The sequence below is a fragment of the Eumetopias jubatus genome, unplaced genomic scaffold (assembly GCF_037043125.1).
Source record: "Eumetopias jubatus isolate StellerSeaLion01/CBP00866 unplaced genomic scaffold, mEumJub1_p1.0 scaffold_2, whole genome shotgun sequence".
Taxonomy (NCBI): Eukaryota; Metazoa; Chordata; class Mammalia; order Carnivora; family Otariidae; genus Eumetopias; species Eumetopias jubatus.
The window spans coordinates 141,120,137-141,221,945 of NW_028274808.1; the positions used below are offsets into that span (position 1 = coordinate 141,120,137).

The window sequence follows — 101,809 nt, forward strand, 5'->3', positions numbered from 1 at the left end:
ACACTTTGTGTGTCTGGGTGGGTGGGTGGGGGGGGGGAGGGACCAACCTCATTATAATAGCCTCTGCCACCTCTGATCTAAGCGCTGTAGTTTTGAAAGTTTCCACAGTGGAGCCAAAATGCCATTCCACTCACAGCACTGCAGGTAAGTGGTTGGGGGCAGACGTGAGATCTCCCTTTGTGCCTCACTGTTCCACTGGCCACCGAGAGGTCTGGCTTGTGTACAGCTACTTGTTAGACTAGGATGCTGCAAAGGGAGGTGAGTGGATACGAAGGCTCACAATTAGTCTTTTCAAATTGACACTAAATCCCTTCACCGGCCAGGGGAGAGTTTCAGCTACTTGCTAGAAACTGATCTGAAAGCCAGATGGTGTCCATCACAAGGACAAAATGCCATGGTCCTAAGGACTCAAGTATAAGGATCTTCAAAGTGATCCACATGGACATCACTGTCAGTCTCCAGGGTGGAAAGAGGACAGTCATCTGCAAAGCAAAAGGTTTTGTGTAGAAAAATCATTTAAATACAGTGAAAATTATGTACTGACTTTTTCAGATATCCACAACTGTTTACTAATAAGCTGGGCCAATAGGCAAAAACCATCATTCACTAAGAAGGAAGTTTCATGTTACAGATACAGTTGATGGGAAAATGGGGGGAAAACTTTGGCCAAGCATATTGGGAAGATGACCTGATTTTTTTCTGCCCCACCAGCTCAGCAGATGCTGATTCAGAAGACCTCTCCTTTATACACGTGCTGTGCCAATCTCAAGGAGACCGTCTAGACTACACTTGTCGCAAGGCAATAGGGAGTCTATATCTGAAATCCAGTATTTTAAAAGACTGAATGAAAAATAAAAGGCCCATTACCCACGGAAATGGGTTCAGATGACTCAGTTCTTGCTTTTCTTTTCCACCACAGTCTAGCTTGGGATAAGCAAATCATTACTATTGATGATAATTAGCCCTGGGATGGTTTCACAGCTCTTAGGTGGTCAGCCAGGAGAACTTGAGAACCGATCAGTTTTATCAACACTTGAGAAAAGGAACCACCCGAAGTAAAATGCCAAATCTTAACGGGGAGGACAGTGCACTTGACCGGTGGTGTCCATGATCAGCTTTCCCTGGGTAGTTGAACAGACGTCAACCTACCTACAGTAACCTGTTCCCCCACACTTCCTCCAACCTGGCCAAAATGGGGGAATAAAAGGGAATAGCAACAATACACATTTCTCTACTTAAAAAAAAGTGCCTGGTTTGATTTTTAAATATTGCTCAAAACATGTCTTTACAACCTGATGCAGAATTTGTTTTTAAAATGAGTTGATGGGGTTAAGTTCATATTAAAATACTAAAAATTAATCCAATGATTGTACTTAGTGCTTACAGTGGTTTCACACAGAAGGGTGTTTGTGTTTGACTTAACAAAACTGATACCTCGCACTTCGGCGTTGGTTGGGAGTTGGTACCCACCCCGTCCGCCCCCAAGCCACTGGTGACGTCACTAGCAGACTTAGACCTTTACCGATTATAGTGTAATGTGGAAGGGATGGCTCTTGACGCTTCTGAGCATTTGAGCATTTAATGGCTCAGATGAACCTGACTTTATTGCATTTAATTACATATCTTTCTAAGAAAGCCTCTTGCCAGCAGAGCTCATCCAATTGCTCTAAATGACCTCTTTCCAAGAAGCAAGTGACTCAAGAGGCAGGGACTGTTGCTTCATCATTTCACCTTTCAGCGGAAGCAGATGTTACCATTCTCAGAGGGGAACACTCCTAAGGATCTCTACCGAACACAACCCATGCCACCAAGAGTAATTTTAGGGTCTTCCTCATATGAGGTTGAAAAATGATGGAAAGAAGCAAAGACTATCGACAAGTAATGGAATTATAAGATAACTTAAAATGCATGTTCATGCTCTAAAATAGAACTGAATTTGAATGAAAGTCATCCCTTGGTTATGAAAACTGCCCCTAAGAGGTGACTAAAGTTAACAATAGCCCTGCATCGATCCAGTCCCTCACAAATGGGTCAACATTAAAAATCACAGCCTCAACTGCCAGAAGTGTGTGTGTTTGTACATTGGGTGTATTTTAAGTGAATTACAGCAAATTTATTTTTCACAGACATGGTAGAGAAAGCCACACGGGTAACTGAGAAGACAATGTGGAGCAGAACCATTGTAATGATGCTATTGTCTGGGACAGGTTATATACTTCCCTTGGGTTTGTTCCCATGGTCCGGGATACAAAAACTCTGGAAACAAGGTAAAGCACAGCTTCCCAATAAATAAAAAGGCAGGGATGGGCCAGAAAGTTATTTTTAAGGTACCTTTAAGTATAAATTCAGTCCTAGAGGCAGAAAAGTCCTCTACCCAACACTGACACATTTTAAACATGATTAAGACTTATAGGTCAAAACCCCAGTGACAGCAGAGGGATTTTTTTGGTTGTATCTGAGATGAGGAGAGATTCTTAAACAGAATTCTGTGACTAAAACTTCACTTAAATTTCCTCTTGAACTTAAAACTGGCATAATTTTGATACCAAACTAAGTTTGAGTAACCAATACATAAAACAGAACTGGCTAACTGGAAAAAATTTTTTTTCCCCAAAACAGAATCCCAAACCCAAAACAACTTATATAAGGGATGCAGGTCACAGAAAAAGAGTTAAATAAAACAACAATGGTTCCTGAATTTAAAGGAAGGATGCCCACTTCTCTCTCTCAAGAGGCGGATGGTCAGCTGAAAAATAAAAACATTGCATCAATAGAACACTCCAAATAAAAAAATTGTAGCCATCTCTGTTCATGCAATATCAAAAGTTAAAAAAAAAAAAAAATCCCAAACTCCAAAACAACCCATAAAAACTAACAAAAGGAAGGAGACTGTTGCCCAGATCTTATGACCTGATTGATGGTTGAGGGTCCCGATGGGGCTGTTCAGAATGTCACGCATGGGACAGAGAGGTCTGGAGTTAACATGAGATCGAGTTTGTGGACCCTGGAGGTGCTGACCACCTCAGAGTAGGGTATGTGCTGTCTTCAGTCCGTGAGTTCTCGGATCGGCAGCTTCAAGAACATGACAGCTAAGCAAGAGGATCCCAACACATGGCTACCCTGGGTCTTGGCCCAAGTTCTCTTTCACTGAATTTCCTTTTAAGCATTATTAAGTATTACTGTTTTTGGTAGTGAAAAGTCACCTTAGTAACCACTATGGGCAGTGGTTTGTAAACAGACATTGACAAATACAAACAGCAAGGCAGGAATTGACCCGGACTTTAAAAGAATAGGAGGCGATGGTGGAAATGAGGTAACTCTTCCCCAGCACGCGTGAACAGACACTCCTGCTCTTCTAATGCTCTATGTCCATTAGGGGGGAGTAGGGCTTGTCAACAGGATGGCTACATAAAGAAGAAGCTACAGAGGAGAAAAAAGAAAGATTCAGATTCAAATTTGATTCTTAAAGTTAAAAAAAAAAAAGCTTTTCTACAACAACTGGGGAAGAACAGCAGTGTGTCAGTTAGAAGGCTGACTTCCGTGAGCACAGCCAGGTGTGAGCAGCCCTGGCAGCGCAGACGCCAGAGGCCGGGCAAGAGGTGCCTACCTCCGCTGGGCCCAGGGGTGGGGTGGCGCCAGGGACAACAGTCGGGACAGGAGGGGGTGGGAATGGGGGAGAAAGGGAGGCAGAGACCACATGTGACGTACAGGACACCGCACGGCAAAGATCTCGGAGCAGGTGCTGCTGCCCACTTGGGAGCGTTTGAAATCCCCCAGACAAGGCAGGAAAGCATGAGACTCTTTCATTCCTATTTCTTTTATCCAATACAAGAATCACATGTACATATGCATACCAAACAGTGACTAAAAAGAACTCACAAGAGGGCACACATTGTTTGGGTAAAAATATATTTTCCCCCACGTTGTGTCTTGGCACTAGTGATATATGCATAGATTACCTGTCCACCGCTCTCCTACCTTAACAGACACCAAATTACTGAGCAAGGTGGCTACGTGATTACTTCCTCACTTGAAAAAAATGATAGACTTCATATCAATACAATTATTTTAGTTTTTAAAAAAGACAAGTGTCTAACATGCAGCTTACATATATGACAATTCTGCATTAACACCAAGAGTAGATTACACAACACTTTTAGAAACACATTGGTTATTTTCAAACAGCAAAATGACAATGATCTACAACTACAGTTTAAGGCATATCAGCATATTTTAAAATTAAGAAATAGACAAAGTTCTAATGCTGTTCACAGCTTTTCATTTATTTAAAAAATTCCCTTCATACCTACATACAATCTAGACTTTGTAGGTCATAATTTCCACTAAAGAGTCATCACATATGTATCCTGTCAGTGGAACCAAGACTTCTGGAAGCTGAGAATTGACAATTTCAGACACTTGCAGATGGCAAAGCAGAGGGATCTGAAAGGACGGTTTGGAAGGACCACACACACACAGTATGACATGGGTTGGTTAACAGCTGAAACCCAGATTCAACAGTCTGGATGTGAAACACTTAGGGGTAATGTCAAGAAAGTGAAGAAACCCAGTCCGTTCGTTTGAGGTGCACAAGATATGAAGAATAAGTGTAATTGCTGGTGAGATTACAAAGCAGAGAAGGAAGATAATAAGTAACCTGTGCCCAATGTGACATTAAATGTTCCCCTGGTTGAGATGCCCTTTCTGGACAAAACTTTGACCAATTAATAAGGAGCCTAAGCTGGGAAAACATAAGTCTCTAACTGCCAGTAAATTCTCGTAAATGCTTTTCCGTCATCCTACTGTACATACAAACATTATAGGGACCTAAAATCCAGAAGCAATGGTCATTATGGTTGAACAGAAGATACGGGGAGAGGCCAGCTAGAACTGTCTGGCAAAAAAAAAAAAAAAAAAAAAGGTGTGTTCACTGCCAGCAGTTAGCAGGAGGGAAAGACAATTAAACCAAGATCAGCAAAAAATTAAGTAGTCATAAAGGCAACCTAACATAAAAAATATTTCCCTCTTGGTTTTCTCCAAAGGAAGGTGGTAGTGTCTTAGTCTAGCTTTACTCCATAGTCAGAACCAAGGACCCTCTGTAATATCCAGTGATGCCCACAAGGCTGTGTGGAATGCAGCCTGGGAACAACAATTTCTGACTCCCATACTGGTATCAAGGAAAAGCTGAATTTGTATTTATTGTGGGAAAGGTACAAATGTGGCCATTTTAAATATATTTAGTGTTTTCTTTATTTCTTAATAAACAAAGGCTACTCAAACCAATACCTCCCTACCTCCCTCCAAAAAAGGGTGGGGGGGGAACCCATCTATCCCATTTGTTTCTCTAATTTTAAAAAGTCAGAAAGATCTCAAAGTTTTCTTACTACTGTACTTACATGCAAAGGCGAAAGCACATCCAATTAGATTTGAGGGTATCATTTATTCGGTGCAGAGCCAAGGACTACTGTGAAAAAAGGCACAGATACAGAAAGAAGAGAAGGGCAGCAACAACAAACCAAACAGGGCCAGGGAGTGGGGGGTAGAAAAAGAGTTCAGAAGCAACATGTTAAAAAAAAAAAAGAGCTTCTAGAACTTTCTTTTGATTTTTTATTCCCTGACTCTCCATATGGTTTATTTTGTTGTGAAAATTTTCATGGGGGAGAAAAAAATCAATCAATCAACAATCTTGGAATCAAAAAGTCAGCTGGATGCCTTTCGCAGCTAGGCTCACTGTCAAAAAGGCTTTAGTGATGCATTAAAAATGATAATTTTAAGGTGACCGTTTTTTGAACTTACAAGTATATTTTCTGTTACAAGGCACAAAAATGCTCACACAAGCAGCAGTTGGAACAAGCATACAACACGAGTATTCAAGCTTTTGTCTGGCGCACAGCGTATGAGCAAATTCAGCCACGGTTAGAATCGGCATGCCGTCTAGTATTTGGCTGCTCCACAGCTAGCTTTGGACTAGAATCATTAAAAAACAAAACAAAACAAAAACATTAGTCCAGTAGCTCCTAAGCCTGTCTTTATACCACCACTGCGGCTTCCAGTCTTCAGGTTCTAGCCCAGCCTGGTTTGGCCTTCAGTGAAACAATCTTTACTTCACCTAATTAGGCCTACATCAGTTCATGGGAGACCATAACTTGTTTCCCCTAAAAGTATGGTTTGAGGATGAAAAGAAGGGAAAAAGACTTTATTGGAATCAACTAGAGACTTATTAAAAAAAAAAAAGGTACGTGTGTGTTGGTCAGGGAGATATAGTATACTCTGTCCTATTTACCTAATGTATGACTAGTGAAGGCCAGGAGGAAGCGAGAGGTGGAGTTCAGGAGAAATATTATTCTTTCAAGTAAGAAACAGGAGACTACAGAGTTAGAAGGTGGGAGGCTCTTGTTAGTAGAGGGGAGAAAAATCAAGAAGATGAAACGGTAAGCCTCACAAAGGAACAGTACAGAAAAGGGATTAAATACACCCCCTCCCACACAAATGTGGTATGGAGTGCGGGTCATGGCATATGGGTCGGCCCTAATCCTTGCTGATGGGGCGATGGGCTCGTAGCGCTAGTTGGGGTGAGGAAAAAGGTGAGAAGATTCCTTCAAGACAACTGGATTTGAAAGACTAGCTGTTCTATTTCTTCTTCCCTTTCCTGCCATATATGAGAAGGAGACTATGCAAGGAAGCTGGATGTCAGCTGAACTTCTACCTTCTCCACTCGTGGGTTTGTGTTACCTTCCTCCCCATTCCTACCGGAAACTGATGAGGTCCCCTCTCAGAATTGGGGCTGCAGATGATATACAGTTGATAACAAATTTTCTCATGATTACTGAAAAGCATCATTAGAAGTACTGATGTCCCAGAATCGGCCATTGCCCATGGAGAGTATGAAAGAATGCTTATTGTAAGCAGTAGGGAGGCTGTGGAAAGCCTGCCATCTTTAGTAGAGGATGCTTCTATGAGGCCATGTTACATGCCCTGACGTTCAAGATCGCTGACTAGGACAGCGTCAAGGTTGTGCTGATAGAAGCGAACATAATCAGCTTTCTCATTACGGTCCAACTTGGCCAGGACTGGAGAGAGGGGGGTTCAGACACATTTTTAAAGCCGTAAGAGGGTACGGTCTGAGGAGAACCACAACACAGGTCAAATAATGTTATTATAATAATGAAAAATCCACACAAATGCAAAAGTCCTAAAAAGCTGACCCACCATTCTGCCTACGTAGGAAGCTACCTTGGTTTGGGGCAGGTATGGAGAAGAGGCAGAGGGAGTTCAGGGCTTCTGCCCCCATGGAGATGAGAAATCAAGAAAAACAAACTGTTGTCCTGGGTATTCGGGGTTATAGTTCAGCGGCTGAAGCGGTGAGTTCTCCCAACAGACGGACATGGAGCCATTGACCCTCCATCCCTTGGTCCAAAGCAACATACAAGCCACAGGCCTGCTTCCTGCTGCCACTCCGAACAGGCATAAAAGGCCAATCATCTGCTTTCCAGAAACAAAGTCCAGCTGCACATAGCTTTTGGTGTTACTCTCTTGCTCTATCATTTTCCACTACCCAACAACAGTCAGCAAAATGAGTTAATAGTTATTGGTGTCTGGGGAAGGGTAAAAAAAAAATAAAATAAAATAAAACAAAAGGACACAGATGGCAGAGATACAATATTACTGCAAAAGCAGGTGAATGCGGGACCATCCTTGGCTTGCCAGGCTTTATGTGAAGCTTGCACTGCAAGTTAAAAAACAAAACAAAAAAGTTAGAAATAATAATAAATAAAAAAGAAAGGAAAATTAGGAGCGCCAGCACCAGCATTCGGTGATGGTGAATGCTCATGCAATGATGATGGAATTGACAGAAATTAAAACCACGAATCTGAGTAAGCTATTCTACATGACAAGCAAAAGCAAAATTTTAATACTGAATTAAAGAACACATGGTTAGTTTCCATTTGCATGTAATTTAGAATTTATGAGTGACTTCTTGAAACCACTCCATGTTATCGTAGAAGGGTTTACTGTTTGATTTTCATTTTCTCAAATAACATAAAACATTATCTATCAGATTTGGGCATCACATCGGTGCTGAAGAGGAGCTGCATCTTTCCATTTCTGAGTGGCTGGAGTCAGAGAATAAATCTACAATAACGTCTCTGAGCAGTTAGCTCGGGGACTGGAGTACAGTGGGCGGAGGACATGCTATGACGTACTTGGGAAGGGGAGCGGGCCCATCCCGCCGCGGTTCCGGCTGCCGCCGCGCGGGGGCGCCCCCTCGCCCAGGTGGAGTGCAACACCCCATCCGAGAGCCGCACGCCTCACTTTAGGCGTGTCCGCACCGTGCAACCTCGTTCCTCAGCGAGGATCAAAAGTAAACAAGAGCGGATGACCGTATAAACTGTAGTTATCGGATGCCGGGGACCATTTTAAAACGATGGATTTTAAGACCTCTCGGGATGGATGAAGCGTCACCACCCAGGCCTCCTGGCAACGGTGCAGAGTTTTCGGAAAGGAAGAACGCTGTCCACTGAACAACTTACCCCGGGCAGGGCCGCACCGTGGCCGCCACGAACAAGGACGGCGCCCTGCCGGCCGGGGAGGGGCAGGAGGCAGGAGGCAGGAGGCCGGGGAGGCCGGGGAGGGCAGGAGGCGGGGCCGGCTCGACTCTGCCTGTCACCTTAGGAAATGCTATGGGCTTTCAGGCCACTACGGGGCAAGAAGCATAAAGCTTTACCTACGTTAAAAAGGGAGCGTGTCATTAGAATATAAAAACAATTTAGAACTATTAGAAACACTAAGTTCATTTTCCAGGTGGAAGCATAGCAAGTGCCTACATAAGCATCTCTTTTTGGAACAATTTTCTCCCTGAAACAAAGCCAACTCCTAAGGGACATGTATGGTGACCCCCGCATCTCTCTGGCTACGTGAAGAGGCCAAGAGTCTCCCGTTTGTTTTCAAAGTGCTGCCTGGTGACTTTCTGTGTCATCTCTAGCCCAAACTCTCACGGGGCCCTAAGGGGCGGGGGCGGGGGAGGGAGAGGGGGGCTCTTTAACTTTACACCTCAGCTCTGTGACTGGCAGTTGCTTTCAGTGTTATGGGAAAGTTGTAGAAAAGGTTAAGAACCTACCAAAAAAATATGTGCCATTGTCAGGTACAAACCCTGGTCACTACTTGTGCACCAGATGAAGTCCAATTCTATTAATAATACATGAGAATGTATAAATAAGGCTAAAATAGAATTTACACATACTTCATGTAAACATGAAAAGCATTATACATCGCTAAGGCCCAAGGTTGGGACAAAAATAACCTAAAATGATCAAAAGGGCAAGGAGAAACCTCCCTACCTGGGGAAGTCTGTCACTACATAGACTTTCGTCCAACAGAGGCACAGTGCGGATCAGCTCGTGGAACTTGTGTTGCTTAAAGGCACATCCAGGCAACGGGAAACATCCTTGGAACGTTGCTGGCCTTTTATAAACATCTTTAGTTCTAAAACATGTACCTTTATGAACATTAGTGCTTCAGGGTAAGAAAAACTTGACTTTGGGTTTCCTAAGCTGTGAGTCAGCAGCTTTTTCTGTGTCATCCATTCCTATGGATGGGGACCCACACGTGCGTACACCCACTCACACACACACACACACACACACACACACACACACAATTTTTATCTTGGGTTAGTTAGGATCAACAAGGGTATGATGCCAAATGACTTCCCTTTCGTCTTCACTGGAAGAGTCACGAATCTCTGAGTCTTTGTGCGGGGAATGTCACCGGAGTGACGGCTGCTCTCCCGACATGCACAGCACAAAGTGCTTTCTGGAACTGGATTATAATCCAGGCAGTTGTTACACTCAGACTTAATCTGGCATAACTAAAGTTTCAGCCCTTGGAGCCCTTGATCCCTCGGGTCTGTACCAACCCCATTAAAATCACACCACACCTGCACCAACTGCTTTCCATTGCTTAGAAAATGTGCTTACTTCTTTGCCCTCTTGACACGTTTTCTGCTGTCTCAGAGCTTGGAAAGTCCAAGTTTGTAAGGTAGAATTTAAAACCTCTCCGTGCGTCCCCATAGTAATGCACTGTGATTTCTGCCATAGGCAACGTGAGGAGACTCGGCAGGGGCGAGTGTGCGTGCTCACCCCCTCCCCCTGTGATGGGTCTCAACTGCTGTGCAGATCCACTCCAATCTGCGCTACTCTGCAGGATTTAATTCCCTGCCTAGTTGACTACCAAAAGCTTTACCGTTTACTTAACTGTCAGCTTTTCCCCTAAAACCCTGGCACCTGAGGGTAAAGAGTAGGGATCCTGAAACACACCCCGAGCTGCCGTATCACTGCCCTGAGAGCACCGCACGCTCAACAGACGCAGGAGGGCAGCGCCCGTGGGCTTGCCATCCGGGCACCACAAGGGTATTCCTAGAAGGGATCGTACCGCCCACTGTGCTTACTGTCAACCCGGCAGCGATCGTCCTCACACTGCATTCTCTAGTCATTAAGGTGATCTGATGCAGCACTTCAAATCACGAGAGAATTTCAAGGCAGGCCCGACTCTCCCACCGGACTCAGGCGGCCGCTACTGCAGTCATGCTATGAAGTGAATAACTGAAGAGCAGAACCTGACCCTTTGGCACCTTCAATCAAGGCCATAGCTTAGAATATTCTTTTGTGTGCTCTGAGGATGGGTGGGGTGTCTTAATGGAAAGGGTATTTTGCTCCCATTTCCACAGTGAAACGGTTCACCATCTCGTTGAATTTAGGGGGAAACTAGGTGGCCACTAGCAGTCTGTCCCAATCTTCCACTTTGGAGACAAGACTTCCCGTGACTGGCTGATCAGGCCTCGCAACACAGAAGAGAAAAATCTTAACAATCATCATTTTAGGATGCCCTTCACCAAGAGTCATGAGGATTGTCTCCAGAGAGTAGTGAAGAGAAATAGACTGTCTTCTCCAGAGTCCTAGTGTTGGTGCAGAAGATGCCACTGGAGACGGCAGGTTCCTCCAGCCCTGATTGCTTGGTCGTGTGGTCAAGTTTTATAAATTAATGTTTGTGTACCCTTTACAAATACTTTAAAAACCTGTATCATCTTCCCTGCACTGTAGAGAAAAGACTTGCTTTTATCTTTCTGGTAACAGACCAGTTTCCAGTCTGTAAATGGGAAAAGTAGACACATGCAAGAGGAATAAATTGTTAGAGGGCCCCGAAGCATGGGGGGACACCCGCTTACTTTTTCTTATCCTTGTCTTTCTTGGTTTGCTGGGCCCCAGACTGCTGTGCCTGGGACTGTAGTAGCTGAGCGGCTGCTTTCTTCTTCTGGAAACTGTTCACTTCCTCCTCCAGCTCCTTCTTCTTGTCTTCCACTTTCTTCTTCTCTTCTTGGTGTGTCCGCTTCAGGAGGTCAAACTTCTCATGGAGCTGCAGAGGAAAAGAGGAGGGCAAGCTGGGTGAAGGGAGTGGAAAGTTACTGCTGCAGGTCACGTGGATCCGCTCCAAATCAAAGCATGCTCCGTGCTGCCACAGCTGCGTCAGCCCTGCGAGGGCAGCACCATCTGGCAAAGCGCAGCAGGGGGAGCCCTACTACGTGCCTCTGCGACTTGGACGCCTTGGCACTGAAGGGAATCCTGTTCATTCTTACTGACAATAAAATACATATTCATTGTAAGAAGCATAAAGAAGAAAAAAAATTATCCACGCTCCTAATTAGCAATTTACCCGAGTGGTAAGAGTAGTTCTTTATTTCTGGTCCTTTTTCAAAATGTATAATATACATTTACTTATAGACACACGCGGTGACTACAGAGGATATAGGCTATTCAAAGAGTAAGAATCTGTTGGGAGGTTTCTCGCAAATTTCTCGACAAATTGAATTTAGAAAGTTATCACGAGGCAGAAACAGCAGGGAGGAAGGAAGGACAGAAAGAATTAAGAAAAAAACTCTTACTAATTTTAGATTTTTATCCAGCATCCACTTGGTACTTATAGCCAACAACAGATAAGGATCAACTTTCCTTTCTCTGCAGCAAAACTCTATTGAGTGCTTAGCTATTTAACCACTAAATTTCAGTAGTCTTTATAAAGATAAATTCAAAGGGAATGATGAGGAAATTATGTAGACAATTTGGAAACGTGCAGAGCTATAGTTCAAGCACTTGAGATATGCACTTGAGATATTATCTAACATCAGAGACAAATAAGTTACTTTCTCTCCCTCCCACCCTCTCTCCCTCCCCCTCTCTCTCTCTCTCTCTCTCTGTCTCGATGGGATGAGTGCTATAGCAGAAATCCACGTCAGCTTCTAGGAAGCAGTTAATGTGGCCTGGTCACGGGCAATGACAGGCAGGCACAAGGACACCGGAGCAGCAAGTACATGCCCGCAAAGGGCTCCTCCACCGTTTACCTCACCGAGTTGGCTGACAGACTACAATAATAATAATCATGGTCCCAGAATCCCAAATCTTAACGTTGCGGACACTTACAAATTGAGGAAATACGGAGCTACAGAGAACATGGGACCACACCTGGAGACCTAAGGTCTAGTTTTAGTTTCGGCTCTGCTACTTACTAGGTATGTGACTACAGAAATCATTTAACCTCCAGGCCTCTCAGTTTTATCATCTGTAAAATGGGGATAAGAACACCTGACCTGCTTTCCTTACCATGTTAGTCTACTGCTCACAGGATAATATACACGTAGAAAGTACTTAGGAGAGGATGAAGTTCTAGAAAATGTGACGTATTAATAACACACCTCGCTTATTTGTCTCTGCCTTGAAGGAAGACAGATGGCTTACCTCTTTCTCTGCCTCTTTAAGTTCAGCTTCTTTCTCCTTCACTCTCATCACAAACATTTGCCTCATTTCTTCTTCTTTCTTCTGAAGTTCTCCCAGAAATTCATTTCTTTTCGCTTCGTAAGTCTCCTGAAGACTATTCAAAAGCCACAAGACAAGGACAGTGTTGTGAAGTTGAACAGGAAATTTCAGCTCATATAATTTCTACTCATTGCTCCCAAAAAAATAGATAAGGCTGCCACTTACTATGTTAAAGGACACATAAAATGGCACACCATCTTCTTTTCAGTTATGCAGTGACCAGAAAGACAAGCACATCGAGAACCGGGGATGAGTCAGTAAGCGCGATGTAGCATTACAGGTATGTCTTACTGGCCACGTTTACCCTGTATATCTTCACACAGGGAAAGCCTGGGTTGGGCTGGCCAGTATCTTCCAGATCAGCAAACAAGGTAGAAACCAAGTAAGAGACTTTTAGGAGACGAAGGCAGCATAGCGTAGGAAGAGAATGCAAAGGCACTGGAGCCACACGGGCCAGGGTTTGGATTCTGGCCACAGCAACTTACTGACCGATCTTGGGAAGGGCACAGTCCCTAAGCCTCAGTGTTCTCTATCTAAGATGTGGATACAACAGCATTTACCTTCTAGGGACAGGAGTGTGGGAGTTACATGGGGGCAAAGTGAGGAGAGCATTCGACATACCCTCTGTGGCAACTACTACCCTTTCCCCATTCACCTCCCTCCAGTCCCCAATTCAGAAAATGGATTCAGTGAACCATCTAAAGAGACAATGGTATATCTAAAGATATTATAGAAAATTGCTACTTCAAGTTATATTACCAACTGTAAATAGAGCAGGCAAGAGTTTTATTTTTACCTTAAACCCCAACCACCTCCTGACTCTCTACAGAACTTTGAGCCCAATATTTTAAATCAAATGCCAGACTCGGCTTTATCTCTAAGTCAGAACAAATACATTGACAGAAAAATTGCCTTTGGTAACACAACTTAAGAAAACACACCCCCATTATCCACACCTACACAAACAGAGAAACACTTGCTGATATTTGATAAGGTGTTATTTCTATTTCTCCCTTGCAGTTTCCCCTAGAACAAGACTTGTTACAGTAACACGGGTCTGCAGGATTATCCACCTTTACCCGTGGACTGAATTCATCCGAAGTGCTGACTCCAAACTGGAGAGCACCCGTGGATAACCCTGGCCACCATGCAGAGCCACCTCCCTGCACCCACACTTTTCCTTTTAGAAGGAGAAAAAGGACATTCAGGACACTTACAATGCATGTAAACAATTAGAAAGTGTGTTCATTAGGATTGCTTATAATTCTGTAATCAACACTTTCATTGGTTGATTAAAAATATGTTCTCCTGGGGCGTCTGGGTGGCTCAATCAATTGGCTGTCTGACTCGACTTCGGCTCAGGTCATCGAGCCCTGAGTCAGACTCTGTGCTGGGCATGGAGGCTGCTTAAGATTCTCTCCCTCTTGCTCTGCACTCCCCCTACCCCCAATGCTCATGCGCACTCTCTCTCAAAGAAAAACAAACAAAAAAACGTTCTCCTGTCCTCAAGAATTTCAACACTACCTGTTAATGAACAATCAAGTACTTTGAGTTTCCAGAGTTTCATATTATCTTTTGAAACAAAAACAATTTTGGCCAGTGTTGACATTGGCTAATATTAATAGCAGTCTTTGGACTTGAAATTTAATCTTAAATTATAGCCACAGAGATATAGAAATGTATTGATAGAATTCATGAATTTGATCTTGCTTGTTAGCATCTAATGAACTCTTTATCACCTTTATCTAGATCAGAACTGCCAAAGGCAGAAGATGACCTGTCCCTGGTACAAAACTTTGAGGGATACTTTATGATTATGAATATAACCACCCACTTCTTTCTAACAAAGAGGGAAACACCTTTTACAGCAACACTGCCCAACATGTATTCTGGAGATCACTAGTTTCAAGAGATCTTCAGAAGAGGGGTTCCTGAGGCAAGAGAGTAAAGGGAAAACGCTCTTTGAGGTCTCCTGTTGGGAGAGTCACAATGCACAGTGGCTCGCAAGCCCGGCAGCATGTCAGGTTGGCCTGGGCATGTTTTATTGGACTTTTCAACAGTTTCCTAACCCCACTCCTGGAAGTGCTGACTCAGGATGGCAGGCGAAGACAAAATAATCTGTATTTTTAAAATGCTTCCAGGTGATCTGATGTAAGTCGTCTGCCAACCACTGCTTGTTTTAAATGCTCTAAAAGTCCTTACGTACAAGAAACTGTTTATTAACTTAGAGCTCCCCAAAACTGTTTAATCGTGGAAACTTTTTAAGTAACGCACAGAGAGAATGTACTTTAGGTAATGCTACCTAGAATACGAGAACCCTCACGATAACTCTTGTCTTATGCAGTCCCAGCCACAACCTAACTTATGCTCCGGTTTCTGGAGATACGTTTTCAAGCTATGGGTCATGACCCAAGTGAGGGTCTTAACCAATATGTTAAATGAAAAAGTTTAACAGAATAGGATAGAAAATACCAGAGTGTGCTGCAAACAATAAGAGCAGTTGTACTTCCAAATTTGTATACTGGATCATGATACAGAACCCATTTATAGTGAAGGTTGCCGCCCAAAGTCAGAAAGCCCGTGTCCTCGAAAAAGGTTATCAACTAACACTACGCCTGGCCAGACAGGCTTGGCCAGGAGACTCAGTGCAGCCTCAGCATCCGGGCCAGAACAGGAAAGCAGTCTCCACAAATGCTACTCAGGCCATCACTGTGTCCTAGGATATGAACCAGGTTTTGAACTCTGACACTGGAAATGATAAGCAACACTCAGGAAATCATAAGACCCTACTCCAAGGAGTCACAACTACAGAGAAATACTGAGAAATGACTTCGAACAACCACACACTCATGGGGTCAGAGTCCCCAGAAGCCTCTGGCAGTTGAGTTGCAAACGAGAGACACCAGAAACCCTCACTAATGCTTCCAGTCAGTAAAAACCAGTTGAGAAGGAACTGGTTCTGTCATCCACTCACAGATCCCTAACGGGATGACGTCTTTGGCAATTTTTAGCTCTTTCAACTTAATTTTTAATTGTAATTATTTACACCCTTTTCTCAGTGTGAAATATGCAATTTTTTCATGAGGTTTTAAGCTGGATTGAAACCACAAATTCTATCTTCTCATTTTCTCACTTTTTTAATTAAGATTTTATTTTTAAGTAATCTCTACACCCAATGTGGGGCTCGAACTCACAACCCTGACATTAGGGGTCACATGCTCCTCTGACTGAGCCACCCAGGCGCCCCTCTTCTCATTTTCTTAACAGCCCTAGGCAGGGATAGGTGTCACTCACGGAAGTCAAGGGGAAGGAGAACTGAGTACAGGTAGTTCAGTTCAGACTTTATTCTGGTAATTCACACAACATAATTCTCTCTCTGTTCCAATCCCCAGGAACCACCTGGTGAAGGGCATGCCCCAGAAGAACACATCACCAGTGTTTACGAAGCAATTTACACACGAGAACTCATCAGTCCTCACAATAACCCAGTAAGGTGGGTATTACTAACTACCCCCCATTTCCTAGATGAAGAAACCTGGATACAAATGTTTAGTCATCTGTCTAGGTCACACAATGAAGAAGCTCAGACAGGAGTTCTACCCACTACACTGCACAGCTGGTGAACCGAGGTCTACATGTTCCCCTCAAACAAATGGGTCTCATGGACCTGAAAACTTTGTGATCTCTTGAAAGAATGGTGGTTACTAAGCCCTTTTCGTGACCTTTTCCTTTCAGGAAAAGGGGGTATTCTGAGATAAGGAATGGGCAGTTTGGATGGGAACTGTTGGGAAAAGGGCAATGGTGTCTCAGAAGAAAAGCAGCAGGACCAAGATCGGTGCGGTCCCCACTTGGGTCCTATGTCCCCCTCCTCTTCTCCAGACACTAGCCACAAAGCGACTGAGGTCCGGGGAAGGGAGACATGGGTGCAGAGAAGGTCCAGAAGGCTATAGGGCAGCAGGTGGGAAAGATGGGCACAGGGGAAAGCAAGCTGACATCTGGACAGGTACGTAGACAGATACAGAGATTCTGCCACAGGACAACTCTGAGTTGAGGCAGATTCAAGGACACGAGCAGGGACGACCTCAGCTTTACGGCCTCCCATGTACTTCCCAGGCTTTCATACAGCCTGTTACTGTGTTCACCCTGCTTTTGCTTCACACTGTACCATATATTCGAGTGATGGCTGCCCCTTCCTAGCCTTGGTTTTAGAGGTCACTGTCTGCTTCATAAACACAAGAGGGGCTTGGAGGACAAAGAGTAGACACAGGGTGCTCAAAGGGAAGGATGGACTTCATTGTACACCTGCACAGAAAGCCTCTGCTTTGAGAATATACTTACACCCCTCTCAGCTCACCCAAAATTCCCATGGAAAAAAATCTAAGAGCATCCGGGAACGAGGACTTTTTAGATGAAATTCTGGAAAGCCACTCAAATCAGCTGCAGTTTTTGCTTTTCCTTAACTGTGTCATCTTTCAAGCAGGGTCCCCTCACTGCACCCCCATCCCCCCCTTCAGTGTGGTCCGAGGCTCATAGGAAGTGCTGGGGATGCTGGAGATGCCTCAGAGGGAAAGTCTGAGCCCCTTTTAAAGTAGTGGTTCTCAAGAAATGGAAAACCAAGTTGATTTCACCTTCCTATTTGCCAAGTCAGTTGATTCAAAGCCAGTTTTGATGCTCCCAATGATCTTGCTTGCACCAAGATGTACACCTGAGTTTAAACGATGGACAAACCATTTCCAGAGTTCCCAGTAACTGAAATGATAGCAAGTATTTCAGAAAGTCTACTTTTCTCTACTTATTTTTTTTATATAGGGAAAAGAGTAAAGGCTTTGGATGTATATTTATAATCTATTCCCCCTTTTCATTATCAAAAAGGAAACCTCAGTCCCCCAATACTTTATTTTTGCTTTTGCTTCCCTTGCCTGAGGAGACATGTCCACAAAATGTTGCTATAGCCAATGTCAGAGAAACTGCCTGTGGTCTCTTCTAGTTTATGGCTTCAGCTCTCACATTTACGTCTTTAATCCATTTTGAGTTTATATTTGTGTATGGTATAAGAAAGTGGTCCAGTTTCATTCTTTTGCATGTAGCTGTCCAGTTTTCCCAACACCATTTGTTGAAGAGACTCTCGTTCCCCCATCGCATATTCCTGCCTCATTTGTCGTAAAGTAACTGACCATGTGAGTGTGAGTTTATTTCTGGCTCTCTATCCTGTTCCACTGATCTCTCTGTGTATTTTCGTGCCAGGACCACAGTTTCAATTACTACACCTTTGAAACGTATCTTGAAATCTGGGATTGTGATCCCTCCAGCTTTTTCTTTCTAGCTATGTCTCCTCAGGCAAGGGAAACAAAAGCAAAAATAAACTACTGGGACTACATCAAAATAAAAAGCTTTTGCAAAGCCAAGGAAAGCATCAACAAAACTAAAAGGCAACCTATTGCATGGCGAAGATATGTGCAAATGAGGTAGCTGATAAGGGGTTAATATCCAAACTATATAAAGAACTTACATGACTCAACACCAAAAAAATCCAATTAAAAAATAGGCAGAGGATCTGAACATTTTTCCAAAGAAGACATGCAGACGGCCAACAGACACATGAAAAGATGCTCAACATTGCTCATCATCAGGGAAACGTAAATCAAAACCACAATGAGATATTGCCTCATGGCTAGTGTCAAAAAGACAAGAAATAACTAGTGTTGGCGAGGATGTGGAGAAAAGGAAACCCTTACGCACTGCTGGTGGAAATGTAAACTGGTGCAGCCACTCTGGAAAAGTGTGGCAGTTCCTCAGAAAATTAAAAATAGAAATATCATGCAATCTAACAATTGTACTACTGGATATTTATCCAAAGAAAATAAAAATATTAATTTGAAAAGATATATGCACCTTATGTTTATTGAATATTACTTACAAAAGCCAAGATAGGGAAGCAACCTAAGCATCCATCAATAAGTGGATGGACAAAGAAAATGTGGCATATATCCACAATGGAATATTATCCAGCTATAAAAAAAGAATTAGATCTTGCTGTTTATGACAAGATGGATGGAACTCATGCTAAGTGAAATAAGTCAGGCAGAGAAAGACAAATACCATGTGATTTCACTTATGTGTGGAATCTAAAAAACAAGACAGAGGAATAGGGGCACCTGGGTGGCTTAGTCGGTTAAGGGTCCACCTCTTGGTTTCAGCTCGGCATGATCCCAGCTCGTGGGACTGGGTTCCGAGTCAGACTCTGTGCTCAGTGTGCTCTCGCTCTCCCTCTGCCCCTCCTCCTGCTTGCTCTCTCTCTCTCTCTCTCTCTCTCTCTTTCCCTCTCTCAAGTGAATAAATAAATCTTTAAAACAAAAACAAATGAGCAAAGTAACAAACAAAAACCAGACTCTAAAATACAAAGAACAGACTGGTGGTCGTGGGGGGAAAGGGTGTGATAGGTGAAATAAAGAGGACGCTGGATATAAATAAAAGAAGATAGAAACAGATCAAGTTTGTACCAGTTGTAAAATAAATCAGTCGCGGCGATGGAAAGTACACCACAGGGAACACAGTCAATGATACTATACTAATGTTGTACGGTGACCACACTTCGCATGGTGCGCACTGAGTACTGCCTAGAATTACTGAAGCACTGTGTTGGACGTCTGAAACTAATACTGTGGGTTAATTATTCCTCAATAAAAAAATAAATGAATGTGAGATTATAGTGAGGTATAAAAACAAAACAAAGCAAAACAAAGAAACCTTAGGCCAGAAGAAACGAGACCAAATGGGGAGCAGCAGATGTGTGAATAAAGCATACTGTCTACAAATCAGAAGGCCTGGATGACATCCGCCACCGTCCCAGAGCCCGGGAAGTCAGGGAGGCCTTGTGGAAGCCAGCCGGAACCGCCCAGCAACGCCGCCTCCTGGTGGGCACTTACCCTGGGCTTGCAGGAGGAATTTTAATTTAAATGCCAAAAACAGAGGCAGCAGAGGAGGAAATAAGTGTCTTCCAAGGAACTGCGGCCCCTACTCTGTGCCCAGACACACCTCGCATCACCTCAACTGAAATCTCCATTAAGACTGCTGTGTGGGCCCAGGAAGGACAAAGCCAATCCTCTGCTGAGCCCGGAGGTGGTAAATCTGGCCCGGAAGCCCCACCTGCCCTTACCACTCCGTGGCCAAGGTACTCAGCCCCTGCCGCCCCTCCCCCGCCACCAGGTTCTGACAGAGACGGGGCCTTTGCTAGGCTGCTAAGTCTACATTAATTTTAGTATTCTCCCCTTCACGTTGGGCCTCTGGGTCTCCATCCATCGATGATGTGGGAAAATACACAAGACATTTTCTACAAGTTATTCCCTTTCCTCCTCATTAGTAGCTAGCATTGTGCTGAACCACTGAGAGCTGGGAAGAGCCTTGGGAAGAGAGACCTGGCCGGCAGCCACGAGCACGGCATGCTGAAGTGAGTGGCCATGACTCGGTAAACGCCTGCGCTGGGCCCTGTGCCTCTGCGAGTAGAGTGGTTCAGAGCAGGGGTTCACTTCCTACTTATAGGGCCCTGGGAGGTTGTTTACACTTTCCGTACCTTAGTGTCCTGGCCTGTAAATGAGGAGGATAATGACAGCAACTACATGGGGTAGTTGAGATAATGCCAATAAAGTGGTGATCACGATGCCTGGCAATTATGCTACTAAGGTGTCCCCACCAGGTCCCTCTGTCACTGATATCTTAATCCAACAAGCATTTCTTTTTTTGAAAGATTATTTATTTGAGAGAGAGATAGAGTGTGTGTGTGTGCGCGCGCGCGTGCGCACGCACGCATATCTGCACGCGCACACCTGTGGCCATGCAGAGGGAAGGGCAGGGGGTGAGAATCCTGAAGCAGACTCCCCACTGACCACGGAGCCCAACGTGGAGATGGATCTCACAACCCTGAGATCATAACCCGAGCCGAAATCAAGAGTCGGCCACTTAACTGAGTCACCCAGGCGCCCCAATCCAATAAGCATTTCCATGATGCACCAACACACCACTCAAGCCACTATCTGGAGAACAGCTGATTGCTAGGTGCCCTCATACCTGAAAGGCTTGCTGTCAGGGTCAGTGTCCTTGAAACCCATCTCCTCGAGCTTACAGCGCCGATACAATTCATAATGGCGGGTGTGAGTCTGCTCTCGCAAATCTTCCATGTTCACACGGATCAGCATCTCCCGAAGTTTCACGAAATCACAATGGTTTTCATTCTCAACTGCGAGAGATGGGAAGATGGGGGTGGCTATTAGCAACGATGTCCCTGAAAATCTGAAGTGACACTTTCAAGAGGTGATCACCATTGCTCCTGAAATCTCTGAAGTCTCAAAGCCACCTGAAGACCTTTACTGGATTCGCCTCACCTTTCCAATGAGGACAAGATTGCCGACAACGCGGACCATGACACTGATGACAGGAGTGACTGCAGAGGGCCTGCTCGAGGCAGGGCACTGCGGGAGGAAGTGTGTAAATATGGTCTTTACTCTTCAGAATAATTCTGCCAAGTAGGCGTTGCGACTCTTGCCTTGCAGATGCAGAAGCAAGGCTGTGATAAGCACGCTGACCTCCTGAGTAGAGGTAGCAGAGTCTACATTTAAACACCCCAACATCAGGCTGCAAAGCCAGGTCTATTTCCACTACTCCATGCCCCCTGGAAGTATACAAGGCAGTTCTTACATATCGCTTCTTTAAATTTTATCAACACTATGAAAAAAGTGTATCTACTGTAGAAAAATAGGTAATATTCATAAAAATTAAAACTTTCCCAGGAATCCCAAAGGTGTAATTTCTTCTCACTTCTCACAGATTTATTGCCTTTATTCAGAACAAAAGAAAAGGAGGACTGATAGATCTTAAACCAATGAAGGAATTTTCTGTAGTGATCCTACTTAACCTCTAGCATTGGGCATCTTCCTTCAAAAGGTACAAGGGTAGGGGCACCTGGGTGGCTCAGTCGTTAAGTGTCTGCCTTCGGCTCAGGTCCTGATCCCAGGGTCCTGGGATCGAGCCCCGCATCGGGCTCCCTGCTCAGCAGGAAGCCTGCTTCTCCCTCTCCTGCTCCCCCTGCTTATGTTCCCTCTCTTGCTATGTCTCTCTCTGTCAAATAAATTAAAAAAAAAAAAAAAATCTAAAAAAAAAAAAAAAAAAGGGTACAAGGGCAGGTAACAGAGTCCTTGCCCAGCCAAGCAACATATGGGAAGCTTCTTTAGATCAGAGCCTGTGGTCATGTCCCACAGTGCCAAACTAGGTCAGATAGCCTTATAATTTACTGAGATAATATTTAACTGGAAGACAAGTTTTCCAGAGATAATGGAGAAACAAGTATCCTCTTATTTACAAGAAACGTTTTGCAGCTTTCTTATACTTTGCCGATGAAACTGGTATGAGAGTGGTTGAAACTACTAGGCAAGAACTCTTTTCTATCAGGAATGTATACTGAATTTGCCACACAAGCCAACACTCTTGAGGGGCTGCCTCACTGGCACTAGGGCTCTGCACTCACTGCTCCCCACGGTCTACCTACCTAGTCACCGTGTCTTGCTTCCTCGCTTGACAACTGTCATGGGTATAACCCTACTGCTCCCTTCCTCCTGCCTACAGCTGAGCACCTCCCCAAACACAGCAGGGAAGGAAGGAAAGTGGACAGTCACCACAGAGGTTAAATGTGAAGACACCCTTCCCGTACTGTGCACCTACCCTGCACCACACCCCAGGGGTACTGCCTGGCCTTGGCCATCTTGTTGCCGATCTTCACTTCTTCGGTGCTGCCGACCACTGCAAATGGGAGATGGACCTGTGAAGCGACACAAGGACAGAGACGAGTTACCTTCTCCAGCTCCGCCCTCTTCTGCAGGCCTCACTTAGCAGCAGGAGAAAACAGGGAGGGAGGGGAGGAGAGGGAGGAGAGGCACGGGGCTCTGGGGTTGGGTTGTGTGCACCCCACCCTTTCTACAACCAAATACGGACTAGGTGATAGGAGCTAGCTTCAAGGGAAGCGGTAGGAGTCTGCACCCACACAGGAAGCTTCAGACTCGTGTTGTACAAGACCACAGCCACTAATATGTGTGGCCACTGAGCACTTGAAATGGGGCTTGTGGGATTAAGACACTGAATTTTTAATTTTATTTACTTTTAATTCATTTACATTTAAATTTTAAAATGGAAGATAAAATATTTTTCCGTTAGATAAAATTCTGTTGTTTGGGGACTTCACTTCATTTTGCTTCAAACTCAAATCTTCTAAAAGAAGAACCAGTTTGCTCAATGTGGATGCAAATATTAGAGGAAACTTATCTCTTTGGTAGTTAGTTCATATTGAAAAACTTTCAAGTATGTTAGAAGCAACTTGAGTATTCACCCAAATTGGGATATGCTGTAATTATAAAATATACATTGGATTTCAAAGACTTACTGTCAAAGTATCTCATTAATTTTTATATTGATTACATGTCGAAATGGTAATATTTTGAATATATTCAGTAAAACTTTTAAATTAATTTCACATTTCCTTTTACTTTGTTTTTTTATAATGCCACTTCTGCCATATTTTTTTAAAGATTTTATTTATTTTGAGAGACAGAGAGAGAGAGAGCCCAGAGGGAAGGGCAGAGGGACAAATAATTCCAAGCAGATTCTATGCTGAGCACAGAGCCCAACATGGGGCTTGATCTTACAACCCTGAGATCAGGACCTAAGCCAAAACCAAGAGTCCAATGCTTAACTGACTGAGCCACCCAGGCGCCCCCTTTTTACCTTTTTAAATGTGACTACTGGAAAATGTTAAATTACTTGTGTGACTCATATTATATTTCTATTGAACAGCATTGGTTTAGATAGTTGGCCATTGCACAAAATTCAAGTCAGAAATACACTTTAGCCCAAATTACTGGCCCAAGCCTTGCAGCCCAGACTTATCTCAAGCAGAGGTGGTGTTCAAGACAACGGACTGTTCCACATTGACTTCTTTGGTACCTATGTCTACATTCTGGGAGTAGGGGATAGAACAGATAGTAATTCCACCTTTTTTCTATTAGCATATAAGAATAAGAAGATTTGAAATGGATGTTCCGAGACGTATTATCTCGAGTTCCTTGATCCACTGCTCTTCTACTGCAGAGAAGCTGAGAAAGACAAGAATGTTTCAAAGCCAAATCCTCTCCCACAGAGGGCATAACTCTCAGCCCAGGCTGCCCAAGTGGTATTTCACTGATGCTGAGGATAGTTCTATTTTCTGGTTCATCTCACACTCTGGAGAAAGGAAGGAAACACATTCTCTTTCTCAGACTCTGATTCTGGAACTGTAACATGTTCCCTGAAGTTGAGGAGCACCAGGACCCTTCCGGCCAACATTTTGGTGTAATGACCCAAGAAAACCGTTTTCTCTGCTCACCCTGAGGGACAAAAGCAACTGCCAAAGAAATCTGTTTTCCACCTATCACGTGGGATTTCATCACTAGGAATTGCTTGCAATGGAGAGCCTAAAAAACAATTTCTTGTTGAAGAACAAGATTAATTTGGGACAACCAGCTCGATTAATCAGATAAAGAGAGAAAGAGCCAAGATTCACAGCTATTTTCTTTCCAAGAAATTTAACACGAATTTAGTTGCATGACCATCCAAAATGATTTAAGAGGATGGGGAGGGAGATAAAGAGAAAATTAGATGATATTCATTCACGTTATTTCTCAAATCCTACACTGACATCCCAAATCATGGCTCTGCAGCAGAATAAACCAGTGCTGCCCTGCCCGAGCTCCTGACAACGCCGTAACACGAGCTCGCTGCTCCACGGGCGTCACTCCCACCGGCCCCGCTGACAGCTGTGCCATGTGAGGGGTGGGCTGCGGTCTCCTCTCACCTGAGTACCTACCCACGGGATTGGTGTGGGCACTAAATGTAAATAAAGCCTCGCGCAGCAGCTGGTGCACAGTAAATGCTCCACAGATGTCAGAAACGTCAGGTGCTATGATTATTAAGAGAGCTCTCGGTACCCACAACCAGAGAGTTCTAGATGTGGAGGAGACCTCACATGCTACCTGTTTCGATCCTGCTTAGGAACTCCTTCTGCCACAGCTGTTCTAAGCACTTTGATTCAGAATCTGTGGTCCACCCCCCAGCAGTGGGAACACGCTCCTTCCACGGGGTGTTTGCTACGCTGCGGTGGTCCTGATGGCCAAACCCCTCACTGCCATTCACTGTTGGTTTCAGCTCTGTCTTTTGAATAAGAGCAGTCACTCTCCCCTATGACAACCTTCCTTTCACACCCCCTCAGGCCATCTCCTCAGGAAGAGCCTGCTCTCCAGTTTCCAGAAGTTCCAGAGCTTTTACTATCCTGACCACAGGAGCATGGCAGCCACAGTGGGTCATACAACTCAGAGTGTGACCAGACTAGGACAAAGTGGAGCTGGGCTATCTTTGCTTTAATGAGCTCCTAAATTTTAAATTCATACAACAGTCCCAGAGAGGGGAGGAGCTGCACTGGCCTCCAAAGTCCTAGGCATATCAGGAATAACTTAAGGAAGAAACAGCGCTACATAGAAAAGTCCATATGTTGAACTGAAGAAACAATTTTTGTGTTATAACCCTGTTCTCCTAAATTATGATGGCAAACAACACAGATGTGGGACCAGGGTTGAAATCTCAGTGCTGCTATTAGCTGGCTTTGACTAAGTCATTTAAGTCTCCAGATGAGCTTCAGTAGGAGTCCCCTTCATATGAAATGCCTAGCATAGGCAAATCTATAGAGATAAGAAAGTCGAGTGGTGGCTGCCTAGGGCTGGAATGGTTAGAGGGTTGACTGCTAAAAGGTACACAATTTCTTTTTGGGGTGACGAAAAGGTTCTAAAATTGATGGTAGCAATGGTTGTACAACCCTGTGAATATACTAAAAACCACTGAATTACATGCTTTAAATGGGTAAATTGTACAGTATATCAATTATATCTCAATAAAGCTGTTAATTAAAAAACAGTGCCTTTGGTGCATTTAATGACTTCATTAGACACTTTTCATGACCAGATCTAAGGGAAGTAGAACATAGCTCAACCTACCACAACTTAGACTGACTTCTGCTGCCAATAGCATACTTTTGGATCATTTTTTAGCATGTATCCAGGGAAAGGCAACTTATTTAATAGCTTCTAAGTGCATTTCACTGAAGCTAACCTACAATTTTAAGAATTCCAAAAACCATCATTGGGCATCTACTATGTGCAAAGAATGCTACTTTTACAAAAGTTATGCATTCCTAAGTGAAAAAAAAATGTATAGTAATTGTGGCCAAGAGAGGAGCTATGGCTGTGAGATACAAAAGAGGCAGTGGGAAAGATTCAGGTGTCAGCGGGCAGCATGGAGGCTCACCACAAGACATCATATCGCAGGTGCACCTAAGAATTGCTGAAGCTTTAGTCCTTTCTCTTCTGACCATCCTGCCTGTGAGGTGAAGAAATTATACCTCGACTGCCAGTTAACTCAAGGGTTCAGGAAAGGGTAGGAGAAGCAGAAAGGAGGGAAAGGCAGGAACCCATCACAGAAGCCAAAATGAGGCAGGTGGACATATTTCCGCCAACAATGCCAGAAACAAGCAGAGATCTATTTCCTGTAAGCCGCTTTGTATGACATGGTGCCGGGCAGGCATTCCCTTCCCACGAGATTGGCTGTAGAAATCTTACCTGTTGGAGTGGCAAGGAAACTGGAGATTAGCTTGCCTAACTTTCCCATTTGACAGATAGAGACACTGAGGAGCAGGGTGTTTAAATGCCTCGCCATAGTGACAGGGCTGGACCACAGTGAAGAATCAGATTCCCGGTCCAGGGTTCTAGTCACTCTACAATGCTGCTACCAGGAAAAGCTTTCAGGAAAATTACTGGTAGGTTCTTCCTAACTTGAGGACTTACGCTCATTGTTGCATTAATCTCCGCCACCGTTTCTTCATCTGTGGGGAACTGATATATCTGGACTCCATTGCTGACCAGTTCACTCATGATCTTACTCTTGAATTTGTGCAGTTCATTTTTGGCAATGGTGTCAGCTTTTGCAATTATTGGAATGATGTTCACCTATAAAACAAACACATCTATTTTTACACAATTCCAATGTAAGAAAAACAAGACAAATGAATGAAACATAATAAACAACAAAAATTGTTAACCTTCACTTAAAAAACAGAGATGATATTGAAAATCAGACTTTCTGCCCAGATGCAAAATTAAGAAGATATGGGATAATCTTTTAGCTCCATCTGTGAACACTTTTACTTCCTCCCATCCGGCACTGAAACCATACTTGTAATTTCCTCTTCTGTGCTACCTCATTTTTTTTTTTTTTTTTACAGAGTAAAAGGAAGTGTTACTCTATGACAAATGGCGATAACAAAGCCTATTCTTTCAATAACCAACCACTCCTTTTAGACCCCTCCCAGCTACTTTAGGAGCTTGATTTTTGCATGTTCCTAACAGTGTAATAGCCAAGACTGTGTTAGTCAGAACAGTGGCATATCCAACTCTCCCAGGATAACACCCTCTTTTTTTTCTAATGACTGCTAGGAGTGGAGAATCTATGTATTCACTGAAACAAAAACAGTTTCGCCTACTTTTAAAGTTTTCAAAATGATACCAACTAATTCTCTTGAAACACTGGTTTCTATCACATTACTTCTTCATACCAGAATGAGACCTGGTGCCAAAGACAAGGCTCACTTTCGGGGCACAGGCTACAAAGACCAGGAAGAAGGCCGAGTTTGACAACCGTGGCAGAAAGCCCAGCGTGAAAGCTAGGGACACCCTCAAGCACAAGCCCCAAACCCCAACATCAGTCATTCTTCCAACTTTCCCCAGCACTGTCCACACAGCACATTTTTTTTAAATTCCTTTTTTTAAGATTAACTGTCCTCTGCTCCGTGGTAGGTACAGAGCTTTCAGTAAGACACTACGGACATCCGATACCTGGGGCCGTGCTCTCCACCCAGCTCAGGGGAAAGAGGGATGGACTTGGTAAGAAAGCTGTCCTAACAAGAGAATGAGGGAGTCTTTAAGGAGGTTTTCGTGGTCATGTTTTACTTCCTTTGCTTCCCCTTTTATTCCAAGAGCCAAATCAAAATCCCTGATACATCACAATGAGAAGACATGTGGATAAAAAACCTATTCTTCCCCTATTTCTCCACCCACTCCTACCCTCATCGTGCCTGGTCTCATCCAGCAAGTCACAGACCGAGAAACATACTGGTGGTGAGGAAATGTGTGGGTCAGGACCCAAGGAACAAAACACCTGCCTGTTGTTCTTATGGGCTATCTTTTGTACACACTTGGCATTCAATGTTACACAGACAAAATGGCAGAGCTTCACAGTTTCTTGGGCCAGTCTGATCAGAGTAGATAGATGAACCAAGCAATTTAGATTTAAAATCTTCTTCCTTGGGGGGCCTGGGTGGCTCTGTCAGTTAAGCGTCTGCCTTCAGCTCAGGTCATGATCCCAGGGTTCTGGGATCGAGTCCCGCATTGGACTCCTTGCTCAGCAGGGTGCCTGCTTCTCCCTCTCCAGCTCCCCCTCCTTGTGTTCTCTCTCTCTCTCTCTCTCTCTCTGACAAATAAATAAACTTAAAAAAAAAAATCTTCCTTGGTAGCAGGTGCTTGAAAGTCTTTTCTGAAATTATCATGTATTTGTGACTTATATAGTTAAGAGCCTAAACTCTTCACTTTGCTTGTATCGACAAACCTTTTTGCAAATACCATTTTCAGATGATCTCCAGCATGCCCAGCTCTACAGCAATAGTGATTCTTTGAAGGCAGTTTAACCTGCTTTCTGGGGACTTTTTTGTTAGTTTGTTTCCAGCTGTATTTGCTTTGCTGTATTTTCGTTCTTTTCCCTTTTTAACTCAACTCTACTAAGCATAACCCTGTTGTTGAATATTAGCCTGGCTTGGCCCACCGACGTGGCCTCAGTCAGGAGCCCCCCTCCGTCCCTGCCTGTCCCCCAGCCCCGTGGCCAGGACAGGACAGCACAGGGAGCCTGCCTCGTGGCCCAGATCCCTCCGCCATCTGTGGCTAAATGCAGCTGAAACAAATGTGATGGAGAAGGGTTTCCGTGTGTTCTCGGGAGAGCACTACAGCTGCAGTAATCCACTCAGGCCATCAGACCATGTTTCTGTAAACCCAGGCATCTGCACGCGCTGGAAGCCCGGGAGCCTGGCTCTGAGTCAGCCACAGCCGGCACTTTGGCCGCAAGTTCAGAGAGAGGCCGTGGAGACAGGCTGGTCTTCTGAGTGTTCTCTGTCATGTTCCTCTGGAGAGAGAGCATCTTTCCAACAGTGTTGTTTAGACAAAAAAATAACACCCAACAAAACCCTCTAGAGACGGTAAGACTCCTCGTGGAACTCAAAAAGAAGATTAGGAGAGAAAACACCACAGCTTCTTTTGAGGGGTCGTTCCCACTGTTATTTGCTTCTTTGTTTTCAGAATGTACCGTCTTCCATTTATTTCAAAATGAAAAAATCAAATTAATTGTAAAGTAGGTCACTAAATGTTATCAAACTTATCAGGACTTTCCTTCAAATGTTGTGAAAGGGAGAGGTTATTAATGTGAAAAGCTCAGGTGTCAAACGGAAACTACTTTGTAAAAACACACGGGTACAGTTCTGTTTTAAATCTAAGGAACCGGACTGCCCTTATCACCGAAGTTAAAAAAAAAAAAAAAAATTAACACTTTTTTTCCCACTCAAAACTTCATATTAAAGCCAAATTTTTAAAAACTTTTAACGAAGAAATTTAAAGAAAGCTTTTAAGAAAATAAACAAATTGCGACTTCGTATTTCAATCTCCCTAAATTTAACCCTTCCTATGACCTTTTAGGTGCCTCCACTATTTAATTCCTCATCAGAGCACCCACTGGTGTTAATTTAAGAACTAAAAATACCTGGTAAAGAGCTCCATGGTTTTATTTGTTTGTTTGTTTTATTTTGTTTAGCCTAACATCCAGAGGTTTTGAAGCATTTTTCTCACATTGCTAAACCCTATTGTTCTGTAAAGCAGAAAAGACAATGACGGGGTTGGAGGAAGTGGGGAGGGATGACTAGGCAAGAGCACAGAGGAATTTTGGGGCAGGAAAAGTACTCTGTATACTATAATGAGGAATACAGGTCTTTACAGACGTGTCCCAGCCCACAGAATGTACACCACCAAGAGGGAACCCTAATATAAACATGGACTTTGGGGGGCTGATGTGTCAACGTAGGTGCACCGTTGTGACAACGTGCCCATCGGGTGGGGGTGTTGATGTGGGGGCAGGGGTATACGGGAATCTCTGTACCTTCCTCTTAACCCTGCTGTGAACCTAAGACTGCTTGGAAAACAGTCTTGTAAAACAAAACAATACAACCGAATGACATTAAAAGGAGAAAAATCAGGGCCTTCAGATAAAGGTGATCTAAAAGGAGGGGACAGTGGCCAGCGTGGTAGTGGGTACCTTGCTGTCCAGCTTTTTCATGGTGACTAGATCCAGAGACTTCAGGGAGTGGCCGGTGGGGGCAATGAAGTAGAGGCATGCGTGGATCCTGGTGTCGTGGTAGTTGAAGAGAGAACGTTTGATCTTCAATTCCTCTTGCAGGTAGGCCTCAAACTGGGCATCAATATATTCCACTATTGGCTTATAGCTAGAATGCAAAAGAATGTTTTGTAAAACACACCTTCAAATGAGCATGTTTCTAGCCATAAATCTCTCATGCAGTTCAGTGCAGGACAATCCTTCTGTAAAGTCTCCAATGGCTCCTTTGCTTAAGAGCTAAAGCCCCAAAGCCTTACCTGCGCATCCCGGGCCTTCCATCCTCTGGAGCCTGAACATCTCTCAAGCTCCTCTCTCCCACTCCCTCCCTGGCTCGCCGCGTCTGTCCCAGTCACACACACGAAGCTTTCATCTGCCTCCGTGCCTTTGTTCACGCTAGCCACCCCCCCGTACCCAGAACAGACTTCTTCCTAGTATTCTCCTGGCTAACATTCATCCTTTAAAACAGAGATTATAAATATGTGAACCATGCTGTCACTTCCCATGGAAGACACTGCTAAGAAATTGTGGCATTCTTTCCTGCTGGGCCAAAACGGAGTCTCAGAATCTGTCTTAATAAAGTGATTCTGACAGCCTCTGCCAACTGATTGACTTTGGTGCACAAAAGGAAAGTGGTTTTCAATTTTAGGCCATGGTATCACCTAGTGGGAGCTCTTCCGTGCTCCCTCCAGAGCTTCATCTATAAACCGAGGGGCCTGGGTGATTAGGAGCTTCAAGATTACTTCCAACTCTGAAATTTTATGATTGGAAGATAAACGCTGTAACCCTTCTCAGCAAATCATAATTAAAATCTGTTTTGAATAATTACGTATGATTCTATTAACTGACCATAATCATTAATAGTATATTGGGAATATGCATTCAATAAACCAGATGTTCTCCAGGGACTCAGCAGTACATTAGGTAGGTCACTGTGGAAAAGCTATAAACTTTCAGGTCTCCAGGGGACTGCTCAGAAGTCAGTGTTAGCCGCAATGAGATTGGTCTACTAGGAACACAATGGGTTAATTCTCTCCAAACTTAACTATCTTGCTGAGGAATGTCTTAAGCTTTAAGAAAAATAAAAACCTTTCAACACTCGGCTCCCCTAACTCATATGTTAAAACTGAAATCCTTAAAAGGGAACTACAAATCTTTGATAATGTGGATGACAGCAGATACCCTGAGAGAGCAAGCAAACAAGCAAAACAAAAAATACATTTATAACCAAAAACTGAAAGCACTCAGAAAAAAAGTTTTTTGATATTTTTCCTTGGTGATTCATCACAATCCACTGAATCAATTTGAGCAGACAAAATCTCTAGTGGTTTAAAGAAAAAGCAGGATATGCCTCTGTAATAATAAAGTTCTAAATATGACAACAGAAATCCCAATAAATTCTAATAGAAAGAATGAGCAAGTGATAAGTTTCTTCTATGTTTTGCACTTTAAAACACAGGTAGGTATTACATAACAATATTAATAATATTATCATAGGATAGTGATTAGAAGCATGGATTCAAGCCAAACCAACTCCAACTCCAAAAATTTACTACCTATGTGACTTTGAGCAAGTTACTAAACATCTCTGTGTTTCAGTTTCCTCATAGGTAAATCAAGGACAAAAAAAGTACCTATATCAGAGAGCTACTGCGACAAATAAGCTAATATGTATAAAGGACTAGCACAGAAGAGTAAGATATAACTATTTCATAGTAATATAATAAAAAATAATAAACAACAAACAGGGGAAAAGCAAGCCTGACTTTTTAGAAAGAGAAGGGGGGAAAAAGGAACCCTACCCTCACCTGGCTCATGGTAACCATTCTGCTGCTGAGCTCATGCCCTGCATTCCACCGAGGTCCACCTGTGCCAGCCCAAGGCCTCATCTTTCCGTCTCTGGACACTGAGGCAAGTGTTTGGGGAACCAGGGTCTTTCTCCAACACCCTCTTCAGAAAGGAAAGGAAAAGCAGCTCACAAGCAATTGCTCCTTCCTGCCTCACCAGTTCCTGATTTTTAGCCTCTCAGCACCGCCTCCCCAGCAGGCTCCAAGTATGTTTCTGCTTTCTACTAATTTCCCTCTTGCCTCTGGTGTTGATTCTGAACCTCCAAGATTATGGGAAGCATAACACCTCTCCTTTTCCAGGGAGGAATGCTTTCTGCCCTGGATTCAATATGTCCCAAGAAACCTTTCGTTCTCCTCTTACATCGTGGGTCTCCGTCTGCCTTCCCCTGTCAGGGAGTTCTGGCTAATCTTCCAATCCCCTTCTTTGCCCTTTATGTGATCTCCCTGAAAAATCACATTTACTCCTGTGTTTTACTCACCATCTAAGTGATGATAATTCATAAATCTCTGCTCGGAGCCCAGATCTTTCACTCAAGTTTCAGCACCATTCATCCAACTGCTTACGCGGTATCTCCATTGGCTCTTCTAACTAAATGTGTCCACGACGGGACTCTTCATCCTGCCCCCAAACCCACACTTCCCTGTATTCCTTCGCTTGGTGAATGGCACCCCCATGCACACCACCCGGGGACCTCCCCTTCTACTCCGCCACAACACACACAATCAAGCATGAAATTCCATCAATTTTAACTTCTAATTGTTATAACAAATTACAAAGAAATGTATTTCAGGAGAACTATTTACCAAAATCAGTATTCCCTGTGTTTCAGTCAGCCAGTAATTTTGTATTCCCCTTCTTAATCCTTTAAACAAATGATCTGCCCCTCTTCTCCTACTCCTTTCCACTTCTTATCTACATTCACAGTCATAAAGAGAAGGAAGTGTAATCCCAATTTTGCCTTTTGCTAGTTTCCATTCTTAGAGAAAGGACATCCATTTATTTTCTGTTTAGCCAATTCCAACTTCTCTGGATTATAGTCATACCAAGCAGAGGAAAGTGGAGGGCAAATCAAATCTAGTCCTTACATTGTCTCCTTTTAAGGCATGGGAATAGTCCTTTTTACCCACAACTCATTTTTTTCATATACCTCCAGCCACAGAGTCCACAATAAAATACAGAGGCTGACCCTGAAACTGATGGGAAAAGATATTTTATACAATGTTTTCTATCCACCCAAGCTACCCACTGATCATTCTTGCAAAAGAACCAACACCATTGTTCAGGGACCGACTCTCCATTTTACATACGGCCAGATACCTACCATCTATTTTTCTCTACCTTGCTGTTAAAGTTAGTTTTCCTTATCTCTCAACTACCTCCATCAGAAAGTGCGGCAAACAGAAAGACCAAATGGTCTACTTCAAAACCATTTTATAACTCTGATACAAAGATGTGGTGAGTTTGAAGATTTCAATTATTCATGCTTTTCAGGGTTATCATTACAGTTAGTGACATGCCATTGACATTCTATCTCCCATTTCCCAAATGTGGGGCAAATGAATTATTCTATTTCCAGTTCTATGACAAAACTTGGTTTACCTTCTTCTCCAGACCCCTCCCCTTCCTCACTGAAGAATACAGACAGCAAAACAAAGAAGCCCTTAAACCATGAAGAGTTAATCCTGCTATTAAACCTAACAGGAAACCTTACCAGATCTCTCTTCCTGCCTCCTTCTAGCTAGCTCGGTCTCAGGCAGATACTCATGCAGGAATGCTGACATGACTGCAGCCTACATAAACAAGCCAGGACATTCTTGAAGTCCTGCATTCATGGCAGAAAAGCTTGCCTCATCCCCAAAGTAGTAAAAATAATCATGGGTTTAGAGAAACAGCACATTGCTTCCCATATGGTTACATATCAATGCAAAAATGCATATCTCACTTCCAATTCTTTTATGGAAGCAGACTGTCCGAAAAAAAAAATTTTTTTTAAACAATAGTCATTCGGGTTTAGAGTCAACAGTGTCAACAATGCCTTCTAGGGGACAGAGTTCTAAATGCCATTTAAAGAGGTTATGCAACAGCTGTCAAGAAATTTCAGAAGAAAAAAATATTTGGTATCTAGGTTAGGTTAATATCACACTTCCTCTCTTCTAAATCTCCTTGGAAACTATTATTTGACCCAAATGAGTCAGATAATTTCTTAAAGAGGCCTCCAGCTGCAAATATGAGAATTGGTATAGTAGTAGCCACTTGCTGTTCAGCGCTGGCCAGTGAAAACCAGCAGGCCGAAGGAAAATCCCCACTTGGGGAGAGGCAATTCAGTGCAGCCACTGAGGCAATGACTCTGAGCGGGAAGAGCACATGGAGTCTTAGCAGAAAGATGCTGGAAGATGGTTCTCATTCCTGCAGGAAGGGATCCTGAAAAGGTCCAGTTACTGCCTTCCAATCAGGGAGTGCACAAGCATGACATCTATTTCACTTGGTATTACAAACAGCCTTCAGGCAGTAGCCTCTCCATCATTCCTTGGCATTGAGGTCATAAATTAAGAGCAATAGCTCAGCTGCAGGGTCTGAGCTTAGCTGTCCCCCACCCCACACAATGTACAGATAGTTCATTTTGACCAGATGCGAAATAAAATCCTTCTCACTACATCTAACAAGTGCTCCTGTTATTACAGGACAATGTTTATTGAAGAGCATTTAAATTGCTCTATAGATAAAATGGAGCTCAGTGCTCAGCTAGAGAATGAATTAAATATTTCTTCCTAATTACTATGTTGCTCATATATATCAGGGTAGTTAAAATATCTCTAGGCAATACACATTCTAGATAAAAATAGTTCAAGTTCCTCTTGATAAACATATGCATATAATATACACAGTTTGAGGAAAATTTTTTTAAAAAGAAACAAACTCTGGTACTAATAAAATTTCTGAGCCCTAAGCAAACATATCTTACTGACTTGGGGTTTTATTCCCATTATGTTGTCACTGCACAAAAATGTCTCTGGAAGCCCCCTTCTAGAATCATCTTTGGACCTGCAACAATTTTAACTTTCTCTAACTTCCTTTGAAAATGAATACAATAGGGTGCCTGGGTGGCTCAGTGGTTAAGCGACTGCCTTCAGCTCAGGTCATGATCCCGGAGTCCCGGGATCGAGTCCCACATAGGGCTCCCTGCTCAGCAGGGAGTCTGCTTCTCCCTCTGACCCTCTCCCCTCTCATGTTCTCTCTCACTCTCTCTCTCAAATAAATAAATAAAATCTAAAAAAAAAAAAGAAAATGAATACAATATTTAAAATAGTCATAAGATATTTGATGTTAAGAATGATGAATAGGATGGATGATCTCGAAAAGGAGTGTGAACATATTTGGGGACTGAGGTTAACATATCGGTTGAACACCAGGAAGTTTTAAGATTAACAGCTTCCCTCGAATAAAGGCATACAGCAACTGAGAGAGAAGAGCCAAACTTACCTGGCTTTATAAATTGAGTACACGTTTTATAAAAATCCTAAAACCTAACTGTATTATTTTATAATTATATCTTCAAGTTTATTTGAACACGTTTTAATGAATGAATACATAAGACTGACTTACAGGTAGTAGCCTCTATCTACATACAAACTATTGGAACACAATTCTTAGAAAATAACTTATTTCTTAAGCAGGTTAGACATGTCCTTTCTTCCACATATATAGTTTATTGTATAAATTACTTCATAGCTTAACAAACCCCACTGGATAGAGAGGGAAAGTTTAATCCAGTCGACCTAAATTCCTCATTAGGCTTGACTGAAACCACAATCATTCAGACTCAATTTGGCAATTCTGCACCCAGCATGCTGCCCAGCCCTCTAGCAGCCTAGAGGAAGACCCAGATACTTCACAGAAGGACTCACAGTGCCTCACCCCAAGCACTGACATCAACAGCAAGATCCAGTTTCAGCTGGAAATCAAGATTTTTCCAACAGATCTTCCATAAAAATGCTTTCTTCACTTTGAGGTTTTAGGAGTTAATACCACTTTGACCAAAGACTTCAAAATATAGGATAATCCCCTTATTACCACACCCTCTTCCAGGCCTTGCCTTTCAGTGTCCTTCCTTAGGCCTCTGCCTAAGAATAGGACCGTACACAGTATCACACATCTAGTGACATTCCCTTAAAGTGAAATAAATTGCCACGGTCCCATAGCTTCTCATTGGCAGAATCCAGGCTATAACCCAGGTCTCCTAAATCCTGGGCTGTGGCTTCTTACAGATGATTTCTCATCAACTCTCAGTTTTCACTGAAATCTGCAAGAATTTGGGGATTAAGTCAAATATCCCAATCTGCCTCAGGGACTAAGAGAGCATGGCAGATGCTCATTCCAAATTCCTCTACTTTTTAATGCCTTCTTATTTTGCAGAGTTGCAAAAAACAAAAACAAAAACCACATTTCCCAGATTCTTACAGCTCGTGTTCTAGATGTGGTTTAGTTTCTACCAAGCAGACGCAGCTATACAAACCTGGAAGCAGGGAGTGAGCACCACACAGCTGAGGCCACACACAGGCCACACCTGTTCTCCTTGCAAGTGATGGTAAAGGCATGTGGTTATCCGGGACAGACCTGGTGGAGGTTCTCGAGACCTCCCCCCAGCGTCATGGGTACCAAATTATATAAGATGACTGGTGGCAGGGGCTTCTGCCAATTGTCCTGTAGAATATTGGGGTGTTTCTCTAGATTGCTTTTCCTGTTGGGAAAGCCCCCATGTCTGGTTCCATGACCCTCCTGGAAAAACGCCATAAGCTAACATTCCTTCTAAGAAATCCCTTTTTTCCTTACACTAGCTGGAATCAACTGTGTTGTCTGGTTCTGACCTCAGGGAAGAACATTCTAAGAAAATTTCTCAGAGAACAAGGATGTCTGTTCTTTTAGGCAACAGAAGACCAGCCCCATAACTAGTGAACATTTAGCCTTTGAATTTACCCAGAACAGGTCCTGCCATCTCCTGATCCATTTATATCCCCATGAAATCCCAAGACGTACCTGTCATCTTTATTTATCTGGTCTCCAAATCCCACGGTGTCAACAATGGTTAACTTCAGCCGTACGTTACTTTCCTGAAGCTCGTAACTTCTGGCTTTTAACCGGACACCTGGTTCATTGTGAGTAGCTGGGTCACTTTCAAATTTGGTGTTGAATAAAGTGTCCATTAACGTGGATTTGCCAATGCCCGTCTCACCTACATAAGCACAAGGGAGACATGAGAGAATGTGTCAATGCCTCTCAGACACCAGTTCAGTTCATCAGGAATTTCTCATACTCATATTTGTAAAATTTTTATAGAAGTATCACCAGAAATCCCACTACAAAAAGATAGTTCTTTACATGTGTGATCTATCAAATCCCTCCCTAGATAGGCCTTAATGAATTCCAGAAACCATTTAGCATAAAAGATCCTGCACTTACAGATCAAGATGCTCTTCTTAACCTCTGGATAGAGAAGAAGAACCTGTAAGCTTGCCTGTGGCAGCTTGTACATTTCAAAGACATAAACTGTATCTCTTCCTCTCCTAAATATTGGTGTGTAGAATTGCATTACTTTAAAAAATACTATATTGTTTGTTTCTGTTACCAGGAGAAAAAACACTAATCCCATTTATATTATCCGATGTGACCAAATTATCTGACACCATCTAATGTTGTTGAAAAAAATTACATTTTCAAAACAACACTCTTGACAATAACAGCAATCGTAACAAACCCAGCTAAAGTTACTGAGGGCTTACTTTGTGCCAGGCCCTGTAGCAAGGGCTTCCAATGTATTATCACATTTAAAACCTACTACTATCCCCCATGAAAGAGGCACTATTGTCCCCTCCATTTCACAGAAGGGGCAGTAAGGCCTAGCTAAGTTTAAGGAACTTGTCTAAAGTCACACTGTTCTGTGACAGAGCCAGGGTTTTCACCCAAGTTTGTGTGGTTCTAACACTTACACTCAACCAACACAACATCCTGACTTTACTATTAGAGAGAAAACCGACGGCCTGGTATTTTCCAGTTATAGTTATGCATCTCTGTGACTCCTCCATATTACTTCCATTTTTCCTTCCCTATTCAACTGGAATCAAGATGGAAAAACATTTACTAGTTTTTCCAGTTTCAGGGTGATATCTGTGACGATGAAAGTAAATGAGGTTAAGCAACCTGCAACAATGGCCTTGTTAATTCACATTGATAATTCAAATTGGTGTTTGCTGAAGCCCTAACATGTGTAAACAAGAGTGACAGGGACCTGGGACCACTGCACTAATCAAATGAGGACCCCCAAGTGTGGAGCAAGAAGAACGTTAGTTTTAGGCCTCCAAAATAGTGTCAAGCAAAACTGTCTCTTAATCCTAATTTTTATGTTGAATTAAAAATAAAACCTACCCTTGTCAGTGGTGGTGGCAACTGAGTGTGAGAGTGGAAAGAGGGACGCAGAAATCAAGAAACATGATCCATAAGAATGCCTTTGTTTTTCAAATCTGGAATATTTCCCAATTACACTTCCAGTTCACTTTAAACATGCCAACATGTTGCAGCTCTTTCAACAAATCCAAATCCCATGAGGTTTCGCTTCTAAAGGGTTGCTATGAAGCCTTTAGGATGGTGACAATTCTGTGGGAAAAAGCTCTGGGATTTGTAGCCTTAAAGCAACTGTCCCACTGTAATGACAGAATCCACTTAGTAATTCGAGGTTCTGTAATACTCATTTCTTTCAAACACAATTCGAAAGTGAAGGAGGATGAAGCCTTTCTGGATTTGACCTTTCTCTACTTAGAAGCTTTATGTGTTTTACCACTGGCTATAATGATTCACCTACAGGATAAAAATTGTTTAAGTACATTTGCCTTATTCTTTAACCTTGCCCATTAGGCAGTACCCGATACATCTAAGCTCAAAGAATGTCCTCCTTCATCAGGCTGCACTCAGCCAGTACTTTTTCCAGTGCCTACTATGTGCCAAGCTCTGTGTCAAGTTCTAGGAATACAACAATGAACTAGCTTGATACGGTGTTCTCCCATTGCTTGGAATCTGACCTGGAATGGGACTGAACACCAGTCAGACTCTAATTTACTATTACAGAATGATATTCTAAGTGCGTGCCATAACTTCATTCCTCTTATGAGCGAGACCATACCCTGTGACCTTGCTAGTGACCACAGCTAACTCGACGAGGGCTAGCCCCCCGACCGAAGGTACCCATAGCAGCCTGGTCACTATGCTCTAAGAAAGTGCTCCATACTGGAGAGATACACAATCCACACACAAAGCAATAGCATGGAAAAGAAAAGATACACAGAGGGAAGTGAATAAGCAGAGGCCTTGAGGCAGAAAAGGTGTAAGTAAATAGAAGGTGTGTTGCTGACTGACATTTAGCTGGGAATACAGGAGGAAGAGAGCAGAGAGATACAGTAGAGCTTAGTATCCAAAATGTATTCATTAATAATATTTAAGTACATCCTATGTGACAAGCATGGGTGCTGGGGACAAACTGGTGAACAAAAACAGACAACTGACACTGACTGAACTTCTGTAATATCCTGAATGTCATTCCAGATCTCCACAAAGTCTGGATGTATAACAGTTGAGACTGTTTCCTGTCTTCCTTACTGTCCTGAGTATTCTTACAAAAAAGCCCATCAAGGGCCATCTGGGTTGCTCATATGGTTAAGCATCTGCCTTCAGCTCAGGGGCTGATCCCGGGGTCCTGGGATCGACGCCCCACTCCCCCCCCCCCCCCCCCCGCCCCCGCCGCTCAGCAGGGAGTCGGCTTCTCCCTCCTCCCTCTCCCTTTGCCCCTCCCTCTGCCCCCCTGCCCGCCCCCCCCGCTCTTGTGCTCCCTCTCTCTCTCAAATGAATAAAATCTTAAATAAAAAAAAAGCCCATCAATAAAAGATCTCTAAACTAGTCTCTGCCCCCTAATGTAATAGAGCTCAATAGCTGATACCCAAGATTCATGGCTTAACAAAGTAACTTTGAGCAAAACAAAGTTACTACGTAATGGATAGAGAAACAAATAGAGCTCTCGCTCTTCAATACTTAGAATCTGGTAGGCAATTCAATACTGAAGGCGCTGGAGTCATTTTCAGTATCTGCTACATGTGTACCTTTCTCAAGGGCAGCAAAGTTCTTTTCCAGATTTACCCATTTTCAGAACATGGACAAAAGAACAACAGCAGAACTACCTTATAAAGGTCTCTGCACAAGGTTAAAGTTTCTCTCAGTACAAAGTGACCCATTTAACTTTCATCTCTTTCCCTAAGAACAGCAATGAAGACTTCAATTTACATGGTTAAGGATTCCAGGTTACCTAGACAGGACTGAAATTACCATCTCATTTTTCTAGGTTGAGAATTAGTTAAGCACATGTGAATCAGGAATAGCGTGCTTTTTTTGTTTTGTTTTTTGTTTTTAAGGCAAGGTAATTTTAATTGTCATTTACATTAAGGTGGAAATTATGAACAATTAGCATTCCAGGCACTACTTACAGCACGGGGTTAATCAATGGGTTGGAAAAACCACAGTTCCTCTAAATTTCAGAGTGCATTGCTTTCCATTTCTATGCTCTGTGCTTTTAAGGGCCGTAATTAGACACAGCTACTCTTGCAGCAGTGTGATTCACCAACAGCACTTGAGAAGGCAATGACAGATTTTGGAATAAGAGGAATTACAGAACTAGGGGAGTTCTGAGTGCATCAGTTTGTGAGGCCTCTCTCTATCCTCAGAAAGCAGGGCATCTTCTAGAATTCTGAGCTACCCAAAGAGCAAAAAGTCTTCATTCTAACTGAGTAACTGAAAGCTTACTGGGCACAGGTTTGCATTCAAACCCAACAACCATAACAATATTTTGAGAAAATAAATGACTAACACCGACTTTGAAGCATTTCAGAACTCCCTAGCGGAGTATCTGGCACAGAACAGGCATTTATTAAAAGTTAATTGAAGGCAAAAAATGATCATGGTGATAATTTATACTGAGATTTGCCATTTTGGTAGATTTTTCAGAGTTTGTTGTTTATTCTGTTATAAATACATCTGTCTAAACATTCCGTTGTTACAGTCGAGATTTACTCTTAAAGAGCTATCTGTGGCTTCTGTTTCTCTTGCTCCTGCGGAGGCTGGTGAACAGGACACCCATATCAAAGTGGAAAGCAGTACTACGTCTTCCATTCTATTCTCAGGCTTATTTAAACCACAGGCTCTAAGCTGGACATGAGAAGGAGGGGGAGGGGGAGGAGGAGAAGAAGAAGAAAGAAAAAAGAAAAAGAAAAAAAGATCCAGAAGGGTTGTATTATTAATTAGAAGGTAACTGTAGGGGCGCTGGGGTGGCTCAGTCAGTTAAGTGTCTGCCTTCAGCTCAGGTCATGATCCCGGGGTCCTGGGGATCAAGCCCCACATCGGGCTCCTTGCTCCTCGGGGAGTCTGCTTCTGTCTCTTCGTCTGCCTGCCACTCCCCCTGGTTGTGCTCATTCTCTCTCTGTCAAATAAATAAGTAAAATCTTTAAAAAAAAAAAAAAAAAAAGACGGTAACTGTAGATTGGTCAAAGACCCAATCCATGATTCAGCACCTTTTACTGATTGCCAAGTCTGGCAACTTGTTCAATTATCCAAATAATTGTGCATGAAGGTCGGCCTGCCTCCTCTTAATATTCTAGAATTTTATTCTTGGATGAAGCCCGATAATCAGAGAGCTATGTATCTAAGCTGTGTTGTTTTAACCCCTCATCGAATCACCTTTGATGAAACATGCTTCGTCTAATACCACCAGCCTGCATGAGGGACTTGAAAGAACAGCATATTACACTTGGCATTGCATGGATTAACTGCATTGATCTAGGGAATACTTAGGAATCTAGACCTAACTGCAGAGACATGTACCGTATCTCTTCTGAAAATCCAAGGGGGAGATTTTTCTAGGTGAAACTGTTTCATCTGGAGCAACTGTTTTGTTTTTACTTTACAAATACTATAAATCTGTCATTGTTAAACGTTTAACTTATGTTTGGCACATAATATGTGCTCAATGAGTATTTTTTGGCTGAATGGATTCATTCCATGCTCTGACCACTGGCTGAGAGTTAAATGTATCCCTGATAGAACTGCTACAGACTGACTTGATAGCTTTGAGTTCTGACTCTTTTCCTGGCTTCTCTTTATTTTCTGGGGTTAATTTTATCTTTATTCATTTACTCATTCATTTCGCCCTGTAAATCATTTCAAATCCTTTCCTGGAAAAGCAAAATGGAATAAAAATGTATACCTGAAACTAATGTGACATTGTGTCAACTATACCCAAATAAAAAAAAAAAACTTAATAAAATTCTTGAGAAAAAAAAAGATTTAAGTGTAAAATTGAACATTTAAGTGTAAAATTAAACATTTAAGTGTAAAAATGAACATAAAACAGTTTATGTTCATACTATAGTCTTGGCTAAAAAGATCTTAAACTTGCATGGTTTCTACTCCTCTTCTGTCATCCTCTCAAAACAACTATGGTTGGATTATAAGAAAGATTTCTATTTTCAAGACATATTATTAATTTACTTTGACCCTACTACTGAACTGGTTGCCCTTCAAAAGCAGGGATGTTACAGTATTTTATCCATCTTTGTATATACACAAAGAACTTACATACTTCTGGATCAATGTTGAAGCTTCTCATAGAGCTAATGCCATTTTGGAAAATGAATAAGGTACATAAATTTTAAATTGTGAAGAAAGGCTAAATAATTTTGATTCCCTAGAGAAATACAGCATGGATAAGAAAGAAAAGGCTTTGTTTAAATACAAGTGCAGCTCTGGGGGTGATTTAGTATGTTGTAAGCAAGATGCAGCGGGGGGGTGGGGGGGAGGCTATGAACTCCTGGGTGTTCCGGCATCCAATTTAACATCAAGAATTTCCTTCCCTGTTAAGTGAACACCACTCTCCTCTTTATTACATTTCTTTCCAGGATTCAACAGAGATGGGTTCTAATACCAGACATTTAACTCATGGCCTCTAAAACTAGACTAAGCTCATGCCAGGATTAGTTACTGCCCTGGTTTGTTTCCCCTCTTTGCAACCTAACAGCTCTTGCCACAAAATAAAATTACAATTCCAAGGCTTTTTTGTTAAACATGATCAGTTTCCTTACTAGGATCGTAACTTTTTTTTTTTTTAATTCTCAATTCCCTCCCGTAATTATCACATGAAAATAATGATGCTATAAATACCACACATGTGCATACGGTGTTAAAAAAATACAAATGGACAGTAGAGTGACAATGTGAAAAGAAAGTACCATGGATATGCTTAAATTAAATGTCACCTACTCCTCTAAGTGGCTGTCAAAATATTTTGATCAACTAGAATACTTTTTCATAGACTCTTACTTTAAAAATAGATGGACCATTATGGATGGAAGTGGAGGGTATTATGCTGAGTAAAATAAGTCAATGAGAGAAAGACAATTATCATATGGTTTCCCTCATAGGTAGAATATAAGAAACAGCACAGAGGATCATAGGGGAAGGGAGGGAAAACTGAATGGGAAGTCATCAGAGAGGGAGAAACACCAAGAGAGACTCTTAACTCTAGAAAACAAACTGAGGGTTGGTGGGGGGATGAGGTAACTGGGTGATGGGCATTAAGGAGGGCACGTGGTATGATGAGCACTGGGTGTTATATGCAACTGATGAATTATTGAACACTACATCTGAAACTAATGATGTACTATATGTTGGCTAATTAAATTTAAATAATAAAAAATAAATAAACAGATGGACCATTAATCGGCAGTGAGAGTTGTTTTCTTATACAGATATTTTGCTGTAAATTATTTGTGGCAAAGGGATTTGATGTGTTCTACCCTCTGTGGACAAGTATGCTTAATACTTAATGCTGACATCCCTGACCCCCGTCTCCCAAAGAGCTAATGCTGGCTCCAACCAGAGGGCTCCAGAGTCATGGAAGAGAATCTGGTCAGCTAGATATACCAGCATGGAGGAATAGCTAGGACTTACTGTAGAGTTAAAAAAAAAAAAAGAAAGAAAAGAAAAGAAAGGAAAAAGGAAGGTGCAGAAGAATATGAACAGCATGATCTCATTTGTGTAAAATCAAAACATAAAAGTGCTCCCATAATCGTGAGAGCAGTTTATGCCTGTCCAGTGTGTCTCTTCCGTGCCCAACCTCCTTTCTGATCATGTCTTCTTTCTCGCAGGGCACCATTTGTGTTTTGTAGTTAGCTAACCCCATATCCCACCCCGAGTGAGCATATGACTCAGGCCTGGTCAGAGACGTCCTATGACTGTTCAGCGAGACTTGTCAAGAACAGCGGGTTCTTTCCTCGGGGGTTGCTAAGCCGACAACTGCTGGAAGCCATACTAGCCTCCTGAAGAAAAAGCCTGAACATGAAGCCAAGCAGAAGCAAGCAGGATGAAGAACCAGAGACACAGCCTTGAAAACACTCTGTGATTCCCTAGAGCCAGCTGTTCTTAATTACATGATTCAATATATTATTTTTTTAGCGTGCTTTGGAGTTGCAGAGGCCTCTTGAGTTTAAACTGGACTTCTGGAATTCTCTGTGAAAATTTTCCTAATACAAAAACACAGAGAAACACAACACTGCTGGCTTTGAAGATGGAGGAAAGGGTCCACAAGCCAAGGATGCAGGTGGCCTCCAGAAGCTGGCAACAGCAAGGAAATGTGAGTTCCCCCAGAGGTTCTGGAAAGAAACTCAGCCCTGTGGATGCCTTAATTTTAGCCTGGTAAGACACATATGGGACTTCTACAGAACCATAAGATAATAAGCCAGTGTTGTTTTAAGCCACCAAAAATAATTTTTTAAGTACAGAAAAATGTAGAAGATTTCTAGAAGGATTCCACAGTGCTACCTCTGTGGAATGGAAATGAGGGCAGGAGGGGAAAGGGGGCAGGGAGAGCTTATAATTTTTTAAAAAACAAGTATGTATTATTTTAAATTAAAAAACTAATTTTAAACATGTTTAAGAATGAGCCCAGAATAAAAATCTAAAAATCAAAGGCATTATCACCTACCCAGGACAGTCAGAATAGCAGCTGCTTTACAAATCCATCCAGGCAGCGTGGATGTGGCTTGTGATGAATTCCAACTGGCATCATAATTGTGCTATTGAACACACAGAGTCAGCCAATGAGCCAATACACCCCACTGCACACCACACACCGGCTCAAACCAGGTCCTTCCAGCAAACCCAATCCCACTGAAAGGCATTACTTGCAGGCGCTGGGATATAACTCCCACATGTATTCTTGAAGCTGATTTTAGAGACAGGGCTGAGGGAGGCAGGGAAGAGAAGCCAGAATAGTAACTGGCCTCTAATTTAGCACGCTCTTCAATAGAAAATCAACAAATTGCCAACAAATTGCTACGCTAATGAAGAATTGCCCTGCTCTGCAATGAGCATTTACCCTAAGAGAAAAGACAACTCATTTATGCCACTCTGTAGAACGAGCTGCCATTCAGGAGCTCCCCTGCTGAATTTTAAACAGCTTCATGTAGGGGAAAGGGGAATGCATGAGAGCTGGCTTCTTCGGTCATGTTTCTCTCCAGTTATTGTCTAATCCAACGCTTTCAGACATAATGCCGGAGTGCAAGCTGGTCTAGTGTACAAGTCGGTTGTGGCTTTCTACAAATGAACACCGAATACAGGGGCTACATTGAATATGCTCAGGTTTTTTGAAAAAGAAAATATCTGGCCCTCCCCCTAATAACTAACAAATTTTTTAAATGGTGGTTCTTATATTCAATGCCTACCTTTTTTAAATTCACTTCATTTTACCTGGACAAGAGAAATAAGTCTGGTACATTCTGCCAAGCTTAGGGGAAGGATGGTCCACTTGGCTATATATGTAATTTCTTCTGGTCTAGCTCAGAGTGATGTCTCCGAAACACACACCCGGAGGACAACAGGACAATGGCAACAAAACAATGCAGCCCAAACCATTTCACTGCTGTACAGCCTGGCCATTCATCAGGAGTGACAAAGAAGGAAAGGCCATTATCTGTGCCAGGGGCATCTCTGCTTCAAACCAACAGATTTATACTTCTATTTTCCTCTTTTTCCCCCCCACCTTCTTTTCTGCCTTTCCTTTAAAAAGAATATGGCTAGAGAGAAGAAAAATACCAAGGCCAGAGGCCTAGACTAATGTACAATATCTACAAGATATGAATAAAACATACTGAGGAGGCAGATAAATCAATTCTCGTGGGGGTTTTTTCTATTTATCTACCAGGAAAAAAACTAAGGTTAGTTTTAGATTCCAATTTAAAGACAAAAGTTTAACTTGATAATTCGGGCAGAAAACTTATTTCAAATATAAAACAGAATTTTAAATTCTTTTGCTCTAAAAACCAAAAATGTAAACATTATGTTTATTAAGGAAGTTAGAGTAATTTCAGGTTTTACTTACATTAGGTTGTATACCTTTGAAAAGACTTCAATGGAGGTTACTATTGCACTGTAGTCATAAATTCTCAAAATGCTTTTGAATGATCTTACTATGTATGTTCATATCACTTCCTTCGTTCAACTTCCTATAGTCTAGTTAGGATCTAAGTCTCTCCCCCCACCAAAAATTAAAATAAGTGTTTTAATAACAATACTGAACTGACCATTTGAATGTGTGACACAAATAAAAATAACAATTTGAGTAACATCGCAAAGCTTATGAAACATTTACCAAATACAAGCCTCAATCTGTGTAACTATGTGACATATATCTGTGTATATTATTGTCCTACTTTACTAATGAAAGAAAGATGAGTAAAAATGTCATTCCCCGGGGCGCCTGGGTGGCTCAGTTGGTTAAGCGACGGCCTTCGGCTCAGGTCATGATCCTGGAGTCCCGGGATCGAGTCCCACATCGGGCTTCCTGCTCAGCAGGGAGTCTTCTTCTCCCTCTGACCCTCTTCCCTTCATGCTTTCTATCTCTCATTCTCTCTCTCTCTCAAATAAATAAATAAAATCTTTAAAAAAAAAAAAATGTCATTCCCCTATTTCCCTGAAATGTGCGCCTCTGATAGTCACCTGCCAACACCTAAGGATCAGACTCCTTGCTCAGCAGCAAGAGATGAGTCACTTACCAACACACAGGATGTTGAAACAGAATCCTTGAGAAGTAGACTTATTGACCAGCTGGTCCGGGAGACTGTCAAATCCAACATGTCCAGAAAGGGACAAGTTCCGAAGCTCTTCATTCTGGAATTTCAGAGGGAAACGTTTGAGAATTCATGAACTATGCCACCTGAGTTACCTACAGGTGGATATTACCCTCTCCCTCCCTCTCTTCTTAACTGCATGGAAAAAGAAGATTCCCTCTAAACCCACATCCTCCTTGCCTTCAGTTGCTCTTCCACAAAATCACACTGACTCCCAAAGCAGACTCTATCCCAAGGAATCTCACTTCTGGTTACAAGTGTCCTGGTCCAGGGAAATATGAGGTTCTAGAGGTGCTATTTCAGATATGCATCAAGTGACATAAAAAAAACAACCATGTTGATGGCTTCCAGAATTCAAGAAAAATTTTCAATTTACTTTCAATCCAGAGTGTAAAATAAGTAACACTCTTTTAGATACAGAAAGGAACTCTGAGACCCTCAGAATGGAAGATACATACTTGTTACAATTATAAAAATTCTGTAACCACCATAAATGCAACATATTTAAAACTATTCAGTTCTTGAATTGGTCCTGTCTCCACCATCAGCTATACAGGCTTTTTGGGGCATCTTTGCTTTCCCCTGTGCAGCACCCAACACAGGCTCTGCACTCACTGGACCTTCTCAGAGTTTACTGAAGGAGACTGGGGTAAGGTAGTTATCATACACTTAAAAATTTGGATGATTCATGCTATTTTATAATGGTGCTGACTGCCTCCATGACTTTGAATGCATCTCATATGTATTGGAGGTAATCTATGAAAACTTTCCTTCCCAAGAAAACAGAGGTGAGCTATGGTCCTTCAATTACAACATCATGGTTATGGTTTGGGATTCCAGAAACTAGATATTGAAAGCCTCCTTGAAAACAAGACTCCTGGTGTTCTTTCTGGTTCTGTTGCCAGTGATCTTTAATATTCAAAATACTGAAGTTTGAAAGACAAAATGAGCCTCAAAACCCTATTTTTTTAATAAAAAAGAAAAAGCTTTGCACAGGATCATTTCATCGATATTTTTAAAAAGATTGGTTTTCATTATTCTTCTACTTGTTACATAATGATGACAGTGATTTCTTTTAATAATCAAGGACTGAGACTCCATTTTCACATCACTATGGTCACTATCTAGGCAGAGAAATACGACTCCCTAAATACAATGATTTTAAAGGAATGTTTTATGAACAATATAATGGCTAAGGTCCTTGCAGCTCTAGAATTCTAATTCCATGAAATACAACTAAAAACCGGCACAATGCCCGAATACCATGGTGGCAGCTGCAGGTTTGAGGTCAATGGGACAGAGAGCAGATGCCTAGTCTATGAATAGTTTCCTTGAAACCTGCCAACAGTGAACATGAGACTCAAGAGTAGGCACTTATCCTTGAACGGGATGGCATGGTCGACAGCTCCCCAAGCAGCTTTGGTGGCAGGCCCCCACGGGCAGAGGCCCCCACGGGCAGCAGGCCTGGTAGCTGGCCAGGCCTCCTCACACCACCACATGGACCTAATTCTACCACCTGCCCCTTCCTCTTCCATACCTCAAAGGTTCAGACATCAGGTATTTTTAGGGTGTTTACCACATCCTCCAAGACTTGGGGGAGGAGGATTTGAAATGAGTCTGGGTTATATTTAGAACTCTTTCCACCACAGCTGTGCAGCGGCTGTTGTGCATCAGGCCGGGAGATGCCACCACACCAGCCTTCATTTGAGCTGCATCTCTGACCTGAAGAGTCAGTGAACGGCCTGAAAGGAGGCAAGGCAGGGAAGAACCATCATCCCAAGCTCCCCCCTCTTCCCCACCACAACAATTCTTTTCATTTCCGGAGGGGGGGGGAGGCGGGGGGAGTGGTTTATTATTGTGGATTCTGCATTGTTGGGTTTTTAGATTCAGATAGATATCCACCCATGAGCCAATCCTGGGAAAGAATCAGAGTTAGTAATTATAGCTCTCATCCCAGAACCCAATGCACAGCATCTCATATTCTCACCATTTCCAAAACACGAGAAACCACCCACACACCCACTGAGTATTTTTATACCCACTGAAAACCACATACAAAATGAAGGGTTATAAAACAGTTCGGTCTTGAAATTTTTTAAATTTAAATTTATTTCTTCAGAGTCTGTGTTCTAACTTTGTAATACGAAATATATAAATTTTATATAGCCATTTTAGAATTCCATAATTTGAGCCTAATTCTCTGCCCAGTATTAAAGAAACTTGGAGGGTCATTGGCCATCAGTATGTGATTGGAAAAAGGGAAGTAGGAAGTTCCTCCTGCGGTTCATGAGCAGGCTTAAAAACTGGAAAGTGCTGTAGGAAAAGCAAAGAGCGGCTCTAAGTCACACACAACAGCAGCTGAACTGAATTCCTACGCCCCAGAATTTTAGGTGACCATGTTTACTGCTTCTTGCCTTAGCTATCTCTCCTCCAAAAAGTGTAAGATCTCTTTTGAGTCTACGGGTGCAGTCTTAGGGAATTTCATATATTGTCATGTCCTTAACCACTATCACACATCTGGAAATGACTCTCAGCTTTTTATCTCTAATACTGAACTTTTTGCCTGAGTTCCAGTTCTGAATCTCTATCAAAGGGATGATTCTCTTGGGCTATCCCACCTGTACCTCAAACTGATGTTCATGAAACTGAAATCATATTCTCCATCCCAAACCCTATTTCTGTTAATGGCACTTAGGTTATGCCCCACCATCCCTTGCATAAATTCCAAAGTGTTATCAAGACCATAGCCTCCTCCCCTTTACTCCTACGGACTCAACCACCTTCTATCTGGTCCCCTTACCTCCACCCCATTCCCTCTAATCCCTCCTCTCTCTACTTTGCTGCAAAAGGGATCTCTGAATTCAAAGGCCCCCAATCCAAACTCCTTGGACTGCCATCTCAGGGCCTCCATGGGCCAATCCCTAATCTCCTACCTAATCTCCCACTTCTCCCCACGGGACACCTTTCACTGCAGCTAACCTGAATTCCTTACTATTCCTGAGACAACCCCACATTTCTCCCCATCAGAGTTTATTCACACTATTTCCTGTATCTGGGAAGACCTTATAGTCAATGTTTACATATCCAAACCTTCCAGATACTGCTGAAATGTAATCTCCAGCATTATCTTTATTATTAAATCTCAGAGAGAATTTCAGTAAACATACCCCTTACCAATGAAAGGAAAATGATGATTGGATGAAGATGGGTCAGGCCATTTGGCATTCCAGGACCATCATAACGGCTAACATTTATTGACCATTTCCAATGTTCCAGGAAAGCCTTAATAATGACCTAGTTAATTTATCTTAACAATTCTATAAGATAGTTACTATTATGACCCAACCTCAACTTTTGATGAGAAAACAGAGGCACTTAAGTTTAATAACTTGTCCAACATCACACAGTAAGCTGAGGAGTTAAAATCTGAGCCCAGAAGTCAGGCTGTAGAATCCAGAGACCTTGCACTTAGTCACTGGTATAGCAGGATGATCTACTAAGTTCTCAGACAGCCCCAGACAATACAATGGTTTTAGCTGGTATCAAAATCCAATACGTTAAAGTAGGGAGGAAAAAAAAAAAAAAACTCTCTAAAGTCATAATTCTTTGGCAACCATAAGAGACGGAAGGTGAGAATTAGAATTGGCAAAGTAGCTCTAAATATATTTTCACTGGTCCTGGCAATGCCAAGGCCAGACTTTGATTTTTGCAGCCACAGCACATGAAGCCAGTAATATAAGGCTTAGTTTTGACCATTCTTTAAATGAAAGTGCCAACATGGAACCACTAAGTAAGTAACTATAAGACCTTAGTTGATTTAGTCCTCCATTTGCTAATCTATCTATGGAGGATTTGTACTTACATGATTTCTATGCCTACTCCATCTTGAAATGGGTTGTGACTAATTCTATGGTATAAAATAATTTAACAACCTTTTTTCTCTTTTCGGGTCACCTCCTCACGGACACAATTATTTATTTGCTCATTCAAAAATACTCACTGTTCAAAGCAGTAAGGGACCAGATGTTATTTTTGTTATTCATTGATAAATACTCCTCCTGCCCTTAAGAGGTTTACCATTTAGGGGCACCCAGGTGGTTCAGTTGGTTAAGCAGTCGACTCCCGATTTCGGCTCAGGTCATGATCTCAGAGTCCTGGGATCAAGTCTCACATTGGGCTCTGCACTCATTGGGGAGCCTGCTTGAGGATTCTCTCTCCCTCTCCCTTTGCCCCTCCCCCAACTCCCCCACTTGTGCACTCACATGCTCTCTCTCTCCCTTTAGAGAGACAGAGAGAGAGAGAGAGAGAGAGAGAGCGAGCGAGCATGGTGGGGGGGTGAGGAGCAGAGGGAGAAGGGTAGAGAAATCCAAGCAGACGCCATGCTCTGCATGGAGCCCGACTCGGGGCTTGATCTCAGGACCCCAAGATCACAACCCCAATTGAAACCAAGAATCAGACACTCAACTGACACCACCCAGGCACCCCTAAAATAAATAAATCTTAAAAAAAAAAAAAGAGGTTTATCACTAGCAGTAGAGACCGGACATCAATTAATATAATACCACTAAGGATTAAAGTGATAAATACCATGACTTTATGGTTGATATGAGAAGGAGCTTTTGGCTAGGGAAATTCAAGAACACCTTTTGGAGGCCAGAGCTCCCCAACTCTACCAGGGGAACAAAAGTCCAGCTTGCAGAAGCCTTCTAGATAAATGCCGTCTATGCCCAAAGGGTCACTTTACTATGAATTTATACTCTGAAGTTTAAAATCAACAAATTTTTTCAGAAGATGCCTAGCTGACTTCATTACTAAAATAATTATAAAGTAAATTATTTAAGAATGTGTGCCAACACCTACGTTCTGAGTGCTGCTTTAAAAGAAGTTCCACAGGGGCACCTGAGTGGCTTGATCGGTTGGGCATCTGCCTCTTGATTTCAGCTCCAGTTGTGATCTCGAGGTCATGAGATCAAGCCCCGCATCAGGCTCAATGCTGGGCATGGAGCTGGCTTGGGATTCTCTCTCTCCCTCTGCCCCTCCCCTCCCCATGTGCTTGCGTGTGCTCTCTCTCTAAATAAAATAAAATAAGTTCCACAACTCCAAATCTTGCTTAACCAGGAGCAGGATGGCAAGGGGTTTGGAGTCAGAAAGCCATGGATTTGAATCCCAGCTTTGCTTCCTACTTTTCTTAGTCTCTGATGGAGCACTTGGCAGGGTGGTTGGGAGGAGTTAAGGAATCAGTAAGTATGAGAGTGCCTAGCACTTAAGGTCCTCGGGAAACGTGGGTTTCCTTTTTCTAATTAGGTGGGAGGAAAAGATGACTGATTTTAAAATCCGAAATGAATGAGCTCTGCCAGTGCTGTTCAGCATGCCAGGAGATGCTGCTGATTAGCAAAACCCGCAGACTAACCAGGAAAGAAAAATCACAAAGGGAAGAACAGAATGAACAAAAAGGAAGTAGAGGAGAGAGAGAAGATTCTAGCTGGAAGAAAATTCACCCTAAATAGGAAAGTCATTTACAAAGCTGGGGGAAAAGCCATAGAATCACATTCCTATTTGCAGGCATCAACATCCTCCACAGCTGGAAACCATTCCGGATTCCCCTCTTCATTTTTCCCCTCTATTTTAATCCAGCTCAGAGCCTCCTGAAACTGGATGTGCACAGATGGGTTCTATTCACCATATTCAAAGTGAAATGATATCCCCTTTCTTTGCTTTTAAAACTTAAGGCTTCCCTGGTGTGGTTAGGTAATCTATGGCTACTGATCCTTCTCAGCCGGCAGAAGCATGGGAGCACGTTACCAAGGTGATATATGTTTTACTGTATGTTGCAAACAATTAGACTTAATTTTTACCTTTAAAAATAGATACTACCATTTAAATTTAGAAAGATTTCACCCCTTTAAAATGATATTTTTTTAAATGTGAGCAATAACTTATGCATTTAGAGAGCTGAAGATTTTGTTGACAAGAAGTGGCAATTACATTCTTCTCAAAGCATCATATTATAGATGATAAGTTATACTGACCCAAGTCAAAGCCTCATCTGTAAATGAGATTTCACCCAAAGGCCTCTAAGCAAAAGTCTTTGGTTCTAATGTTAATTCTAAGGTTTCTTGAATCTGGAAATCACACATGCATAAATCCAATTGTCATGTTGCTTGAGGACAGCCAACACAAGGTAAAAAATTCCTGGTAGTATATTTTCTCTTGCCAAAACAAAACAGCTCAATTTTTACATGACCCTTGAAAGCGAGTTTCTATCAGTTATCCTAGGAAACTCCAAACCTTATAGAAATCTGTGTGTTTGCCTCTGTTTTCCAGCTTAACTTTTCATTTTTGCTTAACTATAATAATTACGACTTAGTTTTTTAAAAAGTTATAAAAAGTTCACCCTTTACAACTGCCCTGCTTAAAAACATTTTTTCCTTCAGCTGTATCTGCTGTCTTCCATGAGATTTTCTTTTGAAAAGTGGATTTATAGCCTCAAAACAAAACAGGAAATAACTCTTCTGTGTAAGTTAATCATCTGTGTTCAAGAAAAAAAAAGTAAATCTTTATTCATGCTTTCATTCACTTAACAAATATTTATTGAATACCAACGTGTGCTAGACACTGTGCTAAATGCTAAGGAAGTGATGGTGAGGAAACAAAGCATCCCTAACTCACGGACCATAGTGTAGTGGGGCACATCAATGTTAGTCAAAGAGTCACAAATATATAATCATCAACCATCCAAAAGTGCAGGATGCAGTGCAACCTTATAACTCACGTTGACTGGCACCAGCCTTCACTGTGTAAAATAGCATTAGTCTGCAGCATTTTTGGATATTAATTTAGCAGATAGCCCCTATGTACAGTTGATGTGCAAGTTTCATGTATTCATATGAAAACAAAGAGTATTTCTGACCAGCATTGCCTAATGGAAGGAAGCAGAAATGATTAAGACTCAAAGTCTTAAGAAAACGAATGTCCAATTTTAAGTGAAGCTGAGATACAATCGTGGGACATACTCCCTTTGCTCTGTCTTTCCCCACATAAAGAAGATGCCCACTCAGAGAAAAGAGGAGGTACATGTCCCTTCTTCCCCTCAGGTAGTGTCTTGTTTTGAGGTCCTGTTTGAGTGTACAGATGCCACCTAGTTGAAGACAGGCAGAGAAGAACATCCTATTCCTTACATGAAATCCTTGACCGAACACCAGCCAGTACTGGAGAAATCCTGGCCTCACAAACTGCCCAAGAAGTTTTACCCAACTGCCTGATTGATCATTTTCATAAATACACACTCTTATCTAACTACATTTTACAAAGTATTGAACTTGTTTCATATTCTCTTTTAAAGAAAGAAAAGTTGGTGGGAAGATGGGAAACGCCCTTAGTTCCCATGCAAAAGGGAAAACACTGGAATGCTAAATATCTCAAGCCACAACTATGAAGTCCGCATGGGGATGTTTTCTAGGCTAGGCAATGCTGGGGTAATTTCCATAATATAAAATGTCTGAAGCATCTCATTACCAATGAGGATCGCGTTCTTTAAGGATGACTTGGAGAACATCTGTGATTCTGCTTGTCATCTATACCATGAAATCCCAAAGTGAAAGCCAAGAAAACCCCACAGAAATTGTCTCACACAAGCAGCAGAATAGAGAGCCAGGAAGAAGAGAGAACAGTTAAGAGGAAAACCATAAGAGGAAAGAACCTGAGTGTAGCCCAGCTGGAAGCAGGGACTGAGAAGGAGCATCCAAGGGCCAGCCCCCAAGTCAGAAAGCCAGGTAGGTCAGCTCTGAGTGACAAGCCTAGGGAGCCAGCCTCGAAAACACCACCAAAGAACCAGAGAAGATCTTGGTTCATATTGAGTAACTGCCCCAATTTCAAGTGTCATTTCAAAGTAAGTCTCTCCAAAAGACTGCCAGAGAAGGAACAAATTTTGCTTTTCCAGATCCTTGCAAAAATAATGTGTGGGGGTTTTCTTTGGGAGTCGTATGGCTATAGGGAAATTTTACTTTCTAAGTGTTACATTCCTGTAATATTTGAATTATTGCAAAACAAACACCTCACACCTTTTAAACAGAAAATAAAAGATTTTAAACATTGGGAAATGCTAAAAAGGACAATAATAAATAACAAATAAATAATAAAAATCCTTTCAAAGGAGGCAATCCTGCAATTTTTATTGCAGCTAATAGATGGGTGATAGGATAAAATACACAAGCATTTATTTTTTCTAATAACAGAACCCAATCACATTTAAAGTGATAAAAGTGAGCAGAAAAGCAGAACAGTACAGTGGAAATTGCTTGATGGGGGAAGCCAGAGGAGTCAGGGCAACTCTGCCATTATTTAGCAGCGTGACCTAGGTAGGGTAAGTCATTTAACTTCTCAGCCTCAGTTCTGCCGACTTTAAGATAAAGTACTTCACAGGGGTATTGCAAGAATTAACATAATTCTCTATCCTCAGCTCAGTTGACACACTTTTCTCAGATGGCCTCTTCCTTGCCCACCACGTTCGTGACCTTCCATAGGCTAATTACTGCCTGCCATAACCCACAGCTCCTCCTCGCTCCCGGGCATCCATAGCCCAGGCATTGCTAAGCCAACATCTCCTAAGTGGAACTCATGCTATCCCCCATTCAACTTAAATCTGTCCTTCCTCACTTTTTCTTATGTCAAATGGCAACATCTACTTCAAGGTATCACAGAGTCCCCTAGAATAACACTGATCAACATGCACACTGTTAACCCTGATTAAAAATGTACATAAATTTGTAGGCTTCCACCCTCCTGCAAGAAAAAAAAAACAAACCCAAAAAAGTCCACTGTATAATCATTAAACCCCCTGCTGGCCTCTGAATTCAATAGTGAAGACTTCTTGAGGACATCCGTACCAAGCTGGCTTTTGTCCTCTGCGCCCAGATGAAATAACCACCCACCACCCTTTTTTAGCCAAATCTTTCCCACCAAACCCTTTAACGGACTGAATCCCATCTATCAGCTGATTCATGACTTGAATATTCCTCTTCTCCTAATACTACTCCCATTAGGCTTCACCAAAATTTGTATCTGTGTGACATTTTACCACAGCCGTATTCTCCAACCTCCTCATTCTCAGATAAAGAGGCAGGTACAGCGGCTGATGGGTTTTCCCTAGAAACCGGGCCAGGTGGCGAGACAGGGCCACAGGGACACCCAGCGTCCTGGTGCCTGGTCCACCCTTCTCTCCCTTACACTTGGGCTGGCTCTGAAGGTAAGAATTCATAGTGGTTGCTGAGGGAAGTCTGACACCCAAGCCGGGAAACACAGCACTGCCCGGGTTCTAGGTCTCCACAGGGGCCCCCAGCTCCCTTACGTCTTCTCTACATCCCACCTCCCATCACAGGAACAGCCCACACCACCTCCAAGATCTGCCTGGCTTGTCTGTGATGAAAGTCCCACCTCTGACCCAACAGCAATGAATTCCTCACATAATTAGGAAAAATACTGTTTAAAAGCAGTCCCTAGAAGTGGGTATCTGAAGTGAACAGAGCCCCAGCTGCTGCTTACAACCCTGGATCCCAAGGGGGTGTGGAGGGGGACGGGAGAGGTAGTGCTGAATTATTAGTAAACCAGACTTTGAGCAATCCAGAAATTGTACAAAGTGGAAGCACTTTCTTCTTACAGACAGGATGTCTTTCTAAAAGTCCGTGTGAACTATGAGAGCTTCAGTCTAACTGCATGCCAAGAATTAACAACAACAACAAAAAAGACATTTGAAGTTTCCAAAGACGACTCCTTCTTTTCGAGTCAAATGACTAATGCCTGTAACAGCCTAACGTTACAAAGTGCTGATCAGCAGAAAGTCTCATGTTTGGGAATGACGAGGCCCACATGTGCATTCCAGACACCCTTACAAATGCTGCAGTGCTCAGAGGAAGAGGAGGTGGGAGGGAAGCAATGTGACAAACAATCAAGAAGCATTTATAAAGGCACGATCCAATTAGAAACAGATGCTACAGCTGTTCTCTCGCACCGCTGCACATCACAGAGGTGATGAGAAGCCCTTTCCCATGGCTAGCAACCTCGGAAAGTTAATGAGAAAACCAGAGAGGAGGGTCATAATCATCTTAAAATCCTCTGACGCTGCAGTGGGATTCCCAAATAACTGGATTCCGTTTCAAACATATCACCTATCTTGCAGAGGAGAAAACCACCCAAATGCCTCACGGTTGCTCTTTTGCCCTGCCATTACGGTGTGGGATAGCTTCCACACACACTTTTTCAGAACAGTGATGAATAGGAGGTCAAAGATTATTAAGGGCCCTTATCAGTTGGAAGTTTCCCCCCTCAACTTCTTATGTATGGTTTTACTCCTCATATTCACACATCAATTCCTTAGTGCTTCCTATCTGAGAAATATCACAGCTCAGTTTGTGTATTTCTATTTGCTGAATGCATTAATCAGCAAATAATGAAATATGGATGGGACACTTCCTTCCCTATGCCACCATTTCTATCACCGGATATAAATTAGCCACTTCCTTTTTGAAAGATATCATTTATTTCTGTCCCTTTCTGATAATGGAAGGGGATTTCAGCTATGGTAATGACCATGTAATGGTGGTCCCTGAAAAAGAAGAGGAAAAATCCAAACCAGCTCTAAGGCAGTCATAAACAAAAGCACCAGGGATATTTCAGTCCCAACCTGGCTACTGAAAGTAGCCATATTCAGTTCCTAACCCAGGCTGGTCTAAAACATCTCTGAGTGCAGTGATAGATTTCCAGCCCCTGAAAATTGAGGGGCTATACCAAAAATGCCCAAAGCCATGGTAAATATATTCTCAGGTAATAAGCATACAAATTAACATTTGATACCACTCTGCAAGTATTAAACAATTCTGGCCAAAATTCTCAAGCCTTCCTAAAAGTTCTACTGCATCTTACTCTCAGCTCTGGATGAAACACTATCAGGGTGGAATAGAGGTTGTTTACAGACATTTGGGGGCATGTATTAATTTCCTATTGTTATGTAACACATTATCACAAACCTGGGGCTTGAAACAATGCCTATTTATTAGCTCTTGGTTGTGAAGGTCAGAAGTCTGGATGGGGCATGGCTGGGTTCTCTGCTCAGGATATCACAAGGCTGAAATCAAGGTGGTGGCCAAGGTGAGTTCTGATCTGGAAGCTCATGTGGGTTGTTGTCAGAATTCAATTCCTTGCAACTACAGGACTGAAGTTCTCCTCTCCATGCCCACTACCAGCCAGGGACGGACTCAAAAGGACACCCATAGTGACTAGCCATGTGGCCATCCCGTCTTCATAGCCAACAGGGAACCCCTCACGTCCTTCTTCACATTTCAAATCTTCTTCAAGAAGAATCCAGTTCCATGGACGCTGGGTGGCTCAGTTGTTAAGCGTCTGCCTTCGGCTTGGGTCGTAATCCCAGGATCCTGGGATCGAGCCCCGCATCGGACTCCCTGCTCTGTGGGAAGCCTGCTTCTCCCTCTCCCACTTCCCCTGCTTGTGTTCCTGCTCTTGCTATGTCTCTCTCTGTCGAATAAATAAATAAATAAATAAAAAGAAGAAGAATCCAGTTCCTTTCAAGGGACTGATTAGGTTAGGTCCACCCACAATAATCTTCATATTTTAAAGTCAGCTGTGCCATGCATAACTTAATCACAGGAGTGACTATCCCGTCATATTCCCAAGCTCTGGGTGTTATATGGGGTGTGTTCACCAGAAAGCTGGGATTGGGGGCCATTTTAGGGTTCTGTGTTATTATATTCCTATATTCTTCTGTTTAACTTTAGGATATGATAATATTAGCACTTGTCTAACTCAAAACAAAACACAACTAAGTCTCCAGGAAAAAAATGACAAATTAGTAAAAGCATAGGAAACCAGATCTCTCTCAAGTTACCAAGGGAAGTTACCACTAACAAAAAGTAAACTTTGCAAATATTTAGGTGCTTCTACATAATAAGAATTCTAGGAAATGCAAAAGCTTTCAAGGAACTTAACCCTTACTGGGGGGAAAAGTCATTTGAGATAAAACGGAAGACAAGCGCAAAATGTTGGGTGATGAGGTTACCAAGGTTGGACAACGGAGACTGACATGGGCCATAGCAAAAAAGTAAGGCTTTCTTAGAGGAGGACAGATCTTGCATGAGATCTTCACACGACCTAGGTCATGATAAGATAAAAATTAGATTCAGACTGCTGCGGGGAAGGAATGAGACGTGAGGAGAGAAAGAAGCAGTCAAGAGAAGCAGCAGGAAAACAAAGAGATCTAAAGGGCATGGAAATCAATGAACTGGAAAAAACTGAAGAATAATTAAGAGTAGAGGATATAAGACTTTAAAATTGATTCACATTTCAGTTTACTGGAAATATTCCTTAAAGTATTATGAAGATAAATATAAACAATACATAACTAAATACATGCCCGGGCTCTGTCACTGAGTGTTCCGGGGTTGAGTGAGAGATGGAAGCTAGGAGCAATCACTGAACAATTGCATCATGAAAGATTTTTCGTTTCCTACCAACCAATGCACTTATGAACATATCTTCTCACCAGAGCAGGAGACCAAGGGATCTGGAGTATAAAACTGCCTTCTAGCCAAGGTTTTAACCCAGATTACGAGCCTGGGCAACCATCCAAATGGTAAGCTATTTCATGCAAACTTCCTTTAGAGCGTTAAAAAAAAAAAAAAAAAAAAAAAGCATATCTTGCAGAGACCCTAACAGACTCCATTAGTTAGGACTATAATTTCTGCCATTCTAATCAAGCGAAAGCTTTCTTCTTTCTTACTCTATTCTCCTTCTCAAAAAATAGAACCAATTAACCTCTAAAAAAAAAAAAAAAAATACTCCTACCAGCAGAATAGACAACTCTCTGCCTTAAAGAGGTTAACTTCATATTACAGAAGCATCCATTCAGCTGTAAAAAAAGAAAAAAAAAAGTTGGTTTAGGGGTTTTCTCACACATCTTGATGTGCTTAGGAAAGTAGACCCACGGGACTATATTATAATTTTCCTCTACACTCAAAGGTTTACTATTGATAGATGATTTGGGATGCTGGCTCTCTGGTCCTGATCAGCTAATGCAAAACAAACCTTCTTTTCACAGGCTGCCACAGAAAGAATGTTCCCACAGTCCCCTCCACCCCCTCCATTGTCTCTTAGAGAGGCATTTTCATTATCATTATTATCATGGTATTTCTGAATAATCAGTAGGACCCAAGGAGGATACTACATACAACAATCTGTTACAAAATCCCATTAGCTCTCAAAAAGATGATAAATATGTGCAGCAAATAGCAGAGGTTACAATTTCATGCACGTTGTTCCCACAAAGCACAAAGGGATTGGGTCAGCAGCCCAGACTTCTCCCTAGATGGGGTCCGGTTCCATCTCAAAGCTCCTAGATTAACAGATTAAGAATTAGGGGATATGTGAATGGGAATACGGCCTTTGATAGCATGATTACAGGGAGGCATTACGCTGAAATTGAAACTTGAAAAATTATAGCTTGGCAAGAGATCCTTGCTGTAATTCATATATTCTGTACGAAGGAGAAACTGAGAAAGTTAAATGGGACCCAGTGTGAAAGAAAGTCTTAGGCACTGATCCAAGTTGCTAGCTGCTTTAAACTCTTCCAAAGCCTAATGGTTCATTAGAATAATTGTTATTCACATAGTGAAAATGAAAGGCAGGCAGGAGGAAAAAAGTGATAATTACATTGGCAAAAACAAGAAAAGCAACTTCGGCCATTTGGATTTGAGAAAAATCCAAGCCTCAAATCCCTCCCACATAACAAGGGTCAGACCATATATCTTACTATAATCATGGCTACACAGAGTTAAACCCCTTTTGCCACAATTGCACCAACTGTGCATACTGAGGTTGGTTATTACCAGGAGTGGGTTTTGTGCATTGTGGTAGCTGCAACCACCAATGTAGGGAACTAAGGCTTGGCACCTATCCCCCGGGATTCCTGCTCAAGCCAACTTCCTACACACTCTTTAGCCCAGATATTAATAATTCGGAAGACAGTGTGACAGCACAAGTCATCTGGCTACTCACATGCACAAAACATCAGGGAATAATCACTAATTATTAGTGAAACTTCAGTTCTCATGGAGAGTAAAGCCCTAATAAATGTACTTCATATTCTGGGATCAAGGTAGAAAAGTAGACAGTTACCTTTTAAAAGGATCAATTCAAAGTTGCCTGGAGTACCTAAATAATTAAAGTTAAAATATTCAGAGTAGCAAAAAGAGGGAATAGGCTCTACCACTTTTTTAGCCAAAGAACTAAAAAGGGGGAGGGAGGGTAATATTGCCTTTGATTGATCAACCAAGAAGCAATAACTGAAGATTTATGTAAAGACTGCAATGCTAAGTGTGGTCTAGTAGAAACAAACAAGATACTCCGAGACCACCATGTGTGGTCTATTCTTTGAGCATTTCCCACAACCATCCACATAAATAATGGTTCACTGGATACTTCTGTGCCACGTACCATACCTGGACCTTTATAAAAAATCTTCCCAGAGGCGCCTGCGTGCCTCAGTCATTAAGGGTCTGCCTTCAGCTCTGGTCATGATCCCGGGGTCCTGGGATCGAGCCCCTCATCGGGCTCCCCGCTCCGCAAGAAGCCTGCTTCCCGCTCTCCCACTCCCCCTGCTTGTGTTCCCTCTCTCGCTGTGTCTCTCTCTGTCATATTAATAATAAAATCTTTAAAAAAAAAAAATCTTCCCATTGGGGCGCCTGGGTGGCTCAGTCAGTTAATCGGCCAAGTACTGACTTCAGCTCAGGTCATGATCTCAGGGTCATGGGATCCAACCCACAGCTGGCTCTGCACTCAGCAGGGAGTCTGCTTGAGGATTCTCTTCCTCTCCCCCTGCCCCTCTCCCGCCTTTGCATGCATACTCACTCTCTCTCAGATAAATAAATCTTAAAAAAAAATCTTTCCACTTAATCCTTATAACACTGTGAAATAGATATTATTGGCTCCATTTTATGGATGAGAAAATAAATCAAAGTTCTATTAAATGTCAGAACCAGTATTTAAGCCAGTTATGCCAGATTCCAAGTCCATCACCACCAATACCTTAAGCTGGACAATTGACTCTGTTCAAAGCCCACCCACCTCTGCACAGAGAAAGCCTCCATCCTCAACTCTACCCATCAAATCCTACTCTTCCTTAAAATTCCAGGCAAAATCTCATCTTCCTCATTTAGCCTTCCCTGGTTCCTTGAATTGCACACCTTTGCTCTCTATCGTATCAACATTCACTGTATTTGGGCCACTCATCACATCCAGCATCTAGCACTACACAGCTTTCCACTGGTCCGGCCGCCAGAAGAATGTGGATTTCTTAAGGACAGGAACGCTGTCGTACTCATCTTACTTTGAACCTTACTACAAAGTCACACGTACCAGTGCTGTACTGTATATTTAAGGTGAATGACTTAGAGACCCAGAGACTCAGTTCTCACAGAATCTTCCTCTGCCTCCTCCAACAAAAAATAACTGCCATACAGGAGTGGCATTCATTATGGGCTAAAATGCCCAAGGTGTGTTTGATGGGGGAGATTTAAAAGGGTCGTTGGAAAACGGAGAAGAGAAATTAATGCTTCAGTTGCATGCTTCAGTGTGGTCTCTTCCCAATACTTAGAGGCAGGCAATTGTGCCCAATTTGAGCTCAAACATCATAGGGGGCTCTTACTCGCAGGACATAATTATTCTGCTAAAGTTAAAGTTAACATTTATAAAGCATTTATGTGTGCTCTCACACTCTCCCTATATATTGATATGCCTATACCAGGCACCATTCTGGGTACCTGACACTGATCTGACTTATCTCTCACCATCACTTCTGAGGTATGTACTATTATTATTATTCCTATTTTATAGTTGAAGCTCAGAGATTGAGCTGCTCAGGGTCATGCAGCTAGTAAGTAGTGCGTCAAAGCCAGGCAGACTGCCTCCAAAGCGCTTGCTACAGCATTAACAAGGCCTGGTCAACCTTTTACACACTACAGAGTAATAGGTGTGTCTTGGACATCAGGGCACATCCACAGCTTTGCACAAGCGCACTGCACCACCGAGGTCAGCATCTCTTGAGGTCAGAAATAGAAGAGGTAGCTCTACACACGCACAGGCCCTAAGCCACCATGTGGGACCACAGAAGGAAAGAAGAAGCTAAGGGGAGTGTGGAAAGCAGGAAGCAAGGGGAGGATGAATCTGAGAAGAGGTGCATTTCCACCACCAACTGCCCAAACTGATTTCTTTATTTCTCACACAGAAGGAACAAGTGTAACCTAAAGATTACAGATTAAAGCTGAGCAGCCTACAACAATCACTCACTCACCTAAGAGGCGAAAAATATCAAGACTCCTTTCTGATTTCTCTCTGGCAAAGCTAGAAAAACCAGTCACAGAGAAAACTCAACCAAAGCTCATACAGAAGATGCAAAGAAAATGCATCAGACCTAGAGTAAGAGAGGCAGTTAGCCGTGCTAATTAAACCCACCTGACTAAAGCATCAAACTCCTCACTTCTACCTTAGCTACCCACAGACCACTGAGGAACAAAGACAAATATGTCTGTATTTCCCCCTAAAACTTCCAGTAGTAAGGGCTAGAGAAGAAGAAATATTTTCTGTACCCCTGCCTACCGTGTACAAGGAACTAGCAAGCCATTTTATCAACTTAGTTCTGCCTTAAAAAGATGCACCTTTTGGGATGAGAGGACATTTCCAGATTCATTACCTCCTCCTGTCTAGAGGAGAAGGTTAAAGAGGCTTATCACCCACATCTTTAAGACTAAAGAGAAAATAAACATCTGTTGATAGAGGGAGAGAGCACCATTAACCACTTTTTCTGAGTTTATATTAAAAACAAAACCTTTTAAAATTAGTAGTATGGTCCCCCTCAGGGTGACTAACATTGCTAGAATTGTAAAGCTCACCCTGAGCGAGGCATTAGCTGGTAACTTCCTTGCGTTGTTCACTTACTGTGTGTACTCAGACTCCCCATCTCAGAAGGCATCTTACCTGCAAACATTGTTTTACATGAACTTCTCCGCAGCTTACGATTTGTAACAAATGTTCAAACTACCAGCCACTGTGGCACTGACACAAAATGCCCATCTTGTTTTGTTTTTTTCCTAAAAATCTATGAGACCATTACAAATAGTTTACTCAGGCCCATGGAAACCATCTTTGGATTTCATCTATTTAGGCAATAATATTTCTGCGTGGGCAACAAATGGCAAACCATTCTAAAAATCAAACTTGAACAAATCTAAAGTTACATATTATTGAATACCATTTTTCTTCCCCTCCAATAAAAACTGGTAGTTGGCTTTTTCTTGAGTTTTTTCCTGTGGCCTAAATTTCTCTCCCACGAAACATGCTTCCTTCAGAATACTCTCCTCTCCACCCCCTTCCGTAGCTGGACTAATCCGCCTCAAAGCAAATAAGCACACACACATATAAAATTACTCTAGCCATTACATTCCAAAGCTAAAAACCCTCGAAGGCTTCCAGCCCTATTCCAGGCAGGGTCTACTTTAAATGACATATACTACCATTCCTCTGGGCTTCAGTTTCATCATCTAGAACACAGAGAGATGAGAGGAGAGGGGTTGTTGAGGAAGGGTACATGAATAATGTCTACTTCTTAAATTATGGGGTTCTATCACTCACAATTGGGGTAAGAGAAGAAAAGTTGCCAGAGCCTACACTGGAGTCGCTATCGGGCTTAAATAAAACCTTATTACAAGTATTCAGCAACCAAAACAGAAGTACAAAATACTGAAGCCAAATGCGAAGAAATAGCAGAGGGTTGGAGCCTAATGCAAGTCAAATAGTGGGTTGTCCCGTCCAAGAAGCACAACTTTAGTTTTGAAACCACAAAACCAGCCTATTTTCTAGCAGAAAGCAAAACAACTAACCAGCCTTTGTGGGCCCTTATCAATGAGACACAGAAGGCTCAAAGCAGTGGAGGCTATCCCCACACCAAGAGAGCTCAGGATTCTAGCCCCACATTTCAGCTTGAGAATCTCTCATTTTGTTTATTCATACAATAATGAAGGAATCATAAGCCTTAGATTTTGTGTTAACACAAGTACCGGAAGTGAAAAATGACTCTGATGGATATAGTTATAACTCATGTATCCAAACAGGTGTTTTGAGACCTAGAAAGATTCGGGAGATCCATGGCAAAAAAACAGAAAGGATTGAATGAGGGGAAAAAAAACAGATTCATTGTTTCACTCAAGTACTAGAAACCAGAGCTTTCTTTGAATGTGTCTGTAACATACCCTTACCATGTAAAGAAAATATAACAAACACCGGTATACTCAATACCCAGCCCAAGTAACTGAACATTACCGAAAGCTTTGATGCCCTGGACTACCCGACATGATGACGCCCCTGTCTCTCAGGTCCACCGTCAGATGCACTCTCCTGGATTTGCATTAAGTCATTTTCTTCTTTTCCTTTATGGGCTTACCTTATACACCACCCTCAGCACAGTCACTAAGAGTCCTAACTTCAAAATACTATAAGTACCCACTCCCTTCTACAAGCTACCTATCAGGAAAGCCAATGTTCTTCCCTAGAGGGGAACGAATGGGGACACAGCGACTAGCAGAGTTCCTTTAAGGAGTAGTTCTCAAAGTACGGTCAGAGGTTCCCTGGGGCCTCTCCAGGAACCTTTTAGGGGGTGTATAAGTTCTTCCTTTTCTAACCATCTATCTGTGAGGCTGGATCTTCATGTACTTCAACCAATACATTTTTTTTAAAGATTTTATTTATTTATTTGACAGAGAGACACAGCGAGAGAGGGAACACAAGCAGGGGGAGTGGGAGAGGGAGAAGCAGGCTTCCCGCCGAGCAGGGAGCCCGATGTGGGGCTCGATCCCAGGACCCTGGGATCATGACCTGAGCCGAAGGCAGACGCTTAACGACTGAGCCACCCAGGCGCCCCAACCAAAACAATACATTGCATGAGAGTAAATGAAAAGCAGATCTGAAGACCCAGCTGTCTTCTATTAAGTCAGACAATAAAAAGAGTTGCAAAAATGTAAAACAATGCATCTCATTAATTTTTTGGTTTGAAAAACGTAATTACATTTCATAAAACTGTAAAATGTGATTGTTGTTTTTAATAAATAAGTAAATATTGTTAAAACTTAAAAAAAAAGTAGATTGATGTTGCAACAAGAACCCCTTGGGAATGGCTACAGGGCATACTTTCTTTTGTAAAGTATGCCATCTCACCAAAAACATCCCAAACTGACATTGTCACAGTAAGCACTTCGGGATGGCAGAGAGAGCTTTCAAACGGTGTTCTGTGCTGTCTGCAAGTCTTTGGTTATTCATTAGTCCACAGGCTAGAGGCACACATGCAGGTTGCGCCAACAGTAACCCAAGCTGTGTTACATAAGACTTTTACAAGAGCTCACATTTTTTAAAAAGAGTGGCTCCCCATAAACGTCCAAGTGCACTGAGGACCTAAGTTAACCTTGATTCATATCATCTGCAGCCCAGCTCTGAAACTGTTAAGATATTTTGCATCATAAATTAGTGGGTGACCAGCATCCTTAACATGAGATATGAGCCTGGAAGGGGAGTTCAGGTTTTCTCCACCGGGAAACTAGAAACCACCAAAGAATCTGCTGACAAACGACCTATCCAGAATGCCTCAGTTCTACTGTCCTTGGATTTGTAGTATAAGCAAAAGTCAGGGGATTTGGCTCCAGTTCGGAGTCTGTGGGCCTAAAGCAGGTCACTTACTCTCCTGGGTCTTGGCTTCCTTCTCTGTAAAATGAAAGGGCTGGATGAGATTATTTCTTTAAAAATCCTTCCTGCTCAAAGACTCTGTGGAAGCCCAAGCAACAAAAACCTGATGTGGTGCTCACTCTGCCTCCACAACATCTAGGACAGGCTGTGGCAGAACATCAGTGATCAACACGGGTTACCGAGTGTAAACAGCTGATGAGCACCACAGCTAAGGGGTAATTTTAAGGAGAGAAGTAGGGAGTATCAACAAGGGACATCCAGGTTGTTTAATACAGACTTTAGCTGCTGGGTAGAACGTATAACCACCACCAGTACTGAAGTGGGGAGAACCCAATTCTTTAGGCTTAAATGGGGGGACTACGTCCAAGTGATCGAAAGAACATGGCCATGGTGCAAAAGTAGAGACCCAAAGCCAGGAGGAGTATTCCTGGGCCTCAAATAAACCCTACTTCTCTAGAGACCCCAAGAAATGCCTTCATCTACAAGGGGAGGTAAAGTGCTATCAATTCACCCAAACTGTCAGAGATAAGCATATAAAGATGTGCATGAAGTATACTGAAACCATGCAAGGACCCCCACTCCAAAGTAGTGGCTTACTGCTTTAAATCTACAAAACTTGCTAACATTCATACAATTCTGTTTATATCCTGGACGCTATTTTATATGCATTAAAGTATGCACGCTCACAACCCTGTAAGAGAGATACTATTATCTGCATTTTACAGATGCGGAAATTAAGTCACAGAGATCTAAAGAAACTTGCACAAGGTCTCAGAGCAAGTAAGTAACAAAGCCAGAATTTTTAACCTGCTGTAACACTATGAAATTATATCAGTGATTCACCTCAGCATTTCTTCCATATAGACAAATTTTAATTTCTTTCCTGTTTGCTTGATATGTCACATTTCCACTGAAGTGGGAAGGTTAGGTTTAGGATAGTCTGGCAAAATACACGCTGAGCTGGGGAGTTAAACTGTTGATGGAGATGCCCTGGAGAGACAGTCATGCTCTGAGCATCAGCAAGTGAGCTGCTTTCTTCACACATGCTCTCTGTGGCTGCCTCACACGCATGCATGTGTCTCAAAGACACAGCAACAAGGTCTATCCAATCCCCTTGCACTATAGCAACACGGAGGTTTGCCTGTGACCTGACTGAGTGAAGGGTGTGGAGAGTCAGGCCACAGCTTAGAAGGAGAGACTGGCCCACTCCTCACCTGGACAGAAGGTAGCAAAGCCGGGGTAGAAAAGTGGGACCCTGGCAAGGAAAGGGCTTTGATTTGTTTTTAAAGGTTTCAAGTGGTGGGGCACCTGGGTGGCTTAGTCAGTTAAGCGCTCAACTCTTTTTTTTTTTTTTTTTTACTTATTTGACACAGAGAGAGAGAGAGAAAGCACAAGCAGGGGAAGAGGCAGCAGGAGAGGGAGAAGCAGGCTCCCCACTGAGCAGGGAGCATGTGGGACTCGATCCCAGGACCCCGGGATCATGACCTAAGCTGAAGACAGATGCTTAACTGACTGAGCCACCCAGGTAAGCGCCCAACTCTTGATCTCAGCTCAGGTCTTGATCTCAGGGTTGTGAGTTCAAGCTCCACATTGGGCTCCAAGCTGGATGTGGAGCCTACTTAAAAAATAAATAAAATAAAAAATAAAGGTTTCAAGTAGTCAAGTCCTGCAAAATCTTCTCTTCCACTAAGAGCAACTAATGCAGGGCATGCCACCAGATGCTTGACAGAGCTTGATTTTCAAGTAGAACGGGCACAATCATCAACTCCAAAGGGCTCATCACTTAATATCTTCACAAATACTTTTTATTTTTAAAAATGTGTAACAATCACCTTTGGAAGGCTCGGAGTTCAGAAAGAATTGAATTCAAATCTTGATACCATTTACTTAACCAGCTGTGTGACATTGGGCAAGTTATTTAGCCTCCTAGAGCCTGTTTTTCATCTGTAAAATGGCATAATTACGGCACTTACTCCTAAGTTTGACTAAATGAGACAATGCATATAAAGTGCTTAGGCACAGTGCCTGCCATACAGTGGGTGTTCAGTATTATTATCATTACTAAGAGAACTTTCATCTGTAAACCTGGAAATAACCCAGTTGAAAGGAGTGTTAAAAGGGGATTTCTCGACCCTGCCCCCAAACAATAAACTTTTAAGACCCTATTACTAACCCAAGCTCCCTTGCTTGTCCTCCATCTAGCTCACTGTGTACTCAACTGCTAATTATAAGTGAGCTATTAATTATCTCATAAAAGTTTCTTCAAATCGCAGAGCATTAAATGGGTGCACCCCTCTAAAAGGGCTGGATTCTTGAGCTCTTGTTACTTTTCGTGTCCTGGGTTCCAAGCTCTTCCCTTTCTGTCTCTTCTTTGAGTTGTTTCTAATTTATTATTTCAGGACATCTCCCACTGGATGAACGGACTCTGTTTCTTAACAGTTGCAACATTCTTGTCCCCTCTAAACCACAGAGCAAAAGACAAAACAGCTGCTAACCATAATTAAATGAACTTCAGTGAAGAATGAACTAGATTTCTTAAAACAAGACCCAAAATACAAACCAAAAAGAAGATGGCACATTTAAAGCTTCTGTACAAGACACCAAAAACAAAAGTAAAGATACATGGCAGACTGGTAGAAGATTATTTGCACATATAAGAGGATGAATGTCAACAAGATAGAGAGAAATAGTCCAGCGGGGGGGCTGGAGAGGGAGGAAAAGCAAGGATGTGAATAGGTTATTCACAGCGAAATCAGGACAAATGGCCAAGCGCCACGTGAAAAGATGTCCCACCGCACTATAATCATGGCAGTTAGATAACACAACCACCTACAGGTGGTTGTATCCTGCAGAGCCACTGACCATCTTGACTTGACTACAGAAAAGTAATTTACATCGCTATATTTTTAAAGGCCTATTTTTTTTTTTAAAGGACCATGTGAAGCTGGACAGAAAAGAGGCACTGTAACAACCACATGGCATTTCATACCCAGACCCTCACTGGCTCATTCCGATATTCTTTTTTTTGTTGTTTTTTTTAAAGATTTTATTTATTTATTTGAGAGAGAGAATGAGAGAGAGAGAGAGAGCATGAGGGGGGAGAAGCAGAGGGAGAAGCAGACTCCCCGCCGAGCAGGGAGCCCGATGCGGGACTCGATCCCAGGACTCCGGGATCATGACCTGAGCCGAAGGCAGTCGCTTAACCAACTGAGCCACCCAGGCGCCCCCCGATATTCTTTTAAGATGAGCAGTGCATCACTAAATATCAGCACCCAAGTCATGCACATGTTAAGGTGGTTTTCTCTTTTCCGCACTCCCCCAAAGCCATGTTCTAAGAAGGCCATATAAGTCTTGGTATATTCACAAGTGTTGTGCAATGTGCAGACAAGATTTAATGATCATAATTAAGAAATATTTAGCTAAAATAAACAACTTCAATATTCTGTTCCGGAACAATGCATAAAATGACTTAAGTTTTAAAAATAATTTGTGTTATCTTTCACCAACACACATCTCAGGCAGGTGTGCGTGAAGCGTTTGGTGCCATTTTTAGATTTAATATTTAAATATCAATATCTTAAGTGACAGACTGGAAAAAAAAATCTCTGAAATTAATATAAAACATAAAGCAGCATGGAACAATGTTCTAACCATTGGCTGCAAGTCAATCAGGAGTAAAATTCCAGCTCTGCAACTTCTGGGCTGAATAACTTTGAGGCAGGTTACTTCTAAGTCTCTTTTTAATTGTAAAATAGGGATACTAATACCTATATTATAAGTATGCTATAAACATTCAATTTATGTTCAATTATGTTCAACTGACATAATAGAAAGCCCCTGGTAGTCTTGCCTATTTTAAGCAATTTCATAGTAGACAATATTTAAAATGTTTTTCCCTTACCAGTTTAATGTTAATTTTGCCAGCCACTGAATATATTTATATGAGTTATACATATACATAGTATACATTAACTTCTAAAAATAGTCTAAATATTTATTCTTCCCCTGAATTCTGTATCCTCACTTCCACAGGACAAGACATCTATGAAAAACCCCTTCTCATGCTGTAATTTCTAGCATTTTCACCAAGCATGCTGAGAGTTCTCTGAAAGGTACTGTGTAATGAAAATACTCAAAGCAGCGCACTAATTTCCACAGAATAGCTTCGGGGGTCATTGCCATACACAGAATGTCAACAATTAGGAAAAATAAGCCCAGGGAAGGCCCTGAATACAGCATCAAAGAGAACGTACAAAGAGAACTACCTTTACCACTTTCTGAGGCTGCCTTACCGAGTCACTCCACACTATTTTCTGATGAACAGGAACAAATTATCTTATGCTCCGTCTACTCCGATTTTTATGGTCTGAGCCACCCAGGGCTGAGAAAGCTTGGACTGAGACAAGAAACAGGTGAAATGAACATTTAATCTTCAGCCCTCCAAAGCTCCCTCTGTCAACCATTAAATAATGCTAACTAAGAATTCCTGGGGAAATTTAGCAGATCATTCAATTCTTTGTTCTATAATCTCTTTCCAGGATGTTATGCCAGTTATTTTTACTGATAAAGTCCTCTACACAAGCAGAAACTTGGGCCTATTACTGCAGTTATTTTTGATGCATTTATTGAGGAACTGTCTTTGCTGAATGTACAATACAAAAATGAATAAGGCACTAGAACTATTATGGTACCACAAGGTTCAGATACCAAGATAAATGGGAATGCAGAAAGCTAGTCCTCTTAACTCTGCCCAGGCTAGGGGAAAACAGAGGTGCCTGGAGAGTCCTGAAGGATGAGTAGTGCAGAAGGTGGGAAGAGGCCAGGAGAAAGGCATTTACATGAGGCGCAAAGAAAGAGTGTGAAAGAAGGGGACGTATGGTGCCAACAGCAGATTATGGAAAGAAAGGCATCAAATCATGGAGAGACACGTATGCCATCCTGGCGAGATGAGCCTTTATCCTGAAAACAACAATGTGGAAAGGCATTTCTGCAGAAATGAGAGGGGAGAAAAGAGATTCAGCCTAATACTTTCTTCCTTGGGAAAACCTTTTACCCCAATAAAAAGGCCCTTTATTTCTACAGTTTAGTTCTATTTTAAGAACTAGAGTAAAGCACTCAATTTTTAAAGTAATAGTCAAAGGGGCCTGAAATGCCAGAAGTGAATTTCTAACTAACTCTCTAGTTCAAAGTAGTACAGAAAAAATAACATTTCCAAGTTGCTGTTTGTGATGCCTCTTTAGTTGTATTTATTCAGCTGTGGTGCACTAAGATCTTTACGAATCATGAATTTTGTAGAGTTTGGCTTTCTCCAATTGACTGGATTTGGGGTGGATTTCTGTTTTCTAGTTTCACAAGAAAAATGAGCATGCATATATTTATTAATAATTTCCTTGATGCCTAAAGTCAAAAGATTTATTTTATTTGGTCAGGGGTCTCAAATATGATTCAGAGGTCATAGCATCCTTCAAATAAATTTTCCCCTATTAGAGTTATGCAGAAATGTTTCTTATTTTATACTTATTTTTGTAATCACCAAAATGCTAAAATGCTACTTCTTTTACAAAAGTTGTTTTGACAAAGCCAATATTCAGTGGATTCAATTCAGAAAACTAGAAGAAAAGGTCTAAAGTTTAGGACATTTCTTTCTGTGGGCCCGTTTGCTTCCTGCCCACCACCACCCCCCACCCAAATCACAATTAGGGTTCAATTACAGTAACAGGACAATGTTTTCAAGAGTCTCAGATCCTCAATTCAGGGTGCAATATTAATATAACTGCATATCAAACTACTGTGCTGTTGACCAAGACTGAGAATGAAAATCACTCCCATTCCAACTTGCTTCTGTGGGCCTGAAAAATCAGAAACAAATCCAGCATCTGACTTGGGTTTGGTCGTCTTTTCTTCAAGACCCAAGGAAGGCTTTTCAAGCCAAAGATAGCATGTAGAAGGAAAACTGCTCCACGTATGCACATGGAGCTTTCAATTCTACATTTCTCAGTAAAAATGCTTCAGCATAACAATGTTTGAGCAGGATAAATTGAGAAGGGCTAAATGGGGGATGACCACGTAAATGCCAAAAGTGTCATTAGAAGAATAGGAAGCTACCTCAATACTCATCACCCTTTTGCTCAAGCTACTATCTTAAATCATATGAAACTACCATTTTTGTAGTTCAGAAACAGCTGAAATCAACTATTTCACGTGGTTCAACCCACCACTAGGAAACTGCAGAAGGGTAATAAACTGCCACATTTTCCTGTGGAATATCTAATTGGTTTTTTGTTTTCTAAAAAATAGCATGGAAGAGTAGGCTTTTGGAAAGAAGGATATCAAAATTCATATAAAAACAGCAAAGGAGGCACCTGGGTGGCTCAGTCGGTTGAGCATCTGCCTTCAGCTCAGGTCATGAACTTTGCGTCCTGGGATCAGGCCGCGTCCAGGCTCCCTGCTCAGCCTGCTTCTCCCTTTCCTCCCATCTCTCTCTCTCAAATAAATAAATAAAATCTTAAAAAAAAAAAAAAAGCAACAGAAATTTTATCAACAAAAAACAAAGACAAGCTAAATCAACCTCCAGGAAGATCTTTTGTAAATATTCAGTTTACTAAACATCTGACTTCTTTGTTTTTCTGAGAGACTCTCTAATTGTCACAAATAATTCCTGGCAGACACATTTTCCTACGTGCAGGAAGAAAAGAGGAAAAGAAGTGAGAGGGCTGGACAGGGAAGAGCTAATGAGAACTTTCAGGCTCAGCTGAACTCCCCAGGCCTCGGTTTCCTCACCTCAAAGGAAGGCCCCGGACTGGGTGACCTCTTCAGTCCCTCCTGGCTCTAGAACTAACAATTTATTGGGATTTGGTAACAGACCCTATTTTACCTATCTCCACTTGCATTTTACATCATCCTACTGCCAAACTCATAAAGAATTTCACAGCCTGTAAGGAACAGTCATTAACTGTCATTGGACCTACACCAAGAAAAAAAAAAAATCCACCCCGTTCACTATATATAGCACGTTTTTGCATAGCGACACTGGCACTGGACCCCACACACTTAAGAGTCCCTCCTGCTCTGTCTCTGTGCTGTGGGCCCTAGATACTCCACACAGGGTCCTGCTTCTCCCAATCTGTCTCCTACAGCACAAACTGCTTGGAGATACCCTGTTAAGGAAACAAGTTTCAAGTTTTGACACTGCCCTCAAACAATCTAGACGCTTTCATAGCAGAGTACAAGTAATTCCTTCACTTCTGTTTTAAAAACAAGCACATTTTCAGGGCGCCTGGGTGGCTCAGTCGTTAAGCGTCTGCCTCCAGCTCAGGTCATGATCACAGGGTCCTGGGATGGAGCCCTGCATCGGGCTCCCTGCTCCGCGGGAAGCCTGCTTCTCCCTCTCCCACTCCCCCTGCTTGTGTTCTCTCTCTCGCTGTGTCTCTGTCAAATAAATAAATAAAATCTTTTAAAAAAATAAAAATAAAAACAAGCACATTTTCTACAAAAAGCACTTGTTCAAATGTTAAAGCATTTAAAAAGACATACAAAAAAAGTTAATGGTTTCTTTACTCAAATACAAGAAAAATAAATGGATTATTTTCAATGAAAATCAGATTGCAAATTGGCAGTCTCAGCCCATGAACATGTTTATGTGGCCCACACAGTATTTTAAAAATATTTGACTTAACTGCCAACATTTTCAGATGGGGAAATTTCACCTCAAACTCTAAATGTCCATTCCACGTTCTGAAAAACTGAAAACTCTGGCACCACTGAGGTCCTCATTTTGCCAGGCAGAGCTAAGAGGCGGCGCACACTGGCCCATTCAACACCAGTTTAACCGAATAATCTGAGGGTTGTCCTTCTTGGTACTTTTTTCCCCTCCAATAAATGAGCCAAATAATGAAGCTCATCCTGGTCAAAGATGGTTTATGTTATTTCTCTCCCTTAGTATTTTACCATGCCATAAATAATTTAATCCAGAACCAAACTGAGGCCTATCAAAGCTGTGATAAGCCATTGATCATTAACTATTTTAAAGAGAATACAGAAGGTAAGCTTCTATTTCTTATGAATGTGATGGCCACATCAAGGTTAGCATTTTCTTCTAACTGTAATAAAGTGTAAGCATTAATTGAGACCTAGGTTACATGAATTTATTTTCTTTTTCAAGATGTGTTATTGCAGGATTTAAATTTGAATTTTTTCAAAATCTATAAACTTAATACAAAGAAAAAAAAAACCTGCTACTCATACTAATTTTTTACCCTCTTTGCTGAAAATAGGTCCAGTATTTTCCTAATCAGGTCACAGTCATTTTACAAAACTTAATCGTTTGTCTTTACCCTTCATGAAAAGGACAGTGAGTGTGATTTGACAAAACGTCTCCCTAAGTCTTGTTCTTAGCCCTAACGTGGATTCAAATATTTCTTGTCAAGTGGAGATAAGAAAGCTCATTTCAAAGGAGTATTATTTGCAAAAAATGGCATAAATCCTGAGTTGCAGTAACATTAACACGTAGCGTATTAACCAACTATTCACTATCTCTAGGAACCATGCAAAAAAAAGTAAATTGGACTAAGCTGCAATGTAGATGATGAGATTAGACATAGCTCTTCCTTCTCTCCCAGGAATGTGGTTAACAAAATTCCAAGGGAACACAAAGGGCAAACTGAGACTTGACCATGGAAAAGGAATGGCATCCTGTTGCAACAGTAGGCTTGCAGTTGTTCAGGATGTTGCTGAAATTTTTAATAGCTCTTATTCTAAAGCATATCATCTTTTTCCATCAATAAAACAGCTGAGCCAAGGCCTGGGAGCATTTCTGATGATACAAGTATCTTTTACCATCACAAATTCATTCCCCTTAAATCGTGAGATCCTAAGTAGAGTTCCAAATTTAGAATATACATATTCTGCAGTCTATCATGAGGAAGAAAATCATTATTAGCACCTAAATCCAACTACAAAAGTGCAGTAACAATTCTTGCTTTATGTTGTGAAGTAAAAATGCACTTTTAAATACCACTGATGCAAGCATTATTTCCTGCAATGTGTCTACATGACCAAAATGTGCTTGCTACAGGGTAGGTTTCTTTTATAAACAGAAATAAAGTAAACAGGCATTTCCTATAAAAATGTACACCAATAACGGACATAAATTCTCAAAAGATAAAAATTTTACATTAATTACAAAAAACACTTCTCTCCAACAAGAGTATCTGCAATACCTCAAACAGACTTAGAAAAAAAACATGTCTGCTCTAAAAGAGGTCCTAAGAGTCTGCCATTTTAAAAAGTGGGTAGGAGACTTAGTTCGGCAGGTTTTACCTCAGCCAGTCAGCTGATCTGGCAAGTGTGGTATGACAAAGTGCTGGACCACTCAAGGGGAGCTCAAAACAAGCTACTACTCTCTGGAATTAAGCATTCTGACGAGACTGGGCTAAAACCAAAAATAAACCTCAGTTTGCTTTCCACCTTTAAAGATTCTATGACTCTATAACACTACTGGCATTCAATGAAGCTCAATGATAAAAAATGCATATGAATGTTTAAATTATCCATGAACTCGAAGTTCAATAAAAACACATGTAAGTGAGCTTGGCGCAGTAACTATTTCAACTATGGGCTCATGCTTAGCATTTCATGATGATGATGATGATGGGGATAAAATATCTCAAACACATAGAATATCACTTATCTACAGACTCATTACCTATCTTTGTCAAGCCATAACTTTTGCCATCCATACACTTGAAGGCTTTTTTTTTTTAAATCACAAAGCCACCTGAAAATCCATGAATACCTCTTTCTGATGCCATGCTCCTCCTAACCCCCAGGTCACCAGCTTAGCTCTTAAAATGAGATCAGGTTGTGCCTGGGATTTACTTCAAAGTAGTTTGGGGGGTTGAAGGGTGCCTGGCTGGCTCAGTTGGTACAGCGTGTGATTCTTGATCTCAGGGCTGTAAGTTCAAGCCCCAAGTTGGGTATAGAGATTACTTTAAAAATAAAATCTTGGGGCGCCTGGGTGGCTCAGTTGGTTAAGCCTCTGCCTTCGGCTCAGGTCATGATCCCAGGGTCCTGGGACTGAGTACCACATTGGACTCCCTGCTCAGCGGGGAGCCTGCTTCTCCCTCTCCCTCTGCCGCTCCCCCAGCTTGTGCTCTCTGGCTCTCGCTCTGTCAAATAAATAAATAAAATCTTAAAAATAAATAAAATAAAATAAAATCTTAAAAAACAAACAAAATAGGGGTACCTGAGTGGCTCAGTCGTTAAGCGTCTGCCTTCAGCTCAGGTCATGATCCCAGGGTCCTGGGATCGAGTCCCGCATCGGGCTCCCTGCTTGGCTGGAAGCCTGCTTCTCCCTCTCCCACTCCCCCCTGCTTGTGTTCCTGCTCTCTCCCTCTCTCTCTGTGTGTGTGTCAGATAAATAAATAAAATCTTTAAAAAACAAACAAAACAAATTGGGGGTTCTGGGGTGGTGAGAGAAAAGGTTAGAGAAAAGGAGAAAGAATGATAGAAGATTGGCTTAGGTGATGGGATAGAAGGTTTCATTATACCTTCTCTCCTGTGTACGGTTTGGAATTTTTCTTAATAAAAAAGTTTTCTAAAAAATGAGAGGGGTGCCTGGGTGGCTCAGTCGTTAAGCGTTTGCTTTTGGCTCAGGTCATGATCCCACAGTCCTGGGATCGAGCCCTGCATCGGGCTCCCTGCTCTGCGGGGAGCCTGCTTCTCCCTCTCCCACTCCCCCTGCTTGTGCTCTCTCTCTCTCTCGCTGTCTCTCTCTCTCTGTCAAATAAATAAAAAAATCTTTAAAAAAATGAGAAAGAAATATCAGATTATAAATACTTCTAGACCATAACTCCTAAAGCTAACTATCCCATATGGTAGCCACTAGCTACATGTGGCTATCCAAATTTAAACACACATTAATAATTAAACAAGATAAAAAAATCTAACACTATAGTTGCACAAGCCCCATTTCAAGTGTTCAATAGCCACATACAGCCAGTGGCTACCATACTGGACAATGCAGTAATAGAACATTTCCATCATCTCAGAAAAGTTCTGACAGCATTATTCTGCAGACTACGGTGGTCTCTCCATTTGGAAAGAAGGTATAAACAATAGTTATAAGACTTGACCTTAAGATCATTACTGTTTATCTTGGGCAAGTGTGAGTCCTGATCCATCAAATAGGAGCTGAAGGGGTTAGGTTCAAGAACAATATCTAACCAAACTATCTCACAAGAAAATCATGAACATCAGTGTTTACCCACTGAAATCTAATCACCAGGAAACTGTGTGGAACTGCACAACTTCAATTAGGACATCATTGCAGTAGGTGCAAGGAGTTCAGTGGCAAAGCCAATGTGCAAATTAGCAAGAACATTCCAAATGTATATTTATAAAGACAAAAAAAAAGAAAAAAGAAACCTGAAAAATAATTCCAGTTTAGTTTGAGAAATGGAGAAATCATACACTTCAGTATTCTATTTTTTAAGTTTTCTCCTCCCACTCCCTTTATTTTGGAATAAAATAAAAAACAAAAACAAAAAAACTAAGGACTAGATAAGGCATTGAAAACAAAGAAGTATGTAACAAACAATCACATCATTGCAACAGAAGGAGGTACAGTCCTATATTGCTCACCCCTACAAAAAGTCAGACCAAACTTCAGAGTGAGAGCAAAGGTAAAAAATTTTGGGAAAATTGGACAATGAATTTTTTTGGCTTGTGGTGTTTCCAAGCATGTCCCCTACATTATTAGAAAATGCCTCTGTGACAGGCTCAAAGTGAAGAGATGATGTGAACAACTCCAATGAGTTGAAGAATTCTCAGGCAGATACTTAAGTTAATCTGGGCCCTTAAAATTGCTCAATATTATTAACTCACTAAAAGTTACTTCAAAAATTTTTACCTCATTTTTTTCCAATCTATGCAGTAAGCTACAAAATTTCTCTTTTTCAAAAAGAGTTTTAAACTTTGGCCCAAGTTCACAGTTCATGTATCAAAAACATATTTCCCCCATGCACTCTGTATCTAGTTTCTAGATTATAAAATATGTAATTGACTTGAAATGGGTACATTAAAGAAGTTACAGAACAAAGTACAAACAAAGTAGGCATTATACACTCAGAGACAAGCACTTCCATCCAGAGAGTTTGGGTTCCACTCCAAGAAGTAGAAATGAAAATTATAGAAAAGATTACATGATGTATCCAGTTTTTTTCTTTTCTGAGCCTAGCTTTTGACAAGTTTGAAGTCTTCCCTCCCATAAATACTAAGACCCTGATTAAAGAAAAATCAGTTTGTTCTCAGCATATTTTTTTAAGTCCAAAGTAATTTAGTATGTTACAAAGTAACATTCGTGCTCCCTCATTTGCATAAGGTAAAAGAACCCCAAACCAGGAAACAAGGTGTTTTCATCAAAATGCAGGGTCCTGAGACAAGGGCTTACATGCATGCAGCTATTTGGGGAAGTGATCCAGAAGAACAGGAGTGGAGACTAAGAAGGATAAAACAGGGAAGGAGGCACAGCCACCCTAAATGTATATATACAGAGCTAATCACCCCTGTGGACTGGGGCTGGGGCCCATGTGGGACCCTCTGAGGAGCCACATATATTGTGCCTCAGAATTGTCAAAGTTAGTGACAAAAGAGAGAAATATTTGTCCACCAGCTTCCATCCTGCACCAGGCAAGTGTTGGCCCATGGGATGGAAACACTCTTGGACATCAGATGTGCACATAGGTCAAAATAACTAGGCAGAACCCAGGTGACTACAGCGGAGAAGCCTGGGGCAGAAAGCTATAGATACGTGGTCTACACCTGCCTGAAATTCACATAGCAACAGCATGAATTAAAAGGTGGACTGAGAGAAAGTGGGCGGGCACAAGTCTTATCTAAAGGACCAATTTTCGCTCAGTCATATGTTTATTAATGGGGGGGTGCATAACACAGTCTCTTCCCTTAAATCTGATAATATAGGCTAAGAATGCATGAATGTAGTCAAGGCTAGCAGAACAAATGCTTGTGGTAATGAGAGATTTTTTTTAAAGATTTTTATTTATTTATTTGTCAGAGAGAGAGCACACGCAGGGGGAGTGTGAGAGGAAGAAGCAGGCTCCTCACTGAGCAAGGAGCCCGATGTGGGACTCGATCCCAGGACCCTGGGATCATGACCTGAGCTGAAGGCAGATGCTTAACGACTGAGCCACCCAGGCGTCCCGATAGATTTTTTTTTAAAACATTCACAACAGTATTTGATCATCCCTATTTATTTCAAATAGGAGTTTAAAGTGGGGGTGGTGCAGAGACACCAGAACACTCTAAGGGTGACACACAAGTGTTGCAGGGGATCACTGCCACAGGAATTCAGAGAGGGAAAAATTACCAAAAACTTGGATTGGTGAATCAAGGCTTCAAGGAGAGGGTAGATTGGATCTGTGCCTCTGAGGTGTGCTCTGATTAGAAAAAGGGAGGACTGCATTTCAGGTGGGTGAGAGGAGAAGGGGCAAACGCTCACTCCCCAGCTGGGGTGGGGTGGGTTGGCAGTTCTGCTTGGATCCCAGTCTTTGGTATAAAGTCATTATTATTTCCATATTCATTTCCTTTTTATTGAGGATGAATGTTTCATGCATCACTGCAAATACTGTGTGTGTCTTATTTAATCCTATAAATGTTTGAGGAAGGTACTATTATTATTTTACAGCTAACAAATGGGAGGTACACAAGGTAAGTAACTTGCCTAAGGTCACAAAGGTGGTTAAATGGCAGAGCTGATACTCTAGAACTCAAGCTGTCTGGCTCCAGAGCCTATGTTCTTAACCAAAATGTGATATAGTACTACTGCCTCTCAGCGAGAGAAAACAAAGCAAGGGAAAGAAGGGTGCCATCTGATCCATCTGCATTTAAGAACAGATGGGCTGGGAAAGGACATATTTGGAAGCAACCCAAGGGAAATAATCCTGTCAAGCAGCTGGAAGTCCTAATGGCCTCAAAACCATTTCCCAGAGAGTACAGTCCCAGAGCTGGGGCCACCAGAGAACAGCACAGAGGTCTTTCAGAAGGTCACCACCCAACGCTTACTTAGTGAGGATGCTACTGGAAGCTCATTGTGAGTGAACAATAGGAATAATCACATCCTCTGCCTTCAATTCATCCTAGCTGCTTAACACACTCTTTCTCATCATTCTATCTCATGTCCAACTGGAATCAGAGTAGAACAAAGGCAGTGAAAAAAATCATTATGGACTGGGAACAATATTAAAAAATAATAAAGACCTTTGGCTCTAAAGTAGATGCCCTGACTAGGATGTTATGATGAAGTCTTAGGATTCAAAATGTTTCCTGCCCTCTGTAGAAGAGGATTTACTTCCCCATCCCATGGCCCTCAAGCTTGGTCAAGTGACTGGCATAGCCACTCTTTGCAGGATTATCCATCTCATCTTGTTGAACTTAGGAGTGACAATTTACTTTGGCCAATGAAGTCTGTGTAAAGTAAGTGATCCATGTAAGAACTCGATAGTTCAGGGTTCAGTATCTTTTTCCTCTGCCACCAGACTAGCAAGGTCCAGATAGAGCACCTGGATCCTAGGGTCAATACAGCAAAGAGATCTCAGAGGACAGAACAAAGACTGTGTGTGGGTGAGAAATAAACCTTTGCTGTGTAAGCCACCAAAATTTGGGACAGATGTATTACCTGAGCAAAATGTAGTCTAAAAAACTGACACAAACAGTAGATCTGATTGTATGTGGGTCTAAGAGCCTGGGCTCTAAAGCCTAGCCCCCCCAGTAGCTGGCTGTACCACATCACATTAGGTAAATGTTAGCTTCTTTGTTCCTCAGTTTTCTTGTCTATATTACTTCCTGGGAATTTTGTTAAGGATAAAGTTAAGATAAATATCTTGGCAGTGATTTAAATAGAAATTTAAAAATCAAGATGCCAAGAAGGCTTTCTGTGCACAGAGGTTTTTAGGGTTTTTTTTTTTAACTGTATTATAGTTGATATACAATGCTACATTAGTTTCAGGTATACATCACAGTGATTCAACAACTCCGTACATTAAGCTATGCTTACCGTAAATGCAATTCCCATCTGTCACCACACAACACCATTACAATATTACTGGCTATATTCCCCATGCAGCACGTTTCATCCCTGTGACCTATCCACTCTGAAATTAAGTCTGCACCTCTTCAACTCTGTCACCTATTTTGCCCATCCCCCCCTCCCCTCTGGCAACCACTAAAACTAGTTCTCTGTATTTACAACTCTGGTTTTTTTGTTTGTTCATTCGTCTAGTTTTTTAGATTCCACATAAGTGAAACCATATGGTCTGTCTTTCTCTGATGACTTATTTCACTTAGTATAACACCTTCTAGGTCCATCCATGTTGTCACAAATAGTAAGATCTCATTCTTTTTTATGGCTGAATCCTACTCCACTGTATATATATGCCACATATCCTTTACCTATCCATTTACCAATGGACACTTAAGTTGTTTCCATATCTTGCCTACTGCAAATAATGCTGCAATAAACATAAGGGTGCATATATCTTTTCGAATTACCGTATTTATTTTCTCTGGGTAAATACCCAATAGTGGAATTACTGGATCATATAATATTTCTATTTTTAATTTTTTGAGGAACCTCCATACTGTTTTCCACAGTGGTTGCACCAATTTACATTCCTGGCAACAGTGCATGAAGGTTCATGGAGGTTCCTTTTTCTCTATATCCTTGCCTATACTTGCTATTTCTTGTTGTTTTGATACTAGCCATTTTGAGAGGTGTAAAGTAATACCTCATTGTGGTTTTGATTTGCATATCCTTATGATTAGTGATGTTGAGTATCTTTTCATGTGTCTGTTGGCCATCTGCATGTCTTCTTGGAAAAATATCTTTTCAGGTCCTCTGCCCATTTTTTAATTGGGTCTTTTTTTTTTTTCTTTCTTTCTTTTTTTTCTTTTGCTGTTGAGTTGTGTGAGTTCTTTAAATATTTTGGATATTAACCCCTTATCAGCTATTTAATTTGCAAATATCTTCTGCCATTCAGCAAGCTGCCTTTTAGTTTTGTTGATGGTTTCCTTTGCTGTGCAAAAGATTTTTATTTTCGTGTAGTCCCAACAGTTTACTTTTGTTTTTGTTTCCTTTGCCTTTAAGAGACATATCTAGAAAACTGCTACTAGGGTCAATGTCCAAGAGATTACTGCTTGTTTTCTTTAAAGAGTTTTATGGTTTCAGGTCTCACATTTAGGTCCTTAATCCATTTTGAATTTATTTTTCTGTATAGTATAAGAAAGTGGTTCAGTTTCATTCTTTTGCAAGTAGCTGTCTGGTTTTCTCAACACCATTTATTGAGAAGACTGCCTTTTCCCCATTGTATATTCTTGCCTCCTAGATTAATTGGCCATATAAGTGTGGGTTTATTTCTGGGTTCTCTATCCTGTTCCATTGATCTAGGTCTATGTTTGTGTCAGTACCATAATGCCTTAATTACCCTAACTTTGTAGTATATTTTGAAATCTGGGATTGTGATACCCCCAGCTTTGTTCTTCTTTCTCAAGGCTGCCCTGGCTATTTGGGGTGTTTTGTGATTCCATACAACTTTTAGGATTATTTGTTCTAGTTCTGTGAAAAATACTACTGGTATCTTGATAGGGATTGCACTGAATCTATAGATTGCTTTGCGTAGTATGGATATTTTGAAAGTATTAATTCTTCCAATCCATGAGCATGGTATATCTTTCCATTTGTGTCTTCAATTTCTTTCATCTTTTAAAAAAATTAAGAAAGCAAGATGCTGAGCAGGCTTTCTGTGCACAGAGGGTTTTGGTTACCTTTTTCTTTCAACAGCAGGTCTGAGTAAATTTAATGGGCACACTTACTGAGACTCACAAAATTTATATTGACATGAAAACGATACACAAAGGGATGAAGTGAATGAAAAAGGTGAGAAGTCTTAAGAAAACCCTGGCTTTTAACAGACTTTTTTCCTACTTTCATAGTATCCAAAGGGTTTTTAATTTTCTTTATGGAGAACACTGACTGACACTTGCAGTCCAAGATAGGAGGAGTCCGCCATTTTCCTACCCTTCAGGACTCAGTTGCTTCAATGTTTAAGAAAAGGAGAATTTGTAGTTCCACATCGAGGAAGGCCTCAATATAGAAGACTAGACAGAGGAAGGCCGATGTTGGGAATGTTGTCACTGGACCCCACCTCCTCTTTGTGTGCTTCCTCAGTCTTCACTTCCTCTATTCTTAAGGGTGCAATTTGGTCATGAAAGGAATCAACTCTGCTATCCTTTTTCATTTTGTCTCTATTCTATTGAATCTTAAAGAATTCATACTCTACAGACTTTCAAGGTCCTCTATCAACCAATTCCAAGAATCTGGAGATTTCCTAAGTTGGGGCAAAGGGGTGCGTAGGATATAAAATATTTTTTAAAAACTGTGTAGAAAATATACATGTCTTCAATAATGCACTGCATGACCTGGTCTCCCCCCACCTGCCTAGACTCACATCTGTCCACTCTCTCTACCCCACCCTGAATGCTGATGTCATAGCTGGATTTTCTTAAGAGGCTCCACCTCACACCCAGAGCTTTGCACATGCTATTCCCTTGGCTTGGCACATTTTTCCACCTCACCTTTCTTACTCATCCTTTTGTTTCCTCACTCATCCTACTGCTTACTCATCCTTCCAAGAAATTTTAAGAGAGCAGCAGGGATGGCATCTCAAATACTCAACATCATAACTTCAGCACCTGCTAAGAGAAAGAATGGAAAAAATATCTGATGAAGCAGATGGATTAGGAAGCTAAGAATATTGTTGATAGGTTTAGGTTGTTGGGGGTTGTTTTGTTTTTCAGTTTCTAAGCTATCTGTATTATTGTGATTCTACTTCTGTAAGAAAAAATTATGAAATCATAAATTCATTCCAAAGTAATGTTACTTAATTATCAAAACAAACAGGTACATTTTTTTTTGCAGACATAATTCCCTTATAATTAATACTTGCTAGAGAATGGAGGTTGACCTTACTTAAAATTATATCAACATTCCCAGAGGCTGAACATCACAGGCATATGGGTGTATTATCACTACAAAATGTCTTTACTTCACAAGTCGTTTTAAATTTTAGCTATGAAGGTCAGTTACCAGAACCAAATTTGTTCTTAACAAGTAGAATTTTTACATCTATTCAATCAGAGTCTCTCACAACTTTCTGGGCCTATTCATTTGCAGATAGTTGAAACTGTAACTGGGTTCTTCACATCATGCATGCACATGTGATGCCCATCTTCATACGCTGTCCAATTTCTTTAGGATAAAAGGTGTGACTCACTGCACAGCCACACAGATGAGGAAGCTCATAAGGTAGAGATCACATCCTCAACACATCTTCCCTTTCATCTCCTCAGGATCCAGCTTCAGCACAAGGCCCTTTATTGGGAACATCTCAGCTTTGCTTCTCCAGCCTCCAGCTGCCAGCTCAGTTCTTCTCAGAGGCCTACACTTTATGTTGTGTTATATATATTTTTATCACAATTTTTAAAATGCAAAAAAAAAAAAAGGAGGGGGGCATGAACAAAGCTTCTTCTTGTCGGGTACCAAAGACATTCTTTTTGAAGCATGAAGCCTTTTCAACCTCTTCACCTCAGCCTGCCCCCTCCATCAACAGATCACACTCAATCCCACACGGTCATAGTTCAGCAGGGGGAGAGAATGCATCCACACAGGTCAGCTTCCTGAACCCTTTGACTTGAACAAGGCACTCACACTCACTGGCACAGATCCTAAAAAAGATGGTTCTAATGCCTTGGTTCCAATCATATAAGGGTACAGACTCCTGATTTCTACCTCAGATCAGGCCTATGATGATGCAAATTTGATTTCATGTCACCCAGGAAATTCTTTTTAGAAGCCTGTCTCTATCACCTTAGCCCAGGTATTGTTTTTGTTTTACAGTGGTTGCATTGATGGGCTGCCAGCAGGCCTGAGTGGGTCAGAGGTGGTACTGTTTAGTTGAAGAGAGTCTTCTGTCAGTCTTGATTTAAAAAACAGCAACAACAAAGCAGGGTATCAATTAAATTGTAAAATAGGTCTCCTTGGGGAACAGGATAGAAGCTTTAGATCTTCTGGGTCTTTGCTTAAATAATGGTTCTTCTTCATTGACCCCAGTTAAGACAGGTCTAACTAGCATTATGAAAGACAGTTTTCAATAAATTATATAAAATCCAACAAGGGCCCGTACCCATCCCACCTCCAATCAAGTTTAAGGTCCTATAAAGAGAAACACTGGTATAGAAAGCTCTGATTGTAGCCTGCCCCACACGGAGTCGAAACCCGAAGATCATTATCAGCTGTGGCATCATCAGTGGATATAAACACTAGGTCTTCTGGCAATCAATCAAAATAGGACAAGCAAATCATTCATTCCTTTGTCTGGACACAAACAGGGTGGCCCCTTTGAAAGCGCTAAGCATCTGGTTCCTACATTATATGAGTGTCCAAACAGACAGGGTCTACCAGGCACACAGTTTGGTTTCTAAGTTGCAGTTTATACGAGATAGGTTATGCTTACCTGTGTAAATCTCACACAGTCGATGAAAATACACTAACAGTCTAGGAGCTCTTATATAAGGATGGTGGGAAATGGGTAGTTTCATTTTTTAATCAATTCCGTGGGTGTTTTTCATTGTCATGTAAACACATCATTTTTAAAGAAGATATTTTAAAAGATAAAATCTATAGCTTTCAAAAGATCTAAGGAGAGATTACTGTACCTCAAACACTTCCTTCATTCTTTAATAATTGCTTATAGAGCCTCAGTGTGTATCACTTATACCACTTACTAGTTTTTTTTTTTAAACTCCCCCCTAGATGACAGCCCCTTTATCATTTAGATAGCCACCCCCTTTCTTAGCTCCATTAATTTTTCTCCAGTTAGAAAAGAGCCAGAGCCCTCCACACAGGGGGCTACAACCTCAAGATGTAATTGGCAATTTTATAACAAGGAAAAATAACATTTCATTGTCAGTCCCCACCCTCCTGCTGAAAACAGACCATATCTTCAGGAACTGTCTATGATTCCCAGACAAGATCTTTACCTGCATCATAACTGCTGACCTAGCAAAAGGCACATAATTTCCTTTCTCCCTAAATGGCTTACATACTCCACTGAAGCTCATCACTTTAATACACATGGACACTAAATCTCAGAAAATAAAAGCTCCAGGTAAAAATAGAATTTTCTCTCTTGTCCACTGCTGTAACCGTGGCTCCTAGTACAGCACCTAGCATACAGGAGGTGCTCAATTAATAGTTTTACATGAGTGAATGAACTTAGCTTTCTATTTCTTTTGGCTCAACAGATAAAAGAATTAAACTTGTTTCTTAAAGGTATCATGGAAACTCTTCACCACTGGAAAAGTTTAAATACATACCTTCTGTTAGGGACAAAGTAGGAAATATTTCTACATTGGGAAAAAGGCTGAACCAAATAACCTCTTTAAGTTCCTTTCACCTCCTCGACTCTGTAACTTGAACATCACATCTTGAGAGTGATCAGCTATATAAAGCCTGATTCCCAGGTAGAGCAAATTACCATGCTCTGTTTAAAATAAAAATAATAGCTGCCCTGGGAATTGGATGCAAAAATACTAACTCATTCAAAATGTGGACACATCCCTAGGGGAGAAATGCTCTTGCTAATCATTAGTTACATTCTGGGAACAGCAGATGCGCTTCAGGGTCTTCTCAGAGCCAAGCACCAAGACCATCCACAAGAAAATGCTTCTGCTAGGGGTTGAGATGAGAACAGAAATAAACAGTATCACACTAAACTGAAGCCTCTGTGTTTTCCAGCCAACAAATCCACTTAAGAAACATCTGAATTGAGCCTTAAGGTTTAAATGGTTATAACTGAATATAACCACTTCATAAGACAGAAAATACTGCATCTGACATAGAAGGACTTTTCTCCACTAAAATCTCGTATCTACCTAGGACGTCACACTAAGACGTTCAAGTTTAAGAAAACCTAAAATTATGAGAGCGAATTATTCTAATTGAACTTTCCTTCAATCTGGATGGGAAAGGCAGTTTGTAGGGAAAGGATTCTGTTCATGTTTTCCTAAACAACTTAAAAAAAATGTCTAATTCTAAATGAGTAACTAGGGAAACTCCAAATCAATTTTGGAGTGATTCCTTTCTCTCAACACACCCTTCCATTTGTTCGAATCAGAGAATAGATAAAGGAATAGAAGGGGCAGAGGATTCTAGGATGAAAGATGTAGTGTTGATCCCTTGGAGCTGGGTTTGGAGAAATATTCTGCCTTCACCGGGATTGTTTTGAAGACATAACTACAAGCACCACAGTTAAAACAAGAGCTGAATGAACAAAGTGAAACAATTCAACAATTCCTTGGAAATGTATGAAAAGACTTTTCAACTCTGTAGTCAACTCTTGATCACTCATACCACAACTCAGTCCAAAAAAAAAAGTCTTCTGTTTTTAACTGTAATTTAATCTTAATTCCAGTGACAACAGGGAATGTGCAAAGAAAGCTGTTACCTCCTCTGTACACGTACACTTTTAAATATCTCCTCTATTATTTGAGTAAGAGAGGTCTTACACAAGAATTCTGTGGGATTAAGCTCACATCTGGTTGGCAGACCTGGTGTTGGATATGATTATGGCCGCACAGCTAAATCTTAAATCCACATACTGTTCCCATTTAACTGACATATATGAACTAACTAATTTATAGAAAATGTGCAGCAAATTATTTATTCCACCTACTCCAGGCCTCAAGAATGCACCAGCAATAGGCGTTACTGAACACTACCCCCCACCCGAATTGTCTACTCTCCAATTATCTAAAGTAGATATTGTTATTTTAGTTATCGAAATCTGTGCCCTGTTAATAAGTATAGTGTGGGGACGAAGGAGAGAGGTGGGAGTAATTTAATCAGATAAACTTGACCTTTCTGCACCTCAATTTCCTCACCAGCAAAATAAAGGGATTACATAGGATTACAGCCTATGTAAATTCCCTCTGTAACAACAATCCACGACCACTAATTGTCAAGAGCACAACTTGTGTGTAAGAGGAGATCTGAATTCTTAAGCGTATGTCATTAAATATTAGGGTATAAAACGCTTAAAAGACGCACAGTTACACTTCAATATGACCACAGTACATTGTGACTGTGGAGAACGTCTTTGAAAACACCTCGGAGGCGGAGCCACCAAACCGCGTTACAACAAGCAGAGGGTCCCCGCGACCTTCCCCGGGCGGGGAAGGGGGGGGCAGGGGCGGCAAAAGGCGCCAGTATCTGGAGAGGACTGAGAGGACGACCTGGGAGTCAGGGCACACACAGCCTTGCATTCCCGGGACTTCAGAGCCTCTAGTATCTCTGTAAGACTTTCATGCCTAACTACAAGACCTCTCAAGCCACCACCTGCAGCTACACAGTTGTGGCAAGGAGATGAGGAAAGGAAAAGGGGATGGTTGAGCGGGAAAAACCTCGCTAGAGGCGCCCCCAATACCAGCGGTGAGAAAGTGGACTTTGAACATCGACAAAGAAATGGGGAAAGAGAAAGAGGACTCCGCCTTTACCCCCGGCTCTGCTCCTTTCAATAAAAAGGAACCGCCGCCGCCCTTTACCCCCCCCCCCCCGCATTTCGGGGATGCGGAGCACCGACTGTGACCGCACCCTCAAAGTCCGGCTCCGAGTCGCGAACTGAGTCTTGCACCCCTGGCCGGCCCGCGAATTCGGGGCGGGGGCATCCCCTCGATCCTTCCCTCGATCCGAGCCGCGGGGCACCCAGGTCTCCACGCACCCGCCCTCCCTTCCTCTTCCTCGCGCCCCCGCCTCCTCGGTTCGCCATCCCCGGTCTTCCAACCGCAGAGCATTTTAATACTTCCACCCACCACGACAAGGGGGCCTTGTGAAAACTTTGTGTGTGTATCTAGAGCTTTTGTCCACATCCTGGGCAGGGCCGGGTCAGCCGGGTGGGTGCCTGGGGGCGTCCGAGATCTCACAATGCACTGGGGAAGCCACCATGGAAATCCCACCCTTTTATTTTTGACCCGCTTCTACAGCCGTGTGACAGCGCGCTCGGGCGAACAATTCCCATGCCCTGGTAGCCCCCTCGGCGAGGGGAAGCCGGGAGGAAACCCCCGCTCTCCGCGCCTTTCTCGACTGTCACGAGAGGAAAGGTTTGCGCGCGGAGAGGGAGGCAGGCAGACGAGAAACACCATGGCTAAAAGAATCCCTTTAAAGGGAAAATAGGAAAGGGGGTCCTTTCTCTCCCACATCTCCGGAACCGGGGCGCGACTAGGCGATACACTGTTGCATCACGTAGTAGACCAGCCAGCCTCTGGTCTCCTAGCCCTCCCCTCAGCTCCAGACTCGCGCCCAATCTCATGCACACACCCACAGCCGCCACCATCCGGAGACCCCGCCCGGGCCCCCGTATTCCCCGCCGGCACCCGCCCGAAATCGGGGACCACCCAGCGCCGGAGGAGCCTCCCGCAAGGGAAGCGAGGCCCCAGCACTCACAGACGGTCTCCCCACGGCCACGGCCATCGCGGCTGCGGCTCCGACTCCGGCTGCGCCTGGGTGCTCTCTGCCAACACTGGCTGTCGCTCCGGCTCCGGCTCCGGCTCCGGCTCCGGCTCGCCTCCCCCGCGCCTCCCTCGCGGCTGCGCTCTGCTAGGACCCGGCTCCCGCTCGCAGGCAGCGGCATCTGCTCCCCCCACGCCGCCGCCCCTCCCGCTTTATTAGAGCAACATGGCCACCCGCCTGGAAGGGACCATTTGCTTCCCTAAGAAGGGGTGTGAGTCCGCGCGCCGGGGCTGAGGCTGTGGGAGGGGGGATGACGCGCCGGCCGCCAGCCGGGGTCAGCCGACCCAGGCCGCCGGGCTCATCCTCCGCGAAAGTAGCCGTGGGCCCCCAGACGACCCTCTCCGGTGCCACCGAGACTCCCCCAGGCTGTACTCTGGCCTCCACCCCCCGCTCCATCACGTGCTGGAGTCCGAGTAAAATCCTGGGTGCGGAGGTCCCAGCCTCGGGTCCCGCCACGCGCTTCACGTTGCGGACAGCTGGCGGGGCTGCGGAGAGGTTGAAGGGACAGTGGGGAAAGACAGGTCCGCGGGGACATCATCTCGCGGAAAATTAGCCCAGGGCAGGCACGCTTCACCCGGAGGAACCGGTTTGGAAGGGCTGCGGGCCGCCAGGGAGAGCGGTGGGCTACGGAGGTGGGGCCGGGCAGACCCCCCCCTCCCCAGGGAAGCGTGTCCCCTCCTCAGTTCTCCTCTTCCTAAGGGAGAGACCAAAAGGCAGGCCGCTGGAAGCTGTCGCCGTGGCGTGCGGCGGGGTAGGGGATCACAGTGGAGAGGAAGAGTCCATAGTAGTCGCTGCTGCAGACGATCCGACCGCTGCCGGCAGGAGAGGAAGAAAAGAACGCCCCCGCTGGAGAATTAATGCAGCTGTTGGCCGCCCTAGAGCGTGGGGCCGAGGCCTTACCCCGGTGTAACGAGAGCTCGTTGGTCACACGTGGGGGCTCAGCCGACCTTCTCTGACTGCTGGAGACAGACCCGCCAACGCGGAGGCGGGCGGGCGGGATTGCGGCTGGGGGCACGGCGACCGCGCCAGGCGTGGGCGACTCCGGGCGCGTGGGGCTGGAAATCTCCTCCGCTGTGGGGAAGGACTTTTGCAGCAGATGCTGGGGCGTTACTGCATGTCTGTGTGGCGAGCAGAATGGCGGGGTCCTGGCGCGTGCTGGGTGGCGAGGTGTGCGGGAGGTGCTGTAGAGGTGCTCCTCGTGGAGCGGGAGGAGCGGCCCGCGGGGACAAGGTGACTGAGGATAGCAGCGGGTCCGGGGGTGGGGAGCCAGTTGGATGGGAGCGCGGGGAAATGAGTGGCGAAGCGCCGTGATCAGCCCACGCGATTACGCCCTCAGGGAAAACCTGGGCCTATTGAATGAGGTGAAAGACAAACCGCCTCTTGAGATTGAGGCGCCTCAGAGTCTGACCCAAGACCGAGCGCCCAGGTTTCTCCCGGCCTTGCGTCTGCCTCTCTGTCCCCAGTGAGACGCAGGATCCGAACGCGCCGCCTTTGGCTAAGGCTGAGTGGGCTCCGGGCGAAGGTCCGGCTGCTGCGAAGCAGACGCTGGGTCGCCGGCGGAAGGGTTGAGGGGCTCCGGGTGAGAATCCGGGGAAGTACTCTCGTGAAAGAAAGATGCGGGTCTCTGAATGGGGACCTCTTCGGTGTGTGGGCGGGCCCAGCCTTGCAGAGCACGAACCTCGTCAGTTTCGACCAGTATCTGCCCCCGCTGGACTTCAGATTTGAAGACGAGGACCAACATTTATGTCAAGACTACACTAGACACTGTTGAATTAAGATTTCCAAAAGGGAAGGGGAAGAGAGATATACTTTGATCTGCTGCTTTCTGTATGTGACCATTTTGTTCCTGCTCCCTTAGGGAGGGTTAGACCGCAGCACTGCCCAGGGACAAGAGGTCTCATGTAAACCCTGTGAAAACATCGCTCCTCACGTTGCCAACCGGATGAAAGGGCAAGGGGAGACCAGCTCTCCATTTTGTGTTCTTTTGACCAGACCCGATGGCAGGATTTAATAATTTTATTTTTATTTAAGTCCTTGGTTTGTAAATGTTTTTGTTGAAAACCTCTGATTAGATTAGAAGAATATGAACTCCCTGCTTTTGCGAGTAGGTTAGTTTACTCTCATCACAAAAGCCTAAAGTCACTTATTCCAACATCTCATCTGTTTGAGGAAACCCTTTTAGGACAAAATCATCAAAATTTACCGCACTTCGGCCTGAATGTTTTCACTGACAAGTAGCGATGCCTTAAATTCCCTCCTCGTTTTTATTTGTTTATTTTGGCAGGTAGGCATAAATATATTTAATAAAAATACAATTTACTTTTGGCCAAGGAAGACTAGTTCAGAATGTCATTTCTCATTACGAAGTTATTTGAATATCATTCTACAAACAGACTACCTAGGTTCAAAAATCCTGGCTTTAGGGAGGCCTGGGTGGCTCCGTGGGTTAGGCGTCTGCTTTCGGATCAGGTCATGATCCCCGCTGCCTGGGATGGAGCCCCTTATCCCCCATCCAGCTCCTTGTTCAGTGGGGAGCCTGCTTCTCCCTTTCCCTATGCTCCTCCCCCTGCTTGTGCTATGTCTGTGTGTCAAATACATAAAATCTTAAAAAAAAAAAAAAATCCTGGCATTACCACTTCATAACTATATGACCTTGGGCAAGGTACTAACCTTTCAGCACTTTAATTTTCTCATCTTAAAATCTGTTTAATGATAGTTCCTCCCTATTTATTTTTTTTAAGATTTTATTTATTTGACAAAGACACAGCGAGAGAGGGAACACAAGCAGGGGGAGTGGGAGAGGGAGAAGCAGGCTTCCCGCGGAGCGGGGAGCCGGATGCGGGGCTCGATCCCAGGACCCTGGGATCATGACCTGAGTCAAAGGCAGACCCTTAACGACTGAGCCACCCAGGCGCCCCTAGATTACCTTTTTAGACTACCTCTGTGCCCAGCACTGTGGTAGAAATTTAAAAAAAAATTTGTTTTTTTATTTTGGGTTTCTAGATTTTATTTTTTTAAATTTTATTTTATCATGTTAATCACCATACATTACATCATTAGTTTTTGATGTAGTGATTCATTGTTTGCGCGTAACACCCAGTGCTCCATTCAATACGTGCCCTCCTTAATACCCACCACCAGGCTAACCCACCCCCCAACCCCCCTCCCCTCTAGAACCCTCTCAGTGTGTTCCTCAGAGTCCATAGTCTCTCATGGTTCATCTCCCTCTCCGATTCCCCCCCTTCATTTTTCCCTTCCTACTATCTTTTTTTTTTTTAACATATAATGTATTATTTGTTTCAGAGTTACAGGTCTGTGATTCATCAGTGTTACACAATTCACAGCGCTCACCATGGCACATACCCTCCCCAGTGTCTATCACCCAGCCACCCCAACCCTCCCACCCCCCACCACTCCAGCAACCCTGTTTCTTTCCTGAGATTAAGAAACTGAAAATTTTTAAATGGAGGTGACTCTCTGACTCTTAACCAGTGTGCACAGTCTGCTGAGAGACACATATTTAAACAACTCTGATAGAGAAGACAATCCTACAAAAGATATATGAATTATGGGATTTTTAAAGTATAGCAAAAGGACCTATTCACTCTGCCTGTCAGCAGAACAGGAAAGGCTTCACCAAGGAGGTGGAATAGGAGAGCAAGCAAGGAAGACATTGTACTTTGTTCCTTTAGCCCTAGGAGTTGTAACGGCTTCTTAATGTTATGAGTTTTGGGGCGCCTTGCCATCTCTTATTGGTCCCTCTGACTTCTTCAGGGCTTCTCAAACTTTAGTACCTATGAATCACTTAGGGATCCTGTGTAAATGTAGATTCTAATTCACTAGGTCGGGCTGGGACCTGAGAGTCTCGGGTTCCATCTGGCTCCCAGGTGATGCTGACACTGCCAGTCTGGTAATCACACTAGACTGGCAAAGGTTTACAGTTGGGAAGCAGTACCTTTATTTAAGTTTCTTCATTTGAAAAATCTGCATTAAATCCTTTTTTTCACGAAGAACTTGACAGAGATAGATGGAAACACAAAAAAAACCTGCAATTGTCATTCATGAGCTCAATCTCTTTCCCTATCATTAAAACATTTCTTTAAAAATCCATTTGAGGGGCACCTGGTTGACTCAGTGGGTAGATCCTCAGACTCTTGATCTCAGGGTTGTAAGTTTGAGCCCCACAATGAGTGTAGAGATTATTTAAAAAAAAAAAAAAATTCATCCTAGACCTTGTAAGTTTACCAGTAATCTTCAAACTCTCTTGCTTCTTATGCTTTTTGAAAATTAGGACAATATTTGCCCCTCTCTAATCTTTTGGCATTTCCTATTTTTCTCTGGCTTCCCAAAGCTGACTAGTATTGATTCTGCAATCACTTAAGTGAATCTTTCATGGATAATTCCTTTAGGCCTAGAAAGTTTAACTCACTTAAAATGGTTGCTCATTTACCACACTGGATTTCAGTAGCCTTTTAGTCACTAAAGTAAGTTAATTTTAATGAAAAATTATTTTCTTTGAGAGAGGAGACAAAAGTAGAGCAGTCTTGCCCCCCTTTTCTGTTGTTTGATAGCATCAGCACCCAAGAAGTGGCTTTCATCCTTTCTTGTTCACTCTCTTGTGGCAAGCATTACCTGAAAAACAGGGGGAAAAAATTCTGAAAATTTCTTGATATTCTTTTTAAAAGCAAAAATTATCTAAGCCTCCAAGAAAGTATCAGTCCTTGTGCTATTCTTTAATACATGCTCTTTTAAAATCTGATCTTGTTAAGAAACACCCTGTGAAATGACATGCTCCCTGGAACATGAGAACTTGGACTCTGGCCACTCCCTTTGGCAGCCAGCCCTGGAGTGGGGTCAGTCCCCTGATTCTGGTACCTCTAATTATCAGATAATTCTTTCTCCCTGTAGCCAGTCATTGTGATGCCAATTATTATTTCTCTTTGTGAGCCTGAAAAAAGTTACGTAGTTGAAGTCCCTCTGACTACTAGATGTTGCCATTGGGAAGGGAATCATATATATATACACCTGTATATTCTGACAGCAATATCACTTCTATATTCTCATCTTTAGTCTCAACCTATTTGCCAGCTACCATTCCACCATTATCAGTTTCCACCAGCTGAATAATTCTAGTGCCTGAGGTTACTCTGCACCTACATTTCTCATCTTGTAGACTTGTCCCTTTTGAAAGAGGTAATACTTCCTTTACTTACTTCAATCATAAGTTCCTTGCAACTTCATCTACCAACATCTATTGGACTGTGTTCATTTCCTTCTGTTAATTTTTCCAAGTTCAATTTGCTTTGCCATTAATTCTCCCTTTCCAACCTGACTTCAAAAGTCACAAGCACTATATTTCAGGTTTCTTCTGTTTCATTTAGTCCACTTGGATCAACAGAAGTGGATATTGGTTGGTTTGTATGATAAATTTTAGCAGATTATGCTTCATGCCTCATCATTATACTCTTTAAGGAGGATAACAGAATCATCCACTGCAAGACTGCCTCCTTATTTATCCATAGTGAAAAACATGGGTTTGGGAATCAGAACAATTGGGTTCATGTTCCTGCACTGCCAAATATCAATAAGCTATGCAGTTTTTTAAATTGATATGTTGGTTTGGGTGTAGGCTATTTCTATAATAGAAACACCCCAAAACTCAGTGACTGAAAAAGATAGATGTTTATTTTTCTCATGAAAAGTCCAGGAGGTGGTAAGCAGTCCAGAGACCTGGCAGCTATGCTTCTTGAGGCCAACCAGGAGTGCACATTCCTTGTTGCTATCTTGTTGCTTCGTCAAGTTCTGATTATTAACTCATCTACTCTGATCAAAGCTGGTTTACCAACACCATAACCATAGTCTAGCTCATGGGAAAGATGAAGATGAAATGGAAGGGAAGTAATTTCCTTTTAAGGAAGTGACCTGAACATAGCACACATCACCTCTGCTCATAATCAATTGCAAAACCTCGGTCACATAAATATACTCAACTGTAGGGCAGACTAGGATATGTAATCCCTTTTTTTTTTTCGTAATCTTATATGGCACCAAATGCCATACTAAAACTTGGGTAGATGACCCTATTTATAAAAGGAAGAAATGAAAAATGCATACGGGGAGGAAATTGGTCTCAGAAGTCATATATTTACGTGGTTAAAAAAATAGTATAAAATTATATAGAATGAAGTCTCCCACTCTATTCACCATCTGTCTAGTCCCCATCCCTTTCCCTGAAAGAGAAATAGTTTACTAGTGTCTGGTGTATCTTCCCAGAGTTTTCTTAAAGCAATTTCAAGCAATGTAAATGTATATTCTTATTTCCTACCCTATCCCATGTTTTACATAAAAGAAAAACCATGTGTATCATCCTGCACCTTGTTTTGTTTATTTAACACTGTATTTTGCACATCCTTTTGTATAAGTGACTAGTTATCTTCCTCATTCTTTTATACTGTTGCCTAGTACTCTTAAGGATGTATCATCATCTATTTATTGCCATTACAAACAATTCCTAAATAATAACCTTGTACTTGTCATTTTGAACATGAGAAAGCATATCTGTAAGGTACATTTCCAGAAGTAAGATTAGCCAATCATATGATATTGAGCCAGTCTTTTGATCTCACTGACTCCCATTTTCTTATAAAATGAAGCTCATATTTACCTCAAAGATAGGGTCATTATGATAATGAAATAAATATAAAATTATTATAAAACAGGATCAAAATCATAAAATAGAGATATGTTTATCAAAATATGCACAAGCTTTGGGCGCCTGGGTGGCTCAGTTGGTTAAGCGACTGCTTTCAGCTCAGGTCATGATCCTGGAGTCTCAGGATCAAGTCCCACATCAGGCTCCCTGCTCAGCAGGGAGTCTGCTTCTCCCTCTGACCCTTCCCCCTCTCATGTGCTCTCTCTCTAATAAATAAATAAATAAAAATTTAAAAAAATCCTCAACTTCCTTTAAAAAAAAAATATGCACAAGCTTTGTACTCTAAAAACTATGTAACACTGTTGAGAGAAATTAAAGGAAACCTGAACTGAGAGATATACCATGTTCATGGATTAGATGACTCAATATTTTTAAGATGTAATTCTCCCCAAATCAATCTATAGATTCAGTGTAATCCCAGTTGAAATCCCAGGGAGTTTTGTAATAGAAATTGACAACCTAATTCTAAAATTTAATGCAGGAACACAGAAGGCCCACGATAGCTAAAATAATTTTGAAAAAGAACAAAGTTATTTTAAACTACTTGATTTCAAGGTTTACTAAAAAGCTACAGTTATCAAGACATTGTTGAATTGGACAAAGTACAGTCATATAGTCCTTTGAAAGAGCACAGAGAATCCAAATATAGACCCACACATGTATGGTAGGGAGGATTGACCTGAAAAGGGCACAAGAGGAATTTCTGTAGCAACGAAAATGTTCTGTGATTGTGATAGTGATTATATGGGTGAATTAATTTGTCGAAGCTCATTGATCTGTATACTTAGAATGTGTATGTATTATTATATATCAATTATATATCAATAAATTTATTTAATTTATTTTAAGATTTTATTTATTTATTTGAGAGAGAGAGAATGAGAGATAGAGAGCACGAGAGGAAAGAGGGTCAGAGGGAGAAACAGACTCCCCGCTGAGCAGGGAGCTCAATGTGGGACTCGATCCCAGGACTCCAGGATCATGACCTGAGCCAAAGGCAGTTGCTTAACCAACTGAGCCACCCAGGCACCCTCAATAAATTTATTTTTAAAATTACTGTACCGATGTAGTTACTTTTATTTCAAAAACTCTAAGAGCAGGTCTCTTTCTCTAAAAATCATCACATATTATCAAACTTCTATTTAGACTTACTGAATGCTTACTCTGTCAGGCATCATGCAAGGTATTTTGCATGCATATCTCATTTAATCATCACAACAACTTTCTGCTATCTCCCTATTTTACAGATGAGGATAGTGAAGCACAGAGACAGATAATTGTTCAGTGTCCAATCATCATTGTGACACTAGTAAGCATCAGAGCCCGGATTCAAATTCGGGTTTGTTAGACTCCGTCATCCACATCCTTCATCATCATGCTGCATCTCTCCTTAGCACTTACATCATTCTTAATGCAGCTCTTTGGCATTTTACTTAGCAAGAATAACCTCCATTATTAAAATACTAACACAAGCTTTATCATTTGAAGGTGAGTCTTTAGATGTGAACAGACAGCTAATCAAGCAAACCTACTTTGATTCTTATCAAGTGTATGTTTAGCACAATGTGGAACACAGGAGGCACTCAACATACATTTGCTATTACTGTTGTTGTTCTGTAAAATTATTTTATCTGACCCCTGGGGTTCTCTTCCTTCCTGCTGCCACTATCGCACACCCAGGGTCTGCTGATCCCATTTAACACTCTGGCCTCAGTCTAGCCAAAAACTCTCCTATTTCCCCCTTGGCCCAATAGAAATTGGCTGAAACTTAAAAAAAGCCTTTAATGCTAATGAAGTACAAAAGGCAAGTAAGCAAAATGAATAATTAGGATAAAAACCACCTGGCTTACAAAATATATGTTCTTACCATTTATCAAACATTTACCAATAATGTACTACACAAAAAAGCAAAATGTAAGACAGTGTGTATACTATGCTACCATTTCTCTAAAAAGAGACTAGAAAGAGAAGGTCTTCTAAAAAGGAACATGCATAGAATATCTTTAGAAGGATGCACAGGAAACTGGCAATACTGTTTGCCTCTGTGAAAGGGCATGCGGGGCAGGTGTGGGCCAAGGTAATAAACACTGGGTGTGGGGTGCCTGGGTGGCTCAGTCATTGAGCGTCTGCCTTCGGCTCAGGTCATGGTGCCAGGCTTCTGGGATCGAGCCTCGCATCGGGCTCTCTGCTCCATGGGAGGCCTGCTTCTCCCTCTCCCACTCCCCTTGCTTGTGTTCCCTCTCTCGCTGTGTGTCTCTCTCTCTCAAATAAACAAAATCTTTAAAAAAATATATAAAAATAAACACTGGGTGACTCAACCATATCCATTTTATTCAAATGCATTTGGAAAACTGACTTTTTCTCCAGGGAGGAGATTGGTATAAAAATGGTTCCATTCTCTTGACAGTGACCTGTTATGGTTGACCCAATTCTGTCTAATGAAATGAAAGGAGAAGTTTGCTGGAAGTTTCTCAGGTTTATGCTTTCTCATTCTTATGAGAAATCCACAGCAGGTCAGCTTTTCTCTCTCCTATTGGATGCAAACAAGGAAGGATGAGGCCCAAGTGTTTTCATTTTACAACTATGAAAGAAATTCAGCCTTAGGCTAAAGCCCATGGACTAGAGAGCAGAGTAGAAAGATGTTCTTAACAATACGTTAAGCTGCTAAATCAACTAATTCTGAACCCTGTCTCCCATCTCTTTGATAAATGAACTAATGTATTTCCCTATCCTCTAAGCCAGTTTTGGTTAGGTGTCAAGTTTCTGCTACTTGCAGCTGAAAACAAAGCAGATAAGAGACATTTTTCCTTTGACATACTTGCTGTATTTTGCTTTTTTAATCATGTGCACATACATCTGTTTTAAAGGATTTTAAGAGTTCCTTGTGTTCCAGGCTTTGGAAAACAGAGAGCATTCAAGAAAAATTTCCTTTAATCTTAAGGATTTTTTTCCCTCAAGATGTAATTTTTTTTCAAGATTTTATTTTTAAGTAATCTCTACATCCAACATGGGGCTTACCCCTGAGATCAAGAGTTGCACGCTCCATCGACTGAGCCAGGGAACCAAGCACCCCTCAATATGTAATTTCTTAAGTGACTTGCTTCTTTCCTCTAACGAACTCAACTATCTCAACTCCTTTACAAGGAACCTGTGGATTTACTCTTTACAGAGTTAATATAGTTTGAAGTACATGAAATCGACATATTTATATGTCAAAATAGGCAAATATTGGCAATTTCACAGTATAAATTACTAACTAGAGGCATAGAAGAAATTATACGCATATTAGTACCAAGGGCATCAGTATGCCCCTGCCACTGCCCCAAATATTCTGGCCATCTATGAACTTTCCCCTTGGGTTTTCCTCAGTTGCTGGCAATCTGCATCATTCCTACTCCTACACCACAGAATTGATGACAAAGGTAAGAGCCCTGCAGATCAAATCACTATACATTTGTGCCATCTACACCTGTTTTTTGTTTTTTCTATTGCCAGACATTTCCTCTAGCAGCTATTCCATGCTTCTAACTTACAGAGAAAACCAAATATTCCCAGCACAAGTGCTTGTATACCCCCTCATGCACAACTGGTCACATGTATCTGTGGCCCTCAGCACCCTCCTCTTTTCCAATGATGCTGCCCTCAAACCCTGTCCTCTCAATGGTTTGGTGTTGAAGAAGAAGACAAAACAAAAAGATGCTAATTTATTATGGTATCGAATATTGGTTAGCTATTACTGTATAACAAATTACCCCAGAATGTAGCGACTTAATAGCAGTGATTATCTCATGGTTTCTGTGGGTCAGGAAATCAGAAGCAGCCTATCTGGGTGATTCTGGGCTCAGAGTCTCTTGATGACATTGCAGTCACAGTGTTGGGGCTACAGTCATTTGAGGGTTTGACAGGCGTAAAGGATCTGCTTGCAAGGTGACTCACTCCGATGAGGGCAAATTGGCACCAGTTGTTGGTAAGAGGACTCAGTTCTTCACCCTGTAGACTTCACCATAGGGCTGACTGAGTGTCCTTATGACATACATGGCAGCTGATCTTCCCAAAATGAAGTGATCCAAAACAGACAAAAGGGCAAGGTGGAAGTCATGAGATCTTTTACGACTTAGCTTTCGAAAATCACACTGGATCATTTCTGCAACATCGTATTGATTATCAAATTATCTCTATGCAATGTCAGAGGTGACTA

General features: G+C 42.2%; 1 protein-coding gene and 1 pseudogene across 2 annotated transcripts; both read right to left on the minus strand.

Moving 5' to 3' along the window:
• Positions 1-3,801: 3,801 nt before the first annotated feature.
• SEPTIN11 (septin 11) lies at positions 3,802-91,044 on the minus strand. Of its 2 annotated transcripts, XM_028100631.2 has the most exons (10): positions 90,834-91,042; positions 47,399-47,513; positions 37,296-37,491; positions 30,339-30,525; positions 26,777-26,938; positions 22,578-22,674; positions 20,931-21,099; positions 12,789-12,921; positions 11,225-11,412; positions 3,802-7,726 (listed from the first exon to the last, which is right to left on the minus strand). In XM_028100631.2, the coding sequence occupies exons 1-10, from the start codon at positions 90,858-90,860 to the stop codon at positions 7,711-7,713; spliced, it is 1,290 nt and encodes a 429-aa protein (XP_027956432.1). In that variant the 5' UTR covers positions 90,861-91,042; the 3' UTR covers positions 3,802-7,710. The 2 variants fall into 2 exon arrangements, with proteins under 2 accessions (XP_027956432.1, XP_087877268.1); XM_088021142.1 differs by lacking the exon at positions 3,802-7,726 and having other exon boundaries at positions 11,221-11,412; positions 90,834-91,044.
• LOC114206751 (mitochondrial import receptor subunit TOM5 homolog pseudogene) lies at positions 85,566-85,747 on the minus strand (annotated as a pseudogene).
• Positions 91,045-101,809: the final 10,765 nt, after the last annotated feature.

Excerpts from the sequence above, each read along its gene's own strand:
- SEPTIN11 (XM_028100631.2), bottom strand. The coding sequence starts at position 90,860 with ATGGCCGTGGCCGTGGGGAGACCGTCT. Across the intron at positions 37,492-47,398 it reads TTTCAACATCCTGTGTGTTG|GTGAGACGGGCATTGGCAAA; the intron begins GTAAGTGACTCA and ends GTGCTTATGTAG. Across the intron at positions 26,939-30,338 it reads TGAAAAAGCTGGACAGCAAG|GTGAACATCATTCCAATAAT; the intron begins GTACCCACTACC and ends TTTGTTTTATAG.